This window comes from Schistocerca piceifrons, chromosome 2 (assembly GCF_021461385.2).
Source record: "Schistocerca piceifrons isolate TAMUIC-IGC-003096 chromosome 2, iqSchPice1.1, whole genome shotgun sequence".
NCBI lineage: Eukaryota > Metazoa > Arthropoda > Insecta > Orthoptera > Acrididae > Schistocerca > Schistocerca piceifrons.
The window spans coordinates 11,187,822-11,317,596 of NC_060139.1; the positions used below are offsets into that span (position 1 = coordinate 11,187,822).

Genomic DNA, 129,775 nt, shown 5'->3' on the forward strand with positions numbered 1-129,775 from the left:
CATCATATCATTTTTCTTTTTCTAGAAGGCACTCCTAGTAGCTCTCTGTAGTATGTTCCCATCTAAATTGATAATCATGTCACCTTCTCTCTTTATGATGACTATTATATTTGCTTTTTGGACACTGATCTTGTTTTCACACTCTTTACCAGTGATGATGATTTTGTTTAGAAGAAACCGAAATTTTTCTGTTATCAGTATGTCGTTTCATCATGAAAAGTGTGTACAAGGTACTCTGACCTGTGTGCATGTTGATGGACATGGTACGGTGTGAGAGGCAATGGGGATTGGGGAGGGGGGGGGGGGGGGGGGGGCGCTCCAATGTGAATGACCACTGTGTGATAGGGGAAGTGTAGTCCAACAGATGAAGCTTAGGTACAAATGCCTGTATCACATAACTTATGAGCTACAGCTAGTGACTGCAACTGATTGCATTACCAGGTGATGTCAGTTTGTCCAATAAATTATCAAACACTGGCATTCAAGTTAATAATTTCTAACTAGTGTGCTGGAAAATAAACAGTGATTTAAAGAAAGGATTAACTAATCAGGGTGTATACACGGACAAGGAAAAAAAATTCCCAAATGTGATTTCTCCCAGGTGAAAACACACTTTTTCTATGTTAAATGACATTAGATTTTCCATTGTAATTATAAAACTTATCAATCCCTTGAATGGTTATGATTTTATACATAGGTGTAGAGTTTTCCGGCACTTTAGAAAATGAAACTCAGGGAAAGAAACATGTTTTGGAAAGATCTTTGATGGGCAGAAATATGTACGTTGCATATTTTCGTATTACAAAAGTATAAATTCAAATTCCACCAAACACTGCATGTTACTTTCCAAACCGCTGAAATTGAGATTGCGATGCGCTTTTGTAAGCCAGTCATAGCTCATGTCACGTGATCTCGTCAGCCGATGATAGTGGATATTCAGACCATAGGGCACGTGATGCACTTGGCCAATAGCAACATCACTGTTAAGTAGCACTAATATACAAACTGGGAAAGTTAATGTTTTAAATTACAATAATATACATAGTGTTGCTACTAGAAAAGTGGAATTTCACATACTGCAAGAGAAGCTAAGCTTTCACATGTAATGTTGATCTTCTTTGTGCATGTTACACTTTAGGATATATCACACAAATGTGCCAGCAAAATTTTTAGCCAAGTCCAGTGACCTGTCGTTGAAGTTTTCCACAAATAAATTAGTTACTAGGGAGGAGAGAGGGCTTCCTGTAGTACATCAATTTTCTCTGGGCTTGAAATTCTTCTAAACGGCTTGTCACCAAAGAGTTGATTTAAAATGAGAGTCAAATGCTCTGTGATTTAAGAAATTCATTGTACATTCGTCCACATAGTCCAACTTGCATAAAGGGTAATTTACTTTGAAAGTAACTAGTAGTTGCCAGAGCGCGCCAGATAACAGGCGCCACAGTGCTTGCGCAGCTACGATGATACAGGTCCATATTCCCAATGAAGTAGGTCTTGACCTGACATTAAGCTTTTCAGTATGGTTTTCAGGATGAAAATTTTCTTGGAGCACCAGTACTGTATTGCCTCATGTTTGGTTCTTTATTACGACATAATGCCATATGTGCCAGAAGGTGAAAATGTGCACTTGAAATGCAGCGAGCAGTTAAAACTAGCTGATAGTGTGGAATTAAACATTTCTTCATTCAAATACATTGACTACCTCAGCGGGAAAGATTACTAAAAACCAAATTTCTTTAGCAAACTGACAAAAATAACTTCATTGTTCTGCAAGGTGATTAATGCTTGACTGTTAGAAAGGTGGAAATAAAATACCATCTGAAACTAATAACATATTTTAGCCTTCCATAATTATGTGAATGTCTTTTAATTCACTTGATAGCCCCCGGCTACAGATATCCATTTTGTGTTAATTTTACGAGAGAGCAGTAAACGAAGAGGAAACAGCAAAATCACTAAATGTAAACACAGGTCACGTGGAGATTACACACTTCCCCACTATAATTCAAACTGCTCTGCACATCAGTTCTGGATCTACAATATTTCTGCAAATGGACAATACTAGATAGTGGTGCTCCCTCGCCCTCCTCCATCGAGCGTTTGACATAGGATGTAAAAAATTTTTTAAAATTGAATTTTCACAAATATGTTCATTTTGTTGTGCACATCTTTCTGAAGAGTCTGATACGTAAAACATAATGTGCTCCAGGAAATGTAAGACATGTTATTTGGTCATAAGTGTGCCAAAGTGCCATACCATACCTCTTCACACAGAATTCTTCTACCGCACGTCACTGTATTTCGCTCTGCGGAATTGAAACGCCAATATTTTGTAATGGATGGCATCAAACTATATTCAGGACAGTGGAAATTAAAATGTCCTGTGGTGCCTCTCCTGTTCCCAGTTGGCCGGTTTGACATTCTGCAGCTCTTAAAAAACCTCGCAATTATTACTTGATGGGATTATTTGTAATTGGGAGAACAAGAGCTCAGAAAAATTGCACTCTTCATTGATTATTAGGCAATAACTTTCTCTTTTGTTTGACATAAAACTAAATATAGGATACATAAAACCCGTAAAGACAAGAGACAAGCAAGACAGTACACTTTTCTTCAATCCTCAGTTCCTAGATTTTTTTCTCTCTAATCTTGCTACAGCTTTACATGGAGTGCTTTCCTTTCTATGAAAGAATCTATTACCTCAACAAAGTTTGTCAAACTTTTTGCTACATGAAAAATCAAAATGTCATTGTCTAATACTGCAAAAGCTGTTAATACAAATAGTACTCAAGACTGGTGTGGTTTCTCGATCTGATTACGTCTATTTTGTCACTGTCTGCTAGATAAAACAAAATAGGCCTTTCTAATATTGCAGCAATTGTAACACACATCAAATAAACCAGGCTGTTTTGGCAAAAATGGTCATTTTTATAACATGACAGAATATAATTCACAAAGTACCAATATTAAATGCCTATTAGGCCTACTACAAGCAAAAAGCTTTATGTTAGTTTCACATTTCATTCATACGCTCCAGTTTATCAAGCATGAGATCGAAACGTAGTAGTACAAAATTTATATATAAATTTGGAATCACCATATTCTTCCATAATTTGTGTGATGTCCCTATTTCTTCTCCTTCCTCATTCTAACAATCAATCTTGTCATCACTAATTCCGGAACTATTCCCGCCACTGTCAAAACTTATTCGCCGGTTAACTTCACTAACCCTGCCAGAATCACCAGTTTAGTTATCGCACGATTATTCTCCGGTTAGGCGTTTTTACATGTTCGTGCAATGCGTCTTCTGTACTACTTCCAGAATGGAACTTAAGTGACTGCTAACCAGGGTCTGTGCAACTGGCCCTTACTAGTGTAGCAATCTGACCAAGAATGTTCTGTAAAAATTTCATTTTATTGGATACACTGAGGAGACAATACGTAATCTTTCTTACATGTTAATCATGTTAGTCATTTATTTCCACTCTGGTTGTCTGAATATATGGATTTCTCTTGTAATTATAACAACGCTGGTCATTCGCAAAACCAATCAACCACATAATCAGACAGAAATTGGCATTCACCCGTATGGCTTTACTCCCCATCCCCTTTTGCCTGCAGGAAAATTTATTTCTAGATATGATGAGGATTCCCCTGACATAGACATCACGTACACTATGCACGCATTCAAATATCAACTTATGATTCATTCAGAAATCAGCTTAGAATGTGTTCAAAAACCAACAGGGATGTGTTTCAAAATCATATGAGTAACATATAGACCAACGTGCGCTGGATGCTAGGCACTTTGTCAAACAAGGTTTTTTTGCTCAAGAATATGAATTTCCCACCACCCCCCACCCTATAGATCTGGGCCTGATGCGCATGTGTGAATCTGGCAGGTTGGGGATGGGAGTAAAATTTTTCCCAGCTGCTTGCTGCGACTGCTTACACAGCCAACAACCACATTTCTAGCCAGAAGCAGGAGAATGTACTACTCATCTGTGACTCACCTGTGCATGCACATGTGCCTGCTCATAACTGCTGTAAACAGTTGTGACATCATGCTCATTGGAGGCAATTTGTTGTTATGAAGCATTGTATAGTCTCCCTAAAGTCTTTGACACATTTTGCTGTTGGCAGACACGTGTATGAGCACTGTGTTTTGTTGTTGTATAAGGTGCATTTCCTTTGCAAATTAAGTTTTATTTTCGTTTTTTTTTTCTCTAGTTCATGTTTTATTGCTGCAGTATTATTCTGCAGTAGCGGGATTCAGTAATATCCTTTGTTAGAGTATTGGTTCTTACCAGTCAAAATTATAAAAAAAATTAACTGAAAACTAAAACAATGAAAAATTCCTGTAATTCTAAAAAATTCCCGGATTTTTCCTGGTTTTCTCACAGATGAAAAAATTCCTGGGTTTTTCCCAGATCTCCCGGTTGTCTCGGGTCATATACACCCTGACTAACACAACACTAGTCTGATCAAATGCTCCATAAGTCAATCTTGAAAAACAAAAAAGGTGTAAAAATGTAGAGTGCTAGACAGCACCATGTAGTACGATACCAACAATGTAAAATAAACAATATGTATCATGTGGTGGTTATCTGTCAGTCCATTGACAACGCATTTGTCAATATTGCCAAAATGTAAAATTTTCTTCTCCTTATTTTGCATCTTTTCAGGAGAAAAGAACTGGGAAGTACTTTAAACTATGTTTCCCCTCACTTCTTTTATTCTCTTTATTGTGTGATGGGAGTAGCTAACAGTTCCTGCAACCATTTCAGACACACTTTTGAGCAACATTTTTGCTTTCTCATTTGCCCCTTTTGACAAAAATTTGACGGTATTGCATATAATCATATAGTAACACATGTCTGATAATGAAGAACTTTTACTGCACCTATGGTGTCTGAAGACTGTGATGACATGTGATTTAGTAAAAAGATAGCAAGTACACTTTAAGTGTGCAGGTTGGTAGACACAGTCAACTTCGGCATCACCTCTTTTGGAACATATAGACTTGCCCAGCACTCAGGACAAAACTTTTTTATTCTGCATGAGCTCTACCATTGATTTTGATTGCTTTGTTAAAATTGGCCAGTGCTTTTCTGAAACAAAAAATAGTTTCAGAACATAATTTTAAGGGCATTAAAGATACTATACATTTCTCCCTGGAACCTTTTGGGCTACTGATGCCATATGAAACGTTATTTCTAATTTCAATCTGAGTTGTTTGATTCTACACTTTCCAATCCTCTGCTATAGCACTGCTGTGCACTATAGGATCCTTACCAGACAGGATCGATGGAGTACACTGAAGAAGTCCTAAGAAGGGCAGCTGGTTTTGTCTTATCCTAAAATAAAGAAGAGAGTGTACATATATGATAAGTGAGTTGGTGTGGTGATCACAAAAACAAAGGGGTTGTTTGCCTGCAATGAGATCTTTTCACAAAATTTCAATCATCATCTTTCTACTCTAGATGCAAAAATATTTTGTTGTTGTCAAAGTGTGTAGGGAGGAGTGATCATCATAGTAAACTAAGAGAAATCAGAGATTGCATAGGAAGATTTATGTAATCATTTTTCCCACACACTGTTAGAGAGTGGAACAGTAGGGAAATAGTCTGAAAGTGGTCCAAAGAACTCTCTGCCAAGCACTCAAGTGTGAACTGCAGAGTAGTCATGTAGATGTAGTAAAATTATGTTGACTAAGTTTAAGCTGGCTGTAGCATTTAAAATTGTCAAACACATTTTCATGATCAGCAAAGCAGGCAATTATATCTATTTGCTGATAGAACTGGTAGCAAGATGTTTGCCCCTAATTTTTTAAAGCTTGGAATTATTTAGTCATTAAATGATAACAACACAAAACAGTGGAAGTCAAATTTAAAACAACAGTAAGATAATTTAATCAAAATGCACTCCTTCCATGGGATTCTAACATTTTTGTTCAACTTTATACAACATTTTGGTACCTTGCTTCATGCTCTGTGGCCCTACATAATTGTTATTGATCATAATTTCTACTGCCAAGACTGAAACTGAATTATCTTGACATCATAAATTAGATAAAGTAAGAATTTTTGTTTTCCTCATATTTACTGTTACGTCTGTCTGTTGGATGAGACATTGAGCTAGAGTGTCACCTTTGTGTTACTTGAGAGGTGGAGTGTTCACTGTTTCCCTTCTGTCAAGAAATCAGCAACACAAATACAAACAGTAATCTTAGCAGATATGTGGTTATCCTTAAGATGTAACATAAAGCATGAATAAATATATATAGTATGTATCTCGTGAAAGATAAATTTGCTTAATAAGCAGCTTGTCCACTCACTGGGGCCAGCCAGATGCTAATGCTACATGACTATTTCTAGGTTACGTAACAGACTCTGAAGTAATTATGTTACACTACACAGCCTTCATTACCTGATTATAATCTGCAAAGTCAAAATGTTGTTTCTTTCCAGAAAATGATCTTATCCCTGGATTTGCAACATTTTTTGCCTGTTTGATACAGCAACTGGAATTAGGCATCCTTGTGGGCATTGGCTTGAATGTACTATTCATTCTTTACAATGTTGCACGTCCAAAAATAAATATTGAGACAAACAAAGTAAGTATTTATAGAACAAAAGCGCTGGCAGGTCGATAGACACACAAACAAACACAAACATACACACAAAATTCAAGCTTTCGCAACAAACTGTTGCCTCATCAGGAAAGAGGGAAGGAGAGGGGAAGACAAAAGGAAGTGGGTTTTAAGGGAGAGGGTAAGGAGTCATTCCAATCCCGGGAGCGGAAAGACTTACCTTAGGGGGAAAAAAGGACAGGTATACACTCGCACACACGCACATATCCATCCACACAAACAGACACATATGTCATATATGTCTGCTTGTGTCTGTATGTGTGGATGGATATGTGCGTGTGTGCGAGTGTATACCTGTCCTTTTTTCCCCCTAAGGTAAGTCTTTCCGCTCCCGGGATTGGAATGACTCCTTACCCTCTCCCTTAAAACCCACTTCCTTTCGTCTTCCCCTCTCCTTCCCTCTTTCCTGATGAGGCAACAGTTTGTTGCGAAAGCTTGAATTTTGTGTGTATGTTTGTGTTTGTTTGTGTGTCTATCGACCTGCCAGCGCTTTTGTTCGGTAAGTCACCTCATCTTTGTTTTTATATATAATTTTTCCCACGTGGAATGTTTCCTTCCATTATATTGATAAGTATTTATAGATTTGGATATATTGCCTTACCCTCTTTTTACGTGGTAAAACTAACTTAATAAACATATTCAGACTAACACGGAACTTAAAACTGAATTATCAGATTCCAGAATTAATATCATAGGTTACAACACCTTTAACATTGACAGGGAAAATTTTCACAAAGGAAAAAATATGCAAGATGCTAAGAGAAATGCTAGATTATTCAAAGTAAATGGTCAAAAAGATGTATTCCAGTATGATTTTGAAATGAAGCACATGCTAATGAACTGAAATGGAAAGATTCAAAAAGTATATAGAGAAAGATAATCTATATACTAACAAGGGAACGTCTCCATCGCACCCCCCTCAGATTTAGTTATAAGCTGGCACACTGGATAGGCCTTGAAAAACTGAACACAGATCAATCGAGAAAGCAGGAAGAAGTTGTGTGGAAGTACGAAAAAAATAAGCAAAATATACAAACTGAGTAGTCCATGCACAAGATAGGCAACATCAACATGAGCTCAGGAGCGTCGTGGTCCTGTGGTTAGCGTGAGTAGCTGCGGAACGAGAGGTCCTTGGTTCAAGTCTTCCCTCGAGTGAAAATTTTATTTTCGCAAAGCTATGATCTGTCCGTTCGTTCATTGATGTCTCTGTTTGCCTCCCGCAAAACCCACATTCTCAATGTATTGTCCCGCACTACATTCTTAGTGGCCCCGACAATTATACTCACTATTCGCGTCTCGTCGCCGATTCCCGTAAGAGTTCGGGCACTGTTTGTGAATTCGCACAGAAGAAGAAGATGGTCAAGTGGCCGGTGAGCCTTAAATATATATATATACTCGACCATCTTCTTCTGTGCGAATGCACAGACAGTGCCTGAACTCTTCTTCTGTGCGAATGCACAAACAGTGCCCGAACTCTTACGGGAATCGGCGACGCGCCGCAAGTAATGAGTATAATGGGCGGGGGCACTACAAATGTAGTGTGGGACAATACGTTGAGAATATGGGTTTCGCGGGAGGCGTGCCAGAGATAAATACCTGCAGTTGCGCAATCCTCTGTGTCCTCGGTGGCTCAGATGGATAGAGTAAGGGTGTTTATTTCATTGTAAGAAAGATAATCTCTGTCTCATCATAGCTGGCTGATAACTAACACAGACAGGAGCAGTGGGTATTGACTCAGGAGTGAAGTTTTGAATAAAATATTCAGGGCCCGATTAATGTACGAGTAAAATTTCTGGAACAGGATACCCAGGTGAACTACTGCACAGACTACTATGCATTCACTAAAGAGATTTTCATCATAGCTGATCAAGATGTCCTCCCCATTATATCAGGATACAGGAGAAAAAGGAAATGTTTGAGATTTTAACTAAGAATGAAAATATAAGTATAAACAAAGACTCTAATGTAACAATACAATAAGAGCTGTAATGATACTTAACACAGCTAAAAGTCATAGGAAATGGAGCGAAACAGGTGGAAGAGGAACTCAGTATAACAATATGGTTTTAGTCAAAATTCACTGAGATGAATGTCATCTTACCTATTAAACAGAAAACAAAGAATAGTAATAGAAGAAACTGGTAAGAGATTCTTCTCAGGTTGGAAAAAGGCAGAACAAAGTGTGCCACAAAGATCTATCCTTGGTCCAATATTATTCTTGTATTACAGTATATAAATGACCTACCGACATAAATTCAGACACTATTCTTTATGTAAATGACTCTACAGCAATAGTCTGTTGCAAGAAAAGTGAAAATTTGATTAGTCATCTTCAGCAGTCTCTGGCTGAAATTGAGGCCTGGGAGAGAAATAATGGACTGAAATTAAATCTAACAAAGACACAAATCATTCACTTTACCACAAAACAAGATGTACAGGATATACTAGAAATACCTTATGAGGACAACCACCTGGCCACCACAAACTGTACCAAATTTCTAACTGTAATGCTGAACAAGAATTTATCATGGACAGACTATGTACATGCCATGTGTCACCATCTAAGTAGTCTAATATTTGCAATGAATGTTATAAGCAGTGTAATAGAAAGACCAGTCAAAAAAGTTGTATTCCTGCATATTTTGTATCTGTGATTAGATACGGTATAATTTTTTGGGGACCAGAGAAAAGAAACTTACAGAGAGTCTTTAGGCTACAGAAAAAAATCATTAGAGCAATGGCAGGTGCAGAAAAAAGACAATCGTGCAGACCTCTGTTCAAGGCCCTTGATCTTACAACTGATCCTGGTCTCTATATCTATGAGACAATTAAGTTTTCTAAATAAGACCCACAACATTTTGATGATAACGTTTTTCAGCATGATTATGAAACAAGAAACAAATATCTGTATAAGTTACCAACTCATAGGCTAAAACTGTTGGAGAAGACACCTCACTATATGGGTATGAGGCTGAGAAATAAAGTCTGTGAAAAATTTAAAAATTATGAACCAGAAGAATTTGGACATCATTTAAAAAAATACCTAGCAAGTAAATGTTATTACAGTGTAGAAGAATTTATGACTGACTGTCACAAATAACTGTGCCTGATGTTACATTTTATTCCGAAAAAGTACTTTAAGTAAATACTTATTCTTAATTTTACTTTATTTTCAACATGATTCTTTTAAATCATATTTTGGTACTTAAAATTACAAAATACCTGTAATTATTCTGCATACTTACAATTAGAAGCAGCTTTAAACTGATCTGACCATATATGACATGTTATGTGACAATAACGTTTCTATTCTATTCTACTCAAAGAAGAAAATACTATAAAAGGTACACAAGCAGACAGGTCTTTTAGGCAACTGAAGGTTAATGGGACAGTGAAATAGATGGATTTTGAGGATTTTGGATGTCAGAAAGGGAGGGATGGAAATGAAAAAATATGGTGTAAATGATGCTCTGGTGTGTGATGCAAAGCAAGATTTTATTGTAGATAACATTTGTTCTCCAAAGTTCCAATTCAGATTTACCAACCTCAATTTATATCTGGTGAATTTAACATTTTCTTCCATTTGCATTTACTTTTATCTATCCAATAATTAGCACAAGAACATATTGTACCAAAAAGTGATAACTCTTGTACTTTCTATGAAGACAGTCACTTTTTTCATGAATAATTACTTGTAGTATTTTAACAGACTATTAAGATTCTCATTAATGATAAATTTCTTATTCATTTCAGACTCCAGAGGGCACTGACTATCTAGAACTTACTCCAGATAGGTGTCTTATTTTTCCTTCTGTTGAATATGTACGCAACTTGGTGGTGAAGCAAAGCATGAGGAATGATATGCCTGTTGTAATTAATTGTTCACATATATTTGTATCAGACTACACTGCAGCCAAGGTAATAAATTATATTATACTTTCACTGGTTACATTTCTAAAAACAAAGAGACATAGTTCACAGTTTGTATTTTAATTATGCGTGACGTAAAATAGCAGTAACCACATGAGAGCAAATGTACATAAATCCTCAAGCAATCATGGAAGTGAGGCACTAGATTCACTTTGGTATCAGCTATGGGCAGAAATTGTGGTAACACACTCAGCACCATACCAGATACTGGTAAATTATTGGGTGTTGTTTATCACCAGTTTGTGTCCAACAAATTAACCATACTACTGGAGAATATTATTCTTTCATAAAAATGAATACATGTGGATGTTGCAAACTGGGGAAGCACCTCAGTTTCTGCACCTCACATGGGAGTACCTAACACAAATGATTGATAGGCAATGGTTTAGTCCAGGCTGTCTAGTAGTGTGGCCTTCTTATTCGCATGACCAGAATTCCTCAGATTTTTGGCACTGGGGACATTTCATGGTATTGCTGTATTCCACAATCAGTGGCAATGTGCACATGTTATGGGAGCAAGTGTCTCATGGGTACAAACAAATCTGAGGGTAGCCAAGTGTATTCACCTGGGTTCGAGGTTCTTTGAGAACGAGCACTAAAGGTCATACGATAATAAGGGCTAACCACGATGAGCATATCCTGCATTCAAAATTAAATTCTGCTTGGAACAGTTGTAAATATACCAGGATACAAACTGGCTAGCCATTTATGATTACTTTCAGAAGGCAAAATTCTTAGTGCAACCACCATGTAAAAATGGAATAAATATTACTTAACTTTCAAAATTGTTTGTTCCTTTATTAGGGAGTAAAGAGGGACAAGTTGGGAAAAGCTGGAATGGAGGGGAAGTCCCAGATTGAGATTAATGTAACTGGACCTTTAGGTTCCTAGGTTCCAGCCTGAGGAAGGCACTAACAATTGTCAGAGCTAGGAATCGTTTTTGTAATTTTTAAATGTGTCTGCTGGCAACACCTGAAATTTTGCCTTTGACACAGAAGAATTGTACACCATGGGGGCACTCACAGTTTAGCTGCTGAGCATGCTCATCATCATGACTTAACAGATCTAAGAGCCTCAACATGGGATTGTACAGCCAACCAGTTGCACATAACTGGTAGGTATACTAACCTAGGTTTCGACACCTATTAGGGTGTCTTCATCAGAATGAAATTTTGCTAAATCCTATGACATATTACAAAGAACATTAGGTATGACAAAAACACATTAACCAAGACAACAATTTTCATGGCACATAAAAGTTACTTTAATAAAATTACATTGCTAAAAAGCAATGGTCAGAATTTAGAGCAGCTATGCTCAAGTCAAAAGTAAAATAAAACATTCTAGCCTTTTCCATCTATGCCCTGGAACATCAGACTACCCAATGGCTTACACTGCATGCAAGAAAACAATATGAGTTGCACCACCTATCAGATGCAGACACTAACTGTGCCCATTTGAAACATTATAACAGGAATAATTAGAAAAAATACAGTCAATTTTAAAAACTAAATATAATGAGAGCTTAATGTCTCTTTGAAAGTGCACAATAGTCAAGCAGATTAAGTATAATAGTGCCATATTTTAGGCTTTACAGAAATTACTATTAGGTACAGGAGAGAATGATATAAGAAAAATTTCAAAAACGGGTGTAGAATCCACAAAATATTTGCATGAAGGTAACTTCAGTGAGCACATATCTATGAGATTAGAAGAAAATTATGTTTGAAAATCAGAAGCACAGAAAATATAGTAAAAAACAGAAGATTCAAAATTCCACTAATTGTTGTTGTTGTTGTCTTCAGTCCTGAGACTGGTTTGATGCAGCTCTCCATGCTACTCTATACTGTGCAAGCTTTTTCATCTCCCAGTACCTACTGCAACCTACATGCTTCTGAATCTGCTTAGTGTATTCATCTCTTGGTCTCCCTCTACGATTTTTACCCTCCACGCTGCCCTCCAATACTAAATTGGTGCTCCCTTGATGCCTCAGAACATGTCCTACCAACCGATCCCTTCTTCTGGTCAAGTTGTGCCACAAACTTCTCTTCTCCCCAATCGTATTCAATACTTCCTCATTAGTTATGTGATCTACCCATCTAATCTTCAGCATTCTTCTGTAGCACCACATTTCGAAAGCTTCTATTCTCTTCTTGTCCAAACTGGTTATCGTCCATGTTTCACTTTCATACATGGCTACACTCCATACAAATACTTTCAGAAATGACTTCCTGACACTTAAATCTATACTTGATGTTAACAAATTTCTCTTCTTCAGAAACGCTTTCCTTGCCATTGCCAGTCTACATTTTATATCCTCTCTACTTCGACCATCATCAGTTATTTTGCTCTCCAAATAGCAAAACACCTTTACTACTTTAAGTGTCTCATTTCCTAATCTAATTCCCTGAGCATCACCCGATTTAATTAGACTACATTCCATTATCCTTGTTTTGCTTTTGTTGATGTTCATCTTATATCCTCCTTTCAAGACACTGTCCATTCCATTCAACTGCTCTTCCAAGTCCTTTGCTGTCTCTGACAGAATTACAATGTATTCCACTAGTAGTGGATTGAAAACATTGAAAAAATTTGTGTTACGTAATTGTAACTGTTCACTGACGATAAGGCCATCATTTTCAGAAATTGCTTGAAAATCTCCAGCTCTTCAAGTACATCAAGCCTATGACCTTTCCTTTCTTTGTGTAAAGTGGAAATTTCTTCAACGGGTTTCGGTTTGTGTCTGGAAAGAAAGCCCATCATCGTTGATAGCAATACTGAGGTCCAAGTAAATATGCTGACAGTTGTTATTTTCTAACTCACAAGTGAAGTTGATTTTTTTCATGAAGACTGTTAAAATTGCAGACAAGTGTCAAATTCCTTCCCAGGAACTGCTGTATATGATCAAAATGTCATCTGCGTACCAAGCATAAGACAAACTACCAAGATCAGCAGCTGAAAAATTATTGAAGACTTTCTCTTCCAGTGAATCAACGAAAAGATCAGCCAAGATGACTGCCAGCGGGTTACCCATTGCCAGGCCATTAGGCTGATTGTATAATTCGCCATTGAAAACAAAATAATTGTATCTTAGAACTGTTCTTAGCAAATGAATTAGGTCCGTGATTTGCTCATCTGAAATATCTTTTTGAAAAGTACGTAAATTTTTTCTACGATATCAATGTTTGTTTGAACAGGTATGTTACTATGAAGGTTCGTAATATCTAATGAAAGCAACTTAGTATCTTGGTCACACCAGAGATCTTTGATTTTAGTGACTGGATTTTGACTGTTGACAACAGAATAATTTTTTTGAAAAACAAAGGATTGTTTATTTTTTCGTGAAGAAAGCTTGCTAACTCATGACATGCACTGTTCATACTGTTCACAATCGTATGTATCAGACGGTGACTTTTATGTACCTTAAACTGGGAACGCAATTCTGGGCCTGTGGATTCATATTAATAAGCTGTTTTTCATGAATGGTTTGAGCAAATGCGTAGCGCTGTTAACAGCAAGCCTAATTTCTTTTTGTATCATGGGGGTCAGAATCTCTTCTAGTTTGGAAACATTATTCTCCTCAAAAAATCGTAGAGTTTTAGATCAATTCGTTCCGAGTAGCATTGATTACAGCATTCCCTTTGTCAGACTTCACTATAAGGGCATCATTTTCTTTTAGCTTAACAATTATATTTGTAATCAGTTTCTTATCACAATCACATTGACAGGAATTCTTAAGTGCATGTTTCTCAAAAATACTACATACATGATGAGCTACCCTCATTTGTCAAGAAGCTTCTACTTTGACACTATCAAGGCATATTTTTACATCTACAATTATATTTTCTACAACATTTTTATCCGACAGGTTAGGCATTACATTGTATTTAAGTCCTTTTTCCAACAAGGCAGTTTCTTCTGGTGTAAAATCTATTTCAGTCTTTTTCAGAATTCTGTTGAAAAATTTTTGCTCAGACCAGGCTTTTTTACAGATAAAAAGCTTTTAAGATCAGCCAGTTTCTTCTCAAGTCTTTCTGCAATACAGTTCTTGTAGTTATCCAACCCATCATTAATAAAATCCCAAAATGCATCAAGGAGAAAATTAAAATGTATGGGAAAAATTTTAATGAGTTCAAGATACAAAACATAGGCCTGTTCATTTAATCTGTTCTTTTTCTTGTATAAAGCACTGATTTTCTCAGAAATAATTTTTTTAACTAGATACTGAAAACATTTTGGATTCTACATGCACTGTCTGATGTTAGCATGGGATTTAACGTAACCTGTAAAAGTTCGTTTTCTTCACCATGCTTATTAAAATTAATAGCAATACCTGTGTTTAACCATTTTCTTCTTATATCTTTATACTTTGACTGCTTTGACACAACCTTAAACACCTGGGCTGGTAGAAATCGTACAGTTTTGAACACAGCTGTTACTCAGCAACCGTATACTAGTTTCAACATAGGATTATTCAGCCAATCGGTTACATGTAACTGGTAGGTACATTGACCTAGATTTCAATATATACTAGGGCTGTCTTAATCAGAATGAAATTTTGTTAAATACTATAAAATAATACTTAGAAGATTAAGTATGACAAAAAGCGCATTAACCAAGATGAGACTTTTCATGATGCACAAAGGTTACTTAAAATCACATTGCTAAAAAGCAATGGTCAGAATTTAAAGCTGTGATGCTCAAGTCAGTGACAACTTATGCCACCAGCCTGATGGCCTCGCAGTGGGTAACCCACTGGCAGACATTTGGCTGATATTTTCATTAATTTGCTGGAAGGAATTCAGCACTTGTTTGAATTTTTAATAGACTTCATGAAAAAAAACAGCCTCACTTATGAGTTAGAAAATAACTACCCTCAGCTTAATAAATATTGCTATTGACAATGACAGACTTTCTTTTTGTATTTTTTGGAAAGCCACTAACACAGATCAGACTGTGTCCACTAGTTCAGGGCATCCTCATTCCCATAAGAAACCATTTTTCTATTCAGCCATTCATCGTACAGTCTCTGTACATTCGTCACCTGACAAGCTTAATGAAGAGATGAACATAATAGAAACTATTTGCAATTTATAATGGCAATGATCCCACATTAGCTGACAAGATGTTCAAAGTGAAAACTGCCTCTGAAGTGACCACTTTAGCCTTCAGTACCATTCCTGACAGTAACAGTACAAAAATGGTTTCTCATTTCACGTTTTGCCCATATTTCGTATAAAATTTGTCATCTACTGATTAAGAAATATGGATTCAAAGTTGCCTATTCCGTGAACAACAACAATTTCCAAACACTGCATTCACAATCTCGAGTCCACTGTTTGATACGTTATTCAGGAGTGTGTAAAATCACTTGTGATACGTGTCTCGTTTATTATATAGGACAAATTGGAAGGTCTTTTAGTGTCAGGTACAAGGAACATTTGTTGGGAAAAAGAAGCCATAATGTACCACTTTTGCTGATCATCTTCTAATTTCTGGACACAAATTGAAACCCGCTGAAGAAATTTCCAGTTTACATATGGAAAGGAAAGGTCATAGCCTCAATGTACTCAAATAGTTGGAGATTTTCAAGAATATTTCTAAGAACAATGGCCTTATCCTCAATGAACACTTACAACTATGTAACTTGCTTAACATATATACATCATCCACCACCTCTAATGGTGGTTCTACTATAATGACATGCTAGTATATATGAGTTTAAATTTATTAATGCTATTTCAGTTCCTCTACACCAATGTTCAGTAATGCATGTGACTGAACTGTTTAAAGTTTGTAGTTCCGCAACAATTAGAAGTGGAACTACAAACCTTAAATAGTTCAGTCACATGCATTACAGAACATTGGTGTAGAGGAACTAAAATAACATTAATAAATTTAAACTCATATATACTAGCATGTCATTATAGTAGAACCACCATTAGAGGTGGTGGATCATGTATATATGTTAAGCAAGGAATTGCCTATAAAATTAGAAATGATATTAATTCGTAAGTGAGGAAAAACACATAGAAATATCAGCCATAGAGATAAGCAAGACAGATGAGGCACAAAGGTTAACTATAATATGTATTTACTGTTCACCCAGTGGTGATATAGATACTTTCACTGCAAAACTAATCCAGATTCTAGACATGGCTTCGAATCCTAAAGGGAAGGTTCTCATTTGTGGAGACTTAAATATAAACACGCAAAACCCAGATAGATTCTGTAACTCATTCTTGAATATATTGCGCTGTTATAAGTTATCACCATTAGTTAACAGAGCCACGAGGACAGCCAAAAATTCATCATCAACAATTGATCACATCATCACAGACATAGATAAAGAAAGTTGTGAAATTGTTGTAGATAACCTTGGCCTTTCTGATCACTCCTGTCAAATCCTAAAATTAAACATAAATATAGACAATACAACTAAAATACACATACAGAAGGGTTTTCTTCAAACCAAACAGATCATAATTTGCCAAGCAAATAAACAGTATAACTTGGGAAGAAGTGTATGCTGAAACTAGTGTAAATAAGAAATTTTCTAAATTCAAATCACTATTTAAACTCAGATTTGATGAAGCATTCCCACAGGTGCAAACTGCAGTACACTCACACAAAAGAAATACCTGGGTGACCAAAGGAATAAGGAAATCCTCTGCAACACTCAAACAACTGAACAGGTTAAAAAACTACCATAGTGATCCTGGTTTCCTAAACTACTACCACACATACAAAAGAATATACAGAAGAGTATTACGAGATGCAAAAAAAAAGCCCACAATGACAGTATTATAGAAAAGGCAGAAAATAAAATTAAAGCAGCCTGGACTGTTACCAAACAGGAAACAAACAGTAATAAATTAGAAACAGTAAACATTCAAATTAAACATAATGGTGCTATTATACATAACCCAAATACACTAGCAAATACTGTAAATAAGTACTTCAGCAGTGTTGCTACCAAGCTACAGCAAAAGTTTGGCAAAAACAGCCTGAATAAAAATTGAACTATATGGCTAACTCAATGTTACTGTTACCGACTTCTACAGAAGAAGTAAGGATGGTTGTGAAGAATCTAAAGAATAAAACATCAGTAGGTTTAGATGAAGTGCCAGTGTGCTTACTGAAGGACTGCATTGACAGCATACAACATCCTTTGGCACGCACCACAAATGAATCTTTCACTGCAGGCTGCTTCCCAGAATACTTAAAATGTGCAAAAGTCCTGCCTCTATTTAAGAACGGCGATCCAGAAAATATAGAAAACTATAGGCCCATCTCATTACTCTCATCCTTTTCCAAGGTAATAGAAAATATAATGAAAAAGAGACTAATGGATTTCATAAACAAGTACAACCTACTGTGTAAAGAACAGTTTGGTTTCAGGCCAGGAAGAAGCACAGGTTCAGCAGTAGCTCACTTCACAAATTTTTTCTTAGAAGCACTGGACGAAGGTGAACATGTAGCAGGCATATTCCTTGACCTTAGCAAAGCATTTGACATGGTAGACCACAAAATACTACAAAACAAAATGGAGGCACTAGGAATATGGGGAACAGTAAATAATTGGTTTCAATCGTACTTGAAAAATAGGGTACAGTGTGTAGAGATCTCACAAACGAAGTTCAGCAGATTGACAAAACACATTTCCAAACCAGAACATATTAACATAGGAGTCCCTCAGGGAAGTGTGTTAGGGCCAATACTCTTCCTAATATATATCAATGATTTTCCCCAGAGTGTCAAATACGGGGAAGCAATACTATTTGCAGATGATAGCAGCATCCTTATCAGTGATGAGTCACCAGACAAATTGAGAGACAAAGCTGAAGAAACTCTCGATCATGTATGCAAGTGGGTAGTAAGCAACAAATTAACCCTCAATATTAAAAAAAACAAACAGTATTAATTTCCACATAAATAAAAAACATAATAGCATAGGCCTAAAAGTTAAAAGATGAACTTATAGATTGTGTCACAAACACAAAATTCCTAGGAATGCATGTTGACTCACAGCTTAACTGGACTGACCATATTGCAGCACTAGAAAAGAAAATTGCTACTGCTTGCTATGCACTCCGGATAATTATGTCAGTATGTAATAGTTCATGTGCTAAGACTACATACTTTGCATATGTGCATTCAATAATTAGTATGGCATAACCTTCTGGGGTACAAATGTGCAGAACATACAAGCAATTTTCAAGCTGCAAAAGAGGGCTGTACGAATAATAACAAAAAGCAGCAAGAGAGCTCACTGTACTGATTTATTCAAAACCATGGGAATCTTGACAGTACCATGTGAATACATCTTTCAGACTGTGATATATATAAAGAAACACATTGACCAGTACACACAAAACAGATCTATACACCAACACTGGACTAGATCCTGCCACCATTTGCATCTCATACGAAAAAACAAAACAAAAATCCAAACTAGTTTATTATTTAATGGAATAAAAATGTATAATAGACTTCCAGAAGAGATCAAAGCTGAAACTGGAATACATGCCTTTAGGAAAGCTGCAAAAAGTTATTTAGCAGATAAATGTTACTATACTGTCAAAGAATACTGTAAATGACATGTGTTTACCTCAATTCATGCAAGAGTACCTTTGTAAATTTATATTTATCTGCAATTAAGATTGGTGTGTATTTGTTTTGTGTAACCCATGCAAGAATACATTTGTAAATTTATATTTATTTGTAACTAAGATTGGTGTGTATTTGTTTTGTGTACAAACACTTAAGTTGCACCATAGAAATATGTATTACCAGAAGTACTATTATGTATATACTCATTCCATGTATACAGTTGACGACATCCATACAACACAAGTTGTCTACAGATGAATAAATAAATAAATAAACAAAAATTTTTTCAATGGTTTCAATCCACTGCTTGCGGAATTTTGATTGTTCTATTTTTTGCTATATTTTCCCTGCTTCTAGTTTTCAGTCGTCATTTTCTTCTAATCTCATAGATATGTGGTACCCAAGTTACATTCATGCAAATATTTTATGGATTCTACAGCTGTTTTTAAATTTTTTTCTATATCGTTCTGTCTTTTACGTGATAGCAATTTCTGTAAAGCCTAACAGATGGCTCTATTACACTTAATCTGCTTGACTGCAGTGCATTTTCAAAAAGACATTAAGCACTCTCTGTATTTTGAGTTTGATGCAGCTCTCCATGCTACTCTATCCTGTGCAAGCTTCACCAGTTCCAAGTAACTGCTACAACCTACATCCTTCTGAATGTGCTTAGTGTATTCATTTCTTGGTCTCCCATTACAGTTGTTACCCTTCATGCTTCCCTCCAATACTAAATTGGTGATCCCTTGATGCCTCAGGATGTGTCCTACCAACCGATGCCTTCCTTTAGTCATGTTGTGCTACAAATTCCTCTTCCCCCCCAATTCTGTTCAGTACCTCCACAGTAGTTATGTGATCTACCCATTTAATCTTTGGAATTCTTCTGCAGCACCACATTTCGAAAGCTTCTATTCTTTTCTTGTCTAAACTATTTAGTGTCCATGTTTTGTTTCCATACATGGCTACACTCCATAGAAATACTTTCAGAAAAGATTTCCTGAGACTCTATACTTGATGTTAACGAATTTCTCTTCTTCAGAAATGCTTTCCTTGCCAGAGGGGGAGGAGGAGATTGGCAAAGAGAGGGGGAGGAAGAGAGTGACGAAGAGAAGAGGAGGAAAAGGAGGAGATGGAGGAGGAGATGGAATAAGAAGGGGAAGATGAACATGGACAGAGAGCGAAGGAGCAGCTGGACAGAGGGGGGAGTAACAGATTGACAGGGAGAGGAAGCAGAAGGAGATGGATAGAGAGGGGCAGGAGGAGATGGACAGAGAGAGGGGCAGAAGGAGATTGACAGAGAGTGAGTGGTGGAGAAGGTGGACAGAGAAAGGTGGAAGGAGGAGGTGGATTAATAGGTGACTGGAATAAATACGTACCTGGACCATGCCGCGTACTCTGCTAGTCTTCAATAAAATTTGTCTGAGCGTGTGACTCTCTAGGTGTGTTGCTATACAGACTACTATTTTGCCTGTTGTTGCAAATGCCATTCATCATGGTAATGTATTGGGCCAGCAAAATATAAAGATCTCATTTTCTAACATTTCATCCTAACCCTATTCAGTTGCTACTGAACTCTATTTTTGATTCTGTGGGAGGTGGGGTCAGCTCCCCTTTATTGAGAGTTACTGACTAATATTGATGGATGAGAAGTAGGTGAGTATAGTGATAAACTACAGTACTCCTACTACTACTACCAAAGTTCTTGTTGGTGGCTATGACAATGCACTGTTTGTCATCATCCCCAATGGGGCAGCCTCATGAATGCTAGCAATAACAATCAACCCCTGGCTTCTCACTCCTATCATCCAATCAAAAATCTGGCTCAATAACATTCTTGGCAATTGATACTACAAAGACAACGAAATATCAGATCTGAATGTGCCAATGGATCACCAGCCTGACAAAAGCCACATGCAGCAATGGCCAAAACATTAGCATGAAACTCTGATGACATGGTCATTACCCAGGAAAGCTTTTTTGAGGATAACAATGACCACCGATGTATTTTTTCACTTATATCCAAGTCATTAGAACATGCTTCATGAAGCATGAGGCAAGCATTCAGACTGGACAACACAGCAAGTCTTTTAGGCAGAACATCGTACTGTGTGTGTAACAAAACTATACTGTTTTCAAAATTTTGCACACTTGCTACACAGCCCTTAAGACAAAAGTACAAGAGATGACTGATGTAGTAAAATTATGGATGTGGGCTTGCATTGTCTTTCAGCTGTCAGAAATAGTCAGTTTACAGGTTGACAGTGGTTACAAGAAAACCCCACTTAGTGTGGCAGTACTAGCATCCTCCTCATTCATGAATGCCAGACAACAGAAATAGAAATAAAAATTACTGTCAGTAAATAACATCACCTCCATTCCCACCTGTACCCATGCCGTCCATCCAGTTAATCACAAACTGAGTTTAGTAATTTGCCTGATAACTGATACTAGGGGCAGAATAAAATCTCAATATATTAGATCTGAATTTTGTACACATCCGCCATAATGAATAACATTTAGAACAATGACTTAAACATTGGTGAATATGACAGAGGTCCAATGTGGTTGTGCACCCGGTAAAGTTTTCATGAAAACCACAATTCTAATTAGCAGTACCTGAAAGTAAGGTGGCAGTGTGTGACTGAGTAAAGCCCACACAAGAAGAGGGAGAGATGTCACACACACACACACACACACACACACACACACACACATTCTCTGTTCTTTTGTTGCTGTATTAATTATATTCTGTCTAGGAGTTTCCCACATTAAATTAATTTCTTATTTTTACTTTGTCTTCACAGGAAGTGCCACTTTAATGGGAATATGTATACCCAATTAAAGCTATAATGTGTCACATTAAATATAAACCCAGGGTAAAATACCTATTTCCTGTTAGGACTTGGTTTTGCTAGTTGAAATGATAAGTAATTGTGTGCTTTATGCTGCCTGTTACGTTCATCACAATAAGTATGTTGTTTTAGCCTAATGTGATAGCATAGTGTACCAGTGACCTCATCTCAGAATGAAAGAAATTTAGTTGTCCACTACTTACAGGTGATTGACTGCCTTACACATGACTTCAGCAAAAGACAACAGCCACTTTTCTTCTATAAACTAAAGCCAAGTATAGTGAAGATGTTCCAAGGGCTACATCCAACAGAATTTGTTGTTTATCATGATCACAATGAACTGGAGAGTCTTATCAGAGGTAAGATCTACTTCCACAGTTGTTTGTAATTTTTTCAATTCTGTAACTGTTTGTCACCGATTAATAACATTCCACTCAAGTATCTGAAAAGGATTTCAAGCACATGTACATTGTTTACTCTAGTTTGCTGTACTTTAAACATAGTTTTCCTGCCAGTACTTTGGAGGCTGCCTGCAATGGTTTCCCAGTGGGTGATGGGTTCACCAGTTCCCTACACCAGGACTAGTATACTCATTCGTCAGGGGCCAGTCTTTTGTAATATTTTCATGTCGTGTGTTTTTAACTGTTATAGTTGATTTATTAGAGGTTTAAAATATTTCCTGTATCTGCAAGTACAAAAAAGGTCAAATATGTGAATTAATTTGTGTTTTGTTTCACAGCTCACAAAAAGTACATGGCTGCACGTAACGGTATTTCTGAACTCAGTTTTGTTAGTACTGGATGACTACCACAAGAAGCTTACAAGAATCCTCATTAACTTGAAAATGGAGCTTCCTCAAGTGCAAATGTTTAAGTATGAATCAGTATTATGCTTTGAGAAATGAGATTAGCAAAATGTGTGCTGAAACTGAAGACATATTTATATTAGTTCTAGTCAAAATACATGTCAACTGCTTTCCAACACAACTGAAATAAGGACAAAATATGTTATTAGGTAGTTGTATGTACAAAGCTAAAAACCAATAACACATTTACTTTCTTCTGAAATGCCTAAGTACAAAAGTGTCTGTCATTACAACAGTGACAATATCAGTAGACAAATCAAATGTGTTACACACTAACTTTCCACAAAAAGAAAGCTGTGAAGTATTTGCTTTGAACTGATTTGTCAGATAAACACCGCCAATCTTTATGACCACTTATGTTAATTTGGGACTGTTTCATTCTTAATGAAACAGTGTTGTAATACTCAAAGTACATGGAGCAAAAATTTCAACTGTACAAGCAGATGCTAGATGGTTCTCCTAACATTTGGATTAAAACTGCACCTGTTCTCAAAGTTCCATTATGACTGGCTTGGAAACCCAGTTATAAGATGCTGAAACATCTCACAAACCAATATCAGCCTATTGTGCTGAAAATAATGAACAAATACTGGATTAAGAATTTTGTATATATCTGTAAGGGCAATCTGCATAATTCTGCAGAAGTAAGGGCAGCAATGAACTGCATGTTAAGGATTTAAAGAAACAGTGTACTCAGATACTGTACAATTAATTTGTTATTGTCATAATTGCAACATTGAACAATTTATAAGGATGTTACAATGAGTTTTTGTCAGTATCTTATCAAGCATTCTTGCTGGAAGTTGCCTCTCATTCTACTAATTGCTAGGCTTGGTTTATGTGTATTGTACACAAATTCATGTGCTTAGACATTGTCCACTGAACAACTACAGCGAAACTGAGTCCAAGCCTTAGCATGTCCTTACTTCATGTATAGCAATTCAAATACAGAATTACCTGCTTTTTTGTTAAATATAGTCTGGTGATTACACACATCCTCTTTAACTGATGACTCATTTTATCAACAGTATAGTGTTTTTGTCTGTGTAGTGAGGGTTACTGCAGAAAACATATAAGAATTTATTTTCTTTTTTCAGGAAATGTAGCCCTATTATCCATTAGCTTTCTAATTTACAACAGTGAACTGGGGGCTATAAATTTTTAGATAAGTAATATAATGATTTCATTTTCCTGCACTGCTGATTATTTCAGTTGCTCGTCTCTCAACTAACAGTGCAGATTATATACTGAAGAGCCAAAGAAACTGGTACACCTGCCTAATATCATGTAGGGTCTACGTGAGTACACAGAAGTACCGCAACATGATGCTGCATGGACTTGACTAATTTCTGATGTAGTGCTGGAGGGATTTGACACCATGAATCCTGCAGGGCTATCCATAAATCCGTAGTATGAGGGGTTGGAGATCTCTTCTGAACAGCACGTTGCAAAGCATCCCAGATATGCTTAATAATATTCATATCTGGGGAGTTTGGTGGCCAGCGAAAGTGTTTAAACTCAGAAGAGTGTTCCTGGAGCCACTCTGTAGCAATCATGGATGTGTGGGGTGTACCATTGCCCTGCTGGAATTGCCCAAGTCCGTTGGAATGCACAATGGACATGAACGGATGCATGTGATCAGAAAGGATGCTTACGTATGTGTCACCTGTCAGAGTCATATCTAGACATTATCAGGGATCCCATATCACTCAAACTGCACATGCCCCACATCATTACAGAGCCTCCACTAGCTTGAACAGTCCTCTGCTGACATGCAAGGTCCATGGATTTATGAGGTTGTCTCCATACTCATACACATCCATCCACTCGATACAATTTTAAACAAGACTCGTCTGACCAGGCAACATGTTTCCTGTCATCAACAGTCCAATGCCAGTGTTGACAGACCCAGATGAGGCATATAGCTTTGTGTCATGCAGTCATCAAGGGTACATGAGTGGGCCATCATCTCTGAAAGCCCATAACAATAATGTTTCGTTGAATGATTCACACGCTGACACTTGTCGATGGCCCAGCATTAAAATCTGCAGCAATTTGCAGAAGGGTTGCACTTCTGTCATGTTGAATGATTCTCTTCAGTCATTGTTGGTCCCATTCTTGCAGGATCTTTTTCCAACTGCAGCAATGTTGAAGATTTGATGTTTTACCAGATTCCTGATATTCATGATACACTTGTGAAATGGCTGTATGGGAAAATCTCCACTTCATCGCTACCTCGGAGATGCTGTGTCCCATCGCTCGTGCACCGACTATAACGCCACTTTCAAACTGACTTAAATCTTGATAACCTGCCACTGTAGCAACAGTAGCCAATCTAACAACGGCACCAGACACTTGTTGTCTTATATAGGCACTACCGACCGCAGTGCCGTATTCTGCTTATTTACATATCTCTGTATTTGAATACGCATCCCTATTCCAGTTTCTTTGGCGCTTCAGTGTATTTCAAATTGATTATTCTAGCACCTTCATCTTACAGCATTAAAAACAAATCTCCTTATAAATGTTTCTGATTTTGAAAAGATAGTTTTGATACTTGATTTTTATGCTGGCAAATAAATAATTCTTTGTCACAATTAGCGTTTGCCTTGTTTTCTCATTTTAAAAATATTAGAATGTTTTTAAATATTTTGTATACAGTAAAACGTTGTGCAAAAGAGTGCCCAATTTTTTAAATGGTGTATGCCAAACATTTTCCAAGATTATCATGTATAATTTACTTGAAAAATATTTATAGTTTCTGTTATGCCAATAAAGACAATTTCTGAGTTTTAAACAATTTGTATTGATGTAATATAGTTATTTATTCACCATCATGACAACACACTAATGAACAAAAACATTACGATCACCTGCTTTATAGCATGTTGGTCAATCTTTGGAACACAATATAATAGTGATTCTGCGAGGCATGCATTTCACAGGTCCTTGTTAGGTTTTCAGAGGTATGTGGTACCAGAAGTCTACACAGCAATCATGCAATTCCTGTAAATTATGGGTTGGTTGTTTGTGGGTGTGGAGCTGGCACCTGCTAGTATCCCAGATGATTTCCATCGGGTTTAGGTCAGACAAATATGGTGACCTCGAACCCAGTAGCACAATTCTGGCCTTGTGACATGGGCAGTTATCTGATTGGATGATGTCACTGTCCTCACATGAAGGAATGTAGGTGACCCACAATAATGTTCTCGTATTCCTTACTATCATGGTGTCTTCAATCTCTACCATAGGTCTCATGGAAGTCCACACTACTGCCCCCCGACAACAGATAATATAACACTGTCTCCAATAATCTGTGTAAGTGATGCCGTGCATGTTTCAAACTGCCATTTGCCTGGATAGTGGCATCAATGCCTGCCCTGCTTTACAGAGTGGCCAAGTTGTTTACCTTTTCATTTTGAGATGATGTGTGGGCATTCAACACCTTATTGCCTACTTGGGATGTCACCATCCAACCATTTTCGGTAGATCCACTTTATAGTAGCACATGAACAGCCAACTGACTTCACCAATTCTGAGATTTTTCTGCTATAAAAATCTGCCCTTTGCCACAGTCACTTATCTCAGTTCATTTCCCTATTGGCAGCCTGTATTGTTGCTTGAATGATTCCCCATTCATCTCTACCCCATTTATATACTTCCAAAACCACATCTTGTACTCACAACAAAGCCAGACAGTATTCAGTCTGTAACGTCCCACCAGTTAGTGAGTGGTTAAAAATGGTTTAAATACCTGTGAATATCTTGCCTTCAGTCTCCCTCGACGACTGCATACACGAGATAAAATATGCTTGTTGAATAAATACCGGATACCATAATGGATTTCACTACAATGATGTAGGTCACAACTGGAGTAAAGTAAGTACGTAGATTTATTCACTTCAAAACCTGTATTCTTATGAGCTCATGATCAATCTTCGGTGTAATAAGCCTCGTTGTTACTACCGCAGCTAACAGGTGGTAGCACATACTACCCTGGTGATATTAAATAGTCCAGATGCAGTAATCTGATAGAAATGTGTGTGTGAGGTCCATTGCATTGTTCAACACTTATACTCACTCAACAAAGTACGAATATAAAGTCACATATCATACTGCCTTTTGCGATATTAAATCAAACTGTTTAACACTCCGAAATAATCTGTCACTGCACTGGTCTAATACACTGTTTTAGACAATGTCCAACACGAGTTGCTCTATTGTAAATCCAAACCTGAATCATGCACCAAGAACTTATCTCAACTATACACACAGATCTGCTCTCTAGTGGGTCCAACACTCATCTGCCCTGACAATACTCAAGGCCGAGTATTTATACTCTTCCTACAATGTACTATTGATTATAATAATGCAAAACATAATTTATAATATGAAATAGTTTAACAACATTATCAATCACTCTATAATATTACCTACTTTGCTAGAAGAAGTTTAAGACATTTTCTCAACACCTAGGAGAAGACCAATTTGGTTTCAGATCCGGAAAAGGAACTAGAGATGCAATACTAGCGCAGAGGAAGGTATTAGAAAAACGAATTGAAGTTAATAGGAAAACCTACTTGACCTTTATAGATTTATAAAAAGTATTTGACGTGGTTAATTGGAAATTGTTATTCTGAACAATGAAGGAAAAAAATCTTGTTTGGAGGGACAGAAGATCAATCTGGAACCTGTATAAAAGGCAGGAAGCAGATTCTGGTGTTAGGAACTTGCTTATTAATAATAGTGATGCTGTAACTGTTGGTTGGTAATATATACTGACAAAATGCAACCTAACGCTAGATTGCGTACTTACGACTATCCTGTGTGGCCGTTTTTTAGTACGACTTTAAAAGAGAGAGAGATTATTAATTGATCACCGATGCGTCGGTTCTCGATTGTGTTCAGGAGACGTACGGATTGATTACGCGAATAATTGACATTTTGACCCGGATTGCCTTCACGCAATCAGAATCTTCGATGAAAATACCTAAGGGACCTATTTGAATATAAAAATGGAAATGAAAGCAAATTAGTGGAATTTCGTAAGAGAAAGATTAACAGATCGGAAGTTGAACACATTAGTGGTCTCCCAAATACAATCGAGACACCGTGATAAAGAGCGAACCTGTAACAAAGCTCATATACAATTTGAACATCATTTTTGGCTAGTGAAAGAAAAGAATAAGAAGAGAATCACTGCATCATAAAATATTAATATATTTTGAACAAATTAGCGTTAAACTACTAGACATTGACAAATACACAATAAATGCCTGACTTACATCTGATATTTCTTTTGTAGATGGCGCAGTCGAATAATCGCTGCTCTGTCAGTCTGTTCCTTTTTTAAATTAAATGTCCTTGCATGTGCGTAAGTACATTGTTTCCTCACCGGATTCACCTAAATGTTTGTTCGTCTTTTCACATAGTTTTTACACAAAATAAAAATACAACTTGTAGCAAGGCTATGCAGTACGTCTTAACATGTCGGCGACAAAATGTGCAAGCGATAATGAAGTCTCTAGAATATTTCTTAACAAAAGATAGATCGTTCTTTCTTCTGTTTCGCAGCTTCTTGCTATCAAGCGCTGCGGCAATGATTTTAAATATCTGCGCCCAGCGGGTAAAAGTGTTTGAGTATTTAAACGCTGGACGCGCGTCTTGGTATAGGCGCACATAAAAAAAATATTTCGTCTCTCTACTCTCGCGCTGTGATGCTTAGCATCTTTACGAACTACAGCTCGTTGGCTGTCCTTTTCTTTAATGACGAATATCTCACGTGCAAAGTAGCTGAAATCCAATAATATTACAAGAGATAGAAGTGAATGGTGTGAAGAAGAAAGCAGAAATAAGGAGGGTAGTAAAGCATGGATGCCCATTATCACCATATTTGTTCAACTTATTTATTGAAAAAAACATTGAAAAATTGAAAGGAATAACCAAAGGAATTAAAATTAACGGGAACGAATACACCGTATTCGTTTTGCAGATGATACAGTAGTACTTGATGACTCAGTAAAGGAAATGGAGTTTATGATGCTAAAATTTGCCAAAATCCTAAGAGAATTTAATCTAAAAATAAATAAGAAGAAAACAAAAACTATGGTAGTAGGGAAGACAAAAGAAAATGGTAAAGTTAATATTAACCTTAAGATGATGTTCTAGAGCAGGTTGAGAACTTCTGTTATTTGGGAAGCACAATCACTGACGACAATAAATGTATCACAGATATAAAGAGAAGAATAGCCTTGGCAAAGCAAGCTTTCCAAAATAAAATCAATTTACTAACAGACAGTCATATAAGCCTAGAAAGTAGGAAAAAGTTTGCCAAAACTTTTGTCTGGAGTGTCTTAACATACGGATGTGAAGCGTGGACTCTGGGAAAGGCAGAGAAAAAGAGACTGGATGCAATGGAAATGTGGATATGGAGAAGAGTGACGAAAACAAGCTGGGTAGTTAGAAAAAGTAATGAACAGATCTTAAGAGAAGTGAACAAGCACAGAACGCTGCTAAATTATATAGAAAGAAGAAAATCAAAAATGATAGGGTACATAATGAAACACAACCAGTTCCTAAAGAATGTATTTGAAGGAAAAGTTTTAGGGAAAAAATCGAGAGGCAGGCCAAGAGCAACGTATGTTAATAACATCAAAGAAGATATGGAGATAAAATCGTGTGAAGTATTGAAGAGGATGACAACGGAGAGAGGGACGTGACTAAATCGACAAGGTATAATCTTTAGTTTATGATGATGACCATCTCCAAAAAATTCCTTAATAGATTTTTGTGGCACTGTGCAGTACCACACCTAAAATGACAAAATAGTAAAAATCGTACATAAATATCAGCCATGATCCATGGATAGATGTACACATAAAAGGGGAACGAAAAGTTAGATATTGAAATTTAAAAATGACGGTGTAACTCACTAACGGTATGTGTTGCAAGTAAGAGGAATCACTGTAAACAGTACTGAAAAACTATATAGCGAATTACATTACAAAAGAGGGTGCAAATCAGTCCTTAAAGCAATACAGCAGTGTAAATGGAAGAACATTAAAATCAGACATAACAAACAAACTTGCGTAATTCGTACCGAATCGATTGCGACTGATGATATATTAGAGGGCAACTCACATGATAAATCAATTATTTTCAGGTGTAAAGATAATGTGTACTACTATATTTGGTCATTGTTCAATGATGAGCTGCCGTGTAAAGCACTGTGTTTTTGCATTTATTTGACTTTCAACTTTTAGTTGTTAAATCAATTTATGTAAATCGAATAATGTTTGTTACCGTTACATTTAGCATTTTTGATGAAACTGGTACGAAATACAGAGAACTCGGATCTCGTTTTCTGTGTAAAAATGCTTTTCTCAATAGCTCTGTAACAGGAAAGAATGAAGCCGCATCCGCAGTACATTAAAACTTCTTGCCAGAAACAACTGAATATTTTTGCTTGCCGGCCGGGGTGGCCGAGCGGTTCTAGGCGCTGCTGTCTGGAACCGCGCGACTGCTACGGTCGCAGGTTCGAATCCTGCCTCGGGCATGGATGTGTGCGATGTCCTTAGGTTATTTAGGTTTAAGTAGTTCTAAGTTCTAGGGGACTGATGACCTTAGAAGTTGAGTCCCATAGTGCTCAGAGCCAATTTTTGCTTGCTGCTGGTTTTGCGGCAAGTTCAACTGTGAACATTGCCTTGCATTATAGCACTGTACTTTTCCTTTCATAAGCTAACGGATGGTATACGTTACATAGATAAAAACATCTCAGTATTTATTGTACATAGAAACTATTCATCTCTTTGCATACGTTATTTGCTGGAAACCTAGTTTCAGGATCTTGAACTGTTTATGTGTAGTGACTAGTCACGCTGCACTCTATGAGTGGCGCGCAGAAACTTTTCATGTGTGGCGTACCACCAGTACATACAACACATTTACTCGTCACTGGAAAGGTATAGCTTTCCTACCACGATAAAAAGTTACTTCGGTACGTTAGCTTCAGCTGGTACACTGCAATGCACGATCTCACGTATTCAAAAGAAATCACATGAGAAACGTTGCATAGCGAAAAGAAGAAGCCCCACGCAAACCAGAAAAGTATTTTCTTAAATTTTGTGTGCAATTAGTAAAACGTTTTCCGAACAAAGTAATTTCAGAAAAGGATGTAGCTTTTCCTCATATATATAAAACAATGACCCACATGACTGAACATTCGGTTTCCGCTTCGGTTCTTTTGTGTATCAGGGCGAAAAAGAGTTTCCCGCAAACAGTCCGCAACAATAATACCGCGTCTCTGAGCTAGGGATAACGAATTGCGATAATGAATCTGGATAATAAATCAGTGCCTACTAGACTTAATGATAAATTTATTTACAATGCGTTAGTAAACTGAGGGCTGTTTTTAGCATGAAAGACATTATCTAAGCAATAATTGCCATGACTGATTGAGTGCACTGCTTAACTACTATAGCAGGGTTGACTATGAGAAATGTGGCTCATAAACAAAGCAGCGTGCGTCAAATCATTAATATGCTATGTATTCCCTTGAGACATAAATGGGATATATTTGTAACTAGTCAAATTAATTAAAATTTTCATACTGAAATGTGAATGTAGTACGTGTCATGCACAATGAACTTCACAACAACTTGCTATATAGTAATGTCTCGATATATACCGGTACGTCTCACTTTTCTGATCCTGCAACAGCAGTGGACTTTCTCTTGCTGAGGAATAAAAGGATGATCTGAATACACTGCCATGGTGCCTAATTTCAGGACGAGCTGCAATGGGTTACCGAGGGATTCTCTTGCAATACTGTATCTAGCCCAAACGCATGAGTCCAGATACTAGTTTTCCTGGAATCACTCAACAGAGGAAAGTCCACTGGACTTGACGGGATACCAATTCGATTCTACACAGAGTACGCGAAAGAACTTGCCCCCCTTCTAACAGCCGTGTACCGCAAGTCTCTGGAGGAACGGAAGGTTCCAAATGATTGGAAAAGAGCACAGGTAGTCCCAGTCTTCAAGAAGTGTCGTCGAGCAGATGCGCAAAACTATAGACCTATATCTCTGACGTCGATCTGTTGTAGAATTTTAGAACATGTTTTTTGCTCGAGTATCATGTCGTTTCTGGAAACCCAGAATCTACTCTGTAGGAATCAACATGGATTCCGGAAACTGCGATCGTGTGAGACCCAACTCGCTTTATTTGTTCATGAGACCCAGAAAATATTAGATACAGGCTCCCAGGTAGACGCTATTTTTCATGACTTCCGGAAGGCGTTCGATACAGTTCCGCACTGTCGCCTGATAAACACAGTAAGAGCCTACGGAATATTGACCAGCTGTGTGGCTGGATTGAAGAGGTTTTAGCAAACAGAACACAGCATGTTGTTATCAATGGAGAGACGTCTACAGACGTTAAAGTAACCTCTGGCGTGCCACAGGGGAGTGTTATGGGACCATTGCTTTTCACAATATATATAAATGACCTAGTAGATAGTGTCGGAAGTTCCATGCGGCTTTTCGCGGATGATGCTGTAGTATACAGAGAAGTTGCAGCATTAGAAAATTGTAACGAAATGCAGGAAGATATGCAGCGGATAGGCACTTGGTGCAGGGAGTGGCAACTGACCCTTAACATAGACAAATGTAATGTATTGCGAATACATAGAAAGAAGGATCCTTTATTGTATGATTATATGATAGCGGAACAAACACTGGTAGCAGTTACTTCTGTAAAATATCTGGGAGTATGCGTGCGGAACGATTTGAAGTGGAATGATCATGTAGAATTAATTGTTGGTAAGGCGGGTACCAGGTTGAGATTCATTGGGAGAGTGCTTAGAAAATGTAGTCCATCAACAAAGGAGGTGGCTTACAAAACACTCGTTCGACCTATACTTGAGTATTGCTCATCAGTGTGGGATCAGTACCATATCGGTCTGACGGAGGAGATAGAGAAGATCCAAAGAAGAGCGGCGCGTTTCGTCACAGGGTTATTTGGTAACCGTGATAGCGTTACGGAGATGTTTAATAAACTCAAGTGGCAGACTCTGCAAGAGAGGCGCTCTGCATCGCGGTGTAGCTTGCTCGCCAGGTTTCGAGAGGGTGCGTTTCTGGATGAGGTATCGAATATATTGCTTCCCCCTACTTATACCTCCCGAGGAGATCACGAATGTAAAATTAGAGAGATTAGAGCGCGCACGGAGGCTTTCAGACAGTCGTTCTTCCCACGAACCATACGCGACTGGAACAGGAAAGGGAGGTAATGACAGTGGCACGTAAAGTGCCCTCCGCCACACACCGTTGGGTGGCTTGCGGAGTATAAATGTAGATGTAGATGTAGAATTATTCCATCTTAGTTCTTGATGTGATGTTATATGTACGTAGTTTGCGGCTTTCTGTACGAGTTTAATTTATATTGTTACATGATTATCGACAACTTTGTTGATTGAACCTCTACTTGCTTTGTTGTAGTGGTAGGAATGGTTATTCACCTACGGTTTTTAATTACTTCTGGAACATATTTTCGCTTTTTACTACTCGAATCCTTGGAGCTGACCTGTTTGCCGCTGATACGAATAGTCAAGCGAGTTCTGAGCAATGAGTACGCACTAAACCAATCTGGCATACCTTTTTTATTCGATGTTCCTTGGTTCTGATTGTGCAAATGCGGCCTCCCTCTCTTTTTCCGCCATAATGAATTTCGAGCAGTGACGTCACCTGGCAGCTACTGCAGTTTGTTTATAACGGTGTCGCTCAGTGTTTCTATCGAAGGCGTGCATGTAAGTTCGTCTTACATGTTAGTTTGTGTGTATTTCTTGTCCTGCAGAGTGCTCAGTTGGAAAGGGGTTTGTTTCGTGAGTCTTGTAGCTTCGTTTTTGGAATTATGTCTACAAATACGTCGTATTGTGCAGTTGCTAAATGTAGTAATAGCAGACGTGTGACTAAAGGCGTAATTTATCATCGTTTTCCAAAAAATGTTGAACTACAGCGTAAGTGGATTGACACTAGAACAGTAAACAAAACGAGCGCTCTCAACGTTGAAAAGTAAGCTGGACAAATCCAGCAACACAGACATTTTTACTGATCCGCTAATTTCACTTAAAGACTAGGAAATTCAAGAACTGAAGAAAGAACTGGTTATTTTGAAGATTAAAAATGTTCGACTGGAACAAAGAATTAAGCCCATGAAAGAAATTATAAAGCAAGCTGCATCTATAAAACGTAATGTGTCTCACACTAAGAAGGACAAATGTGTATGCTCTGATTTGAGAAGTACAGTTTCTCAGTGTTTCACACAAGGGCAAATTCGCTGTCTGTTAAAGAAGAGGAAGCAAGTTACGTGGTGCTCAGAGGACATTGCAAATATTCTTACATTGAGAGCTTTGTTTCCTAAAGCACATGCGTATCTGAGAAGGAAGAATTATCCTTTTCCCTGCAGGTGAACTCTCCAAACATGGACGAAGCAGTCCAAGAGCCAACCACGTATTTTGAAACCAGTTTTGGAGTTAATCAAAGGTAGGTCAGAAATGTTCACATCATTAGAGGCGATTGGTGTCCTAAGCTTCGACGAGATGAGCATTGACTGTCGTGTGACTTACGATTCGTCCGATGATGTAGTACTCGAACCACACAACAATGTCCAAAGTCGTCATGGTTCGCAGCTTGTTTTCAGAGTGGAAGCAGCCGTGTATTATGACTCTGATGTGGCAACGTCTAGTGATTTGTTGCAGAATGTCATAAAAGAAGTTGAAACAGCAGAAATCCATATCGTACCTGTTACATGTGATATGGGACCAAAAAATATGAATGTGTGGAAGTAACTTGGTGAGTCTACATCAAAGACATTTTTTACGAACCCTGTTGATCATAGCAGAAAAGTCTGGGTTATATTTGATGTTCCACATTTGCTTAAATTATTAAGAAATCATTTTCTAGATGACAGAATCACTTTACCTGATAGTACAGTGATTACAAAAATTGGTCAAAAAAATGGGTCAAATGGCTCTGAGCACTATGGGACTTAACTACTGTGGTCATCAGTCCCCTAGAACTTAGAACTACTTAAACCTAACTAACCTAAGGACATCACACACATCCATGCCCGAGGCAGGATTCGAACCTGCGACGTAGCAGTCGCGCGGTTCCGGACTGCGCGCCTAGAACCGCTAGACCACCGCGGCCGGCCAAAAATTGGTGTAGAAGATCTTCGACATCAGAAAGGCGATTTTTCGATCAATGATCATATATCGGAGGTTCATCTTAACGTTAGTGGACGTGATCGTCAGAAAGTCCAAAGGACTGCACAGCTATTTTCACGCCGCAGTGCCCAAGCTGTGAGATATGTTCTGCATAAAGATCGCGAAGGAAGCTTCATTGAGCTGGTGAACGATGTTTTCGAGATGTGCTGAATTCGAGATACCCTCAAGATGAGAAAGCGCCCCTTAGAAGTGGTTACGGGTTTAATATCAGAAGCCAGGAAAACTCTCTAAAAAGATTTCTTGAAATGTGTTCTGCCATACGAGTTGGAAAAGGAAACAACGGGTTTTATATCAGAAGCCAGGAAAACTCTCTAAAAAGATTTCTTGAAATGTGTTCTAACATGCGAGTAGGAAAAAGAAACAGTATTCTCCCGTTTCAGAAGAGATTCATTACATCAATAAATTCACTTTTTTGACTTTACAGTGATATGAAAAATTCCGGAGCTACTTATATATTGACAGCCAGACTTAATCAAGATTGTCTGGAAAATTTCTTTTCCAGAATTCATGGCCTTGGTGTCTTCTACAACAATCCCACACCTTTCGAGGTGGAAAGCAGAATTCGTTTATTGATACTGACTGGAAGTGCAAGTGTCTGGTGCTTCGACTTCAGAGGACAGAAATGAGAATTCTGCTTCTGAAAACTACCCGACACCTGCTGATGAAACTGAGGAAGATTTTGCACGTTTTCTCTCGAGTGATTTATGTATCAGAGTAACTTATAAATCACTTGACGTCGCTACAGATGACGGAAACTTCCCCTTAGATTTCGAGCTCAGTGATTCAGTATGTACCAGAGAAGCCGTGAACAATGATGCTTTAAAATATCTAGCAGGATACATAGCATTCAAGTGCAAAAACGTTGACAGTTCTTTGGGAAATACAGCAGGGCAGTGTGTTGTTGACACAGAATTAAGTCTGAAGCAAGACTGAATTACTATTATTTCATTTCTCCCGCTACTGACTGGTTTGCTAAAACACGTCAGTTAGAAATTATATTTGCTGCTTTTCGTGGATCAAATATTTCTCATCGTAGTAGAGTGTGGCAACCTTAGCAGATCATATATGTGCGAAATTTCCCGAAATTAATAGAAAAATAGTTCAACTACTTGTCAGAACAAGAACTTTTATACGGATTAGGCATTTAAACAAAAGCTCCAAAATTGATGAAATGAAACGGAATTCGGCAAGGAAGAATCGGCTCTGGGCAGCGTCGCCTTCAGCATCTTCAAATGGCTCAAATGGCTCTGAGCACTATGGGACTTAACTTCTGAGGTCATCAGTCCCCTAGAACTTAAAACTACTCAAACCTAACTAACATACGGACATCACACACATCCATGCCCAAGGCAGGATTCGAGCCTGCGACCGTAGCGGTCGCGCGGTTCCAGACTGAAGCACCTAGAACCGCTCGGTCACTACGGCCGGCTCAGCATCTTCGACGTAGCTTCTGCATCAGCTTTGTAAGGTAAGTTTGGAGATTATTATCTTTATATTTACAAAAAATGTGTAAAATAGGCAGTACCCAATTGTAAAACATTTACCGTGTAGTCAGATGCCTAAAATTCGAGCATGAATGCGGATGCGAACATCGGCCACTAGTTATGCGTGGCGATATATCATCATTGCCACTAATATTTAACGCATTTTTTTTTCGGAAACCTTGTATATAATATTAACATGAAGTGTGTTCAACCCTGTGAACGCGAAACTGTAAGTTATATGAGACGAGAAGAGACGTGAAAACAATTATTTTGCAATCTCCCATATTCTACAAACGGAGACTGCTGCCGTCTGGCTGCCGGGTGACGTAACAGTCGCTGACCAATGAGAGCGCACTAAGCCAATCTGGCATACCTTTTTTATTCATGTTCCTTGGTTCTGAGCATTCCAATGTACATCCAGGCACTGTTTTTTTCGCTTTTGCATTGGTGATTTGGTGCACTCTTTAACTCAAAAGCATTTCCACTTTATCGGAAATAACTGACATCCTTCTGCAAATACTTTGGGTACGACATAGCTCCGATGACCCCACCTCCCCATCCCACCCCCGTTTCCCATAAAATCTCACCGAGATGTGTGGGAATGTAATTGCATTTACGTTCTTCAATAAACTACTGAGAACAATCAGTACTCAGCTAGGAGATTTATGGCAAACGGCAAAAAATAAATACATACCTTTCACGACGGAGGTTCACTCACATCACCTCGAAACTGCAAATCAAATGTGTGTACCTTTATCCATGCATAGAAAACTGGAAAAAAATCACTAACTACACTGTAAACGTTTCGCGTTCGTTACCAGAGCAACAATGCACACCGATGTAGCTACGGAGTAAAGGCTCAGCGGTCTTGAAGAGAGGAAAAGGGGGGAGTGTTGGAATACCGCCTCTCTTCACATTTAGGTTATCACGTTGTTTTTATTGTCTGAAATGTTGGATTGTTCGTAGAGTGCAGCGGACATTGTCTTAGCGGCGAGCCAAGTCAGGGGTACCGACTGCTGTTTGGGCATTGTTGGGCGGCGTTTGTTATTTTCGATAGCACCGCACGTGGCTTGTGAATGCGTGACCGCGAGAATAAACTGATCAAAAAACGTTTTGCACCACCTGCAGATCTGCGAAGGTGTGTGGACTTGGATTCAAGAGGAACCGAACAGTAAGTAATGAGGGTGGTAACAATACTTGTTTTGAACAGGGGATAACTGTTAACAACGTAAAGAGACAGCAAAACTAATATTTTCAGTCAAGATTTCTGCCTTAAGTCTGGCGTTCCTCCCCCAATTTCGCGCCCTTGCCACTGTAGTTCGCGTATAGGACATAGCGCCCGATCAGTCTCAGCTACTGTTCGACAGTGCTTTGTTGAATTTGTTTCATGTGCACACAAAGGCTGTCCCCATTAGGAGTCACAGAAATAAAAATGGGACGAAGGGAGAGGACAGAATGCAGTAGGTGTTATAAGATGCTTCAGTCAAAAGCAAAAATCGCTGCCAACAAAAATAATGATCCCATATTTCTTGAGGGCAGCGTAGTTTATTCACTGGCTCTGCCTATAGAAAAAATAAAACTCCAAGTGAATTCGTTTGTGTTGGGAGGGGGGGGGGGCAGAAACACCCGCCCAATTCATTGTTGAAGTGGGGGGGGTCTTGCTCCTATCGCTCCCCCCCCCCCTCACCCCACGGTTGATATGACGTTGAGAATATATAATGACGCGGGGGATTTAAGATGACGCTTAAAATCTCTGGCTTTCTTACAAAACATTGAGTCAGAAATTAAGATCCATAAAATAAGACAATAAGTTGAATTATTTGCTTCAGTAATGTTGCAGAATTAAGAAAAAGTAAAAACAATAAAAATAACACACATTTAAAGATGCTTCTGTGCTATGTGCATAGCCAGTCCTAAGTCTTAATAAAATATGACGGGATGTTCTTATTACAAAACGGTTGTCATAGCCTCACCCACTGTTCCTATGACGGTCGCAGATTCCACGGATGAATTATTTGTGGTCGGTAACACCATGTTGACGTCACGGGTCGCAAAGACCACGATCGGAAAGCCCACGAAACCGTGGACGAGGATTCTTGGAATGTAGGTAGGTTGTGACTTTTTTTTTAAAAAAAAAAAAAAAAAAAGAACAACAGCGAGTTTCCAGGAGTACTGGACGCAAATTTCGCAGTGTGCAGTTTCCATATATCAGTTTTCAGTCTTCCACGACGAGAATTTGTATCATTCTATTGGAGGAACACATGTCCCGCAAATTGAGCCTTGTCCACTGTCAGGATAGATAGTGCGCAATACAGAATATAACTAACTATTGTAAACGTGATGGTTACACGTAGCACAGATCTGCTTGACGTCCTGAGTTTTGGTCTTAGCACTTTAATTTTGCACGGAGTTATGTGGCTGGCGTAATAAGAAATGTGAATGCAGTGGGTTCGGCGAATGTAGCGTTTCTCGGCTAGAGCTTCCTGCTGTGCGGTCGAGTGACTCATGAGGTGGCAGAGCCAACAGACGGCGTGACGCAAGCCGGTGGCTCCCCGCGACACCACACCGCCTTTTGCTGCGCCAGTCCTCTTTTCCTCCAGTCTGCGTTTTCCCTCCTGAGTGGATTGCTTCTGCTGCAGCTTCTGTGTCGTGAGTACAATTACGCCGAAAAGCGATGTGTAGTCGGCTTCCTCGAAGAAACAGTTTTAGCTTCAATTGTATGAAACGTGTCAACCGCCGTTTGTGCATATCCTGTAATGTGGTTGTGGTCTTCAGTCCAGAGACGGGTTTGATGCAGCTCTCCATGATACTCTATCCTGTGCAAGCTTCTTCATTTCCCAATACTTACTGCAACTATATCCTTCTGAATCTGTTTAGTGTATTCGTCTCCTGGTCTCCCTCTACGATTTTTACCCTCCACGTTGCCCTCCAATACTAAAATGGTACCGAGCGAGGTGGCGCAGTGGTTAGACACTGGACTCGTATCCGGGAGGACGACCATTCAGACCCACGTCCGGCCATCCTGATTTAGGTTTTCCGTGATTTCCCTAAATCGCTCCAGGCAAATGCCGGGATGGTTCCTTTCAAAGGGCACGGCCGACTTCCTTCCTCGTCCTTTCCTAATCCGATGAGACCGATGACCTCGCTGTCTGGTCTCCTTCCCCGAAACAACCAACCAACCAACTAAAATGGTGATCCCTTGATGTCTCAGAATATGCTCTACCAACCGATCCCTTCTTCTAGTCAAGTTACGCCACAAATTTCTCTTCTCTCGAGTTCTATTCAATACCTCGTCAATAGTTATGTGATCTACCCAACTAATCTTGAGCATTCTTCTGTAGCACCACATTTCGAAAGCTTCTATTCTCTTCTTGTCCAAACTATTTATCGTCCATGTTTCACTTCCATACAAATACTTTCAGAAACGACTTTCTAACACTTAATCTATACTCGATGTTAACAAATTTCTCTTCTTCAGAAATGCTTTCCTTGCAATTGCCAGTTTACATTTTATATACTCCCTACTTCGACCATCATAAGTTATTTTGCTCCCCAAACAACAGATCTCATTTACTACTTTAAGCGTCTCATTTCCTAATCTGATTCCCGCAGCATCACCCGATTTAATTCGACTGCAGTCCATTATCCTCGTTTAGCTATTGTTGATGTTCATCTTATATCCTCCTTTCAAGACACTGTCTATTTCGTTCGTACGGAAATACGGTGTGTGTGTGTGTGTTTTGCTCAGCTCTCGATACGTTTGTATGTCCCAGAACGCGAGTCACCAGTAAACAGAACATCCAGACTTTGAAATTTTTCCCATGATTAGCTTAGTAGTGATATTCTTCTCCCATTCTGATCTCCAGTGGCCAGCGGCGGTAGTCATGCAGGCTAGTGTCTTCTGTAGCCTATTATTGGTAGATGGTTCTCGATGGCGTGACTGCTAGCATGTTGTGATTCAGCATTAAATTGGCGAGCTGTCAATGTAGTGAATCGTGTGAGGCCTGATCCGTGCTGACTGGTCCAGGCTAACACAAAAACTGTTTCTGCAATGAAATGTTAATTCACTTTCAAGTGAAACACTTAAGCAGATAATTCTCAGCGAGTGAGTTCCTATTTTTAAGTCGTGTGGAGTAATGAAAAACTTAAAATTATGTTCTCGCCCGTAGTGTTGTCTTCGAAACAAAATCAGCCCAGTATATGAAAACTGCAAATTATTCAGTAATAGTTATGGGTTGCCTTTCCCTACACTATTGAAAGGAAAATACAAGTTTACACATTTATAGAATTAATTAGTATTATCATAAGAATGATTTTTCTTACAGTATCAATAACAAACACGTACCGTTCTCATCACGAATCGTCAATGACGTCCTTCTACAATCAAGAACAAAACGAAGAGTAGTTAGATTTTTCTCTGTCTTCCTCGTTAGAGGACTGTCTATTCATTTTTATCTTTGTTCACAGATTATCCTTGAAATACATAATTTTCGTATTAATACTAATTTTCATTATTATTTTTCTATATAATTTTACAATAATTCACTGCAATAATCACAACACATCGTCTTTATGGCTTTTATCAATATTTTCGTTGTTATGATTGTTTTTATATCGTCGCACTAGTTTCGTAAATTTTCACTATAACGTAACGGGATGGCACAGCTCCAATGACATAACCGCAAAGAAATACAATGAGGCTTCTGTGTCTTTGTGATGCGATTCTGTGCTTCGCTGTCACTGAAGGTCGGATGTCGTCACTTACGTGTAAAGCCGCACTTTCCCATTCGTAGGGAACACAGGAACGTAAATCTCCGTGCGAGACATCGGCAACAATAATATGATGTAAACCGAGGTTATTAACTTTTCTGTGGTGTGTTCTCCATTTCTCTGAAGCAGCATTAGTTAGAGCAATTATTCTGATACGATCGTGTGATCTCGCCGCCACGAAAGTAAAGTTTCATGCAGATTATTAGTACATTTGTTCATCCTTCCCAAGAACTCGGCACTGCACGGAATTATGTTCAAATTTGTTTGCCGGTTCAGCATTAATCCGAAGCACGCTCTATACCTCTTCTAGACACTCGGAATTTCAATTTGATGATTAGCTGTAATAAGGATAAATTTTTATTACAGGTTTCCTATCATCAGTTTATTAACTGACAGTTGTTACGTGAGGACCCAAATCAGACTTTTGTATGTTTTCGTGGGTCTGTGCGTCCAACGAGGTAATGGTGCTGGGGAGTCGATGTTAATGTTCCAGTCGCTCAACCTGTTTTGGTGACATCATAGGGAGAAGTAGCTTTCAACAATCCGGTGATAGCATCACTAATTATCCATAATCAAGGTCACAGTCGTACTTTTTCATTAACATCCTCAAGTAACCTAATTAAATTTGATGAAAAATTAAAAAAAGGGGGGAATTCAATGACAGCACAAATGGCAGTTAATGGTAATAATACACCTTGATTAGGAGATGTACTTCACTTTCATTAGGAGATGCGGGCTGATAGCTGACATCGTAACTGTGTGATTAGACGAAACCTTCACCTGTGACGAAGAAAAACTTTGCACCACTGACACATCAGAAATGTGTCCGTAAGCGTAGTAACCCATTACTTTATTCTTCTTTTTATGTTCTTTCCATTCTGTCTTTCCCACAGTTAATCCTCTCTCTGTTCTTTCAGAATACAGAAAGTACATTACTAATGGTAGTTTAATGTAAGGCACAGGATATTAACACGTCCTATCGAGTGGCCCCATCTGCCCGTATAATGCTACGAAGTGAGCAATCTCGTATTAGCCTTTCCCCTTCAGCAGCTTCTTTGTGTGATATGACTAATCAGCACCAGCATGAAGAACAGCGCGTGGCCAGACATTGCCTTCTAATATGGTCACGTAGTTAGATGCAGGTACAACGACATTTCGGCTGTAGAAATCAGGAGACTTGCATCTTCAGTTCTTTTTTAAGAGCAGTGAGTCGTGCCATCCTCTTTTCGGCGATAAACATAGAAATGATGCAACGAGGTTCCGGCAGAACTGAAGAGAGACCATAATAGAACAATAAAAAGTACGGGTTGAGGTTTCCATTACCATTATCATTTACACTGTGCCTGATCTAAGAAATTTAAAAGCTTCCGTTACAGAAAATAAGATCCGAATTCTTCATGTGCTGAACACATTGTACAGACGTATCATTCCTCTGCTGGATAAGGTGTTAATAAGTAGAGCTTTCCACTACTTTTTGCCACTACCTATAGATAATACGTCAGTTATTTTGCGAATAAAACTGTTGATCGCTGGTACGTTAATAACCTGTGTAACCGCTAGAATGTTAAATGCAGGCATGCAAACGTGCATGCATTGTGTGTAAGTTGCCTAGTCAGCTTCCTGTGAAAAATTCGAGCTACTGCCAGTGCCTTTATTGATTTCTGTTTTGTAGGGATTAGGCCATGGTCAAAGGCACTCCTAATGCATTAGAAAACCCCGGAGGCTATAAAGGGTGTCTTCAGCAGTAGTAGACGAACCTTTAGGCACTGAAACACAGCCTCATTGCCCATAAAACAGAAATCACCTTCTCATATGTACCTAACGCAGGAAAACCCCGGGGAAACCAAGGAAACAGTGTGAACTGCTACAGCTTGTAAAGAGTCGTCAACTTCTCTTTGGTTTTTGTTTGTTTTCCATATAATTTGAACCGCACGTCATTCAGTGTTAGTCCATTGCCTATTTTATGCCCTTACATATTATAAATGGCACTTTATAGGTAATGAAAATTAGTCGATCGCGTAATTTCTGCGCTTTTATCTAACGAAAGCAATTACTTTTGAAGCAAGTACAGTTTGCATGCTCAAATATAACAAAATAGTTAATTATTGTTGTTATTTTGTACTCAGTACAAAGTGATCAAAGGGAAGAGTTTCTTGCTATTAGTGATAAGTATGGAAGTTGTTTATAAATAACAGGGACAGTCCGACGAAGTATTGTAGTGATGTCTGATATATTTTTGTTTTGCAGGTTTTTTTATTTCATCTTTTTTTGAGGAAACTGCATTTTTAGCGCTGTATGATAAAACTGTACTGTTTTCATTATTTTTATTGCAACATCCCTGCGCTTCACGTTACAGATGAACAATTTTCGACCAAGAGCAGAATTAAACATTTACAATTTGAGTTTTGCTGTAAATACTATTCATTCTTAAGTAACAGACAGGAGGGTAACTAGGTAGAAAAAAAGTGTTCCGTTGGTTACCCGGCCCTGTATATATACCTTCACTCAGTTTCTAGACAGTTCATCGCTTCCGGTTTTCAGAGGAATCTGGTAAGACACTGATCGCATACATAAATAAAGCGATCGTTATGAGGTAACGCCTAATAGGTATGCAACACACCTAATATACATGTAATGTGAGTATGACCTTAACCGACCAAAGCTGTTAGGAAAACTACCATAGTCTTTGCTTACTTATGGTAGGCTACAGTAGTCTTACAACTCTAAATAGAGCACGAGTCCCCGGCGAAAAGATCGCCATCATGATGTAGCACAGGAGAAACCTAAACACTGCCCCATACGACCTACGGACATTATGGTTATAATAATGAAGGCAGGGCCTTATATATTCTATGCCACGTTGTTTAAAATGTTTTAAGTTTTGTAAGTACACATGTATTCTCATAACTAAGTGCTCATGTGTCTGGTATTACTTTGATGTACGGGGGTTCAGTCACTATCATTGTTTATTTCTTGTTGCTTAGGTACGCACGTAATGATGTGACTGTAAGCCACGAAATCGGTAGAGCGTAATAAAATTGGTTCACGATAGAGCTGTATGCGGAGTTCTTGCTACAAAATGTACTTAACACAGCTGCAAATGCCTCAAGCCACAGAGCCGTTTGTAGTAGATGAGAATTTTTCACACCATTTAGTCCAGTGACTAGTTTTTCCGTCGCAACTGTGTTTTATGTACAACTCAGTCGCTGATTCTGACTATATGAAAGATTTCATTATGCCTCTCATAATAATCTGTATCTTGCTTGGTTGACAGGTTGTGTAGTCCCACTGCTTTTTACAGACTAAGAACACTGTTGACGATTGACGCTGTTATGTAGGGGGTCGTTAGGAAAGTAGAGAACGTTTTCTTTTGCAGAAATTTATATCGGATATAATTAAACGGAACTGTATTTTACATACAATTTTAATCCCAAGCTACTTTTCTACGTAGCCACAGTTCAAAATAGGCACTTGTACCATGTTATTAACTTTTATATGCCTTCTGCATACTCAGTTGCCGCCAAATTGTTGAACCACCGATTGACGGCTTCTTTAAGTTCATCACTTCTGTAGCGTTGTCCACTCAAAAAATCTTTCAGTTTGGTAAATAAGTGAGACTCAGGCTGGGGCTAAGTCCTGACTGTGTGGCAAATGCTGAAACGTTTCCCACCGAAACCGTACGCGAAGGAACTTGCCCCCCTTCTTGTAGCAGTGTACCGTAGGTCTCTAGAAGAGCGTAGCGTTCCAAAGGATTGGAATAGGGCACAGGTCATCCCCGTTTTCAAGAAGGGACGTCGAACAGATGTGCAGAACTACAGACTTATATCTCTAACGTCGATCAGTTGTAGAATTTTTGAAACACGTATTATGTTCGAGTATACTGACTTTTCTGGAGACTAGAAATCTACTCTGTAGGAATCAGCATGGGTTTCGAAAAAGACGATCGTGTGAAAGCCAGCTCGTTCCCAGGTAGATGCCGTGTTTCTTGGCTTGCGCAAGGCGTTCGATACAGTTCCCCACAGTCGTTTAATGAACAAAGTAAGAGCATATGGACTATCAGACCAATTGTGTGCTTGGATTGAAGAGTTCCTAGATAACAGAACGCAGCATGTCATTCTCAATGGAGAGAAGTCTTCCGAAGTGAGAGTGATTTCAGGTGTGCCGCAGGGGAGTGTCGTAGGACCGTTGCTATTCACAATATACATAAATGACCTTGTGGATAACATCGGAAGTTCACTGAGGCTTTTTGCGGATGATGCTGTGGTATATCGAGAGGTTGTAACAATGGAAAATTGTACTGAAATGCAGGAGGATGTGCAGCGAATTGACGCATGGTGCAAGGAATGGCAATTGAATCTCAATGTAGACAAGTGTAATGTGCTGCGAGTACACAGAAAGAAAGAACCTTTATCATTTAGCTACAATATAGCAGGTCAGCAACTGGAAGCAGTTAATTCCATAAATTATCTGGGAGTACGCATTAGGAGTGATTTAAAATGGGATGATCATATAAAGTTGATCGTTGGTAAAGCAGATGCCAGACTGAGATTCGTTGGAAGAATCCTAAGGAAATGCAATCCGAAAACAAAGGAAGTAGGTTACAAAATGGTTCAAATGGTTCTGAGCACTATGGGACTTAACATCTGTGGTCATCAGTCCCCTAGAACTTAGAACTACTTAAACCTAACTAACCTAAGGACATCACACACATCCATGTCCGAGGCAGGATTCGAACCTGCGACCGTAGCAGTCGCGCAGTTCCGGACTGCGCGCCTAGAACCGCTAGACCACCGCGGCCGGCAAGTAGGTTACAGTACGCTTGTTCGCCCACTGCTTGAATACTTCTCAGCAGTGTGGGATCCGTGCCAGATAGGGTTGACAGGTGAGATAGAGAGGATCCAACGGAGAGCAGCGCGCTTCGTTACAGGATCATTTAGTAATCACGAAAGCGTTACGGAGATGACAGATAAACTCCAGTGGAAGACTCTGCAGGAGGGACGCCCAGTAGCTCGTTACGGGCTTTTGGTGAAGTTTCGAGAACATACCTTCACCGAGGAATCAAGCAGTACATTGCTCCCTCCTACGTATATCTCGCGAAGAGACCATGAGGATAAAATCAGAGAGATTAGAGCCCACACAGAGGCATACGGACAGTCCTTCTTTCCACGAAGAATACGAAACTGGAATAGAAGGGAGAACCGATAGAGGTACTCAAGGTACCCACCTTCGCACACCGTCAGGTGGCTTACGGAGTATGGATGTAGATGTAGATGTAGAAAGCAAGTCCTGTGTCACCCCACTGCATGCGGACGTGCGTTATCTTAAAGGAAGATGACTCCAGTGGTTAGGAATCCGCGCCTTTTGTTTTTAATGTTGCGACGACGTCGTCGAAGCGTCTGAGAGGAGGCCGCTGCACTTGTGGCCTCACCTCTTGGCATGTAGTGCATGAGCAGGACACCTTCACGATCCCAGAACACCGTAGCCGCAATCTTTCTGGAGCTCAATTCTGCTGTTGTTTTTGATTGTTTCGTGGGGGATTGCGAATGGTGCCATTCCACTGACTTGCACTTTGTTTCAGGTGTGAAATGTGATATCCAAGTCTCATCACCAGTGACAATCTGATTCAAAAATTCGTCACCATTCTTTTCAAAAGGACTGGGAAATGTCAATGCAGCTGGCATTTGTTTGGTTTTCTGTTCCTCTGACAAAATTCGAGAAACCCTCATGGCACACACTTTTTTTTATCCCAGATCTGCTGTAACAGTCTCGTACGACCCAGTTCTTGAAATGTCTACATCTACATCTATATCTACACGGTTACTCTGCAATTCACACTTAGGTGCCTGGCAGAGGGTTCATCGAACCACTTTCATATTACTTCTCTACCATTCCACACTCGAATGCCGCGTGGAAAAAAGGAACACCTAAATCTTTCCGTTCGAGCTCAGATTTCTCTTATTTTATTGTGATGATCATTTCTCCCTACGTAGGTGGGTGTCAACAAAATATTTTCGCATTCGGAAGAGAAAGTTGGTGATTGAAATTTCGTAAATAGATCTCACTGACTGCCATCCCAACTCGCGTATCACATCAGTGACACTCTCACCCCTATTGCGCGATAACACGAAACGAGCTGCCCTTCTTTGCAGTTTTTCGATGTCCTCCGTCAATCCTACCTGGTTAGGATCCCACACCGCGCAGCAATATTCCAGCAGAGGACGGACAAGTGTAATGTAGGCTGTCTCTTTAGTGGGTTTGTCGCATCTTCTAAGTGTTCTGGCAACAAAGCGCAGTCTTTGTTTCGCCTTCCCCACAATATTATCTATATGGTCTTTCCAATTTAAGTTGCTCGCAATTGTAATTCCTAGGTATTTAGTCGAATTGACAGCCCTTAGATTTGTGCTATTTATCGTATACCCAAAATTTATCGAATTTCTTTTAGTACCCATGTGGATGACCTCGCACTTTTCTTTGTTTAGTGCCAATTGCACTTTTCGCACCATACAGAAATTCTCTCTAGATCATTTTGTAATTGGTATTGATCGTCTGATGAATGTACTAGATGGTAAATTACAGTGTCATCTGCAAACAATCTAAGGAGGCTGCTTAGATTATCACCTAGATCATTTATGGAAATCAGGAACAGCAGAGGACGTATTAGATTACATTAGATTAGATTAATACTAGTTCCATGGATCATGAATACGATATTTCGTAATGATGTGGAACGAGTCGAATTTTCTAATACATGACATAATTAGGTTAATTTAACAACATACTTAAGTTAATATAACAACTTTATTTTTTTGTGTTTTTTGTTTTTCTTTATTTTTTATTTTATTTTTATTTTTTAAATATTTTTTTCTATTTTTTCTTAATTTATATCTAAAAATTCCTCTATGGAGTAGAAGGAGTTGTCATTCAGAAATTCTTTTAATTTCTTCTTAAATACTTGTTGGTTATCTGTCATACTTTTGATACTATTTGGTAAGTGACCAAAGACTTTAGTGCCAGTATAATTCACCCCTTTCTGTGCCAAAGTTAGATTTAATCTTGAATAGTGAAGATCATCCTTTCTCCTAGTATTGTAGCTATGCACACTGCTATTACTTTTGAATTGGGTTTGGTTGTTAATAACAAATTTCATAAGAGAGTATATATACTGAGAAGCTACTGTGAATATCCCTAGATCCTTAAATAAATGTCTGCAGGATGATCTTGGGTGGACTCCAGCTATTATTCTGATTACACGCCTTTGTGCAATAAATACTTTATTCCTCAGCGATGAATTCCCCCAAAATATGATGCCATATGAAAGCAATGAGTGAAAATAGGCGTAGTAAGCTAATTTACTAAGATGTTTATCACCAAAATTTGCAATGACCCTTATTGCATAAGTAGCTGAACTCAAACGTTTCAGCAGATCATCAATGTGTTTCTTCCAATTTAATCTCTCATCAATGGACACACCTAAAAATTTGGAATATTCTACCTTAGCTATATGCTTCTGATTAAGGTCTATATTTATTAATGGCGTCATACCATTCCCTGTACGGAACTGTATGTACTGTGTCTTATCAAAATTCAGTCAGAGTCCGTTTACAAGGAACCACTTAGTAATTTTCTGAAAGACAGTATTGACAATGTCATCAGTTAATTCTTGTTTGTCAGGTGTGATTACTATACTTGTATCATCAGCAAAGAGAACTAACTTTGCCTCTTCATGAATATAGAATGGCAAGTCATTAATATATAATAAGAACAACAAAGGACCCAAGACTGACCCTTGTGGAACCCCATTCTTGATAGTTCCCCAGTCTGAGGAATGTGCTGATCTTTGCATGTTACGAGAACTACTTATTTCAACTTTCTGCACTCTTCCAGTTAGGTACGAATTAAACCATTTGTGCACTGTCCAACTCATGCCACAATACTTGAGCTTGTCTAGCAGAACTTCATGATTTACACAATCAAAAGCCTTTGAGAGATCACAAAAAATCCCAATGGGTGGTGTTTGGTTATTCAGATCATTCAAAATTTGACTGGTGAAAGCATATATGACATTTTCTGTTGAAAAACCTTTCTGGAAACCAAACTGACATTTTGTTAGTACTTCATTTTTACAGATATGTGAAGCTACTCTTGAATACATTACTTTCTCAAAAATTTTGGATAAAGCTGTTAGAAGGGAGATTGGATGGTAATTGTTGACATCAGATCTATCCCCCTTTTTATGCAAAGGTATAACAATAGCATATTTCAGTCTATCAGGGAAAATGCCCTGTTCCAGAGAGCTATTACACAGGTGGCTGAGAATCTTACTTATCTGTTGAGAACAAGCTTTTAGTATTTTGCTGGAAATGCCATCAATTCCATGTGAGTTTTTGCTTTTAAGCAAGTTTATTATTTTCCTAATTTCAGAGGGAGAAGTGGGTGAGATTTCAATTGTATCAAATTGCATAGGTATGGCCTCTTCCATTAACAGCCTAGCATCTTCTAATGAACACCTGGATCCTACTATATCCACAACATTTAGAAAATGATTATTAAAAATATTTTCAACTTCTGACTTTTTGTTCGTAAGTTTTCATTCAATTTGATGGTAATACTGTCTTCCTCTGCTCTTGGTTGACCTGTTTCTCTTTTAATAATATTCCAAATTGTTTTAATTTTATTATCAGAGTTGCTGATTTCAGACATGATACACATACTCCTGGATTTTTTAATAACTTTTTTTAATATAACACAGTAGTATGACACTACCTTGCGGAATGCCAGATACCACTTCTGTGCTACTGGATGATTTACCGTCTATCACTACGAACTGGGACCTCTCTGAGAGGAAATCACGAATACAGTCACACAACTGACACGATACTCCATATGCACGCAATTTGATTAATAGTCGCTTGTGAGGAACGGTATCAAAAGCCTTCTAGAAATCTAGGAATATGGGGTCGATCTGTGGTCCCAAGTCGATAGCACTCATTACTTCATGGGAATAAAGAGCTAGCTGCGTTGCACGAGAACGATATTTTCTGAATCCGTGTTGGTTATGTATCAATAAGTCATTTTCTTCAAGGTGATTCATAATGTTCGAGCACAGTATATGCTCCAAAATCCTCCTGCAAATTGAGGTCAGTGATATGGGTCTGTAATTGAATGGGTTACTCCTATTTCCTTTCTTGAATATTGGTGTGACCTGTGCTACTTCCCAGTCTTTAGTAACAGACCTTTCGTCAAGTGAGCGGTTGTATATGTTGCTAAGAAAGGCGCTATTGTGTCTGCATACTCTGAAAGGAACCTGATTGGTATACCATCTGGACCGGAAGACTTGCTTTCTTAAGTGATTTGAGTTTTTTAGCATCACCTAAGATATCTACTTTTATGTCACTCATGCTAACAGCTGTTCTGGTTTCGAATTCTGGAATATTTACTTCGTCTTCTTTCGTGGAGGAGTTACGGAAAACTATGTTCATTAACTCCTCTTTAGTGGCACCATCATCTGTAAGATTTCCATCGCTATCGCGCAGTGACGGTATTTTTTGCCACTGGTGTACTTTACATACGACCAGAATGTCTTTGGACTTTCTACCATATTTTGAGACAATGTTTCATTGTGGAAACTATTAAAAGCATCTCGCGTTGACGTCCGCACTAAATTTCGACCATCCGTGAAACTTAGCCCTTCTTGGGGATTTTGCGTTCTTCTGAATTCGGCATTTTCTGCCAAAAATGAGTGCATTCCACCAATTATGAAAAGCCTGTCTCCTCGGATTTTCGTTGCAGTTCTCGTTTAGAGTACGTCAATCACCACAGAGGGCCGGGCAGAGCGATCTTCGTGAAGATTCTTCCGTCAGCCATTACACATAACACTGCACTTCCTGACTGATGTTTGGTGTTCATCACATAACCGTAAACCTCAGTTATCTGTCTATAAATTTCGACAGGTCGGACTTTTTGCACGTTTAAAAAGAGGCTAACATTGTGCACCTCACACTTGGCGGGATCGTCAATTTCGTCTGACATTTTAAAGTCACACAGCTAAGCAGTAAGCAACCTTATTGGATCGTAGCTGCCGTCAAACTGAAGTGGATGAGTACCTAGGTCAGTGGTCGATCGGCGGTTGTGGTCGGTGGGACGCGGTCACGTTTCAAAGCAAAACGTTCTTTACTTTCCGAATGACCCTCTTATATACCGGGTGATCAAAAAGTCAGTATAAATTTGAAAACTGAATAAATCACGGAATAATGGAGATAGCGAGGTACAAATTGACACACATGCTTGGAATCACGTGGGGTTTTATTAGAACCAAAAAAATACAAAAGTTCAAAAAATGTCCGACAGATGGCGCTTAATCTGATCAGAATAGCAATAATTAGCATAACAAAGTACGACAAAGCAAAGATGATGTTCTTTACAGGAAATGCTCAATATGTCCACCATCATTCCTCAACAATAGCTGTAGTCGAGGAATAATGTTGTGAACAGCACTGTAAAGCATATCTGGAGTTATGGTGAGGCATTGGCGTCGGATGTTGTCATTCAGCATCCCTAGAGATGTCAGTCGATCACGACACACTTGTGACTTCAGGTAATCCCAATGCCAATAATCGCACGGACTGAGGTCTGGGAACCTGGGAGGCCAAGCATGACGAATGTGGCGGCTTAGCACACGATCATCACCAAACGACGCGCGCAAGAGATATTTCACGCGTCTAGCAAATATGGGGTGGAGCGGCATCCTGCATAAACATCGTACGTTCCAGCAGGTGTTTATCAGCCAGGCTGGGGATGATGCGATTCTGTAACATATCGGCGTACCTCTCACGCGTCACGGTGACAGTTACAAAACCAGAATCACGCATTTCCTCGAAGAAAAAAGGCCCGATAACGGTAGATGTGGTAAATCCAACCCATACCGTGACTATCTCGTCGTGCAGTGGGTTTTACACGACAGTTCTATGATTTTCGGTAGCCGAAATTCTGCTGTTGTGGGCGTTGACAGACCCTCGGAGCGTGAAATGAGCTTCGTCAGTCCACAACACGTTACTCAACCAATCGTCATCTTCCGCCATCTTTTGAAACGCCTACACCGCAAATGCCCTCCGCTTCACTAAATCGCCAAGTAACAGTTCATGATGCCGATGGATTTTGTACGGATAGCATCGGAGGGTACGCCTAAGTGCCAACCAAACAGTAGTGTATGGAATGCCGGTGCGATGTGCGACTGCCTGAGCGCTGACTTCCCCGTGCATAGACGAACCCGCTACAGTCTCCATTTCTTCCTGAACTGTCTCAGCAGCATTACACCTTGTGCTCGGTCGGCCACTACAGGATCTATCGTGTAAACAACCCGTGGCTTCGAACTTCGAAATGATTCTCGCCACAGCTGCATTTGTCAACGGACCTTTACCCGTTCGAATCCCCTTCCAATGGCGATAGGATCGTAACGCTAGCACATTCCCCATTCTGATAATACAGCTTCACTAAAAGCGCCTTTTGAGGTAACGTCAACATGCTGCGACTGCTGGCGCATCTGATTCTCTCTCTCTTTTTTTTTCTTTATTGTTATTTTTTAAACCTGTTTACAGGCAGGCCAGCAGCAGCATACTACGCCGCTCTTTGGCCTCAGAGAAACACAAAAGAGACAAATGAAGACAATGTGAGATAAAAATATGGTGGACATAGAAACGGAGACAAGCACTTTTTAAAATACATGGAGCCGTTCACGGGCGTAGAGTCCAAGATAAAATTTGTTCAGACACTTGGACACATACATAGACGAAAATTGTCACACGTGAACGTAGGTGCACAAAACGAATAACACTGAACCACTTACGCACAAAACGACGGCACACACAGAAACACGAGGCGTTGATCTCCGGCGCGCGAAAGTTGACTAACCGTGTACGAGTCCGGGGACCTGCCAACAGAGGAGGAGGGGGGTGGGAGAAGAAGGAGAGGGGAGAGCAGATGCCATGGGCAGGGGAGATAGGTGGAAGGGAGGAAGGGAGGGGAAGCCCGGGGGAAGAGGGGTGGAGGAAGGGGATGGGGGAAAAGGAAAGAGAAGGGAGGGAGGGTGCCGAAAGGAAAGGACACAGGAAAGGGGGGGAGGATCAAAGGTGATAGTAGGGGAAGATGGAGGGGAGGAGGACATCATCAGGGAGGGGGAGGATTCTCTCTCTCATTACAGCTCCTTTTATACACGGTTGTATTGCGCAGTCACTGACATTTTACTGTCCAGCGCCATCTGTTGGACATTTTGTGAACTTTCTTTTTTTTTTTTTTTTGGTTCTAATAAAACCTCATGTCATTCCAAGAATGTGTGTCAATTTCTACCTCTCTATCTACATTATTCCGTGGTTTATTAAGTTTTCAAATTTATACTGACATTTTCATCACCCGGTATATAGATAAAAAAATGGGTCAGATGGCTCTGAGCACTATGGGACTTAACATCTCAGGTCATCAGTCCCCTAGAACTTAAAACTACTTAAACCTTACTAACCTAAGGACATCACACACACACCCATGCCCGAGACAGGATTCGAACCTGCGACCGTAGTGGTCACGTGGTTCCAGACTGTAGCGCCTAGAACCGCTTGGCCACAAAGAGGCCGGCGGTACATAGATGAGGCTGCTTGTTTTATTGTTGTTTTTTATCATGTAAATGCCATTCATCAACTTCGTACAGGTTGCAGGATCCCATGAATACAAAAGTAAGTATTCTGCATATTAATGGCTGCTATAACCAGTCCACATAACCAAGGTCGCTAATGCATGATTGTGCGGTGTCGCTCGCTTAGCAGGTAGTCTATTCGAAATCTAATAGTAAAATGAAAATTCACATTCAGTGTTTGGCTGGCAACGGCTAGTAGGGTAGCTGGATCTGCCCCTATAGGTCTCCCAGCCAGCTCTTTGCCTGGTGACTGGTATGCGACTTTCCTCCTACAGATTATGGTGGCCGACTGCTGGACAGCGATGGCGTCGCTGGCGGTGTTCTTCGCCTCGCTGGTGCTCCTGTGGTTCTACCGCTACCGCACGCACTTCGCGCGCCGAGGCGTTCCGTACCTACCGCCCGTGCCCTTCGTGGGCAACATGCTCCCTGTGGTCCTGGCTCGCGAAGCCCTATCCGAGAGGGTGCTGAGTCTCTACCGCCAACTGCAGCCACATGCTTACGCAGGAGTTTTCTATTTCAGAGAACCCGTCTTTATGATCAACGATCCAGAGATCATTCGCGCAGTCACCGTCAAAGACTTCGACCACTTCACCGATCACTTGCCATTTGGGGTCACCGATAGAGCTAATCCTCTGTTCAAGAGGATGCTCTTTTGTCTAACAGGTGAGTAGCTAATACCTAGACTGTGGCAGTTACTTGCATATCTCTTTTGTGAACACTAAATAGAAATAAGATCCACTATCTATTCTGTAGATCCATAATGAGCAATAAGTAAAAAACGTGAAACATGCCACAAAACCAAAAACATATATTGTATATTCAGAAAAGGACTGTTACCTAATGCTCCTCCAAAGATGCTAAGTCAAAAGTGCCACTGTTACGTCTCTACTTTGCTGTTTGAATCTTGAATGGTGCATTTGTTGATGAGTCTCCGTGTGAGATCGAATCTCTCTGATGTTGCCTTCATGGTCTTTTTGCTAGAAATATGTAGAAGCAATTGTGTACACCAGGGCTGTTCCACTCATTTCAACAGTAAGCCCTATATAATACTACATGAACCTTTTTAAAAAATCGGTTAGTGTGGTACATTACAGTATGTTGATTGTGAATACATTTCAGTATGTTAAAGGCCGAAATTCTTTTACACGAACAAAGTGTTAAAGACACATCTAAAGAAAGCAGAAAGCATATGAAAGTGGTGCGACAATTGTACCCAGTTAAGGGGGCTACTCTGCCCCAGTGTATTTCAGAGTCCAAATAGGAAGCACTTACCACAAGTGAACATTTTTCGTCCTTTTTGCACCTACGCACACTTAGAAACCAAGAAGCTCCCTACAACACTTGTTACTGCTTGTTTCATATCTTCCTCGGACCGTAAAGCACTTGGCTTTTCCCCCTTTGTATGTATTGACCACCTCAAAAGAAGCCAAGAAAATGTGTTCTCCAGAATTTCGCTGTAAAATATCAACTAAACTAATAATTTAACTGAGCGGAAATAACCAAACGTTTATTAGACATAATAGCACCATGTGCAGACATTTCCAAAGACGCAGAAAAATCAGACCATTGTGGAAAAATCCAGCAATATTTTTTGATACACACACGGCCTAACATGTGTTCTTATGCAGGTGACATTTAAAATTTCTCGTTATTGAGCTTTGTAGACCTTAATTTGTTAGGGAGTATTCTTTTACTACGGCAATAATCCATCACAATCGGCTTACTTCTAGAGTTTGTTCTTCTGTCCTGTCAATAATGTAACAGAAAACACCCCTACTACCATCACATGCGGTGTCAAGGAGAGACTGGCACACACTGAAGGCAAAACGACCTTGACTTAGTGTAGAACGACCCCACTGTTGCAACATTTATTATTTCTGACGGATTAGCCTTGTGAGCGTAAAACTCCGCTGTACCCGACATTGGGTGACCCTTTTCGGTATGTTCTCGGAATTCTCACAGTGAAACATATCGAGATGCACAACACCTCTTTTGAAGTGCCTCCCACTGGAATTCGGACGACCATTTACGCGAGGCTTTCCAATGTACAAATGAACCCATGACGAAACAGTCTTGTCACGGTCCGTGCGGCTCCCCTCGTCACAGATTCCAGTCCTAGCGCGTGGGTGTGTGTGTTAGCCAAAGCGTTAAGTTAGATTAAGTAGTGTGTAGGCTTAGGGACCGATGACCTCAGCAGTTTGGTCCCATAAGACCTTACCACACAAATTTCCAAATTTCCACGAAACAGATTTTTTTGTATTGTATCAGTCAATTCTATCTCGTAACAGTCAAAGACGAGCGTTTTGTGGAGGTACCTTCATAGTGGATGGTCTACACTTCATGAGGATTCTGTCAATAAACTTGTTTGGCACCTGCCCTCTCTACAATTTATTTTATTTGATCATTGTACTGTAAATCGCTTCGTACCCATATTCCCAGATATTTAACGGATGTGACTGTCTCCAGTGATTGTTCAACATGGTGTTAAGAAACAGTAACGAGTCTTTCCACCTATTCTTGCGCAATATGCTACATTTGTTTATGTTAAGAGTCAACTACAATCCCTTCAGTTTTCAGCCGGCCGGCACGCGAGAGGTCGGACAGGCTTTGCGCGACTTTGTCGTGATGAAGACGGACGCCTCATCCAACGACTCACCATGCTTTTGTTGAGTGTCAAGTCCCCGTAGAGACTCTGCAAACGCCTATGAATATCTGCGATGCTCTGGTTTTCCGCCAAAAGAAACTCAATGACAGTTTTTTTTGCGTGGAACGCACCTCCGTTTGGAAGGCTGCGTTTAGCGCTACGGCCCATCGCATCTTCATGAAACTGTAGGAGCTGAAGTGGGAATGTTCCGCGATATTCCACAACAAAGTCCGCATTTTTTCAACAGAAATTGGGCGGGAAAAAATGTCTTATTACTTATTGAACGCCCCTCGTACATGCTTCGTATACTTACTCCTCTAGTTTGGTTGCAACATACTCGTATATTCTAGGAGCTAGGACAAAATCATTTTTCTGTGTATCTTTGTAGCTACATTTTTTCTTAGATTTTTGTGCATTTTACTGTAAATATACAGGCGATCTGTACCATTATAGAGTTGTAGTGTCACATGGGTATTATGAATGAACTCTTAAAAATCAAGAATCTATCTTGTTAGTTCCTAAGATAACAGGCTATTTGTCTGAGAAAATTTTGTTTTTCATAAATTGCAGTTACAAATTAATTTAAATTAAGATTCAAAATTTAAGAAAACAACATTTAAAATGCGGGAGTAGTGTAGGCTACATTACCATCTGTATTGTCCTCCTCTTCAAAGACCTTGCCTCAATGGACACTTTTTGGGCTCTTAGCTCAGCTTTGTTGACTCACTTTTTGTCCTGTTCTTCAAGTATGGTTCGCGTATCGCAACCAGTCTTCACTCCTAGTTCCAAGACTTTCAGTCTTCCGGTATTACCATCATTAAATGTGATGACAGCATCATACACAGCGAGCCTCGATGTATGGAACCCCACAAATACATTTTTTTGGGATTGTTGTGTAAACTACACTCTTTACTGGTTCATTCTGATTTTCTGTTTTCCCTGTCACATATTTCTTCAGTAGATATGTTTTGCCAAATTCCTATAAACGCCAGTAGCCTCAGGTAAAGAGTTGTTGTGGGTAAACTTATCTGAAGTTACAGCTGATTCAGATTTTTTGTATTTACAATTCTCGTCTGAACAGAGGCTGTGAGTCGGCTTGTCATCTGTTGATATTTTATGGAAAAAGATGTCCTAGATAGGCTTATTCATACCATCTATGTTTCTATCAGTACTTCTAATTTCTTGGCCACAATATTTTGATAGTCAATGGATAGTATTGTCTAGCAGCCGACTCCTAATAGTTTTGCGATAAGACAGCGGTGTCTTCAATAACTCTGTTTCCTACATTATAATAAGAATATAGCATGCACAGCGTAAAGAAGAATAAAACTGTTATGCCAGTCCTACCTATTTATGAAGCAAGGTTTTCCACTAGGATTTAAATCATATTTCAGCCTTCTAGGCCTTACGGTTTTTGAGGTATTAATTTTTAACTAACCAATTATTTATCATGTCCTAAAATCGTCCTACGCAACTAACTAAATTAAATTAAATATGCTTTCAGTCAGACAAATTTAATTAATTGTTCACTAAATTAATCAGCAGATCCCAAGTAATATTTATGCATAAAAACAACAATTAAAATTCTTCATGAAAATGGCCATTTATTCTCCCTTCTTGAAAAGGGGCAGCAACCGGCTCAGTAGTTGCAGGAGCAACAGTCTGGACCACTGACTGATCTCGTCTTGTCACATCAACCCAAATGGCCTTGCTGCGCCAGTACTGTGAACGGCTGAAAGCCATAATTTTTCCCAAGGGCATGCAGCTCTACTGTCTGGTTAAATGATGATGGAATCCTCTTGGCTAAAATATTCCGGAGGTAGAATACTCCCCCATTCGCATCACTGAGCGGGGACTGCTCAGGAAGATGTCATCATCAGGAGAAACAAAACTGGCGCTCTACGGATCGGAGCATGAAATGTTAGCTCCCTTAATCGCGCAGATTGTTTAGAAAATTTAAAAAGGTAAATGGATAAGTTGAAGTTAGACATAGTGGGAATTAGTGAAGTTCGATGGCAAGAGGAACAGGACTTCTGGTTCGGTGAATACAGGTTATAAATATAAAATCAAATAGACGTCATACAGCAGAAGGTGTAATAATGAATAAGAAACCATAGTGAACGCATTATTGTAGCCGAGACATGATCCTTGATGTTCTGGCACACTGGGGTGGAGTAGCCGTACCAGCTGTACAATCAGCGATCTTCCTAGCCACGAAAGTACCTCAACATTATGCAGACAGCTCATGGTGACACGTAGCATGTGTGGAAGAGCGTTGTCCTCCTGAAAAGGGACACCACGATCTTACCATATGAGAGGTACAACATAAGGTCTCGGAATACCCGTGACGTACCATTGTGCCGTCAGAGTTCCCTCGTTCACTGTAACAGGCGGTGAAAGGGAAGTAAAGCAGCAGTCGACTGGAGACATTTTGCTCATATCTTTCTCCGACCATACATATAGATTTCAACATAGACTCTGAACCAAAATGAAACTTGACTGTTTCACACACATGAAGGTTGAAAATTCCTATTGCTTTCCTAAATACACTCCTGGAAATTGAAATAAGAACACCGTGAATTCATTGTCCCAGGAAGGGGAAACTTTATTGACACATTCCTGGGGTCAGATACATCACATGATCACACTGACAGAACCACAGGCACATAGACACAGGCAACAGAGCATGCACAATGTCGGCACTATTACAGTGTATATCCACCTTTCGCAGCAATGCAGGCTGCTATTCTCCCATGGAGACGATCGTAGAGATGCTGGATGTAGTCCTGTGGAACGGCTTGCCATGCCATTTCCACCTGGCGCCTCAGTTGGACCAGCGTTCGTGCTGGACGTGCAGACCGCGTGAGACGACGCTTCATCCAGTCCCAAACATGCTCAATGGGGGACAGATCCGGAGATCTTGCTGGCCAGGGTAGTTGACTTACACCTTCTAGAGCACGTTGGGTGGCACGGGATACATGCGGACGTGCATTGTCCTGTTGGAACAGCAAGTTCCCTTGCCGGTCTAGGAATGGTAGAACGATGGTTTCGATGACGGTTTGGATGTACCGTGCACTATTCAGTGTCCCCTCGACGATCACCAGTGGTGTACGGCCAGTGTAGGAGATCGCTCCCCACACCATGATGCCGGGTGTTGGCCCTGTGTGCCTCGGTCGTATGCAGTCCCGATCGTGGCGCTCACCTGCACGGCGCCAAACACGCATACGACCATCATTGGCACCAAGGCAGAAGCGACTCTCATCGCTGAAGACGACACGTCTCCATTCGTCCCTCCATTCACGCCTGTCGCGACACCACTGGAGGCGGGCTGCACAATGTTGGGGCGTGAGCGGAAGACGGCCTAACGGTGTGCGGGACCGTAGCCCAGCTTCATGGAGACGGTTGCGAATGGTCCTCGCCGATACCCCAGGAGCAACAGTGTCCCTAATTTGCTGGGAAGTGGCGGTGCGGTCCCCTACGGCACTGCGTAGGATCCTACGGTCTTGGCGTGCATCCGTGCGTCGCTGCGGTCCGGTCCCAGGTCGACGGGCACGTGCACCTTCCGCCGACCACTGGCGACAACATCGATGTACTGTGGAGACCTCACGCCCCACGTGTTGAGCAATTCGGCGGTACGTCCACCCGGCCTCCCGCATGCCCACTATACGCCCTCGCTCAAAGTCCGTCAACTGCACATACGGTTCACGTCCACGCTGTCGCGGCATGCTACCAGTGTTAAAGACTGCGATGGAGCTCCGTATGCCACGGCAAACTGGCTGACACTGACGGCGGCGGTGCACAAATGCTGCGCAGCTAGCGCCATTCGACGGCCAACACCGCGGTTCCTGGTGTGTCCGCTGTGCCGTGCGTGTGATCATTGCTTGTACAGCCCTCTCGCAGTGTCCGGAGCAAGTATGGTGGGTCTGACACACCGGTGTCAATGTGTTCTTTTTTCCATTTCCAGGAGTGTATATCGTAGGAGCAACAAGGAAACAAGAAGTCACACGAATAAATCCTGTAAATTTGGCAAAAAGATACGAGGGGGAAGGGGCTTTGGTAAACTAAATAACGGTTTTCAAAACAAAGCTACTGGCGTGCCTGAAAACAAAATTATACATTCAGTGTCTGTCACCAGTACTGACATATGGTAATGAGATAACAGAAAAATATTAAAACCTGACGGATACATAGCTAACAGTGGAGGCATGGATGTTGAGAATTATTAAGAGATACAGGAAAACAAGTAATGAGTCAGGTAATAAATTAGAGCGCAAGCCGTAGTTACGACTATAATCAAAATGAAATGGAGCTGGATGGGACATGTAGCTATAAACCAATAGATGGTCGTTGACTCATAAAAGTACTTAATGAATTTCGAAAGGTGAGGGAAGACCTTGGGAGCGAAGTAATGGAAAGTGAATAGATAACACTAGTAAATCAGGAGCAACATGGATGTGTACAGTTGAAGACTGTAATACATGGAGAAATTTAGAGGAGTGCTTTGTTCAACAGTAGCTGTCAAATAGCTAATGATGGTGAACGTGATTAAATTCTGTGGGTGGTGTTTGAAACAAAATTGTTTTCTAAAGAATAAAATGAGCTTTCCTCGCTTCACACGTATTTCTAACACTGAATCAACAATAAATCATCAGAGTCCGTATGATTAGAATCTACGAATAAATAACAACTTTAATAGGGTCTGTCTTTGTTCTCAGTAAATATATACCATACACGATGCAAGTAGTGTAAAAATTGTGAATAGTTTCTTCCATTGCTTATCTAAAGCTCGGGCAAAGAAAGCAAAATGATAAATGAAGCGCATTATGTCAGCAAGTCTCTTGCACTGATTTTCCGTCAATTGCACATAGTTCGTTCTACAGAGGATAAGAGTCACATCGTACAACTATAAAATTGTGCAAAGTCAATTTTTCCAAGAAATCAGTTTTTCCAAGAAATCCTCTAAGAGGATCTCGACTTGTTTAACAATATGACATAATGAGCAGTTGAAAGTCTATCTCAACTAAAGTAAAACACAGGTGTGCGTCTGCAGATATGGTCGACGAGTGATTTCGTCCACGAGAAGAATGGCTTAAGAGTAAGCAGTGTTTAAGTTTAACTGATTTCGTTTTGTGTACGTACTGTAGTGCTTATTTTTGTTACACAGTACAATATATATTGTGACTCTTATTATCCTTAAAAAAACAATAGCGACGTAGATGATACTGAGACAAGTAATTTAATATAACATATATGGGGCCGCAAATGTCGGGAAATACTCCAAAATTGGATGACAGATGACGAACATGTGATGGGCCCAGATGACGTACTTCGCCGCTAGTGCGGCTGTTGGGCTTGTAGATCTTACGTCGCTTGTTGGGGCCAATGCTACTCAAATTTTCTGAATGGTATAGATTTCTTTAAAACAAAGCTTCTAGTAGTTTCAGTAGTGTCTATTCTCGCCATGAAAGCGCAATTAATCATTTTTAACACATTTTGTGTTAGTTACTAGCTGGATAGTCGCGATCTAGGCCTTGTTTAAAAACCTAACCTAGAAATCTTGGCAACGCGAATTCTCTCAAACCAAGGTACTACTAGTTCATTCTTCTATCATTATATCTCGAATTCTATGCAAGACAGTCGTAACAGAGCAAAAGAATTTAGTGTCGCTTTTGGTTACACACAGCCAAACTCTAGCCCTTGATAAAATTAATTATTTCAGTTCGGAAGAAGAAGTAATCTTCTCTGACCACGAGGCAGAAAAGTGGGAACTGTTACAGGATTCTGAGTTCGGGGAATTCATTGGCAGTGATGTAGGTAATATTTTCACTTGAGGGAGGGGGAGGGGGGGGGGGAGTAGTGTAGTGGCGAAGAACCTTAGAGAAACTCAACAAGCTTTCTCTTCTGATATCGCACAGTATGCAGCAGAAACATCTTGACTGAAGAGCAGGAAGGGAAAATATATGGCCTTCAGGCACACTTGGAGGAAACAAGGAAGGAATTCATTAGGATCAAGGGAGACAGAGGGAAGGAGGGACTTTTGGAACTGGCAGTTGATATGAAAACAGGAAGAGAGAGAATGCGATTTGATAGTTTCATTATAAATACTAAAGACAGATATCAACCACTGCCAGAGTTAAGTGAAGAAGAGCCTCATGTAGAGCTAGGAGCCTGAAATGTGCAACACAGCTCGAGTGGGACCAGGAAACATAGGAATATGTAAAATGTTAGGTAGAAGACAGTAATGCTGCTAGGTGGTAACCATGGGCGATTTGTAGGCTTTCAGTTACAGGAAAGTTAGGGCAATGTACCACTCTATCAGCAGTTTCAAACCAAATGCAGGGCTAAGTCAAGTGATAGATGACGTAGAGTATTTATGTAAGGATTATTCGAAAGAGGAGCTTAGTGAATGGGGCGGATAACAGTTTGGATAGGGATGGGTGCCCCGACTCATGGCACCAATGTAAACATCGTCGAGCTATTCCGGACCATTATCGGCCACGCCTCAATAGAGCTGTGACAGCGTTTAATGTGAGGTTAGGAACAGCACAGGTGCGAGCAGTCGGGACTATCGAAAGATGGGGTTCAACTAGGCATGTCCTATATCTGGACTAGGAACGGGAGAATGGTACTGCTGATTCATGAAAGTATAAGGGGTGGATCTTGGGACATGCATCGCCAAACACTTGTCATGGCTAGGAGAAGCACGTTTCTTTAAGGATAAATGCAGAAAACAGTTTGCCCTGCCTAAGACTATTTCCACCAGTTTAAAAAGTCTTATAATAAACACTCACAAGATAGAGTCTGATACAACGAATGCCGTACTAGTTACATAACATAAAAAAGCCACTCGATGAAATAACATGGGAAGTTTCACAGGCTTAACAATCTTTCATCCAAATACGCAATCAATAAAAAAAAAATAAAGTACAGAAATCTGAAGTTGAGCTCCAAGCTTTGAACTGCACGGAAGTTTGTCTTACTGAGGATTTAATATTATCGTTGTGTGAAAGTATGCACTCTTACTGTAGGACTGCTTTAAATGGTGTAGGTTCATATCGCAATTTAAGTCAGGAAATGACCTCAGTACCGTATGCGATGACAAATAGTTTGAAATAGTAGGTATTGAAATAACAGAGCTTGACATGAACAAGAAATTAATCATTTTGTTTGAGCATTGGTTATCTAATGGTAGTGTGGAACGTTTTTCAATAAATTATCAGAAGTTCCACAAGAAAAAGCAACATAATTTTGTACTGAGATGTAAACATAAACACAAATAGTTTTTGATCTTCGTACTTCCATAGTTGAAACATAAATTTTAATATAAATAGTTTTTGACGTTGCTGAGCAACAGTCATACAGTATTTTTTAAAGGAACACACCGCCATTTGACTGTTTTATTGCTTATTTAAGTACAACCACGGTTTCGGCCTTTTATGCCATTTTAAAGTATTTGATTTTATGTCTTAAACAAATACTGCATGACAATTCATATGTTGTCAAGCTCAAAGTTGGCCATAGATTAAAAAAAAAATATTGACTCCCCACGAAATGCCAGATGGTGATTTTACATCTGCTATTCGTGAGTAGCCAATATTTTTCTTCATATATGTCCAACTTTAAGCTTGAAAACCTGTTTAGTGCCCTGCAATATATGTTAAATACACAAAATCAAATACTTGGAAATGGCATAAACAGCCCAAACTTGAGTTTTACTTAAACAATAAAACAGTCAAATGTTGGTGAGTTCCTTTAAAAAATGAACGCAAATATCACAAATGAACTTCTTCAACTTCTGTAGTCCTGTCTTCCTCAGTTACGTGTAATATTACGGTATATTGATAATTTACACTTGTGGACCGTCTGATAGCAAATGAATAAAACACAATTTTAGTGTAATACGCGTTTCGCCTTTATTTTCTGTAAGGCATCATCAGTGGCCTGGAACATGTACAAATGTTTGCTATTTAATTTACATTTTGGTCACTGTACCTATAGGTTATAAACAGTTCTGCTGGTTGGTATTTCCTATTAAGTAGTAATGTTTTGAACTGTATTTGCAGGTTGCGTGGACGATTTCCTACATATTACGCTCCTGCTGCATTTTTGGTGTTTTTTCCTTCTTCTTATGAATCCAATTGGCGGTTTTTTTCGCACATTCCACAGCACTATGAACTAAACAGTTATTTCCATGGAATGTTTTGGTTTCTGTTGCCGACTGTCAAATGTTTTTGTCAAAGATCGAATGTTATTGCCAAACTTTCGAGTGTAATTATTGAAGTATCTGTGATCTGTTCGTGTATGCATTTGTGTGTGCGTTTGTGTGTGTATGTGTGTGTGTGATATAATTTTTTTTTTGTGCTGTGTGTGTGTGTATTTCGGTATGAATTTTTTTTTTATTTTTGTGGGCTGTGTGTGTGTGTGTGTGTTCAGAAGCTGAAGGGGGAAGAGTTTTTTGTTTTATCTTATCATTTCCTTTATTAAGTGTAGTAGGGAGCCTGTGCTGATGTGTGTTTGTTCATTTATCACATGTTTGTTTTCAGTTATGGCTTTCTGAATGTGGAAGTTTGTATAAGATATTTCTCGTGGTTGCTTATTCTCATTACTTTCGGAAGTTTGTATAAGATATTTCCCGTGGCTGCTTATTCTCATTACTTTCATTTCTTGTTCCATGTTTGTAGGAAGGTGTTATGGTGTTTTAAATGTTCTGCAAATGTGGAATGGTTTGTTTCGTACTTCCAACATCTGATATGAAATGAACGCTGAGATGCCCTTGTTGGCCAATAGTGCAACAAGGGTAAGTACAATGACCGCATTGGTAATAGGCCATGTGGCCACAAATATGGATAGATGAAAGTTTGATGTAGCTATTAAAGATGTAATGACTGTATAGTGTCCGTACTGAGACTGGGCGTGTGACTCAATGAATAGTGTAGTACTACCCTTTTTCATTATTATACAACTTCCTTGCAGTACAAAATAGTACATAAGGGATAAAAACCGAATGTAATACCACTGATTTAAACAGATTGCAGTTTTATTCTGGAGGGTGGATGTTCCAGACTTCATCTCGCCATCCCAGTTTAGGTTTTCTGTGGTTTTACTGAGTTAATTCGGGTTGTTTCCCACCGTAAGGTCACGGCCGACTACCTGGCCCATCCATGATAAACTAGAGCGGTAAGTATGTAAATACTTGATACATGGATTATATTGTTTTTGTTTAATGTCCTCGTAAAAGTGATCTGCAGATGATTGAAACTGCTACTATGAGTAGGTGGTGTACTACTGCTGCTACTACGGACTGTGCCGGTACTGGCCGACAGGATGGAAGACTGGGACCGATTATTATGTTGGGTTCCAAATTACCGAAACTGATACTTAATTTGAATAACGACTTTTGCAATGCGTAACACAACACAATTTCAGTCCTGAAAGCCAATTCGAGTGCATGTAGCCAGCAGCTTAAACAGAGACAAGATCAAATGCATTAACCGGTGTAAAATCAAGGCTCACAAGCAATATATCTCATCCTCACAAGAATTTAAAAGCAACTTAACAACTGTTAAGACACCATGATTAACATCAAGTGAATTCCTAAAAAATACAACTTAATGGCAGTAAAAACAATATTTAAAACAGAACTTCGGGATTATTGCGGATGAGCTCTGGTCTTCATCTCTAGAACCTTCCGTAGCTTTTCGAACAAGTGATGATGATGATTTATTCCTGCGTACATCACTTTGTTTTCCATCATCTAATGATGATTTCTGATATGCTGTCTCCTGAATATTTGATGTGCAGCAATATCTCTGTCCCAAAACTCCAGATAAAATCCAGCTTCCAGGGTATCGGGTAGGGACTCCAAGTACACCTTTGAAGTACCTGTTCTGTGGTTCCCCCTGTTTCTTTCTCTGCAGTTTAGGGGATACACTTGGCGAGCCAAGCGGGCTTGTTGGGAGAGATTTGCTGTAGCGCCTGTGACGTTCTTTTGGCGGCATGGCTTGTTCAGCTCCTCGCAATGTCATCCTGTTACCCGCAATCATTTGCTGTGGAACTTGCACTACTGATTTGCCACATGCAGCAGCTTCTCCCACATATCCATCGTCTGTTCCCTGTGATTTGTTGACTCTTGACTGCATCTGCGTTGCACCTCCTACTAATGAGGAAGTATTTTCTTTTGCATTTGCTTCAGGAGTGAATTCTTTGCAAGACTGTGTGTGTTTTGAGAAATCTCTCTGTTTCAAAGGCTTCTCTTCACTGATTGGGCGATAACTGTATATGTACTGTATAGGTCTGGGTTTTTATCACAGACTATCTTGCTCAAACCTGTCCACCTGCTTCCATTACCCTTGGGCTTATCGAGCAATCTTCATCGGCATGTGTAGTTTGCAGCAAAATTAACGACTACTGAAATGTTTCTTGAAACAGTTCAGTATCAAACGAAACAGAGACCTATTCATGTCTCAACTTCTATGATGTATCATGCAAACTGAAGCGTCAGATGAAAATTTGTATCAAGGCCGGGATTCAAACCCAGATCTGTTGCTCGCCAACCAGATGTGCAAACCACTACGCCACCCTGGCACGGTGGCTTTGCACAACTGCACGGACTACCCTAGCACGCCTCCCTAAATCCCATTCGCGCCTCAACCCTCTTGGTATCCCCCTTAAACTCGAACAGTATTGCAGAGGGTCTCCAACTGTATTGGAATAGCATCTCACCATCGACCGAAAAGGAGGACCCTGCCTGAAAGCCAGGCATAGGTGCTTTAATCAAATTTAGTATCAGAGGCAAGAGACATCATCATGTTAACAACATCAGTTTAAATGGATTTAAATTAATTTAAATAATAACTGATTCAGAAAAGTTGTACCCATTAATATGCAAGGAAAACTGAACTCACTGCGGCATGTAACGTGATTACCAACAGCTAGTTCATCTATTCCTAGGGAACAAATGCTACTACGACTAAGCGAGGGCAGAATTATCAGAACATCAGCTTACAGTGTACCTGATCGAAGTAGTCTCTAGGCAGCCCGCCCGGCTAGCCGCCCGGTCTCACGCGCTGCTTCCTGAGCCTGAAGACGTGCTGGTCCCCGGCACGAATCCGCCCGGCGGACTAGTGTCGAGGTCCGGTGCGCCGGCCAGTCTGTGGATGGTTTCTAAGGCGTTTTTGCATCTGCCTCGACGAATGCGGGCTGGTTCCTCTTATTCCGCCCAGTTACACTATGTCGGCGATTACTGCACAAACACTGTCTCTACCGAGCGAGGTGGCGCAGTGGTTAGCACACTGGACTCGCATTCGGGAGGACGACGGTTCCATCCCGGGTCCGGCCATCCTGATTTAGGTTTTCCGTGATTTCCCTAAATCGCTTCAGGCAAATGCCGGGATGGTTCCTTAGAAAGGGCACGGCCGATTTCCTTCCCCATCCTTCCCTAATCCGGACTTGTGCTCCGTCTCTAATGACCTCGTTGTCGACGGGACGTTAAACAGTAATCTCCTCCCCCAAACCCCCAAACACTGTCTCTACGTACGCGTCCACCACGATTACTCTACCATGCAAACGTTTGAGGTTACACTCGTCTGGTGTGAGACGTCCCCGGGGGGTCCACTGGGGGCCGAACCGCTCAGTCACCCTGGGTTCGGTGTGGGGCGTCGGTGTCGTGAGCGGACTGCTGTGGCCAGTTGTGGCGTTGCGGACCACTGCGGGCTACGGCGGGACGGAGCCTCTGTGTCGTTTCTACGGCCCTGGTTCCATACACAATACGCAATACACAATACACTCTCTACGCAGATGCTAATCAAATTTCTTGCGGGTCACACAATAAAGTACCGTGAGCAATATGACAGAAATCACAGCCATAACTACACCTTCAACACCAGCGAGCCACAAGTTTTAAAAAGACAAGTCGATAGGACCACTTGACAACTGTTTGCAGAGTATGATGTAGTTGTAGATATCTTGTTCCTTTTTTATTTTACATGTATCACATTTTCTATAGTTTTGTCATACGCTAAGAAGAACTACAAAATGATTTCAAGACATATAATGTACCTGGTCTTTCTTACAGTTCTTAACAGTCTTTCTTTCCTTTTCTAGGGAATTTTTTCTGTGTTTTAGGAAAAGAATGGCAGGCCATGCGCTCGACACTCTCTCCAGCGTACACGACAATGAAGATGAAGAACATGTTCGTGCTGATGTCTGAAATTGGCCTGCAGGTGGTTGACTATTTGATGAAAGTAACCAACGAAGATGAAGGTAATTTAAAATGATCAGTCTTCACATTGCTTTTGGACTTACAAGAGTCAGCTAATGGACGTGGAAATTACTTAGAGTACATCAAAATGTTCGTCAATCTGGGACTTGGATTCACCTGTACCAGCCTCACCAGTAACCACGTCTCATGATTTATTCCGGGAATTTGTTACGTCTCCGGAACACTTCCTTATCTGTGTACATCGAATATCGTTTTTAGATGGTAGTGGAACACTTCGGTACAAATGCGATTGGATTCATCGAAATAGTTGCCATTCTGAGCTCCAGCTCAGTTTTTACTAATTATTCTTTCTTTTATTGAATATCGACTTTGAATAATGAAAATATAATCAGTTGGTGGGAGTATATTTCAGCACAGTTGATCCTGCCACTTTGAACATTGTGTTCTGACGCTCAATTTACTTGCTTCAAGGATTACTTTTACTCATAATTTATTGAAGATTTCGTTCATTGGTGAGCAACACGTGTCAGAGTCCACTGTATTACCAGTTCTTTTCTTTTTCTTTATTGTAATTTAATTCCCCTGCCCAACATGGGTAGGGGAGGGCTGGCAGCAGCACAATCTGCCGCTCTCCAGCTGAGTGGCATACAAATAATAAGAGGAAATTTACACATAAAAAGGGCGGAAAAAGGGGATAGAAAAACACAGTAAATGGAGACAATGGAAGTTAAAATATACGCTAATATGGAGACGTTCATTGGGGACAGTTAAAAAAGTCGACATAAAATTAAAATAACACAGTCAGCGATTTGTGGAGCAATTAAAATACTCTGGAGTCACACACATAAGTTAAAAAGTCGGACACAGTATAAAAACACACAGAGCGAGAGACACTTACAAAACCACTGTAAGTGATGGAGCACACATGCAAAATAAAAATTGCTGTTAGGGACCTGCTGAGGGAAAAAGCGAAGGGAGGAAGTTGCAGTGGGGGGGGGGGGCTGCTGGAGGGGGGGGAGGAAGAAAGGGGGCAGGGGGCACACCAAGACGTAGGAGATGGGCGGGGTGGGAGAGGGAAGGCAAGTCAGGAGGGAGCACAGAGACACAGAAGGGGGCCACAGGGAAGGGGGTGTAGGAGGGAGGAAAGCTGCTCAGGGGATGAGGAGGGGAGAGAGAGCCCTGATGAGGAGGAGGGAGAAGGTGAGGTTAGAGTTCGTAGGAGGAGTAGATATCAGGGCGAAGCTTATAATCTGGGAGAGTTAGGTGCCAGAAGTTGCATTGGGAAAGGAGATGGAGGGTGTGGAGATGCAGAGAACGTGGGACACTACGGTAAAGGTGCAGCAACAGGCTGGGGCTGGAGAGGAAGGGGGCACCAGGGGGTGGGGAAGATCGATTCAGCGGATGATATACAGGATGTGGATGTGTTCAAGGACAAGAAGAAGATGGGGAAGGGGATGAAGTAGTAGAGGAAGGAAGGCAAATACGGAAGATGAGGTGGAGTGCATGGCATTGTAGGACTTGGAGGGCTTTATAGAATCTGAGAGGGGTGGAAATCCAAGTGATGCTGCCATAACAAAGGATGGGGCGGATCAAGGATTTGTAGGTGCAAAGGATGGTGAAAGGATGCAATCCTCATGCCCGGCAGAGTCTATTGTGGGTTTTGTATTGGATTGTAAGGAGGTGGGGACTCCAGGTGAGGTGATGGTCGAGGGTGAGGCCAAGGTATTTCAGGCTACAAGTAAGGTGGATAGGACGAGCATATAAAGTGAAGTAAAAATCATGGAGCTGGAAGGAACAGGTTGAATGACTTATGATGATTGCCTGGGTCTTGGAGGGATTGATGCGAAGGAGCCACTGGTTGCACCTGGTGGTGAACTGGTCGAGGTGGGATTTGGTGGGTACGTTTAGACTGCTGAAGGGTAGGATAAAGGGCCAGGAAGTAGATGTCATCAGCAAATTGGAGGAGGTGAACAGGCGGGGCACATTTGGCCAGATTGGCAGTATACAGGAGATAGAGAACAGCCCTTGGGGCACACTGGCTGTGGTATAGAAGGTACAGGAGCTGGTATTGTGGATAGTGACATAGGAGGGACGATGGGAGAGGGAGGAAGCAACGAGACAGACGAAACTGATGGGAAGAGCATAGGTCTGGAGTTTGAAGAGGAGTCCAGGATACCAGACATGGCCATAAGCGTTCTGGAGGTAGAGGGAAACAAAGATAGCAGAGTGACAGGAGTTAAGTTGGAGGGACAGGAGATGGGTAAAGTCAAGGAGCTGGTTGTCAGCTAAGAAGGAGGGCCAGAAGGCACACTGGGTAAGGGGAAGAAGGTGGTGCTGGTTAAGGTGGTGATGAATACAATAGGAGAGTATTAACTCGAAGATGTTACTGAACATGGTGAGGCAGATGGGATGATGGGAAGAGATGTCAGAGGGGGGTTTGTTGGGTTTAGTGAACAGCAGGACGTGGGAAGTCTTCTACGGTTCAGGGTAAAACGCTGGTGGAGAGGAACATGTTGTACTGGGTAGCAAGGGCAGCCAGGAAGGACGGGTGGGGTTGGGGGGGGGGGGGAAGATTCCTTGAGGTGGCAGTAGCTGACACAGTCATGACCAGGAGTGGTGTTGTGTTTGGTGCAGAGGACAAGTTTCACATCATGTGCAGTAATGGGAGTATTTATGTCTGAAGGGGGTAACAGATCCAAGTACTGGAAACAGGTAGCAAGTGGCAGGACAAAGGTATCAGTGCATTCAAGGACAGTGGGGAAGAAGGAGTAACAAAATGGTGATCATGAGGAATGGAGAAGACCTCAGAGAGGTCAGAAGTAAAATGGTTAGCCTTACTGAGGTTGTCAGGGAAGGGATGGTTGTCATGGTGAAGCGGGTATTGCAGGGTAGGATGGTTATCAGTAAGGCGGTGGAAAGCAGACCAGTACTTGGAGGAGTTGACAGAGAGGATGAAGTTGAGGCATGTACATGTCTGGCGCCAGACCCGGCATTTCATTGCTGTGAGGAGGTTGAGGATTTGTTGTTGTAATTGCTGGTGGTGGAGGAGTGAATTCTGGTCACAGGAGCAGAGGAAGGAGCGGTAGAGCCTGCAGGATTCATGGAGACGAAGGTTGGCCTGTGGAGGAAGTGTTGGGTGGTGAGGGTGGATGTGTTTGGTAAGAACTTGGGCCTCCATAGCGTCAGTGATGGTCTTCTGGTGGAAGGAAGAGGCATGGGGGACATCAGCGGGATGGTGAAAGGTAAGGGGGTGGTTTTCGACATGTGAAACAATGGATTCCCAGTAGGCATTCCAGTTGGCATGGTGGTAGTCGTTGCCAGACTTCAGAGAGGCAGCAGAGCAGGGGACAGGATGAGGGCCGTGGGCTGAGGAGAAGGTGAGAAGGATGGGGAGGTGGTCACTACCAATGAGATCGAGGATGTCCATGGTGATACAACCAAGAAGATTGGGGGAAGCAAGGATAACATCCAGGGTGGAGTTACTTTCAGGATGGGTGTGCTGCACGAGGGTATCAAGATCATTGTGGAGGGTTGAAAGGTGCTGATGCAATCGCCAAAGGGTCACAGCTGTGGATGTTGTTTGGCAGCAGTCACATAGGTGGAGAAGGTATGCTCAACAAGGGAAATGAAGTTGTAGGGGAGAGGAGCTGTAGGACAGATATAGTTGGTGGCACAGGTGATGGTGAGGGAGGGAAAAAAGATGCTGAGGAGAAGGTGTTCGGTGAGGTCATTGAGTAGGGGTTGTGGCTGGACAGGGAGATGATTGAGGTGTTCAATAGTGACACCACCTCATGCGAGGGGAAGGGTGTTGGTGCAGTGAAGGAAATAGGGAGAGATGGAGACAACATGATAAGGTTGGAGGAAGGTTTCATTAAGAATGAAGGAGTCGAAGTGGTCCAGGACAGGGCATGCATGAAGAGATATTTGTTGACAGCGAGGGAGCGAATGTTTAGGTAGAGGAGACGATACTGTTGTCACACCAGGAGGTGGGAGGGGGGAAAAGAGTGGGGGGGGGGAGGAGAGAGGGGCTTAAACGAGGGTATCTAGGTGGGTGAAAGTAAAGTGGGCCTGGTTGTGGGAGTAGGTGGCGTGCAAGTAGGTATTCAAATGGAAGACAGAGCGAGCGGCGAGGGAGATTTGCTGGAGGATGTGGGGGGGTAGGAAGAGGAGGATATTCTGCAGGACGATGGTCAGGAACCAGATGATGTCTTCAACCATAGGGGGAGGGCATAGGGAATTGTTGGGGTGGATGGGCTGGTCGATGGGGCGAACAGGGACAGTGAGCTCAGGGTTAGTGGGAGGGGGTTTTGCTTTGCATTTGGAGGAGTAGGTGGGGTGGGGTTCATTGCAGGTGTTGCAGGAAACAGTAGAGACGAGCTTAGGACACTGTTTAAATGAGCGGGAGGCTTTACAATCGCGGCAGGTGGAGAGGGGGTGGGGATCCTGCAATTTTGTGTGAGGTGGTCGTTGCAGAGGAGACAGCATTGGCAGCGATAGGATTGAGGAGGGGAATGGGACGGGTCAACGGTGTGTCGGCGGTTGAAAATTAGGGCTCCCTGAGTGAGGAGGTGATCTATGGAGGAGGCAGACTCGGTAAAGACACGCATGAGGAAGGTAGGGCTGGAGTTGTAAATACGGCGGGCCGTGCTGATTTCGAGGGCGGAGCGGGCATTCAGTTCCGCCAACATCTCTGTCTCCGTGACCACAGGGCTGAGTTTTGTGACCACGGCGGCAATGAGGGTCGGCGGACGACGATGATTGCCAGTTCACAATACTGAATTTCTTTGTAGGTAGAATAGGCAAAGTCTGTACTTGTTCTGGAGTCATATCTATTCTGTAAAGTGAGCGCAGATTCGAAGAACAAATGTTTCTGGAACATTATTTTTACGCATTAATTTGACGCATATTTAGAAAGTACGTATAGTTACTTTTCATTAGAACTACTACCGATTTCCATTTACACTGAGGTGACAGAAGTCATGGTATGGCGATATACGCATATACAGATGGCAGTAGTATCGCGTACACGAGGTATAAAAGGACAGTTCATTGGTGGAGCCGTCATTTGTGCTGAGCTGATTCATTTGAAAAGCTTTTGGACGTCATTTTACCGCACGACGGGAATTAACAGACTCTGAACACGGAACGGTTGTTGGAGCTAGACGTATGGAACATTCCATTTAGGAAACCACAATATTTCGCGATCCACAGTGTCAAGAGCGTGCCGATAATATCGCATTTCAGGCATTACCTCTCACCACAAACAACGCAGTGGCCGACGGCCTTCAGTTAACGACAGACAGCAGCGGTGTTTGCGTAGAGTTGTTATGGGGGCAGACAAGCAACTCTGCATGAAATAACCGCAGAAATCAATGTGGGACGTACAATGAACGTATGCTCAGGGGCAGTGCGGCGAAATGTGGCGTTAATGGGCTATGACAGTTGACGACCGACGCGGGTGCGTTGCTAACAGAGAGACATCGCCTGCAGTGCCTCTACTGGGCTCGCGACCATGTCGGTTAGACCCTAAACGACTGGGAAACCGTGGCATGATCAGACGAGTCCCGATTTCAACTGGTAAGAGCTGATGGCTGGATTCGGTGTGGTGCAGACCCTGCGAAGCCATGGACCCAGGTTGTCAACAAAACACTGTGGAAGCTGATGGTGGCTCCATAATGATGTGGGCTTTGTTTACATGGAATGAACTGGGTTCTCTAGATGTTCGGCTACTTAGAGACCATTTGCAGCCATTCACTGACATCGTGTTTCTAAACAACGATGGAAGTTTTATCGAAGACAATGTTCCTTATCATCGAGCCACAGTTGTTTGCGACTGAAGAAGATTCTGGACAGTTCGAGCGACTGCTTTGGCCACCCAGATCACCCATTATGAATCCCATCGAACATTTATAGAACAAGATCGAGATGTCAGTTCGTGCACAAAATTCTGCACTGCAACACTTTTGCAGTTATGGGCGGCCATAGAGGCTGCATGGCTCAATATTTCTGGGGGGACTTCCAGTGACTTGTTGAGTCCATGCCACGCCAAATTACTGTACTAAGCCATGCAAAAGCAGATCCGACACGATAGTAGCAGGTATCCACGTCTTTTGTCACCTCAGTGTATATTTTTGATTCTGACAAGTACACCTGAATACAACGTCATAGAAGCATGCTCCCTGCTCTTTTAGTCACCTTAGCGCATCGTCCTGAAAGTCGACGTTCTTTGCAGGTGTTTCCACCCAAGTAATCCTTCTACTATGAAACCAAAAGCTAATGTGCCAGTTGGTGCGACACGTCGTTTGTACCACCGTTTTCATACTTTGTCTACTTATCGCTTAATTACGTTTTAGGACGTGTCGTATTACGTACGACCTAGGCCGATCGTGAGCTACACGATTGTTACTATAGACGTAAGATCGTGGTAAAGTTTCAGGACGAATTAAGTTAGTTTTGAGCATAATTTCTAGCAGATATAGAAAAGTCACCGTAAGTACGAGAAAGTGGAAAGGTATTTAAGGATAAAAATATTTTTTTGAAGACTCTATGTTGAGTGAAACATTTTTTACGTCATCGTTTGTGGTTTCTCTCTAATCAGTACATATTATAAAATGAACTGGATGAAGTTTTCAACGGAACTGGATAAGACCATTCTATGGATACCTCCATTACATAAAAACTATCAACGCTTCATTGGTGCAGTAACAGCAACAGCTAAGAAGTGTATGCCAAGAGGATACCGAAAAGAATATGTTCCAGGATGGAATAATGAAAGTGAAACACTCTACCAACACTTCCAGCAAAGTGGTAACCCAGAGATAACTGTGGAACTCTTGTCCAGCTTGGACATGTCTCGGAGGCAGAAATGGGCAGAAACAGTCGAAAATATGGACTTTACCCAGGAAAGCATGGAGTCTTCTGGCAGGAAGTGCACCAGCATGCGGAAAAAATTCCGAAGTAACACTAGACCAAATTGCTTTCCACATCATTACTACCTCAAGAGTACCTCCTGACAAGAAACATACAAGACATATCAGACGACAGCTTCGTGACCTGAAAAAGAAGGCATCTCCCTCATCTGAGTATACCCATCCCTTCACAGTTTCAGACATTGACTCTGGACTGAAGGACGTCAAACCTCTTAAGGCACCTTGATTCGATGGTATCCACCCAGAATTCCTGATCCATATGGGAGGAAAAGCTAAGAAATGGCTGGCAGAATTCTTCACTGACATCCTGCTGACTGGTCAACTTCCATCTGAGTTTAAAAAGGTGAAGATAATATCTGTTCTGAAACCTGGCAAACCCAGCAACAAGGTAGAAAACTATCGCCCCATTTCCCTACTCAGCTGCTGGTACAAGCTTTTTGAAAGGCTAATATATAACAGAATAAGTAGCGCTATCCTAGAGAACGTTCCAGTTGATCAGGCAGGCTTCAGGCCAGGGCGCAGCTGCTGCGACCAAGTATTGTCTCTCACATCCTTCATAGAATCAGGATACCAAATGAAGCAGAAAACATCTGTGGTATTTGTTGATCTAACTACAGCCTTCGACACTGTGTGGAGGGAAGGCCTTATCTACAAATTTCTCCGCATCATACCCTGCAGAACAGTGGCTCGACTGATTAACAGCATGCTAAGTGATCGGAAGTTCCAGGTAATCACTGGAAGCAACATAAGATCTACTCCAGTTTAGTGGCTTCCACTGTTAACCGGTATAATGCCTCCTGATCTACGCAGATGTACTGCCCTTATGAGAGCATTCCACAAGATCTCCAGGAATTCTAACCTACCCGTGCATAGCGACCTGCCACTTTTAAATCGTAAGAGACAGAAATCACGCCATCCAACTATGTGCGATGCTGCTGACATGCTTGCTAAGGATTTCAAACCTCTTGAAGAATGGAAAGGTCGGTGGGAAGCAGTGACAGATGTGCACCTGCATAACATCTTCTCAGGTGCTAAACTTCAAAGTGGATTCGACTTACCACGCAAGACCTGGACTACCCGCAACAGAATCCGTACCAGCCATGGGCGATGCAGGGATGCTCTCTTTAAGTGGAAGAAGCTGCCTGATCCAGCCTGTGACTGCGGGGCTCCATACCAGACTGTTCACCACATTGTCAGTGAATGCAGGATTCGAGCCTATCACGGCGCCAAAGAGGACTTCCTGCTAGTAACTCCAGGTGCAGGACTGAATATTGAAGGACTGGATATTCAGTTGTAAAGACTAACTTAAGTTTCTTGTGTGTCAATATGTACATATGTATACGTAATTTAATTTCATGATATGTCTGTTTTAGCCATACGCTAAATAAAAATATAAAATGAAAGGACGTTTGTATGAACGTATGTTGTACTTCTCCTCCTCTCGCTTGAGCCATTCGTTCCTTGGCATTTGCACGTTAGGTATCGCCCTCCTTTTGGAGAACCTTTTTATCTAGTTTACAACGTTTGGCTTATCTTGCAGGCTTATTTGCTTACTATTTCTGTTGAAGCTGCTCTTGCCGTTTTTGCTTCTCTACGCGTCGTTTGCGTTGGATGGCAATCAAAGAAATCGTCACTAGTGCACTATTCACTATTAATATTGGTATTTTATTGTTGCAAACTGTTAACGAATTAACTTTCTTCACCTGCGATCCAGCTCTGGCGATATGTTACAAGTTGCAAGTCTATAGGTCATTGGGAAGTTTGTACCGAACAGACCGACGGACAGACAAGAAAGAGAGTTAATGTTGCGTTGTCATCCAGTTCTGAGGTATGTTTGAAATTTCAAGTCTCTAGCTCATCGGGAGGTTAGTTTAAAAGCAACTGCCATATTTGTACCGAAAAGACAAACAAACAAGAGAGCGAGTTAATAGAGACGTGGTAAAAATGTGCAGAAAAATCATTCCGGCTCATTTTAAAATTAATGAGATTACCTGGATTTAATGATTTTTACATATGATTTACTTAATCTTGATAGTTCAGATGAATAATTACCAAGATTATGAATGTAATAAAATTTGCACAATAAAATGAAGATTATGGCAAACTGAGATACAAAACAAATTTAAAAAATCAGGAGGAAATTGGTGGAAAAGCTGGTGCTAATTCTGCTTAAGACATTTGCTTACGGCTTTAGATAATATAATGAATTTAATAATTTTGGTTCTTCTTGCTAACCATATACTTTGTTGATCTGAATGCTGCGTTGCTCTAGACGGCTCCGTGACATTGGAGATGAAGGACTTCTACGCCCGCGTGACAAACGACGTAATAGCTTCAACGGCCTTCGGTTTCCGAGTTGACTCCATATCGAACCCGGACAATGAGTTCTACCGCATGGGACGCGACCTGACAAACTTCAGCGGGCTGCGGGGACTCATCGCCATAGGCTATATGATATTCCCGAGGCTTATGGAGGTATGTGGAGTCCACTTCAAGGTAAAAAAAAAAAAAAAAATCCAAATTACTGTATGAAAAATTCAATAAGCAAAGATGTCTCTTCTTCTGTTATCTAGTTTCTGAACGTACCGTTCTTCCATCCCAGGACGGAGGGATTCTTCAGATCCCTGGTTTCTGAGGCAATCAGAGTACGTGAAGAACAGAAAATCGAGAGACAGGATTTGATTCAATTACTTATGCAGATCAGAGGTGGTGAGCGTGCATCTCAAGCAGATGAAGACGGAAGAAGCTCTGGAAGCAAGAGAACAGGTATGTAATAGTTGAGATGTAAATATACTTGGTTATGACTTTCAACTTTACACCACTCTGTAGCGAATTCTGAACTTAATTCGTGGCAATTTGTGTTGATGCTATACAGCCAAAACCTCATTACGTAACTGATATAACGCTTTACTAAGACTGTCCCAGCACACCATAGTAACACAAATATCCTAGCAGATACTGATGACACTTGAAGGTAGTGCGAAGATTCTGAACCTTGCAAAATGCTGTACGTAACAAACCATTTTTGCAATTTCAGTAAGTCACTAGTCATACAAATGCTTAGGTGTAATACTTTGTATTGTTATTAATTATGAGAACATGCGCAGTAGACTGTGCTCACTCCATAGGTAGTCGTGTTGAGAGGTTTGCGGTGCGCTGTACTAGCAAGTTAGTACAACCCGGTAGTAGAATTAGTGCTCCCTGCATGAGCCAACGATGAAACTTAAAGAAAATAATCTTTTGATTCGGTGGAAATGTCGCAGTTACTCATTACTTTGTTCTGTCGTTCGGTAGAGTACACACTGTGATGGATTTCTGTAGCGACAAGTTAAAATGGGGGGCGGACCGGGGCGGGACCACTAGCTTTCATGGGCAGTGTGCTTCCAATAGCGCCGCACAGACGACTTGGATATTCACCCCGCTGCTCACCTCTCTCCACACCTTACGAATGAATTTCCTTGAGACAGAAAAGATGCTGTCCATGTATCTGCACGGCTTTAGAAAGCATCGCTCCTGCGAAACGCAACTCGCCCTTTTTTCGCATGATATCTTGCGAACCATGGGTGAAGGGTATCAGACGGATGCCATATTCCTTGACTTCCGGAAAGCGTTTGACTCGGTGCCCCACTGCAGACTCCTAACTAAGGTACGAGCATATAGGATTGGTTCCCGCCGGCCGTGGTGGCCGTGCGGTTCTAGGCGCTCCAGTCCGGAGCCGCGCTGTTGCTACGGTCGCAGGTTCGAATCTTGCCTCGGGCATGGGTGCATGTGATGTCCTTAGGTTAGTTAGGTTTAAGTAGTTCTAAGTTCTAGGGGACTGATGACCACAGCAGTTGAGTCCCATAGTGCTCAGAGCCATTTGAACCATTTGATTGGTTCCCAAGTATGTGAGTGGCTCGAAGACCTCTTAAGTAATAGAATCCAGTACGATGTCCTCGATGGTGAGTGTTCATCGGAGGTGAGGGTATCATCTGGAGTGCCCCAGGGAAGTGTTGTAGGTCCGCTGTTGTTTTCAATCTACATAAATGATCTTTTGGATAGGGTGGATAGCAATGCGCGGCTGTTTGCTGATGATGCTGTGGTGTACGGAAGGTGTCGTCGTTGAGTGACTGTAGGAGGATACAAGATGACTTGGACAGGATTTGTGATTGGTGTAAAAAATGGCAGCTAACTCTGAATATAGATAAATGTAAATTAATGCAGATGAATGGGAAAAAGAATCCTGTAATGTTTGAATACTCCATTAGTAGTGTAGTGCTTGATAGAGTCACGTCAATTAAATATTTGGGCGTAACATTGCAGAGCGATATGAAGTGGGACAAGCATGTAATGGCAGTTGTGGGGAAGGCGTATAGTCGTATTCGGTTCATTGGTAGAATTTTGGGAAGATGTGGCTCATCTGTAAAGGAGACCGCTTATAAAACACTGTATGACCTATTCTTGAGTACTGCTCGAGCGTTTGGGATCCCTATCAGGTCGGATTGAGGGAGGACATAGAAGCAATTAAGAGGCGGGTTGCTAGATTTATTACTGGTAGGTTTGATCATCACGCGAGTGTTACGGAAATGCTTCAGGAACTCGTGTGGGAGTCTCTAGAGGAAAGGAGGCGTTCTTTTCGTGAATCGCTGCTGAGGAAATTTAGAGAACCAGCATTTGAGGCTGACTGCAGTACAACTTTACTGCCGCCAACTTACAAGACCACAAAGACAAGATAAGAGAGATTAGGGCTCGTACAGAGGCATATAGGCAGTCATTTTTCCCTCGTTCTGTTTGGGAGTGGAAGAGGGAGAGAAGATGCTAGTTATGGTGCGAGGTACCCTCCGCCACGCACTGTATGGTGGATTGCGGAGTATGTATGTAGATGTAGATGAATACACACAGGTTCTCTCACTGTGCTACTATGTGCGGTGCACTTAATTCTTAAATTATTTCATCTATGAAAACTGAGAAGGGAAAGGCCACAGATATGGCCAACCGAATCGGCTCGTATTTGGCAGGTCGCTTGAGTACAGTATAAAATGAAAGAATAAGATACAGGGTGTCCCACCGAAACCTCCCTGATTTCAAAGACCCAGGAAAAGAAACCACAGTAGATCCGATAATGAAAAATACACCACATTGTAGAGCATCTCAGAGAATTCATTTATTTATCATCAATACACCTCTACACGTGAACCATTTGCAGCACAAAGATTATCGAGTCTATATTCAATTTCTTGCCAAGTTCTTTGTAACATTTCCTCTGTTTTGTTGCAGTCGTATTAGTGATTCGATGTCGCAACGGAGAAATATCGTCCACTTTGGTCGCATACATACGGTCCTTCACGAATCCCTACATGAAGAAATCAAGCGGCGTAATGTTGGTTGAACGTGATATCCAGGCAATGGGTCCTCCACGTTCGATCCAACGATTGGGAAATTTCCTATCCAGGAACTTGCGAACAGCCATTGACCAATTCAGTGGAGCTCCATTTTGCTGAAAAATGATGTTGGGTTGCAAGTCTTGTATCTGAGGGTACACAGACTGCTCCAGCATGTTCAGATACACTGACCCGTTCACTGTTTGTTCCGGAAAGAAGAATGGTCCAACAATCCTATCATGCGTTAGCCCGCACCAGATGTTTAGTTTATTGCTATCACGGAGCTTTAGCCGAGCTTTAGTCAGTCAACACAAGAAATTTCTCAGTATGGACGATCACCGTCCATCGAATCGTGGCTTTGCACCGTAAGACTTGCACATTTCTTTGGAGATGATGAAGTAGTTGGGTGATCTTCGTTTTAGTTTAAACGAACAACTGTGGAATATCATCATAGTGTGATAGAATTCACAGCTGTAACTTTCTTTCAAGACGACACTGAAAAGCTGATGTACCTCCGCAACTAGCGGCACATTAATAATAGTGATTATGGTGAGAAATATCAGACTGTAACATAAGTAATGAGCCTTTACTGCTAGTGCTGCTGTTTGTAGACATGCGATTGGGAAAGAACCACCATTAACGACAGAATGGTGGGACTGCTTACACAGTCCACTTGCTGAAGTGTTAGCCTGCAAAATCTTGCTGTTATTACTGAACGGTATGCACAGCTGGCGTACTCAATTCCTTTGAAGTCCTAGAACACAGTAACGGGGGCATTGTGCCACTCAATGAGACGGTATACTTCTTTAATGGCCTTTGGAGAGAATACTGGTCACATCGAACCGCTTGCGGACAGAGCCTGGAACTAGCAGGGGCATTGCTGTAGCAGGCACCCCTTCCGATTTACATCATCACCGTAATGATTATCATCCCACACTTTACGTCATCTGGACCCATATTCTACCCAGGCGCGGTGGCAAGTAGGGGAAGGGGGCACTATGGGAGCTATAGCCCCCCCCCCCCGCCCCCCCACCCATGGAGTATCATATTACACTGGATAAAATGAGTTGAGAAATCAGAGAATATATTACTCCAACAGATTCAATCATTTTTTAGTAATTATGCAGCAGTATAGCTTACAATGTCATTTAACTTAAAATAGGTGTCTTATTATTTATTAAAACACATTTTTTTATCCTGAACTCCGAAACAGTTACCAAAAACTACTTTGAGCAACACTAAATTTTTCCAATTTGTCGGTAGAGGGCCCAAACTCTCCTTCTGTTGAGCGATATTCCATTCCCCGAACCCCCCCCCCCCCTCCACATTAGTCCCCCCCCCCCCTCTTTGACCGACTTTTAGAATAGCCCCTGGTTGAACGGAATGGACAGTGTCTTGAAAGGAGGATATAAGATGAACATCAACAAAAGCAAAACGAGGATAATCGAATGTAGTCGAATTAAGTCGGGTGATGCTGAGGGAATTAGATTAGGAAATGAGACACTTAAAGTAGTAAAAGAGTTTTGCTCTTTGGGGAGCAAAATAACTGCTGATGGTCGAATTAGAGAGGATATAAAATGTAGGCTGGCAATGGCAAGGAATGCGTTTCTGAAGAAAAGAAATTTGTTAACATCGAGTATAGATTTAAGTGTCAGGAAGTCGTTTCTGAAAGTATTTGTATGGAGTGTAGCCTTGTATGGAAGTGAAAAGTGGACGATAAATAGTTTAGACAAGAAGAGAATAGAAGCTTTCGAAATGTGGTGTTACAGAAGAATACTGAAGATTAGATGGGTAAATCACATTACTAATGAGGAGGTATTGATTATAATTGGAGAGAAGAGGAGTTCGTGGCACAACTTGACTAGAAGAAGGGATCGGTTGGTAGTACATATTCTGAGACATCAAGGGATCACCAATTTAGTATTGGAGGGAAGCATGGAGGGTAAAAATCGTAGAGGGAGACCAAGAGATGAATACACTAAACAGATTCAGATGGATGTAGGTTGCAGTAGGTACTGGGAGATGAAGAAGCTTGCACAGTATAGAGTAGCATGGAGAGCTGAATCAAACCAGTCTCAGGACTGAAGACCACAACAACAACACCTGGTTCTGCCCAGCTCTGTTTCGTTTTAATCAAAGCCGTAATTACATCTCCCAAGCCAGCTTTTTGCCTGACACCTTTACTCGTTTTCTTGTCTCTCGTAAGAAATCCCTTCGTGCATCTTTTCAGTGCTCACTGAACAAATCTCAATTTCTAAGTGGCATCCATAATGAATGTCTGTTCCTCGCTGCCCCTTTTTTATACGTTCACTTGCTAGTGGCACACTTTAGTGCACGTGCTTAGGTAACTAACATGAAATCTGAGCCTTCATATTTTAACCAAACAGTAATCACACGGTAAATTGTTATTCTGGTGAACCATACCAAGCTGTCTAGCCTACCAATTATCCACAACTCTTCCCCCACAACTCCGCCGAGTCTTGTAGCTTAGGTAATTGATTACCACTACTGTCACTGATAATTCACCACACGAGTTGCTGCAAATAAGCTCTGCTTGATATTCACAGTCTGTGAACTGATAATGATAGGTCGAGAAATCGGCGATGGTCCTTTGAAAGGAACGAATACTGGGGTTCTCCTTAACAATTTTAGGTGAACCACGGGAAACAGAAATCAACAAACTAAATCAGAACTGTCTGACGGATGTTATAAGCAATTTTTTCTGTCAGTTTTCTCATGTGTGGGTCCACAGCCTCGACGTAATTTGCAAATCCCAAAACCATTTTAAATGTCCACCGTAAGCTGTCAAATTCTTTGTTCAGATGAAACCTATTGCATCATGTATTACACTACATTATTGGTCAATTTCGGCCTGTGGCCATTTTCAGTTACAGTTCTTGCTTCGTCACAATATACGCAAACACATTTCGTTTTTTCCCTTTCTACTTCTGCTCCGGTCAGTGGCTGTGGTACTGGCACTGATGCGAAACAGTATTCAGATCCACCTGGCTATTCTGATTTGGGTATTCCATAGTTCTGCAAGACGCTTGTTGTGATGTTTCAGCGGAAAAGGCGGCGCCCGGTTGCCGCACCATCCTCATGCAGTCCGAAACTGTGCTGCACTTCTGATGCTCCTGTTATCGACGGGCCATTAGACCTTAGACTCCCTTCTTATTCTAGTCACCTGCGATGGTTTCTTTGGACCTGATCCCACTAATACAGTGCTCTGTTTGTTTTTCAAGTCTTGGATGAAGACGGCATCGCGGCCCAAGCGATGACTTTTTTCTTCGCCGGTTTCGAGACTGTATCCACACTGATGACATTCTGCAGCTACTTGTTGGCCACGCACGAGGACGTGCAGTGGCGGCTACACCGGGAAGTGAAGCACATAGTGGAGGGCAGCGGCGGGCAGCCCAGCTATGAAGACGTCATGGGGTGCCAGTATCTCGACATGGTCATCTCAGGTGAGTTGCGGTGACCTGTGGACCGAACCAACGAGGGCGAATAAAGTTGCGTGACAGTGTCTGTCGTAGTACTCATCTTTTCATTTTGCTATCGCGTAGACGCATTACCGAAGTTAAGCGCTGTCGGGCGTGGTCGGCACTTGGATGGGTGACCATCCAGTCCGCCGTGCGCTGTTGCCATTTTTCGGAGTGCACTCAGCCTCGTGATGCCAATTGAGGAACTACTCGACAGAATAGTAGCGGCTCCGGAGAAAGAAAACCATCTTACGACCGGGAGAGCGGTGTGCTGACCCCACGCCCCTCCTATCCGCATCCCCCACACCGAGGATGACACGGCGGTCTAAGGTGGCCTGAAGACGGAGTGCTTTTTTTTATTTTTTCATTTTTTAATCGCGTAGCCGCTAATGCGTGCATGGAGGGGTAATTCACGAAGCTGAAGAACAGATTGCTTATCTTATAAACGAGATAATGTAACCTTTCTCTCCTCTATTTACAACCATACCTTTGGTAATTGAACGATGGAGGTGGGTTGCCTGCAACGACTATACATCGGGTAATAATTATTTTTAATCGTGTAGTCGCACACGATTACTATCGTTAATTTTGAGATGGTCAGAAATGATCCTGACGTAAGAATTTTTCCAAATTCATCTGAACTACTTAGCTTACGTTCCAAACAATGCACTTGTGAAGATTTTCTAAACCTCAGTCATATAACTTATTTGCGCACAAAATAAACTCCAAAGTTCAAAGAAGGGCAGCACGTTTTGTATTTTCGCGAAATATGGGAGAGAGTGTCACTGAAATGATACAGGGTTTGGGCTGGACTTCATTAAAAGAAATTCCTATCACCAACTTTCTCCTCCGAATGTGAAAATATTTTGTTGACACCGACCTACATAGGAGAAACGATCACCACGATACATTTAAGGGAAATCAGAGCTCGTACGGAAAGATATAGGTGTTCGCTCTTTGCGCGCACTATATGAGATTGGAATAATAGAGAATTTTGAAGTTAGTTCGATGAAGCCTCTGCGAGGCGCTTAAATGTGATTTGCAGAGTATGCATGTAGGTGTAGATATGGATGTAGATGTAGAAGACAAAAAAAACTATGCACCACGAATAAATTATCTGAAGGGGACGTAAATCAGTAGATGTGACGTACATGTACGGACAAACAAATGATTACAGTTCAGAAAAACTAGATGATTTATTCAAGAGAAATAACTTCACAAATTGAGCAAGTCTATAACGCATTGGTCCACCTCTGGCCCTTATGCAAAACAGTTATTTGCCTCCGAATTGATCGACAGAGTTGTTGGATGCCTTCCTGAGGGCCAAATTCCCTCAAGTTGGCGCTTTACATCTTCAAAATCCCGAGCTGACTGCACTTTTAATGTTCCAAAAGTTCTGAATTGGGCAGAGATGCAGCGGCCTTGCTGGCCAAGGTAGGGTAGCAGTAGAAACTTTCGCCGTGTGCGGACGGGCATTATCTTGCTGAAATGTAAGGCCAGGATGACATGCCATGAAAGGTAACCAAACGGGGCGTAGAATATCGTCGATGTACTGCTGTGCTGCAAGGCTGCCGTAGGGTCCTGCTGTGAAGTGAAATGTCAGCACGGACCGTCACTCCTGGTTCTCGAGCGCAATGGTGGGTGGCAGCCAGGATATCCCATGGACACTTCTTTGCTGGTCATTGGGCCCTGAAATCTCGCTGACCGGAGTGGAATTGTCTTCAATGACGAGTCCCTGCTTGAATTTCACCCACCAGCAGGCCCGATACCCAGAAGTGATGGTCTGGGATGCCGTCCACTTTTACAGCAGGACACCTTTGGTTTTCATTGCCGCCACTCTTACAACACAGTGGCACGTAGACGACATTCTACTCCCCGTTCTGTTGCCCTTCATGGCAAGCCATCCTGGGGCTACATTTCAACAAGATAATGCTCTTACGATCATGGTAAGAGTTTCTGCTGCTTGTCTTCGTGGCAGCTAAATCCTGCCCTGCCAAGCAAGGCCGCCAGATCTCTGCGCAGTTGAGGACGTTTGGAGCATTACGTCCAGAACTGTCCAACCTGTTTGGGATTTTGATGATCTGACGCGTCAATTGGACAGAATTTAGCACGATATCCATCAGGAGGACATCTAACATCTTTGCCAATCAGTGCAAAGCCGAATAACTGCTTGCATAAGGGACAGAGGTGTATCAACGCGACCGGCCGCTGTGGCCGAGCGGTTCTAGGCGCTTCGGTCTGGAACCGAGTCACCGCTACGGTCGCAGGTTCGAATCCTGCCTCGGGCATGGATGTGTGTGACGTCGTTAGCTTGGTTAGGTTTAAGTAGTTCTAAGTTCTAGGGGACTGATGACCTCAGATGTTAAGTCCCATAGTGCTCAGAGCCGTTTGAACTATTTTTGAACCAACGCGTTGTTGACTTGCTCAAATTGCGAACCTCTCTCTCTCCTGAATAAACCATCCAGTTTTCCTGAAACTATAGCTGTACATCTACAAAACATTTTCCGATTCCTGTCTTATTAGAATAATTTCTTAGTGGCGCTCCACTTTTTTTTTGGGGGGGGGGGTATGACTCCACCGCTTCAACGCTTGCCATTGTGAAATACTGTTCTGCTTATTGAAATATTCCAAAAGACCACTGTCCCAGTAAGTTACTGATAATGGTCAGCGTGACGGATTGTCAATCCTCTGGGCCTGGGTTCGATTCCCGACTGGGTCGGGGAATTTTCTCCGCCCGGGGACTGGGTGTTGTGCTGTCATTATCATCATTCTATCATCCTCATCGACTGCAGGTCGCCACAGTGGCGTGAAATTGAAAGAGCGGCACTCGGTGAACGGTGTTCCCGACGTGGGACCCTAGCCATACGATTAAATAAATAAATTGATAATGGTATTTGCTTGGCTGAATAAGTGAATGTAGACGAAATTTGTAACACCTTCTTCCTGATTAAACCAGGCGTAATTACGTAGAACCTGATATTTTCAGTATTTTGGTTTATCGTCTCACCTGCTGTCTTTTATTTTGGGTAGCTCTACCTCTAAAGGTAGCTAGCTACATTCTGTCAACGACAGCGACACGTCGTCTGCACTGTTTTACACCGACGAACGAAAATGTATTGACCACTGCCCTCCACGAGGCTGACTGCCTCCTGGTGGCACGTGAAGTTTATAAGCGTAGCAAGACGAATGGGGAATAATTTTTGCGATAACAAGGGCTGCAAATGGGGAAATGCATTGACATAACCGACTTTGACGAAGGGCAGGTTGTTGTAGCTCGGTGCCTGGGAACGAAGGAGCATCTCGAAATCGGATGAAGTAAGTCTGTTGTTGAAGTGCTTATGTCGTGAGTGTCTGTGGACAGTGGTCGAACTACGATGAAACTACGAGCAGGCGATAAACTGTTGGATGTCCACGCCTCACCACAGAACATGAAGATCGGAGGCTTGGCTGCTCTGTAAAGCAGGATAGGCAACAATAAGCTGCAGATATGGCGACGGAACGGAGAGCTGGTGCAGGCGTGAGTGTTTCGCAGCACGCTGTGCAGCGCACATTGTTGAACACGGGGCTCCGCTGCAGACGATCCCTCCGTGTTCCCGTGTTGACCCAACGACATCGTCAGGCACGACTGTAGGAGGCACGGCATCATCGGGAGTGGACCGTAAATCATTCGAAACGTGTCACCTGGCCGCGTGGATCGCGTGTCCTGTACGCCAGGGACCTGTGGTAGTAATCAAAGGCACTGTGGTGGTTATAGACCAACTAAACATTGTTGTGGACCACCTGCATCCGTTCGTACCTGACGTCTTTACCGGCGGCGATGGCATCTTTCAGCAGGGTATCTGTCCGTGTCACAAGACCAGGATCGTGCTATAGTGATTTGAGGAGCGTGATAATGAACCCACGTTGATATCTTGGCCATCAGATTCGCCTGATCGGAGCCCAATGGAACACATCTGGGATGCCATCGGGCTTTCGTTCCGCAGCCACAACCACCGGCCCTTAACGTACTGGAAATGCATGATCTGCGCGTAGACCACTAACCTAACAAGCACATGTCTAATTTTAGAGACGCGGAATCGCTACTGCATTGCATTTCAAAGATGGACCAACACTCTATTAAGCAGATGGTTATAATGTTTTCGCTCATCAGGTTAAATCAGCAGCATCCACGTAATTCCCATTCCCCCCCACCACCTCTCCCCAATAATAATCGGGCGCAGTGTGGAACATTTTTGCAAACTAGAGGTCATGGCCGTGGGAGAAAGAGAAAATAAAAGGTATTCGCAAACCGAAGCCTATCGCCGTCTCGCTTCACTGACGCATCAGTTAGTATCAGTTTGAAGAATGCCAGAATACATAACGGATATTGAGCAATAATAAGTGTGGCTGCAGCCACTTATCTCAAAAGTATTTCGTAGCTGAATCCCAAATGGCTCTACAATCTTAACGATGTCATTCAATTCGCGTCACTTTTCTCCAGATGTCACCAATATTTATAACGATTGAATTGTGAATATAGAAAGTATTCGTAAATATCTGAATGTTAACTACTTGAAAGAAAAATGATAGATACATATCTCATAGCAAATATACTATCTTCGTTAAGCGCATTGTAGGTAGTAGGTAACTACACTACTGGCCATTAAAATTACTACACCACGAAGATGACGTGCTACCGACGCGAAATTTAAGCGACAGGAAGAAGATGCTGTGATATGCAAATGGTCAGCTTTTCAGAGCATTCACACAACCTTGGCGCCGGTGACGATACCTACAACGTGCTGACATGACAAAAGTTTCCAACCGATTTCTCATACACGAACAGCAGTTGACCGGCGTTGCCTGGTGAAACGTTGTTGTGATGCCTCGTGTAAGGAGGAGAAATGCGTACCATCAAGTTTCCAACTTTGATAAAGGTCGAATTGTAGCCTATCGCGATTGCGGTTTATCGTATCGCGACATAGCTGCTCGCGTTGGTCGAGATCCAATGACTGTTAGCAGAATATGGAATCGGTGGGTTCAGGAGGGTAATACGGAACGCCGTGCTGAATCCCAACGGCCTCGTATCAATAGCAGTTGAGATGACTGACATCTTATCCGCATGGCTGTAACGGATCGTGCAGCCACGTCTCGATCCGTGAGTCAACAGAAAGGGACCTTTGGAAGACAACAACCATCTGCTCGAACAGTTCGACGACGTTTGCAGCAGCATGGACTATCAGCTCGGAGACCATGCCTCCGGTTACCCTTGACGCTGTATCACAGAGAGGAGCACCTGCGATGGTGTACTCAACGACGAACTTGGGTGCACGAATGCAAAGCGTCATATTTTTGGATGATTCCAGGTTCTGTTTACCACATCATGATGGTCGCATCCGTGTTTGGCGACATCGCAGAGAATGCGCATTGGAAGCGTGTATTCGTCATCGCCACACTGGCGTATCACCCGGCGTGATGGTATGGGGTGCCACTGGTTACGCGTCTCGGCCACCTTTTGTTCGCATTGACGGCACTTTGAACAGTGGACGTTACTTTTCAGATGTGTTACGACCCGTGGCTGTACCCTTCATTCGATCCCTGCAAAACCCTACATTTCAGCAGGATAATGCACGACAGCATGTTGCAGGTCCTGTACGGGCCTTTCTGGATACAGAAAATGTTCGACTGCTGCCCTTGCCATCACATTCTCCAGATCTCTCACCAATTGAAAACGACTGGTCAATGGTGGCCGAGCAACTGGCTCGTCACAATACGCCAGTCACCATTCTTGAACTGTAGTATCCTGTTGAAGCTGCATGGGCAGCTGTACCTATACACGCAATACAAGTTCTGTTTGACTCAATGCCCAGGCGTATCAAGCCCGTTATTACGGCCAGAGGTGGTTGTTCTGGGTACTGTCTTCTCAGGATCTATGCACCCAAATTGCGTGAAAAATCTAATCACAAGTCAGTTCTAGTATATGTATATTTGTCCAATGAATACCCGTTTATTACCTGCATTTCTTCTTGGTGTAGCAATTTTAATGGCCAGTAGTGTAGTATGTAAGGTGATTAGCTTAAGAAACTTTCCTTTTCTTGGGAGAAATTCAGCTTTCTTCCTTCCACCTATCCTCCTTTCTGAAACTGTTAGGACTGTACTTCCCCTCCCCCCGCCTCCACTCTCTGCAAACTCCGCGCTGCCGGCCTCATCAGAGTGAAAATGGGTGATACTCATAAGTAGGCATGTTTTGAGTAGTTTGGTAGCTCCTGAGTGTATACTTATGAAGATTACTGTTATTTTTGAGCTGTGAAACGTGACTAACAGTGAAGTCTGTGGCTAGATATTAATACTGAGGAGACAAAAGTCATGGGATACATCATAAAACCGTGTCGGACCTCGTTTTGCCCAGCATAGTGCAGCTCCAGGACTTAGCATGGATTCCACAAGTCGTTTGTAGTCCCCCCACCCCCGGAAATATTGAGCCATGCTGCCTCTATGGCCCTCAATAATTGCGAAAGTGTTGCCGGTGCAGGATTTTGTTCAAGAACTGGCCTGTCGATTATGTCTCACAAATGTTCGACGGGATTCATGTCGGGTGACTTGCGTGACCAAATCATTCGCTCGAACTGTGAAAAATGTTCTTCAAACCAACCACAAACAATTGTGGTCCAGTGACGTGACACATTTTCATCCATACAAATCAGATCGTCGTTTGAGAAGATGCAGTTCATGAACGACTACAAATGGTCTCCAAATAGCCTAAAATAATCATTTGCAATCAATGGTCGGTTCAGTTGGACCAGAGGACCCGGTCCATTCCATTTAAGCACTGCCCACACATTATGGAGCCACCATCTGCATGCACAGTCTCTTGTTGACAGCTTGGGAGCCTGGCTTCATGGGATCTGCGCCACACTCGAACCCCACCGTCAACTGTTACCAACCGAAATCGGGACTCATTTGACCAGATCACGGTTTCACCTATGTTTTTATCTGCCTAAGGCCGGTATTACACTATCAAATTTCTTTGTCAAAGAATTGACCAAAGATGTGATCCAATATTCCGTCCAATATATTTGACAAAGATCTTTGACGTAGCGCTAGAAGGGGTATTACACTGTCATCAAATTTTTCGTCAAAGTTCAAGATGGCTGACAACAACTTGTTATAAACCGCAGCAGTTGTACGTACCCCAATTGCATTGTGTGCACATGCGAAAACAAGTGGGGGAAAAATGGAACCATACATACAAGGTTGACAGTCTTAAAAGTCCTGGGATTACAACTTGATAATAAATTCAGTTGGGAGGAGCACACCACAGAACTGCAGAAAGGCCTTAACAAATCTGTATTTGCAGTTCGAGTGTTAACAGACATAGGCAACATAAAAATGAAAAAGCTTGCATACTTTCATTCCATAATGTCATATGGGATAATATTTTGGGGTAAATCTTGAAGTCAAACAAAAGTTTTCAGAGTCCAAAAGCGTGTAATAGGTATTATTTGTGGAGTAAATTCACGGACGTCCTGCAGAAACCTCTTCGAAGAACTGGGTATACTAACTACTGCCTCTCAGTATATTTACTTCTTAATGAAATTTGTCGTAAATAATATATCTCTTTTTCCAACAAACAACTCAGTTCATACATACAATACCAGGAACAAAAATGATCTGCACAAGGACTTAAAAGCACATACTTTAGTTCAAAAAGGGGTCCACTACTCAGGAACACTCATCTTCAATAATTTGCCAGGAAACATAATAAATTTAGTTAGAAATAAAGATCAGTTTAAAAGGAGCCTGAAAGACTTACTACTGGCCAACTCCTTCTACTCCACTGGCGAAATTTTTAATAGAAACAAATGATGTATTGTATTTATTCATACTATTAGTATTGTTATTTCAGCTTAAAAAAATCGACATGTCCCACATCCACGAGGATCTCCTCAGCACGGATCTATGAAACGAAAAACTAATCTAATCTGGGTGAAGGCGTGGGTTTTACGACGACACGATAAAAGCATTCAACAAAACTCGTTACATGAGCTTACAGTGGAAGACGTCAAGTCGTACATCAATTACTTAAGAATGGATGAGCATACATTTCTGTATGTGCTCAATGAAGTGTATCCTCATATCACAAAGCACAATATTCACTTAAAAACTCCTACATCTTCAGAGGACAGGCTCACTGTAACACTCCGATTCCTTGCTACAGGAGGGGGTTATGTTATGTTATGTTAGGTTAGGTTAGGTCAGGTTACGTCAGGTCTCCAAGCTTCTCAATCTATTTTTGTATTCAGGGTGCCTCACGTTGTAAAGCGCCTCATCAGTTTCAGACATCTCTATTAATTTTGTAGTTGTCAGCACACACCAATTGTATTTACCGGCAATGGTTATAAAAACACTACAGACGACAGAACGCTGCAGCGATGCTAGCGCTCCATGTGGTAACATGTCACATTGCAGTGAACAGAAGACAAGCGGTTTCTTTGGTCAAATATACAGCGAGGCCGTAGATTTGATCAAATATTGAACGACATTTGACAAAGTCCCTTTTACACTATCAAATATCTTTGACAAAGATATTGGACAAAGGTATTTGACAAAGACATTTGATAGTGTAATACCGGCCTAAGTAATCTGCACCAGGAACACACTTGGCGGGAATTCTGGCCGTGCCCATCGGCTAGTCCTGCTCGCTGTTTCGTTTACAGGCGAGCTAATGTGCCACCCAGTACTGGTACGAGGTAAGATGAATTTGTTGTATAAGTGAACGCTAGCGGGCCCAAGACTCAGGGCCACCTGTATGGACAAATCCGTGTAGAAACACGAGCAGCGTCGCCGGATATGAGTAAATTCCAAAAGCTGGGAATTTGGACGCCTATTACTCGCATGGCCTTTGAGCAGGAGATGCACCAGCAATGGCGGGCTTTCAGACAAACTGAGAGACGGCTTTTTACACCTCTTTGGGAATGTATAATAATTTACAGTCAAGTATTGAAGCAAATCTGAATACATGCGCGATATCATAACAATGAGGCACATACCGTGACACAACAATATTTCAATATCTTCAAAATTACAGGAGTTAATATCTCACAGTGAATAAAGATTTTCACCGTGAACCACTGAATTAAAAACTTTTAAAAGCTTCATTCGATTTCAACAAACGGTATCTCAGATGATAGCATTGCACAATAGCTATCCTCCCAGTAGGCCACTCATCTATATCTATTTTATTTACTGACTTATGACGTCTTTTGTACCAATTGTATTATGAAAATGTTTGCCAGAACATCGTATTCTCCAGAATAACATAGCGTATGCATACGGTATGAATACCTCACATATGGTATACTTGTGTAGTTATTTAATGAATAAGTTACTATTTTGCCAGTAACTTTATTTAAATGGTGACTGCAAGTGCTATTAAAAACTGTGGTAATTTAAAAATAGTCAGTCGCATATGTTAGCGGACACCACAATTGAAAAGAGAAACACAAGATGCCTTTGTCAAGAACGCATAAAACAACTAAATAATATTTAACCACAATTCGTTGTCATTTAACATGAGTGCACTTGCGGACGAATACTAGCTTATTCATTTATGAATAATCTTTTATTTGTAATTATTGTGAATGATCTGAGTGACCAAATATTTATAACATTTCTTTATTTAAATATTGTTGTAATAAATTAGTTAAGTCTGGAAAGTAGTCATGTTGAGTCAAATTATGTCTTTGGAGCTTAAGAACTATGTATTTTTTGGGTGGGGGGGGGGGGGGCAGCCTGCAGCCATTGGAAAAGCACTCAGTAGAGGATCACTATGGGAGTCAATTGAAGACTGACACTTTCCGAGTGAAAAATTCAAGGGAGTGATTCTGGGCAATTGGATTTTCGTTCTGGAAGCAGGCAGACCTGTCTATGGTAACGATTGGTACTGATTCCGGGCGGTGAACGGCCGCTACCGTACTTTAGCTTCTGAGAGGACTTTATATTTCGAGAGGTCTGAATGTGATCCAGTGTAGGACTGGAATTTTAACCGCTTGTATTTCGGAACTGAGGATACGCAGTGTATGAGGCACCATTCCTTGTATCGCAGTTGTCAATTTGCGATTCATCATGTTGAACACTGAACTATAGTGAGATGGTGAATATTTTGTGTATCGTGACCAGGAAATGGACTTAGGTTTACCATTACCTTTGATTATAATTTAGTTTGGGGGTTTTGCTACCATTCTTGTAACGTGTCAATGTAATTTTACTTAATTTATTCTATCTGTATTTTAATGAGATGTCCTTTCTTGTGTAAACATTATTAAAGATAATTCTCTGTTGTCTACATCAACTACAGATGCTAGAATAGAACCCATTTTTGTTAAGTTATTCATTTAACTTTGTAACCTCCCCACAAAAATAATAAATAAATATTATTGGGTTAATGATTCTAATTTTTGTGTAACCTCAGAACAAAATTGGTTCCCATTTATAACCTCCCTACAGGAATTCATTTACATTTAACGCCCACACAAAATTTGTTCCCCATTTAATGTACCCACAAAATTCTTTTCTCATTTAATGTAAGCTCGAAACAGAAAAATTCCTAAACCTCGTAATAAAAAATTAATTCAGTAACCTGGTAAATTTTGGACGACAGCAGTGCTGCGTCATGGCCCTGTAAGATCATTCTGAATAAAAAAGGAAAAATTCTTACCTCAATAAAATTGTCGAATATATCTGCTCTTAAAATAAATTTTTCCGGCACAGCTCTGTGCAATGCTGGCCGATAGATTTGTCATTTATGAAAGGAAGCAACTGATTTTTCTTTTGCAACAATCGGGATGATCATGGATTGGAGAAATTAGTAAATTCTTTAAATTTAAATGAATGCTTGTTAGAAATTACTTTATATGACAAAGATTATTATTAGGACATTTTTAAAAGATTTACATGGGAGTTCAGATAACATTACTAGATACGCGCGAGGCTGCTTTTTACCTTATACAATAATACTCAGGCTCCGGCATCGCTGCACCGCGACCGACCAGCCAACACGATACACCATACCAGACCAGAGCAGACTGCAGACTAGCAACAACTTACTGCTACAGCTACACAGTACCTACTGCAGTCAACACTGCTCTCTGGTCAGCGATTCTCTTATACCTTGCATATCGCAGGCAGCGCATGAGCAATACATCGAAATTACATCTGCTCGGACCTCTTACATAAAATTACATACGCATTACATCTGCTCGGACCTCTTACATAAAATTACATCTGCTCGGACCTCTTACAACTTCTATCATGCATTTCTAAGTATTTTATTAAATCGAAATTCCAACCAGTGCACAGACTACTTAACTGCGGGATCACAGCTCCACATTATCATTTGCATCTTGTTAGCTATGGGGCATGAAAGCAGACGTGCGCGGCTCGAACCTATGACTTCATCGAGCTGTTTTTATTTATGAATTCTTCCGTTACTTCTTGGTAGAACAATTCCATATTTTAGGTTGAATAACAAGTTCACTGTTTTTGTTCTATTAATTTTTGTTGATATCAAACTAATTTCGACTTGTCAGGTCATCTTCAGGTAATAATTGTTGTTTCCTAAAGATGGCCTAATATGCCGAAAGCTGATTTGAAATAAACCAAAATCAGTAAAACAAAAATTGAGCTATTCTTTTTCAAATATAGCCTTGCTTAGCTCAAGTTGTGACGGTACGTCACATAAATGGACATTTGGAGAAAGGGAAAAGAGGTTTTTGTTATGAGACGTGTGAATTATAAATTATTTCACGACTGTGTACGTGTACGCGATGTATAACAAATAGTAAAGAACGTGAGTTATTATTATTATCAAAACACAAATATCGATGTAATTAACAAAACAAAGGTTTTTGGTATATTCTCTGTGTAACATAGGCCATGAAGATCAGAGACAATGCTTTGATTGAACAAGCTCCTGTTTTTTGTTTCATCTAGAGGTAGGCCGACATTGTAGCGCTGGTTAATATTTAGTGTAAGTTTGGTTGTAATTTAGTAAGATATACTTATAATTGTTATTAGAAAGTGTGTATTATTGACTTATTCGTCACCTCTTATGATCGCAACCATTAATTATAATTAACAAAATTTTTACAGAACTTCGTAATGCAGGGAGCTCATCTCCCCTAGCAGGATTTAGTCGGCCATTACGCTGACTGTATTGTTTAATTAAAATTTCATATATAATATTAAATGTAAATGCGAGAGACTTCTCAGTTTTGATCTTTCATTAATTTCAAAGTAAAAAAGCATAGTAATAAATTTCATTTTCTAAAATCCACAGCACTGAATGAGTTCAGTATGTTTCATTTTAGCCGCCTAACGGCAGATGAGATTTTCTCCAGTTTTGCCTTGCAAATAACGAACAAGAAATATTTAAAATAATTACATTCCGCAATATCTCAGTTAATCTTTGTGTAGTTTGGTACATAAATAACCAGTAGCCCCTGAGACCCAAGTTAATAATTACAGTTTGCGTAAGGATACGTATATTTTCTTTTCTAAATAGCAGCGCTCACGCATACTATTTATTAGAAGGCGGTGAGTCGCGCATTGTGTTTAAAAAATGTCATAGTGTACGTACTTCGGGGCAACCGATGTCCGTACTAGTGTTATTGCGGTATAAGTTAATTAAAAGTCTCATCTAGCCCACAATATATAAAGCCACCCCAACCAAAATCATAAAAAATAAAAATATATAATTATCCCGTGATAAGTGGGCCCCACACACATACAAACACATATACACTTATACCTAAAGCACGAGTAACAACAGGTAAAGAAGCTCCCGGTTTGCTCGTAAAGACTCAGCTCCTGGGAGACGGGGTCTGTTCTCCAGCCTGGTATTCCTGTTATCCAACCAAACGGATGATGATGTGGGCCGACCATGGTGCTTTCAAGGACGAAGTGTACTGAGTTCCTTGTCGTCCATGTTGTTTATTAACAACCCCTTGCGGACAGTATTAATCGTAACGTCAGACTTTTCGTAGATGATGTAGTTGTTTGCAACGAAGTACAGTCTAAACGAAGCTGCACAAATATTCAGTCAGATCTCGATAAGATTTCAAAGTGCTACACTAAGTGGGGGCACGAAATGGAAAGATCACATAGGCTCAGTCGTCGGCAAAGCACGTAGTAGACTTTGATTTCTTTTTAGAATACTAGGGAAATGCAATCAGTCTGCAAAGGAAACTGAATTGGTTACAAATGACTTGTGCGATCTGTCCTATAATATTGTTCAGTTGTGTGGGATCCTACCAAATAAGACTAGAAGGGCGTAATGAACGTATGCAGAGAAAGGCAGCACGAACTGTCACATGTTTGTTTGTCCCTCGGGAGAGTGTCACAGGGTACTCAACTGGCAGATTCTTGAAGATAGACATAACATATCCCGAGAAAACCGACTAGCAAAGTTTCAAGGACTGCCTATAAACGATGACTCTAGGAATATTCTTCAGCCCCGTAAATATCGCTCCCATAGTGATCGTGAGGACAAGATTACATTAATTACAGCATACACAGAGCCATTTAAATAATCATTCTTCCCAAGCTCCATACGTGACTCGAAAGGGAAAAAGGCCTAAAAAGTGTTACAGTGGAAAGTACCCTCTGCCATGCACTTCACAGTGGTTCGCAGAGTCTAGATGTAAATGTAGATTGCTTCATGGTACTCATTTGTGATGCAGTGGTAGTGACAGCACTAACCCTGTCTCACGGGCTATGCGAGCGTGGCCACCCTTATTTAGACTGATTGTATATTAACATTAGTGCAGTGAATTACTCCGCGTGCGCTAATAACGGGTTCTGAGAAAGTCTGCGGAACGGTAACAGTACATCGCGCTATTTGTCTCGCGTCGCCCTCATTGTTGTGTATTCTGGCTGCGGCGCCCTACGCTACCTAACAGCTTATTATTCGTTTCTGCTCTGCTCAAACTTTTTACTACTCAGTACGTTTTCTTCTGTTGTGCTCCTGCTTTGGCTTCAGCATCTTTCTTTTGTTCACAGAGACGCTGAGACTGCACTCTCCTGGGGCTGTGCTGGATCGCCAGTGCACATGCCCGTACGTCCTTCCAGCCACAGAGACTTGCCCAGGAGTCGAACTGCGACCTGGAGATGGCATCTGGGTGCCTGTCCACGGCATCCACCGCGACCCCATGTACTTTCCGGAGCCAGATCGCTTCGATCCGGAACGATTCAGCCCGAAGAACAAGCACCTCATCAAACCATTCACCTACTTCCCATTTGGATCTGGACCTCGCAGCTGCATTGGTGAGTGCTGTGAACAGTGAGTCCATCGAAAGCTCTTGGATTATTCCCAGCTGATAAAGTATCCGTGAGAATCTACGATACATGTCCTCATCGATTCCAGAAATCGTTCACGTCATGATACAGCCATTTCTTTTCGTTTAACGAGAACCATTAGTTGATTTGGAAGATAAATTCAAATCTACGACAGTACTTTATTTGCGTATACGGTCAAATCAGTAACACATTAGTCTGCTATTGCCTGTCTCCGCCATAATATTTTTATTTGTATCCATTCTATGACGGTACCATTTTCATGCTATGATCTGATTCTTTTTAATCTTCAACTATCGCTGGCTGTAGCCCTTGAGCAAGTAACATGATCCCCTCACCTGAGCTTGTGGCAGAAGCCTTTGTATGCTAATTTTTCTCCACTTTTACGCCGTCGCTCGTCTTGACTGTCAGTCTACGTTCACCACTGTTGTGTCACATATTTCTCTCGTCATCGAAAATAATCCAGTTTTCATCAATAAACACTTCCGGGCTAAGTTGCCGTGGTCGATCTGTAGAACTTCTTCTCCCTGACGTTTCGTTCTCAACTACGGAGAACATCTTCCGAAGTGAGTCAACGACTGGCTGCTAGGACCTGGGGCCGCCGCTTATATGGATATCGTAGAGGGCGCCACCGCGCGTCACGTGGCGTCGATGTGTTACTATCTCTGGCTATCGTCTGTTCTCTCGATTGCAGGCAATCGATTGTCACGTGATTGATGCAACGTCGACCGCCATATGTTTGTGGATTTCAATTGCCTCTCTATACATACGTGTATAATAATGCAACGTCCTCGCTAGCACGCTTGTTTCACCAAATTTTATTTCGTGATCTCCATCCTTAAAAACATGTTCCGCTACTGCCTTTTTGTCGATATGTCCCAAGCGACAGTTTCTTTTGTGCTCCGTCAACCGTGTATTGATGCTTCTTTTTGTAGTTCCTATGTAAACCCTGCCACAACTGCACGGAATTTTATATACCCGTGGGGTGGCTAGGGGGTGACGAGCATCTTTTTTTGATCTTAGGCATTCACTAATTTTCTTAGTAGGTCTGAAAATGGTCTCTACCTGAAACATGGCTAATACTTTCCCAATGCGATCCGTGATATTATGGATGAACGGAAGAAATACTTTTCCAGCTGTAGGTTGTTGCTGTCTCCCATTTTTAGGCATTTTTCTATTTGGGTGAAGTGCTCGGTTAATCTCGTTTTTCGTATAACCATTTTTCGCAAAGGCCATTCGTAAATGATTTAGTTCTTCTTGTAAGTAGCCTGGTTCACAATCGAGAGAACAGACGATAGCCAGAGATAGCTGCACATCGACGCCACGTGAAGTGCGGTGGTGCCCTCTACGATATCCATATAAGCGGCGGCCCCAGCTCCTAGCAGCCAGTCGTTGACTCACCTCGGAAGATGTTCTCCGTAGTTGAGAACGAAACGTCAGTGAGAAGTTCTACAGATCGACCACGGCAACTTAGCCCGGAAGTGTTTATTGATGAAGACGCCGGCCGTGAAAGCCTACATGGAATGATAATCCAGTTTTGTTCCTCTGATTTTGTAAAATTATGTTCTTTGTGTATAGGATATTTCTAATTATGGAGCTATCACTATAACGACAGTCGCTTTGTGATTTTATGTATTTTGTTTGTGGGCTGATTTCTCTATCTGGGGTAATTAGAGTTATCAGGGCCCCGCCCTTACCTATCCAGGCATCTACACAGTTTACATTATGTTCATCATGAAACATGTGTGAAAAGATATCTTACATTTAATATGGGATACAGCAATTAGAAATAATTATGACATAAACAGTAGAAACATTAGTAGCTATGGTAGAAGAAAACATAATTTATATTAGTTAATGAACAATATAACAAAACTGATAAATACGGATGCGTACATTTAAACTAAGAATCCTGACAAAAATTGATGTGAGAAAAGAGAGAGGAGAGGAGAAGCAAAATGCACGTAAAGAAGTGGGGAAAGAATGTGACGTAAATTATTGAGAAAAGAGAGGTAGAAATGCGTAAATGGGAGAAGTTTGGAATATTTGCTGTAGGCCTACTGTTTGACAGAGAGAAACTGCCCACATACACTTACTGACAAAAAAAGTAAGGCACCTCGAATGCCAGGAGGGAACGAAATGAAACTTAACGAGTTGAGAGAGTATTTGATGTCATTTCAGTGGTTAAAAAATCGAATCACATTTGCAGATAACTTGGTAGTATACATCCACTAATTAATATGACCAGTGGCTGCTGCAGTGTAAGAGCACAGGAGTATGTGAACACCCTAACTTTCGACACCTTGCGGATTTATTGCTTATTTTTCTTTGAATGCTGTTAAACGTAACATAGATGTAACAGTCTGAAAGATGTGGCACTTATTGTTAAATCTATCGCGCTGCTGCTACTCTACACTCCGTAAAACTTGTCATCGTTGTGGCGAGCACAGCTTCGCTTGTGCACGTTTGAAGGAGCCTCTGCACATGAGCAACTGGCGTGACGTAGTTGCCCGGGGCCACTCTTTAAGTTTACCTCACTGCCACCAGGTGGTAGCACACTGCAGTAAACTTTTATCTACATTTGCCGTAAATCCCGCTAGGACACTCCACAGATATGCGAATTCACTCACTATATAGTAAAATTAGGTCGGACATCAGTACATGTATAGTTTTACTGACAGAAAAACCTAATTTTTTGGATTCGGAATGAGACATAGTACATTAAATTCTGGATTTTATCATGGAATTACCCATTTGAGACGCTGAGTATCACAAAGCACATCATCGTCGATTGGGAGGCTGTAGCATATATTCATGCTTCTGTCATCTGTCGATCTAATGGCGGGTTAGGTTTATCTGTACTGTAGGGCCACGTTGTACGTATATCTGAGCATTCACGAGTATCTGTCTGACTGGTTTCTCTGATATTCACATAAGAAAGGGGTGTCGAAGACGGTGTCTACTTTTAGTCTTTATGGCTCTGAGCACCCCATTTGTATTGCAGTTAAGTGATCTTGTTGGTAGATGGTACTATTTGCAGTTAATCATGTCCGCAAACGGCAGTTTGTGTTTGAAATAGGTTGTCGACTGTGCAGGAACAGGCTTTTATGTGGAGTGCAACATGAAGTCTGTTGAACCCGTATTAAGCGTTAATAGAAAAGAAAATTACCCAGGAAAGTTAACTGCAAACAAAGTATGGCATTCAAGATCAGATACGTTGTGTGACAAAGTGACGAAATCAAATAACTGTGACTACAAGCGAACATTTAACAAAGAAGAGTATAATAGGCCTAAATATTTAATGTGAGTGCAATATAAGAATGTCTGATTTTCAGCGCAGAAGTTAATTCGTTAACTATACATGAATTAGGGATCTTGTACACTTGTACAAAAAAATTAGAAAAGCACGAAAACTCCAACTTACACAAAAAATGCGAAACGGAGAGTAGCGAAAGCTTTAACTTTGTCCATTATAATTATCCGCGCTGTTATGCCGTGGTCCATTGATGAATTCTGTGTCGATTCCCAACGTTTCGTGTGTTGGACCTTCCATCGAGTTACGGACCCCCTTGAAGATGTCTCCCGCAGTCGGAGACGAAACGTTGGGAATCGACACAGAATTCATCAACCGACCACGGCATAACAGCCCGGATAATTATAGTGGACATGATATTTCTGTCCGTGAAAGTCTACATTTTAGTATCAGCTTTAACTTTATTTCTTTCTTCCCATAAACTGTACTTAATTGTGTACAAAGCAACAAAATTTCACAAAACAATTCTTCCTTTTTCCAGACAAGTTATGCAAATTATTTTTGACAGTGGTTGAAGTTTTACAAATATGTTAATAAGCCTGTCATGCAGCAGATGCTATTAATTTCGCACTCTCATATTTATCTGAATTAAAGAATTTGTAAACACCCACAACGTATAGCTACGAGCCGGCCCTGAGTACGACTTTGGACTCCGAGTAGCTTTAATGCACTGATACGGCTGGGTAGGGTTTCATAAAGCCTTTGTATAATCTTTTGAGACTAGCTGTGTCACAAATGTTGTTGAAGGCCTTGATAACCAGGGTTCGGCATGACTGTAAGCGTCAGAGTTCCCTCAATCGTTAGCATCCGAGGCCCGAAGCCACACACGATGACTGCACAAAGCATGACGTCCGAAGTAACACTACTGTGGCGCTCCAACCAGTGGAAGAATGGGACGTCTCTACAGGTCACCACACTCGGCGGCGTTGGTCGGCTGGGGTAGTGCAGAACCGCGATTCATTGCATCATCATCGGTCCATGCTTCCTTGTCACTGCACCGCTCCAAATACGGCCGGCCGTTTGTGTTTTGGTGTTAACAACGGCCTATGCATGAGACTGTAATTCTCTAGTCCTGTTGGTGCTAGTTTCCGGCCAGTGATTTGGGATGACATAGCATGCTCCAGGGAGTCCGTTATTTGCTCTAGAGCGGCAGGTGCAAATGTGAGGGGTTACGATGTGCTTGGCGGACGATACGGTGATCCTTCCTTGTCATGGTCAACCGTGGTCGGGTGGACCCTTGACGGCGAGTTTGCCCGGCCTCACGTTCCCACGCATTCTACTGTCGGACAAGTGTCACACTTCGATGTTCCAAAAATCTGGATATCACACGGTTCGACCAGCCGGGCAAACAGAGACCCACAACGTGCCCCCTTGCAAACTCTATCACATGCTGATAACATATTCTGAGACGAGCATGCGGCGTCTCTGTGTCCTACACAGCGGTCACTCAACGCCTGACGTACTCTACCTAGCATGGTAACAATACTTAAAGCGAACAACAGTAATGCACTCTGGTTGCCGTTCTACCTGCCACAGAGAATTGCAACAATTGCTATTTAGATAGCTACCGATAGTGAACAAAGTTACAATGCCATCCGCCCATGTCCTGTGGCTGCTTCACTTTTTTTTGTCAGAAAGTGTTTGTTAATTTTTAGGAAAAATGTTGTGAGCGTGAGAAAAGGAAGAGCTTCAGCTTTTTCTGAAATGCAGTAGGGCATTTAACGGAACTGAGAGTGCAGGGTAGTCTGTTCCAGAGTCGAACAGCAGGAATGGAGAAGGTTTTTTGAATTGTTTTGTTTGAGGGATGTCTTAACACTTTTGCTCCTCTCACTGTATCTGAAATGTTCACCTAGCGGTCACAAATGTAGTCAAGGCCATTGGAATTTAATTAGTTGCAGGCAAAGGAGTTATGTGCGGCGAATGAACGAGGCAAGGTTGAGAGTTGTGAAAGTGTGCCTATTACCAACCCTATGTCTCCACTCCGGTACTTTGGCATTGTTTGTAGAACTTTTCACTGAATGTTAGTAGACAATGTAATTTCCTTGATTACAGGTAGTCTTTCATAAGAAATGTTTGCAATTATAGTCACTGTGTATTACAGACCAAATTCAGACTCACAGTACTTCAGTCCGCAATTGCACTCATCACTGTCTTTAAAATACTACAGTTTCATTTAGTTTGAAATATTTTTCATCGAATTTACCGAATCTTAAAAACTGTGTCAGACAAACATCATTTTTCAATACGCGCGTGCGATTACTGATATTAAACACTTGATCTACTGATCTTTCGACACAACCTCTTTCAAAAATTACATCGATTCCTCAGTATTCTTTGATTATTTCACTTGTTTTTACCGCCCTTCCACTTACCTCATTTCCGCAGTATAGGGAAAATATAGATTGGTACTTACGGTAAAGATGACACAGTTAAGTTGCAGACAGGCACAACGAAAAGCCTCTCACAAATTAGTCTTCGGCCAAAGCTTTCTTCAGAAAAGGAAAACACACATGTATTCACTCACATGAGCGAGCGCCTAACACACACATGATCGCCATCTCCGACAGCTCCCATTGTTTCGATATTTATCTCACTTTTAATTTTAATAATAATCGATATAGCTTTTTTTCTATGTCCTACAGCGCCACTCTTCCGCCCCCTACCCTCGGTTCGTATCTCCTGCCTCACCAGCGTTGCCAACCCCAGAAGATAAAATTATGGCATTTTGTATTTAAAATTATCGTTTTTTATCTAAAATTATCGTATATTGATAATCTTAAAAAAAAAACAAAAACAATAATGCTGATAATATGTATGACGTACACAATATTTGTTTTCAATCGCGAATGGCCAAGTCTTCTCATCTTTTAAAATTTTTATCCATAAAACCTCCTAATTGCGAACCAAAACGTCTCTAATCGCGATGCTAAGTACTAAAAATACGTTCAGAACCAGATAAACTCGGAAGGGTCCAAAGCATCACAGATTTTGCGCAAGGAAAATTCGCTAACCCCGATCGAAAAGTAGTACTGTGTACGTAATATAATTAAAAATAATAATATAATTAAACTCACCCTAATAAGCATCGTTGTCGAACTCCACATCGACGAAATCGGCGTCACTATACCGATGAGATTCCTTATTCTTAGCATAAATGTTCGACGCGTTCATTGATGCAATCATTGCACTGGTTGGTTCGAACTGTACACAATTCCTCACACGCTGGGAAGTGAGCATTACTGCGCTGACTGTACCCGAGTGTAACTTATTTCTCAATGGTGTCTTCACTAGATTCATTTTTGAAAAGACCCGCTCACAATCAGCACTAGAATGTGGTAAAACTAATATATCTAGCACAAAGATTCCTATTTGGAGGAACTCTTGGTTACCATGAAGATCCCTAGCGTTCTTTATGAACACCCAAAATTCGTCCACCTCTTTAGACCGTAGATTTTCGGGAAATTCTGCATGTGGCAATGCTCTCCACTGATCATCAATCATTTGCATAAGCCTTTTGTCTTTTGGAGAAATCCTCTTATAGGTGGAACAAGCGTTGACGGCCTTGCAGCACTGTTTGACAATGCTATTTCTGGTGTTAACCAACTCAACATTTTTAGAACACAATTGTTGAAATCATACCGCTTTTTCATCTCACAACAAGATACTACAAGAAACTGTTGCACTCTGTAGTAGAAATCAGTCACTTTAGATTTTTGTGAGATGTTTTCAGATTGGCTCATGAAATCCATCACACCTACACCTAAATACATTTGCGTATAAGACACAAGTTGGGCTGGGTTTGCTGGATCTATGTCTGTCAAATCAGTTTTATTGATATAATCAGGAGACATATAGCAGAGAAGGATTTCTTTGTACGTTTTGCACATTCTATCATGCAAAGAGCAAATTACTAATTTCTCGCTTTGAAAATATTGATTCAGAGACACAAATTTCGGTAGAATCCACTCGAGAAATATAAAAAATACACGTACAAAGTCGTCCCTGAATGCCTTGGCTAACTGTTCAGCTGCATACTGTCTTTCTTCTTCCCACTTGCAAGTGAAAAATAATTGCAATGCATTCCATTGTTCTAGAATACGCGAAACAACAGTTAACAAAGATAACCATCTTGTTGGAGACGGATGCAGTATCTTGTGAGGTTCGACATTACAAAACTGTCGGAATTCCACAAACTGGGCTATTCTTTTTGAACTATGCTTAAAGAATGAATACGTATCCCTTGCTGTGTCTTGGTAATTGTTTGCAAGCTTCACTTGCACATAGGTGCAATGAATGACATATACATTTCTGTATAAAAATACCAGGAAAATCTCTCATTATTAGACTAGCAACAGAATTATCTTTCCCCATCATTGTGTTGCACCCATCCGAAGCAAATCCTACTAAATTTTCAGGAGGAATATTATCTACTGACAAGGCTTTACGCACGAGATCGTACAAACGATTAGCAGTGGCACCTTCATGAGCGGCCTCTGCATTTCTCTCGTCAAACAGCTGTAACAACTGCCAAAATTTAGTATGTATTTTGGAGCTATCTTCATCAAAATACCGCACACAAATACACACATTTTTCGTAGCGAAAATGTCGGTAGATTCATCAATTATGAAACTGAACTTTTGTCTCCATAAAACTTCATTCAGTTCATCCAAATGACATTTACCTATAACATTCTTTATCACCCCTGTGGCTTTTGTTCTACCCAACTGCAAGTTCTCAACTATTTTAGAATCGGGAAAGGCACTTTTAATTACACCTGTTAAGTGATTGGCTGTATTAATAGAGATGTTATGTTCTGCCAAAAATCCACATAGCAATATTTCAGCCCTCTTGCCCTGCTTATCAAATGTATCAGACGATTTTGATTGTGATGAAAAGTCAAGTTTCTTTTGTAGAGGCCCGACACATTTTACGGCACTTAAGTGTTTTTTCCCTTTAGCGTGATTTTTCACTACAGTCAACTCAGCACTGAATTCACATCTACAAACTTTACACCGAGCTTTATATGCATCATCACTAACAGGTTGTAGCCAATCCTTGGAAGGTAAATCAGTCAACCATTCCTTTCTGAACTTTTGTTTCAAACGTTTTAATTCCAACTCACCACGCAGCCTCAATTTCTTCTGTGGGGTCCGCGGAGAATCTACATCACTGTTGTCACTTTCCATTATTTATATTTGAATACACTACTACAGTATTTATTTGAAGAACACCACACTTTAATTTCCCTTAAGAACAAAAAAATTAATATTCTTTTAAGAGCACAAAGACAACTACCCGTGCATTCAAGTCCCAATTTCACCAGCAACTGATGACGATGGCCTAGCCCCAATAGCCCATATCGTTGTGAAACTATATTTGTTAGGCGGTAAGGGTATTCCCCGGAAGCGAATATACAGTTTTAAGAGTCGTTGGACTGTTGCGGGGAGTGGACGAGAGAAAAAGAGGAAATTGCTTATATTGAATGGAGTATGGACTTAAATGTATGAAAAAAGATTATTAGCGTATGAAACTACTACAAGTATCAATTTATTTTCATTTTAAATCTTCACAAAAATTATCGTAGATTCCGCAATTATCAGCAATGTAGTATCGTATATCGTGTTCACGTTGTAATTATCGTATATTGCGATAATTTATCGTCTGGTTGGCAACGCTGTGCCTCACCGATCCCCACCTGCAACAACATGAGCGCTCTTCATGGAAAACTTCTATTGTCGAGACGACAATGCACAGCGGATTTCCGCCTCCTGAACAACTTGACGCAGGGCGATATGGTACCCTTACAGTAGGCACAGCTTGGATATCAGACAAGTGAGACCTTGTGTTGCAGTTATGATGAGAGGTCCTTGATCTCTGATGCGAAGGAGAGGGGTGTATACGTGCTGAGGAGCTGATGGAGCGGACATAGCGCGAGGTAACCACGTAACTTGTCCGACTACAACCACCATGTAAGACTGTGTAGTGGCACTCGACTCGGAGCTTCAGCTGTAAGAAATGATCAAGTCTTGTGCTTGGTTTGTAACTACAGCAGATGTGACGATGCAACACTTCCTGATGACCAGACTGTTCGCTAGTTAACTTGCGTTAAATACCGATATTCCCCAGTGTCTTATGCAGGTCTGCTTCGTTTTGTGCTGAGCACTCTTCGTGCAAGCATCTGCACTGGGCGCTATTTCGGCCGTTTGCCTGTCCAACGCGTCATGTGTAGATGTGAAGTGCCGGTGACTGTGATGGATACAGCTGGAGTATGGTAGGGTGTTTCTATCGTAGCTGGTGAAAGGAGAAGTCCTAGTGTCGGTACTTAACCTCTTCTACATCTACATTTATACTCCGCAAGCCACCCAAAGGTGTGTGGCAGAGGGCATTTTACGTGCCACTGTCATTACCTCCCTTTCCTGTTCCAGTCGCGTATGGTTCGCGGGAAGAACGACTGTCTGAAAGCCTCCGTGCGCGCTCGAATCTCTCTAATTTTACATTCGTGATCTCCTCGGGAGGTATAAGTAGGGGGAAGCAATATATTCGATACCTCATCCAGAAACGCACCCTCTCGAAACCTGGCGAGCAATCTACACCGCGATGCAGAGCGCCTCTCTTGCAGAGTCTGCCACTTGAGTTTATTAAACATCTCCGTAACGCTATCACGGTTACCAAATAACCCTGTGACGAAACGCGCCGCTCTTCTTTGGATCTTCTCTATCTCCTCCGTCAAACCGATCTGGTGCGGATCCCACACTGATGAGCAATACTCAAGTATAGGTCGAACGAGAGTTTTGTAAGCCACCTCCTTTGTTGATGGACTACATTTTCTAAGCGCTCTCCCAATGAATCTCAACCTGGTACCCGCCTTACCAACAATTAATTTTATATGATCATTCCACTTCAAATCGTTCCGCACGCATACTCCCAGATATTTTACAGAAGTAACTGCTACCAGTGTTTGTTCCGCTATCATATAATCATACAATGAAAGATCCTTCTTTCTATGTATTCGCAATACATTACATTTGTCTTTGTTAAGGGACAGTTGCCACTCCCTGCACCAAGTGCCTATCCGCTGCAGATCTTCCTGCATTTCGCTACAATTTTCTAATGCTGCAACTTCTCTGTATACTACAGCATCATCCGCGAAAAGCCGCATGGAACTTCCGACACTATCTACTAGGTCACTTACATATATTGTGAAAAGCAATGGTCCCATAACACTCCCCTGTGGCACGCCAGAGGTTACTTTAACGTCTGTAGACGTCTCTCCATTGATAACAACATGCTGTGTTCTGTTTGTTAAAAACTCTTCAATCCAGCCACACAGCTGGTCTGATATTCCGTAGGCTCTTACTTTGTTTATCAGGCGACAGTGCGGAACTGTATGGAACGCCTTCCGGAAGTCAAGAAAAATAGCATCTACCTGGGAGCCTGTATCTAATATTTTCTGGGTCTCATGAACAAATAAAGCGAGTTGGGTCTCACACGATCGCTGTTTCCGGAATCCATGTTGATTCCTACAGAGCAGATTCTGGGTTTCCAGAAACGACATGATACGCGAGCAAAAAACATGTTCTAAAATTCTACAACAGATCGACGTCAGAGATATAGGTCTATAGTTTTGCCCATCTGCTCGACGACCCTTCTCGAAGACTGGGACTACCTGTGCTCTTTTCCAATCATTTGGAACCCTCCGTTTTTCTAGAGACTTGCGGTACACGGCTGTTAGAAGGGGGGCAAGTTCTTTCGCGTACTCTGTGTAGAATCGAATTGGTATCCCGTCAGGTCCAGTGGACTTTCCTCTATTGAGTGATTCCAGTTGCTTTTCTATTCCTTGCACACTTATTTCGATGTCAGCCATTTTTTCGTTTGTGCGAGGATTTAGAGAAGGAATTGCAGTGCGGTCTTCCTCTGTGAAACAGCTTTGGAAAAAGGTGTTTAGTATTTCAGCTTTACGCGTGTCATCCTCTGTTTCAATGCCATCATCATCCCGGAGTGTCTGGATATGCTGTTTCGAGCCACTTACTGATTTAACGTAAGACCAGAACTTCCTAGGATTTTCTGTCAAGTCGGTACATAGAATTTTACTTTCGAATTCACTGAACGCTTCACGCATAGCCCTCCTTACGCTAACTTTGACACCGTTTAGCTTCTGTTTGTCTGAGAGGTTTTGGCTGCGTTTAAACTTGCAGTGAAGCTCTCTTTGCTTTCGCAGTAGTTTCCTAACTTTGTTGTTGTACCACGGTGGGTTTTTCCCGTCCCTCACAGTTTTACTCGGCACGTACCTGTCTAAAACGCATTTTACGATTGCCTTGAACTTTTTCCATAAACACTCTACATTGTCAGTGTCGGAACAGAAATTTTCGTTTTGATCTGTTAGGTAGTCTGAAATCTGCCTTCTATTACTCTTGCTAAACAGATAAACCTTCTAGCCTTTTTTTATATTCCTATTAACTTCCGTATTCAGGGATGCTGCAACGGCCTTATGATCACTGATTCCCTGTTCTGTACATACAGAGTCGAAAAGTTCGGGTCTGTTTGTTATCAGTAGGTCCAAGATGTTATCTCCACGAGTCGGTTCTCTGTTTAATTGCTCGAGGTAATTTTCGGATAGTGCACTCAGTATAATGTCACTCGATGCTCTGTCCCTACCACCTGTCCTAAACATCTGAGTGTCCCAGTCTATATCTGGTAAATTGAAATCTCCACATAAGACTATAACATGCTGAGAAAATTTATGTGAAGTGTATTCCAAATTTTCTCTCAGTTGTTCTGCCACTAATGCTGCTGAGTCGGGAGGTCGGTAAAAGGAGCCAATTATTAACCTAGCTCGGTTGTTGAGTGTAACCTCCACCCATAATAATTCACAGGAACTATCCACTTCTACTTCACTACAGGATAAACTACTACTAACTGCGACGAACACTCCACCACCGGTTGCATGCAATCTATCCTTTCTAAACACCGTCTGTACCTTTGTAAAAATTTCGGCAGAATTTATCTCTGGCTTAAGCCAGCTTTCTGTACCTATAACGATTTCAGCTTCGGTGCTTTCTATCGGCGCTTGAAGTTCTGGTACTTTACCAACGCAGCTTCGACAGTTGACAATTATAATTCCGATTGCTGCTTGGTCCCCGCATGTCCTGACTTTGCCCTGCACCCGTTGAGGCTGTTTCCCTTTCTGTACTTGCCCAAGGCTATCTAACCTAAAAAACCGCCCAGCCCACACCACACAACCCATGCTACCCGTGTAGCCGCTTGTTGCGTGTAGTGGACTCCTGACCTATCCAGCGGAACCCGAAACCCCACCACCCTATGGCGCAAATCGAGGAATCTGCAGCCCACACGGTCGCAGAACCGTCTCAGCCTCTGATTCAGACCCTCCACTCGGCTCTGTACCAAAGGTCCGCAATCAGTCCTGTCGACGATGCTGCAGATGGTGAGCTCTGCTTTCATCCCGCTAGCGAGACTGGCAGTCTTCACCAAATCAGATAGCCGCCGGAAGCCAGAGAGGATTTCCTCCGATCCATAGCGACACACATCATTGGTGCCGACATGAGCGACCACCTGCAGATGGGTGCACCCTGTACCCTTCATGGTATCCGGAAGGACCCTTTCCACATCTGGAATGACTCCCCCCGGTACGCACACGGAGTGCACAATGGTTTTCTTCCCCTCTCTTGCTGCCATTTCCCTAAGGGGCCCCATTACGCGCCTGACGTTGGAGCTCCAAACTACCAGTAAGCCCACCCTTTGCGACCGCCCGGATCTTGCAGACTGAGGGGCAACCTCTGGAACAGGATAAGCAGCCATGTCAGGCCGAAGATCAGTAACAGCCTGAGACAGAGCCTGAAACCGGTTCGTCAGACAAACTGGAGAGGCCTTCCGTTCAGCCCTCCGGAATGTCTTTCGCCCCCTGCCACACCTTGAGACGACCTCCCACTCTACCACAGGTGAGGGATCAGCCTCAATGCGGGCAGTATCCCGGGCAACCACAGTCGTAGTCCGATCGGGGGATGCGTGGGACGAGCTGGCCGTCCCCGACAAACCCCCATCCGGACCCCCACAGTGATGCCCATTGGCAACAGCCTCAAGCTGTGTGACCGAAGCCAACACTGCCTGAAGCTGGGAGCGAAGCGATGCCAACTCAGCCTGCATCCGAACACAGCAGTTGCAGTCCCTATCCATGCTAAAAACTGTTTTGCAAAGAACGTCTGAACTAATCTACAGAGAGCGCAAACAAATCGACAAAATTTAAACGGTTATTAAAATACAAGATTGCCTTGTAAATGCAATAATGCTGCTACTTGCGCACTGCTGACACTGCTCGGCGGCGGAAGGAGACTACGCGAATTTACACTATTCAGGTACTAAAACGCGATGCTACAACTCTCAAATACTATAATACGCCCGAAATTTACGAATTAAACAATGCAAGTACCAAAAACACGCAAAGAAATTAAGAATTAAACTATGTAACAAATGAGTGAGCTATTTCGTCTGAAATAGTACATAAGGGCTGTCGAATTTGATATCTCCGGATCATCATCAACAATATGACAAGCTGTCACTCCATGGGTGACTGTAGAGATACACTGCGTGATATATGACAATAGTGTACCTTGAAACATATTCTTACATTTGGAAATATCTTTAATTTTTCAGAGTAATTTTTGTAATTTCAGAAAAGGACTACAGCACATTAAAAGAGAAAGCCATCATTTAAAAATGGAATAAAAAATATATTAAACTTCTCTTACCGAACTGACTAGTGGCGACAGCCTGAAAAGTGTCCCAAGGTACAGCATTCTCCCAAACATGGAACATAAAATAAATGCAGACCACTGTACTGTCTTTCGAGACACACAGGACGATGTAGGAGGAACCTCACGTAATTTTTGAGGTGATTCCACGTGTCAAAATCAACCGAAAAAGTCCAACGAACATGTGTCTGATTGTCGATTGCTACGGAACTGGAGCAGGTTTAAGACTACGCACATCCATGAATGAATAAGGAGACAAATGTGAATATTATGTACTGAAATGCTGTGTAGGGGCTGTGGTGGACAGAATAATACTGTGACAAATGTCTGACCCATCCTACAAGATATGTTGGGGTTCTCCAACAGACTGCAGCACTTAGACGTCACACCGAGGCAGCAGCATCCAGTCTGCGCTTGTGGGTTGGATCAGTGATCAGTCGTGAGGTCGTGTCTGTGTCGTGCTTGAGTGTTGTTTAATAGAGCAATTCTGTTGTGTTTGTGAATACCAACAGGCCACATACATGCATCCATGCAGAATACACTGACAAGTTGTTTGTGTACAGGTACAGTAATGGCAGTGCCCGTGTGTCTATGACAGAATACCATAGATGTTTGCCTGACTGATGAATCCCCTGCACCAGATTATTCCCAGGGTTTATCAAACATTACATGAAACCAGAACACACATACATGTAACATCTGAATGTGTGGCTGTCCAGTCAGTTGAGGAAAGAGAAGACGTAATTGTAATGGTACATCAGAGTCTCACCACCAGTACACAGCGCTTTAGCTGTCAGCTCGATATTCCACAAACTCAACTGTGGCATATGTTACATTCAGATGGCTTCAAGCATTCCGCGTGCAGGCTACGCAACATCTGTATCGAAGTAATTCAGTAAACAGACAACAGTTTTCTGAATGGTTGACTGTACACAGAGATGTTGTGCAGTACACTTTATTTACAAATGAGACAATGGTATCTTGAACATCCTGGAGAACCCACATGACACTGGAGAAGCAAGGTTCCGAGTTAGGTTCCCAGTGAACATCTCGTGTGGTATGACTGATGATATGATAATAGGACCTGTGTTCCTGCCAAATAGAATGACAGCTACAGCTTATCCAAATTTCTTGATAGAAGGTGAGAGAACACCTATCTGCGCCTTTGGAAGACGTCTCACTGGAACAATGACAGCAAATGTACCTGTAACATGATGGATCACCGATTCATTGTACCAGACAAGTATCCCAGTATCTCAGTAACACATTTCCTTAACGGTGGATGGGCCGTAGCAGAGCCATTGACTGCCGGCCGCTGTGGCCGAGCGGTTCTACGTGTTTCAGTACGGAACCGCGCTGCTGCTACGGTCGCGGGTTCGAATCCTGCCTTGGGCATGGATGTGTGTGATGTCCAGAGCTTAGTTAGGTTTAAGTAGTTCTCAGTCTAGGGGACTGATGACCTCAGATGTTAATTCCCATAGTGCTTAGAGCCATCTGAACCATCAGACCCATTGACTGGCCTGCCAGATCACGTGACCCAACTTCATTAGACTTCTGTTTATGGAGCTGCTTAAAGGCGGATGTGTTCGTTACGAAGGTGAAAACTTGTCGCTCGCATCACTGTTACTGTACCTCGCATTAAAGTCCGCTGAGGTTATGTTCGAAGTGCAACACAACATACCATTCAACGCGCTGACAAATGCACTGAAAGGTTGGAGACTTTTTGAACCTTTCCTGTGGGATGGATCAGTCATCTGGGCCACTACTGCTCTGTCCACCAAAGCGCCTACACAGCATTTTGGTAAGTACTATTCACACTTGTCTTCATATTCATCTATAGATGTCTGTAGATTTCAACTCGCTCCAGTTACATAACGATCGTAAATCTGACACACATTCACAGAACATTTTCAGTTTATTTTTGTGGTGTGCGTACTGTAAGACCTTCGGTACACACACCATAAGATTATTTGACTTCTCGCTCTAACGAAGTAGGCAAGTGTCAGCAATATGTCTCATGGTCTTATCGGGCGTGTTTATCTTCTGCCGTTGGGTCAGACGATACAAATGCCACTTGCACGCTTAGGGTAGCAGATTGATGGTGACCAACTTTAAACAGAACTTGATTAATTTTCACACACATTTATTAAAATAGTAACAAGCATTAACCTTATGTAACTTGATTCTGGATGCTATTTACAATTGACAATCTGAAGTTCCTTTGGTCTTGGTACGTTAATCTTATTCTCACATATCTCTGATACTTGTCAAAGTGTCTATACATTTATCTTCATGGGTATGGTTCAAATGGTTCAAATGGCTCTGAGCACTATGGGACTTAACATCTATGGTCATCAGTCCCCTAGAACTTAGAACTACTTAAACCTAACTAACCTAACGACATCACACAACACCCAGTCATCACGAGGCAGAGAAAATCCCTGACCCCGCCGGGAATCGAACCTGGGAACCCAGGTGCGGGAAGCGAGAACGCTACCGCACGACCACGAGCTGCGGACTTCGTGGCTATGTACAGGAATATGGTAACCTTATTAGGCGCAGACTGTAACTTGACTACAGACTGGTACAGAGAAATGCAGACTGGTACAGATTAATGCAGGCTGGCTAATTGGAGGTCTGTACCTCGTTATAATACCTCGCGTGTTCATGTATCACTGCACAAGTGTGATCCTCGAGGAGAAAAGGTTCTACATTAGCAGCAATCTCATTGGCTGCGTTACATATTAATACGTGGATAGGCGGAAGCAGAATTAGGTCCGTCTCTAAGGCAGCGCCATCTCGTAGTGCTGAGACGGACGAGCGCTGAGCCTGCGCTGTTGTGCTTAGCTGGACGCACTCTAGTGGGAAAGTTGTGTACGCGCTGACTACACGGAACTATGTACACAACAATTTTCACATGTAGAATCACTTCACAAATTACGTGACATTCCTCCTGAACCACCCTTAATGTATTGTCATCTTTGAAGAAGTGAAACATCAGAAATAATATACAAATTTGTCTTTCTGCAGCTCAAAGGTTCGCGTTACTGGAGACAAAGGTGCTGCTGGTTCATCTATTGTCTCGGTTCCACCTGCAGCTGGACCCAAGGACCGTCATACCACTAGAGCTGGACACCAAGAACTTCGGGCTGAACATCAAGGGTGGGACGTGGCTGTGTCTGCGGAGGAGAAAATGACTGCAGTTCCAGAAGGCTCTTAGATAAACATCTGCGAAACAAATAACACAGGTACTTACGTGTAGGCAAGGAGTGCACTTACGGCAGTGCGCCTGACAAACGGTCGTTGTTTTCTATGCCATTCACTCACCCATCCATTATGTTTCGTAGGTCCCATCAAGACAGACTGCGCATAGCGTATACATTGTTGACAATGCGGGAACAACTACTAGAGACTTTACCCGTATAGTGCATGAATAGTAACCTATCACTGCACAAGGTATAACAAAAAGGTATGGCCACTCTTCCAGGAAACATTCCTCATATGTAGAGGAGGAAAGTATGTTATGTGCACAGTGAAACTTCTTTATTTAAATGATTGTGTCTGCACTAAAATTGCTGAATGACTGAGATGCACAATATCCTAGCGCAACGCAATCTGACTGCTCAAAAAAATATAACCTGACTTCACTCAATTAATTCAAAAGAGTGGCTCTAACTAGAAAGAAATCCTAAAAATAACCCATAGATTTCATTAATCACTTACCTCACAAAACTCTTCATTACACGAACTACTGAAATACAGTGACCGCCAATACTGCCAGCTAAATGAAACATTCTAACTACTAAAGTCACTAAGTACTCATAGGCATATGGTTACCAAAGGAAAGATTTTGTTGCAAACCAAGTAATGTATTTTTTTTACCTTAATAATGTGACATCCAGTTCAAACACGAATATAAATCGTCATTGACATCCAGTACAAAGGTATATAATCATGAATAATATACAATCTCCAAGTCAGACACTTCCATATCGTTAGCTTACACTAACACTTCAGATCTCTACCCTTCATCAACGTAACTTCTCACATCTGACATCCATCACTGCTGGCTGTTCATCTCCAACTGCCCAACAGTACTTCCATCACTGCTGGCGACTTAACTTCCAACTGCCCAACAGTACAGGCAATTAACTTCCAACAACGAGTCCGACCAGCCACAGAGTCCCTTACGAAAAAAGCGCAGTCAGAGATCCAATGCAAAGCGCTACACAGCGCTGCCAACACACGAGCAGCCCACTTACAACATGTGTCCAGAAACTCTGGATTTCCATGTTAAAGCTAAGTTTCTACAACTCTTACACAGATTAACCATCTGCTTTGAAATGAAGCCTCATTAGCGAACACCACGTTTGCACTAAAGTCGGCGTTGACACACTACTGAATGAATTATTCGTGGCCGCGTAGGAAATTTGGCTGCAGCTGAGGTTTCCTTGTCCTTCTAGGTCTCTTCAGTCTCGAGTAGTAGACTAACCGTTCCATGCTCCCTAAGATGGCGATCAGTTGCTTCATGCATCCTTCTCTCGGAGCACCGTCATTCTGGAAATCTGATCCAGAACAAACGTTGAGCGCTAGGGCCATTACCATCTGCTACTCCTACTCCGCATTTGAGTATGCTTCCATTGTGCTGTACCGGAAACCAAATCCGTGATGATGGTACGTTCTTGATGTTAGTAGAGCAATGAGGTTAGTTGCACGTTAGCAGAGCCTTTATGTAGCTGCAGCAATTAACGCTGGCAATGAACCTAAGAATTACAACTTACTAGTTACTACACATTCTAGCCAAAGGCTACCAAGAAGGTATTTTGGACATTTCATCTAAGGAAACGTGTCATATAGTATTTGTATGTTCTGATTCTGTGCATTTCTCATGATTAATGTGATTACGATGAGAAGTAGAAAATGAGATCGAACATGGAAATAAAGCGTTTTCCGACTCTTATCCATGTAACACATTTTATTCCTTTTTGTGAGGAATGTTTCCTGAAAACTTGGCCGTACCATTTTGTTACACCCTCTGTTTCTGAGTACTAGTTATGCTTAAGCTAGTAAATGTAGCCTAGTAAACAAGCAGGAAAATCGCTTTTCATAAAAGCTGCTGCCTTTAAAAGATTCTGCTGCTCCTTCAGCTATATTAAATAGCAGTCGTTATGTGAATCCTCAAAGTGGAAAATACTGACATAAAAAATAGGATTATAAACTTTTTGCTATTTGCACATGAGTAAATTTTATTATCCTCGTGCGGTTACAGGGTTCCACAAAAGAGAAAAGCCGTCGAATATAATTTTTCTTTGTATCAGCATACACTAGATAATTTATTAAAATTAAATTCTAGTTGTAAGTTTTACCAGGAAAACTTTTAGAACTTCATTCCAGACATACAGTGTTCAAATTAGTCTACTTAGTATCTCAGAAATACAAATCATAAACCTGGAAATTCAGTTGTAATGTGCCATGCAAGAACTTTCTTAGCAAAGCTAGATGAGTTTTTAATGGCCAAAAATGTGTGTCTTCAGACAGGAGGGTGTTCTTGACATAATGAAACGTAATTGGACATTTTCGTAACTGTTTTAATTAGTTTATTAGTTATGGTTATTCCTGTACAATAAAAAATACAAATTTAATCAAAAAGTGAACTGCAGACAACACAAAACTTAATTAGATGAATGCATTATGTGTTGTCAATATTCAAAATTCTTTTGACAAAACAATGTGTTCGGTCTAGATGTTCACTAACTTTAATTTGTTTACGATTAAAAGGTTTAATGTGAAACTATCACCATTATATCCTTTACATGTACATAGCTGTGCTGTGAAGAACATTGTAAGATATTAAAGTTTATCAGTGCATAACGTATTGCGGTTTTTCAGAGTATTGCCTTGTTCCTACAGACATCCTTCCGCAAACGCGAACCATTGTGAGAAACTAAAATTCTTTGGAATATATTTTCATTAAAGAACAAAATATTCTACATACACAACAACCACCTGACTGACATTTTTTCGAGGCTAATAGCTGGTAAAGTCTCGTAATAATTATTTCTCGTTTGGTTTGAAGCGATATATCAGGAAATGGACCTTACATGATGTATACGAGAAACAAAAGATTAATATTTGACACCCTCTACAATGACAGTGTCATTTCACACACAGCACAAATTAGCTTGCTCAAGGATGCGGCAGGAAGTCGGACACGGAATTTTCAAAGGGACTATACCGGTATTCCTACGAACTTGTTTACGGAATGCACAGAACACTCAGATCAGGATGATTCAAAGAAAATTTCAACTCTGCTGCTCTCGAATGTGATTTCAGTGTCTTAAGCACTGTGCCATCTTGTATGGTTGTGCGTAGTATCCAGGAATATTTACAAATATAGTAGGATACCAAAAAATGTTAGCGGTATGTTATGGCTGTCCAGTTGCTTGGCAACTGTCCAGACAATTGTCACGTTAAAGCTTCCCAGATAATTTTGAACGAAAGAGGAGCCGAAATACAAAACACCAAAATAAAGGCCGATATGTTGACTTCAAATGTTCTTCCACAAAGGAAAATGAAGTAATGTTGCAATGATACAATAGCAATACCACTGTTAAAATGAACGACGTAGTAATCGTTACTAGGGGTGAAGAAGCTTGAGTAAGGCCTCATGACCAGATGTGGTCCCTGACAAGTTCTGTAAAGAATTTGCAAGTGGACTAGTTCCACATAATTTACAACGGATCCGTTGAGCAGGAAGATATCCACTGTAACTGGGAATGAACGTAGGTGACATTCATATATGAAAAAGGAAGCTGAATTGACGTCGTATATGACTTAACATGTGTTTGTAACGGGATCGTAGCACATGTTATGAGCTCACAAATTACGATCAAACTAGAAAAAAATTATCAATGGTTCTGGAAAAATCGAGCAAGTGCAACTGAACACCCCTTTTCACACAAGATGTCTTCATTGCCATGTATAGAAGTGACCATGTAGTTCTGGTTTTTGTAGACTTTATAAAAACTTTTCATTAAATGCCACATTGTCTTATTTTTTAAAAAAGAATGTTTGTGTAAGGTATGGAACGAGGCTGACGGCTGCATCCATAACTTTTTTTTCAGGATCGCGATAGTCCTCTTCTTTTTCTTCTTTTTTGCCTTCTGTGCTTCCATTCACACAAATGACTGTGGCACTGGACTTACCTTCGTTCTGATCATTCGGTTATAGTTTTTTTTATATATGTACAATTTCTTACATCTTCATTCCTACCTTCTTGCTATCTCGATCCCTCACAAGGTCATCTAAACTACTCACAGTTCATTCCCAGTGCCTCCAGATTTCTTTTCCCTGCAGTTGTTTACTCACCAACACACTGATACGTTATTACTGATCACTGCCACAATTTCTCTGGATGCAATTTCTTATCGTTTTGCCATGACTGGATCAGAGCAAGGAATGAAGAGTATGGATACATTTCCACCCAAGTGTTAATTTAGTTCGTTTTTCACACAGGTCTTTTTTGCAGCTTGTTAGTAACTTTATCAGTTGAAAATAATTAGTTTCACAATTGGGAGATGGAAAAGAAAGAAAGAGAGGGAGAGGAAGAAAGAGAGGGAGAGAGAGGCAGAAAGAGAGAGAGAGAGAGAGAGAGAGAGAGAGAGAGAGAGAGAGAGAGAATTGGACACTTCTAATAATAATATTCAACAGCTTCAATTATAATCATACAACAATGGATTGTCGATGAGATTACGAAAATGAATGGAATGCTGACAACAGTCTGGCAGCTGGTACGAAGATATGCGTGATGCGGCAGTCCAAGAAGACTACAAGATAGAGATGGAAGGTGGGAAAAGAGGACCTGCGACAACACTCTCACAGTGATCTTGGTAATGGATATAAAATTCACATTGGTAACCGAATACCAATTTTCCACACGGATATCAGGTACTGACTCTGAATTGTGTTTCACAACATTCATGGCTCGCTGGCACGGAAATAATGGCATCATGTTGTTGGCCAGCGTCACGGAACTTTGCTAAGTCACAACTGCGTCATACATAACAACAGTGGAACACGCCGTGTTCGCCTGTGCAGTCTGCGACGTGTAAAGCGCGAGTCGTTTACTTCGCTTCGCCTCACGTCTTTGTGGATGACAGTCGCGGTTTGAAGCCTATCCAGAAGCCACCGTCGATGGTCATGTTGAGTCCCCTGGTGGTGAGTCGTATGGAGGTCGGCGTCTTCTCCACCGGGTGCAGGCTGTAGCGCGAGAACAGCACAGACAGCGCCACCTTGCTCTCCATCAGGGCGAAGCGTTTCGCTAGAAACCACAGACGAGAGTATCACATAAGTACAAACGTTTATTGGGATTACTTATTAATTTTTTTAGCTGCGTTTACGGTTTGTTACTTAATAAGTAAATATAAGAAGCAGACACGAAACAGAGTTCAATTCAGGGAGAGAGGAGGGAGGTATCGTCGTATATAACTTGAAGTCACGCACTTTTCTAACGAGCCACAGGTGCATAAGATATAAAAAAATAACGACACATTATTCTTAATGTGTTGAAACATCTTACATAATTTGTTTACATCAGTGTTTAATACAGAGCTTCAGTGTAAAGTCAACAAAATTACAGATCAAATAGATACATCATCCGAAAAGCGTCTGTCCAAAAGTACGAGAAGTAACTGTGTTATGCAATTGTTTTAAGAACTGTAACCAACAAACATGCACAACTTCTAGTTATGCCTAACATTGTCAGGAATAGAGAAGGCGGTATTTATGTAATTTATTAAAATTCGAAAAAGTTTTTTAGAAAAATCTTTTTAACGCCTACACGGCATTTGCATAAGGTAATTAAGATAAGTAGCTAGTTTCGGTTCTAAATAACAAGCGTCTTCAGATCATGCATATACTAAATGCGGATTGAACACTAACTGGAAATACCAGTCGTAATCATCATCCTCTAACACGAGCTGTTGTCGAAAACAAGAAGTATAAGAAAATTTTTTGAAACTAACGATAACAATAAGCCTGAGCCACTCTGTCCTCCCCCAAGGTAGATCCAACGTCAACGCAATACTTGTCATCGGCTGCCCTAGCATTCCAAACATCTGTTGATAAGGTTAGTGTTTAACGTCCCGTCGACAACGAGGTCATTAGAGACGGAGCGCAAGCTCGGGTTAGGGAAGGATTGGGAAGGAAATCGGCCGTGCCCTTTCAAAGGAGCCATCCCGGCTGTTGCCTGAAACGATTTAGGGAAATCATGGAAAACCTAAATCAGGATGGCCGGAGACGGGATTGAACCGTCGTCCTCCCGAATGCGAGTCCAGAGTTGTTGATAAGGACTTTATTCTTGCTTCTATAGGGTAAAATTGATAATTTATAAAATTTCCAAACTGAGTAATTCCTAGATAATTTTCTTTGAGACACACATTGCTAGCTAGCTGGATTCATATGCTTTTAACAGATAGATTGTCTGATATCGAAATATTAGTACGACTTCGCATAAGTAAATAAAAATTTCAGTTACTCAGTAACTCCTGACGAAACACCACAGCACACGAAACTATAAAGACTGCAAGATCCGTGTTATGATTCACACAAACACCCCTCCCCAGCCTCTGCTTGTTTTTTGTCAGCTTCCTGTTCCTGTAGTTTGTCGATTCCATCTCGATGGAATGTTTGCTGCAGCCAGTCATGCCACAAACCAATCCACGTGGGCTAGCGCCTAAGGAACGATACTGAGAAGTATCTTGTATTAAACTGAGCTTTTGCCGGCCGCGGTAGTCTAGCGTTTCTGGCACTGCAGTCCGGAACCGCGGGACTGCTACGGTCGCAGGTTCGAATCCTGCCTCGGGCATGGGTGTGTGTGATGTCCTTAGGTTAGTTAGGTTTAAGTAGTTCTAAGTTCTAGGGGACTTATGACCTAAGATGTTGAGTCCCATAGTGCTCAGAGCCATTTGAACCATTTGAACCAAACTGAGCTTTTAATTTTTTAGCCTTTCTTGCCACTTTTGAGACTTAGTTTTCACAATACTGTATTCTCTGAAAGTTATCTGAAAAATCTAAAATCCGATATATGTAAAAAGCTTTTAGCAAAAAGTTGTTTGGTGCTAATGAGCACCATGACCCCCCCCCCCCCCTCCCCTCCCCTACCACTGGATCCGCGCCTCGTAAGCAGCGCTCGTAGTTTGTAGAAACATCAACTTCTAGGTAAATTGCTTTTATATTACAAGTTTCAGTCTTCAATAACATCTTCAGGTACAAAAATATTACGACAGTGTACACGTCTCACAATATTGTTTCTGAAAATGGTTATCAAATAAGTTTATGTTAGAAAATCATTGTGTGGGCAGATGTAGACAGTGATCATGTTTTTGTACCTGAGCATGGCCTGAAAGCGTTGTAAAAAAATTAATTCACTTAGCAGCTGTTGATGTGTCTATACATTATGTGTTTCATATAGTGCTTATCAGCTATGGAGCATCACATAGCAAAAAATATTTAATAAATATATGTTGCTGGAAGCCGTACAAAATTACGGACACGGAAGTGCTACATCTGCAAGGACCTAGCCACTGACATTGTAACGGTGATCAAATATCGTGCCAATGGTGAAACGTAAATAATGCAAGGAAAGTCAGCACCAAATCACAGTGACGATTTCTTTGTGTGATCATCGGAAAAAATGACATTCACAACTGATGAAAATATTGTGAGACCTGAGTTTCTCCTGGCGTATACAATTTTCAACCAACTAATGGGCATTCGGCCAGGTAACAGTTACAGCGACCGCCGATACCTCGGTGGGAGTACACCCCGCGATTTTCAAGGCACAAACTGCAACGAACAGGCGATGTACAAGCAAATTTGAAACCTCGGTTCTTGGACTAATTCAGAAAAGATGACACACACACACACACAGACACACACACACACACACACACACACACACACACACACACTGAACACTATTGCCACCAAAGATGATCAAAGTCAGAGATATCGATAGTAAAAGGCTACAAATTAGCAGGTGAGGTAACATGGACTCTGTCCCCATGTTTTTCACAAGGGAAAGAGCAGGATTCCAAGCAGAGTTTAAACAAAAATCTCCGTTCCTGTTTACAAGGTTGCTCGCCAATTTAATCTCAACAGCTTCTTTAATAACTCTGTCCCAATAGCTGGACGTGGATGCGAATATCTCGGTATTGTTATATAACATAGGGTGACTAGTATCCAAACAATGTTCGGCAATAGCAGATATATTTGGCTGCTGTAATCGTGTGTGCTGGTTATGCTCAGTACATTGGTCCTCCACGGTCCTGATGGTCTGACCAATGTATCCCACGCCACAGTTACAAGGAATGTGATTTACACCCGCCTTACGCAAACCAAGATCATCCTTAATAGAACCCAGAAGCACTCTAATTTCCGTAAAATACGACCGATCATGTTGGAAGTGCTTCCTGCGTAAGGCAAAAAGGCAGTAGACTTAGGTGTTGACTCAGTTTTATCATCAGTCACCCAATGCACAGTTGGTCGATAGCGCACCGCACGTTCAATTTGTCTTCTTTCACTATAACCATTCTGACGAAATGTAATTTCCAGATGGGCCAGCACAGCTGGCAAAGTCCCAGTGTCGGAAATGGTGTATGCCCTGTGTAGCAAGGTACGAAGTACCCCTTCACGCTAAGCCGGATGGTCGCAACTACACTCATGCTCATAAATTAAGGATAACTGCAGAATGTGGTGCCACACAACGTGACACTACACAAAACTGGCGCTAATAGCACAGGCACATAGGGTACATACACAACACAGATCTGTAAGTCCACGGTATTGGAGATAAGTTGAGAAAACGTCCCGAAACACATGTGCTACAAAACGCCACTGTCTCCTGCGCATGCACTCCGACATCAACATGGGATATGATCACCATGCACACGTACACAGGCCGCACAAGGGGTTGGCGTACTCTGGATCAGGTGGTCGAGCAGCTGCTGGGGTATAGCCTCCCATTCTTGCACCAGTGCCTGTCGGAGCTCCTGAAGTGTCCTAGGGGTCTGAAGACGTGCAGCGAAACGTCGACGGAGAGCATCCCAGATGTGCTCGATGGGGCTTAGGTCTGGAGAACAGGCAGGCCGCTCCATTCGCCGGACATCTTCTGTTTCAAGGTACACCTCCACGATGGCAGCTCTGTGTGGCCGTGCGTTATTATGCATCAGGAGGAAGGTGGGACCCACTGCACCCCTGAAAAGGCGTACATACTGGTGCAAAATGACGTCCCGATACACCTGACCTGTTACAGCTACTCTGTCAAAGACATGCAGGGGTGTTCGTGCACCAATCATAATCCCATCCCACACCATCAAACCACGACCTCCATACAGTTTCCTTTCAATGACATTATGGGGTTGGTGTCTGGTTCCTGGTTCACACCAGATGAAAACCCGGCGAGAATCACTGTTCAGGCTATACCTGGACTCGTCCGTGAACATAACCTGGTACTACTGTTCCAATGACCTGTACTGTGTTCTTGACACCAGGCTTTACGGGTTCTCCGGTGACCAGGCGTCAGTGGAATGCACCTTGCAGGTCTCCGAGCAAAGAAACCATGTCTGTTCAGTCGTCTGTAGACTGTGTGTCTGGAGACAACTGTTCCAGTGGCTGTGGTGACGTCCCGAGCAAGGCTGCCTGCAGCACTCCGTGGCCGTCTGCGGGAACTGATGGTGAGATATCGGTCTTCTTGTGGTGTTGTACACTGTGGATGTCCCGTACTGTAGCGCCTGGACACGTTTCCTGTCTGCTGGAATTGTTGCCATAATCTTGAGATCACACTTTGTGGCACACGGAGGGCCTGTGCTACGACCTGCTGTGTTTGACCAGCCTACAGTCGCCGTACCATTCTACCCCTCATAAGGTCTTCAATATGTGTTCTTTGAGCCATTTTCAACACACAGTCACCATTAGGGCGTTTGAAAACGTCTGCACGCTTACTCGCTGCACCGTACTCTGACATGCACCAACACACCTCTACGCGCCACCGTACGACGACCGCGGGTCAAATGAACCGCATGGTCATACCTCGAGGTGATTTAAACCCGAAAACCTGCCACCAGAGCGCTGTTTCACCATGTTATTAGCATTATCCTTAATTTATGAGCATGAGTGTATTAGCCTGTAAATACAAGTCAGTGTGAGTACGTTTCCATTAAACTGCATGTTCCAATGATCCATCAACCTTCCTCCTAACCAAAACGCAAAGAAAGGGAAGGCAACCATCCTCTTCCACCTCCATCGTAAAACGAATGTTCAGGCGGATCGAATTCAGATATTCTAAAAAGGCATTCAAATTCTCCCTACCATGAGGCCAAACAGCAAAAGTATCATCAACCTATCCGAAGAAACAGGTGGGTATCAAAGGCGCCGAATCCAATGCACGTTTCTCTAAGTCTGAAATATTTCATGTTTACAGCACAACACTGAGGTTCGATGTGGTTACGTTTTGGATTATTTTTGTTTGCCATAATCTTGTTGTACAATCCAATTTTTATTTACGTTAGTTTACATGGAAACGACTAAATAACAACTAAAAGTCGCAATCACAAAGCCAGTAAGAATTTCCTACTAGAGGCAACAGAAGGTAACTTCTAAGTTTTCCTCGAGAGTAACACACACACACTTAATTCCAAGTCCTATTCCGATGGCGAAGACGTAGTCTTCCGTGGAGATGGTATTCGGCGTGAACTTGTAAAGCCGGAAATGCATATCCTCCTATTTACATCTATTGTACTATAAATTCTTTCCCTATTTTGTTACCTGAAGGTATGACATTTCTATGTCCTTATATGTTGTAATTGCTTTGCTATTTGTATATATATACATTTATGTCAATGTATAATTGGTTTGTTTTGTAAATATTATTTGTATTTTTACGCTGGGTCTTGCCTAGGGAAAACTATGCTATCGAACGACTACATCGATAGGTCGTGTGGAGAACCAAAGTGTTTAGGATCTTTGGTAGTGTTAACTCTACCGCGTGGTGCGCGGGCAGGGCAGAGAGAGTCCGGCTGGGGTAGTGCGGTGGAGCAGGTGTGTTGTGTGACGCTCCCGCGAGTTGCCGCGCTTTCGGGGTTTGGCAGCATGTAATTGCGCTCGACTTGCTATGATAGTTTCTGACACGGTGTCGCGGACGGGAAGCATTAGCTGGCGCACATTAAGAGCCCGTTTCGTCTGGTGACCGTGTCGAGAAGAAGGCGCGCCAACATCCAGCTTCTGCAACAGCGACGGCCGACAATGAGTGACTGTCGCCACATCCTCGACCGACGACTTCAAACCTTCAATCAACCAACAATGAAGACTGGAAGCACGTAAAGTTTTAGACTGTATGGCAGACCTCAGCTTTTAAAATTGTTCCATTTGCCTCACAAAATTACAGCAACTTAGCATTAACCTTTGTTGCTCATTTCCCAATTGCATGACCAAGCAGGGTCGCTTCCTTTTCCGGAATGAACCCGAGTGTCGTTAAAATTCAAACGCCAGCATTAAAGTAATATCATTCGATTTCACTGCTCTAATTTCAAAGTTCAGTTAAGGCATTCATAGCTGGCTACAATATTTAGATTACACAAGCACGAATTAAGAGTGCGAGTTCTGTTACCATATTTTAGCTTACCTGCGACTGCAGCTCAGCTTGGTAAGTACTAAATTTTACTATTGTTAATTGTTCAGAATCATTTAATGCAAGTTCAAAGTTAAATCTCTTATTTCTAAATTGCGTAGATTCAAGTACCTTTTGAAATGATTGTTGAGGTAGCCCAAGGCTAAGCTTATTTCATTGAACTTCGTAGTGCTTTAGAAACAAAGTTCACTATTAATTTCAGTCACTAAATTAACCTTTAATTTTCCAGTTTTATTAATTCTTTTCCTAAATGAAGTCAGAGTGTAGCGTAATTTATTACTTCAGACAAACATTCTGTTTTCACACAACACGTGTCGACCTTCAGTTGCCACGCTTTTAGTGCTAATTATATGTGCAATAACCTTTCTTTCTCAGTTATTATAGCAGTTGTCCATAGGACTAGCGACCGTAATTTTCCCCTAATATCTAATTAACGCCAGTTAATTGTTAACGTAACGACCGCACATTTACTTTCTTTATTAACTTTACCCCTTTTCCAAATTAATTTCCACCAGTTTCATTTGCATCTTTTCTTTCATTTAGATGTAACCCTTTCCTCCCTCTTTACCGACAGATTAACTTCGGTGACGATTTCTTTTCCCAAATTTCCATTAGGTACAGGCGCATTAATTTTTACTGTCATTAAAGTCGATAAGTGAGGGGGAGGTTACAAACTGACGTACGGTGCTGGGTCTGGCCTTTAAATAGTATTGGCCATACACTCAGATGTTGGTGTAGTAATACTTCCTGCAGGCCATCTCTAACTCCCTGTGCAGGAAGTAGTACGCGGAATGTGTGTTTCCAAAACAGCCGATATTTACCATTGCTTACGCCTTTGGCATAGGCAACCTCGGTGCTGTGTGGTGTTAGATGGGTTGCCGGCCCGCAGGGGCTACCTTGGCGACGGCGTAACAATTTTGTATACGTTAGAGGTTTCGATTGAGCTGGACTGCCACAAGCAAGTCTTAGGATGAAATTGCGTCTTCAGTGTGAATTACCTACCATAAATGAAACAGCTGCATGGCTTATCAATCCTCTAGTATAGAAGAGTACCGAGCGTTGAGGAACGTACCGATGCAGGCCCTGGGTCCGGCGCCGAACGGCAGGTAAGCGCCCAGCGGCACCTGGTCCGGCCGCCGGAAGCGCTCTGGCAGGAAGTGCCCGGCCCGGGGGAAGAGGAGGGGGTCCGCGTGCAGGCCCTGCACCGGCACCGCCACCACGTCCCCAGCCTGCAGCCGGGGGCCGCCGCCCACTGCGCATGCGCGGCCGCACCGCCTTTCCAGCAGCGGCACTGGCGGGAACAGCCGCAGAGACTCTGCGCACAACCGTCGCCTCGGTCAACAATCGACAGGTCATCACATCCATTCACACTGCACTTTGAGGCTGCAGTTATTTTTTCGCCTGCAGTTCTTTAATAATATTATTTCACACTACTGGCCATTAAAATTGCTACACCACCAAGATGACGTGCTACAGAAGCGAAATTTAACCGACAGGAAGATGATGCTGTGATATGCAAATGATTAGCTTTTCAGAGCATTCACACAAGGCTGGCGCCGGTGGCGACACCTACAACGTGCTGACACGAGGAAAATTTCCAACCGATTTGTCATACACAAACAGCAGTTGACCAGCGTTGCCTGGTGAAAACGCTGTTGTGATGCCTCGTGTAAGGAGGAGAAATGAGTACCATCACGTTTCCGGCTTTGATAAAGGTCCGATTGTAGCCTATCGCGATTGCGCTTTAACGAATCACGACATTGCTGCTCGCGTTGGTCGAGATCCAATGACTGTTAGCAGAATGTGGAATCGGTGGGTTCAGGAGGGTAATACGGAACGCCGTGCTGGATCCCAACGGCCTCGTATCACTAGCAGTCGAGATAATAGGCATCTTATCCGCATGGTTGTAACGGATCGT

The 129,775-nt window shown here is 41.5% G+C and overlaps 2 protein-coding genes across 2 annotated transcripts in view; both read left to right on the forward strand.

The window, feature by feature from the left end:
- The window catches only part of LOC124777999 (sodium-independent sulfate anion transporter-like), a 78,963-nt gene extending 56,112 nt beyond the window's left edge, over positions 1-22,851 (forward strand). The window contains exons 9-12 of the mRNA XM_047253572.1: positions 6,471-6,616; positions 10,406-10,570; positions 22,253-22,406; positions 22,787-22,851. Of these exons, the coding sequence (XP_047109528.1) occupies positions 6,471-6,616; positions 10,406-10,570; positions 22,253-22,406; positions 22,787-22,851 (530 nt within the window). The remainder of the gene's footprint in view (positions 1-6,470; positions 6,617-10,405; positions 10,571-22,252; positions 22,407-22,786) is intronic.
- A 16,445-nt stretch (positions 22,852-39,296) lies between these two features.
- LOC124776752 (cytochrome P450 9e2-like) lies at positions 39,297-117,268 on the forward strand. Its single transcript, XM_047251879.1, has 8 exons — positions 39,297-39,325; positions 54,404-54,791; positions 68,896-69,033; positions 78,194-78,396; positions 78,495-78,687; positions 84,524-84,745; positions 98,798-99,061; positions 116,202-117,268. The coding sequence occupies exons 2-8, from the start codon at positions 54,407-54,409 to the stop codon at positions 116,366-116,368; spliced, it is 1,572 nt and encodes a 523-aa protein (XP_047107835.1). The 5' UTR covers positions 39,297-39,325; positions 54,404-54,406; the 3' UTR covers positions 116,369-117,268.
- Positions 117,269-129,775: the final 12,507 nt, after the last annotated feature.

Coding starts and splice junctions, on each gene's coding strand:
- LOC124776752 (XM_047251879.1), top strand. CDS start 54,407: ATGGTGGCCGACTGCTGGACAGCGATGGCGTCGCTGGCGGTGTTCTTC. Junction 78,397..78,494: donor TATTCCCGAGGCTTATGGAG/GTATGTGGAGTC, acceptor TCTGTTATCTAG/TTTCTGAACGTACCGTTCTT. Junction 99,062..116,201: donor TGGACCTCGCAGCTGCATTG/GTGAGTGCTGTG, acceptor GTCTTTCTGCAG/CTCAAAGGTTCGCGTTACTG.